Genomic DNA, 144,179 nt, shown 5'->3' with positions numbered 1-144,179 from the left:
CCTTGAATGGTGGAGATGTTATTACATGGAGAAACTCAGGATGGTTTAACCGCAAGGCTTCATTTCAATGCTTTCCTAAGTTTTAATTGCATATACTAATGTTCATTTATCATAGGTAAATGTAAAACCGATTCACAAAAAATTAATCTTTTTTAAGATTTCAAAGGACATAAAAATCTGTGAAGTATAATATTTTTTACTTCTTAAATGCCCTTTTCTCTGCTAATTCTGCCTCCCAATATTATCTACTATCAATGGAGCTTTGTACACATCATTTTTTGGGTATGTTGATAAATTCATAGGCAAGTAGTTTTTTTAGGGGCCCATATATTAAGCACAGATTTTCAGTGTAGTAAAGTATTTATATAAATATTTGAATAATTGTTTTAGATATGCTCAACTGATTTGTTGAAATAATTTCAATGAATTGAAACTGGTAGGACTGTGTGCGCTTAGTCACTCAGTCGTGTTCAACTTGTGCAACCCCAGGGACTATAGCCCGCCAGGCTCCTCTGTCCATGGGTATTCTCCAGGTAAGAATACTGGAGTGGGTTGCCATGCCCTCCTCCAGGGGATCTTCCTGACCCAGGGATCGAACTCACATCTCTTATGTCTCCTGCATTGGCAGGCCAGTTGTTTACCACTAGCACCATCTGGGAGGATATCTAAAATTTATATTTTGAGTCAAAACTGCAGATTTACCCCTAACTGAAGAGACAGTCCTCATCAATTTTGTCTTCCAGTGTTTGAAAGCTGTTTTCTAAAACTGTACATACATTAGGTTTTTGATCTTTGACAATGTGAGGACAAAGATGCTGTTTTCCTTCAGTTATTGTTCAGCTCAGTCATCTTCATATATGTTTAATACTGGCTAGTGATTTTTTAATTTTCATATTTATCTGTGTTCCCTGACGCCCCCGCCCCCGGATATTCGTGTTTTGTTATTGATTTCTAAGAGCTCATTCATGACTAAGGATCTTTACCTCTTAACCATTTGTCATATGCACTGAAAATAAAATACCATTTTTCTGTTGTTGTACAGAAATTGTGTACTGAAATATAATCATGCTCTATTTCTTTAATGTCATCTTACCTCAAGGCCAAGCCCAGTGTCAGTGCTAAATATAGTTTGCACTTCTGTTTCCTCTTATATTATTTAACTCATATTTTCGACACCATTTATCCTAGTAGTATAATGTGCCATGGCAATATTGTTCTCAAATGGAAAAGCCTTTGCATCTGTGGATTTGAAATCATAAGCTATGAAATTTTTGTCATCAAAACATAGCTTTGAGCAGTTTGGTGGTTGGGGGTATTTTGATTGTCTCTTATTTTTACCATTTGGATCATGATTTACACTTTGATGCCATCCAGAGCCCATGGTGAAAGTGAACGTGTTAGTCGCTCAGTCGTATCCAACTCTTGGCGACTCCATGGACCGTAGCCCACCACACTCCTCTGTCCATGAAATTCTCCAGGCAAGAATACTGGAGTGGGTTGCCATTCCCTTCTCCTGGGGATCTTTCCTGCCAGGGATCGAACCCAGGTCTCCTGCACTGCAGGGAGATTCTTTACCGTCTGAGTCACCGGGAAGCCCAGAGCCCATGTTAACTAGTAAAAGCAGAAGATATTTGAGAGTCAACTCTTAAATCAGAATAAAATCATTTTTCAGATTGCTTAAAACAGTGTTACGGATGTGCCTACAATTTGCAACTGCTAGGCTCATGTCAGTGCAAAATGATGCTATATTAAAAACATGTTGTTTAAAATTATTTCACTCATTCAAATGTCACAGGACCTCATCAAGCTCATCATAACTATATAGCTTAAAATTTAACCTAGTAATTTTATGATCTGAAATCTTACATCTTTTTTAATGTTTCTCAAAAAGATAGAAAAGCTGGAAAAAATTTCATTTGGGTGGGATGTCAGGAAGTAAGATTCAATCAAAGACTCCTGAGAATGTTCAAGTCAAGATAAAACTGAAGATTAAACTGTTCCAAAAGCTATTTTAAGTAAAAGATAAACCTTTATTTTAGCATTGGTAATGGGTAGTTTAAACTGCCTTAAATGATAACAAAACATGAGGAAAACACTTTATACAAGTCTAGAAGGTCATACTTAAAACTCATTAAAATTTGCTTACAGAATCTTCATAGATTTTTCAAGCTTTAACAAAATGACAAGGCACTTCTCGAATAGTCCAGATGACTGAAAAGGTTATTGAGATAGACCTATCTCATACTTTACAACATAACACTCATGATATATATTATTTTATTCTTTTAGAAAGTCAAGACATACAAAATGATTGGCAGGAGTTTTTTATCAGAAGAAAATCTCTTAGAATGAGAAATGAATGCTTCTCTCCACACTCAAGCTCTCTGGCTACACAAAAGTATCCATGGAAACCCTTACCTGTTGAAATTCTAATATGCATACACAAGGTTATTTTCTTTTACATTTTACTGCAACAAAAACGTGAATAGAATGGAGAGCATCAAACTATTAGAAAACTCTGAAGCGTTATATAATAGTTCTAGACAAAAAGCCCATTACATTTTAATAGTTTCTACTTGGCACAAGACCAAATGACTTTTCAGAATATGTTCATTGATAGATAAAATAAGGATAATTAGATGTCCCATCATACTTATGGAAACAAATTTGCAATTTTGTTTTTGTTTCAGAACCAGAATTGATGCACATTCAATTTAAATAACATTTCACCATTTGCCAGTCAAATAAAAAGTGTGGTTAAAAAAAGAAGATCCTTTCTAAAGCCTCATAAAGGGTAGGTTGCACTTGGGTAAAGTAGGGAAATTGAAGAAAAGGAGCTAGAGAGAACTAATGCCTCCAGAGGAGCGATGGCCATGGTATTTAGTCAAATAATTTCTGTAATTGGCAATTTCATAGAATGAAAGAACTGTGGGGATAAGTGAAATTCACCCAAATGAGAACAAACAAAGACTAAATATTCAGGACTTGCAATAGCAAGGGAGTTCATTACAGTCACTTGTGTCTTAGTAGAGACTCAAAGACAAGCAGAATGGGAAAGGTTTAGAGTGAAGAAAATGGAAGGTTTTTTTTTTGGATGCTGATGGTTTGAGGAAGCTGGAGGTGGGCTAACAAGAAGTAGGACATCCTACGCGATGATTTAGGAGTACATATTAGGCTTTCTCCAGGGGGTCCTAATTTCTAAGCGGGCACAGCGTTATTAATAAAGTCCTGATCATCTCGGGCCAACTGCTACAGAAAATGTGGTTTAGCTTCCTGGACTAGCTGCGGCATGTTGTGGGTCAGAGTTCTGTTTATATATATCTTCTGGCTGTTGTCTGTTTATATATTTAGCCTATTGAAACCAAAGGCTGGTCAGTGATTTCACTAACTAGCTAAAAATCTGGAGTCCCAAGGAAGCCATATAAAGAGTAGTGAGCTGAGAATAGGAAAATGAGTAAGAATAAGAGAGAAAGGCCACAGAAAGAAGAGAAAATTAAAGAAATGGAAAGAAGGGTAAATTGCAGTTTGGGAATAGGTAGAGGTAGGAAAAAGAAAAGAATAAAACAAGCAAACAGGTTAAGTCTTTTTTGTGCCTCTCTTCTGAAAGGAGGTATTCTTGTGTAATGATGGACTTAGTAGGTCCACGCATTTTAAATGAATCAAGATATATTCAATTAATTGGGGATATCAGATACATAGGATAGGCAATGTAATGAAATATGAAAACCCTTTGATATTTTAGTAAACATGTTTTAACACGGAACCAGTGTTTGTGTACCAGGGCTATTTTTCAAAACTATATTAAGTTATATATTTTTTAAAGTCAACCTTAGTGATCAAAATATCTTTTTATCAAGGGCATATGGGCAAGGGAACAAGCACATCTACCATGGAGTATTCAGTAGTCCTTTACTGTTTTATGCCTCAGACCTTCTGCCCAAACTTCCCACAGCTCGCTCTGGTCCTGCCGGTCTACATCATTCTCTGTTCCTGAGCCCATCTGTGCTATGTTGGCAGCTGAGAGTTCACCTACTATCTCTCTCTAATGTTTTTCTTTTTTAAACCCCCAAATAAAGAATACGTTTATTAATTTCATTTTTGCACATGAAAAGTTGCCACATTACAGGTGATCCTGGAGTGGGGAAAACTGAACAAACCTGTGAGGGGCGTCAAGTCTAGGGCCAGAGTCTGGAATGAATGCCAGGGTGGCTCCAACAACCCCTAGCAGAGAGAAAGGCAGTAGCACATTACGCCTACTCAGTTCTATTCTCTACTCAGAGAAGCAGAAAACAATTATTTTCATTATATATGAATTTTTCATTTTGAAAGCATTCTTTAATTTTTCAGGATTTTTTTTTTTAGGGAAATCTGGTTCTGCTTTATAAATGTCACATGAGTCATATGGACAGTAGAACAATAGAGGAAATTAGCAATAAGCTTTGCTATTTGGTTAATCATTCACAATTGATTTTTTTCTCCTTAATTTACCCAGTATTGGCAATTAGTAATGTTGCTTTTTACATACCTCATGATATCTGGGCCTTAAATTTCAGGATAGTTCATGGCTCAAGGGGCATCTCATTTGTGTCCTTTCTATTTACAGGTATCAAAGACTTTGAACACACAGGCTCAGCCTTGTACATTTTATACAAATCCTGATTGGGCCTGTGAGTGTAGATATCTACTTATTTTATTTAGTAGACACAGTTGGAATCGGCTTGGTTCACAGAACATCTGAAATAGTTGCCTTCATATGTATTCACCAGTCATCTACTTTCCTTCCAAACCTTACTGTGTGACAGTTTTCTGTTGTGATTTCTTGATTGCCATATGAGCTAACCCCCAACACAATTTCAGGTAATGGTTCTGATCACTTTTGTCATGTCCCTTGTTTTGAGAGATGAAGGAAAACTCTGTTCTTCAAATATCTAGCTACTGGATCATATCATGATCAAATAGATCTTCCTGAAGCCACAATTCAGGTCCATAAAAGATGGCTACTGACCTCCATCTCTCAACAGCCAGCCTCAGTTAAATGTGCAAGTGATTTCCAACCGGTCATGAATGTGACTTCACAGCTTCCATTATACACGGGATGAATGTAGACCTCCAGTTGGATTTTCTGTTGATCCTGGTCCCATTTATTCTTTGCTCATTACCATTTTCCCATTAGCCTACTGTACAGAATTATCATAGCATTTGTGTTTATGGGAATGACAAGGATATGTCCAAGGGAATGAGTCGAATGGCCATGTACTCTGTACACACTCTAGAGACAAGATTCATGCCCAAGAGTTCAGATCTTAGCTTAGACAGTAGCTAGCTATATAATTTAAGAGGAGTGATAATTTGGATCTCTTTCTTTAGCTATAAAACATAAATTGCAATTCTTCTATCTTAATGATTTTGTAAGGATTTAACGCTGGTGGCTCAGTGGTAAGGAATCAGTCTGCCAACACAAGTGATACAGGTTTGATCCCTGGGTCAGAAAGGTCCCCTGGAGAAGGGAATGATAACCAACTCCAGTCTCCTTGCCTGAGAAATCCCATGGAGAGAGGAGCCTGGCGGGCTACAATTCATGGGGTCACAAAAAAGTCAGACTTAGTGACTAAACAACAATGAGATAATAACTATATTGTAAGGTAAAGCTACATAATGTATATAAGATATCAAGTACAACTAAAGTAATGAGTACTGTTGGTAATTTATCCCCTTTGTTAGGAAAGAAGACCTCCTGAAACTTATTTTTAGTACCCTATACACATTCTGTTTAAGATTCTATGGCTGGATACATACTGATACATTATACATGTAGAGTTGATTTTTGTTATTCACTGTTAGAGTCTACAAAGCCCCTGTGAATACTGAACTGGCAAATAATGAATGCTTGCTCTTAGGGGAAATGCAGTTAGGTTCCTGCAAGCCTCTAGTCACAACATTTTCATTAACTGACCAAAACACAACCTATTGTTATGAGTATTTTTTGTTTAAAGACACCTAATTTAATGTATATTGTTGGTTCATTAACATTGAACTCACAGCTGAAGCACTATAACTCACTCTTAAAGAAATATCTAACACACACATTTTCTCTGTAAGGCACATCGCATTTTAGCAACACTGGATAGCACTTCAGCCCTAGGCTTATTGGCCATTTTAAACACAGAAATCACCAGCAAAAGGCAGAAAAATAAATAAATGAAAAGCAAAAATGTAGCATGAAGTAGTCTGCAAAAGGACACATTTAAAGTATGAGAGCCATAAAAAGAGAGCAGAGTGGTCTTATTTGACATCTGCTAAGCTGTTCAAGTTCTTTGCCACCCTGCACCCACCCACAAATGACTGCAGAAGCACCATCTTGGGATATTGATTTGGGAGTTAATAAATAAATTTTCGTGAATGGGCAAATTCACAAGTGTGGACTCCACAAATGACGAGGATCTAATATATTTACAAAAATATATGTACATATTGTATGACAGGCAAGTTTTCCTTTTGCTACTAAATATACATGAATATTGTTGTCCACCAAAGGTGTTTATACCAAATATTGAATTTATACTGAACTTACATGATGGTGTGCTTCTTATGCCATTTCCCTGGCTGGACTCTGGTTTTCAGTTGAGCTATGAGTGTGCACTCAATGAAGTGGCACAGAACACTATGCTCAGAAGGCCCCATGCTGGTTTTAATCAGTCATCATCTTTAGATCCTGAGAATTTTTGAACAAAGGGCTTCACCTCTGCATTTTTCACTGGGTCCCGCACATTATCTAGCCAGCCCTGACTAAGATAACCAGTGAGGGTCATTTTTAATTTTCTGATTTCTAGCAGAGCTGCGGCAGCCCATAAATGCCACAGCATCAGGAAAAGAGGACTCTGGGATCCAGAGATGATGAGAGACAATTCACAGACATGAGGAAACTAGGAGAAGGAGGTCTTTAAATCTGATATGAATTGCTCAACTAATTCCCACGGAAGTGAAAGTGTTAGCCGCTTAGTCATGCCTGACTCTTTGTGACCCCATGGCCTGTAGCCTGCCTGGCTCCCTTGTCCATGGAATTCTCCAGGCAAGAATTCTGCAGTGGACTGCCATGCCCTTCTCCAGGGGATCTTCCCGACCCGACCCGGGTATCAAACCCGGGTCTCCTGCACTGAAGGCAAATTCTTACCATCTGAGCCCCCAGAGGTTAATTCCCATACTTGATATGTATAGACCTGACCAGAGTGAGCACAGCAAATGCTTTGAGAATTTACAGTAGGGACCACCCCCCAGGTGCCAGACTGGCCCCTAGAGATGCACAGAAGTCAGCCGGGATAGCGCTGTGGACTCTGAAGACTGAACCAATACTGAAAGCACAGCCCACAAAAGGCCGGTCAAGACTCACAGCTTCAACAGAACCACACTAATTGCTTGCTAAGACAAAACAATTCAGTATTCTCCAGAAGATTTAATAGGACTCAGAGCCTCATAACACAACAGTCAGAATAATGAAGATACAGGAGAAACTGTAGCAACCTTCAAGGGAATACGCATGTATGTGAATGACATCATTTGACTCAAACCACACATAATTAAATCTTTCAGGACTAAATACCATAAAACTTAAATCATTCTGTAACAAATGTTTATTGAATGCCCAATCCACCAAAAAATACATATTATATTCAGGTTTACAATAATTTTCCCAGATCTTATGCTTTTTAATTTGTTACTCTTTGAAGATTGATACAACTTTCTGAAGCCTCTGCTTTTGCCTAATTGACAAATTCTGAAATGCTAAGCTTGTTAAGTTTGCCAACATTCAGGATATAGAAGTCTATTAAAAAAAAAAAAAGGGTACTGTACAAAAAGGAAGACCTTGGTCCTTAGACTGATCGAGTCTGTTGACTGGTTGTACTTTTCAGAGAAAAATTTCATGAATTATACTTTGTGCCACTGAAATCAATGGATTTACCTTACTACTTTTAAAATTATATTCCTTCCTGGTTTCCTTATCCTACTCCTCAAATTCTACCCAAACAGGATTAATGATTGTTGCACTCTATTAGTACACTAGAAGCCTCTAGATCCAAATACAGACTAACTTTATCCTCTATGCCTCTTTCATTGGTGTTCTTTTCCAATATGGCAGAGTATAATGCCCTGGATCCATTTCTTTTTTGAATCAACATCACTACTTTTTGCATTTTCAAATGACAAATCTATTTCATCTTCTCTTTATTTGTTTCTTTTTTACCTCTTTCCTTAGCTCTCTTTTTTCTTTTTTTTATTTGGGATGAGTGGTTCAACTTTCGTACCTTTTTATTATAGGCAACAAAATTATAAATTTCCTTTTAGAACTTGAAACAGCCCACCAGATTTGTTCATTAAATAAATACTGAATACCCAGTATGTGCCAGACACTATTGGCAGGCTTGTGTGCATCAGGTATGAAACACAAATCCTCATTTCCATGAAGTTTACAATCTTGGACTCTCTGTGGGGTTTTTAAAGCTATTTTTATTGTTGGTCTCATGATGGCAAGGAGAAATTTTACTTATTTAATTCACAGACTCTGTTTTTCCAGATGTATGAGGTTGCAAAATGACACTAACTTGATAGAAAAGAAGATATCATGTACTAAAGATTTTTTCTTTTTTAATTAATAACAAAATGTAATCTATAGCAACATAAAAATTATGGATTTCTTAAAAGACTTCTTGAACTCAGATAGTCTTATAATTAAATAATTGTTTAAACCTCTTATCTTCTTCACATAAATGAGGAGAACACATAGGGAACAATCTCATTTCCCACCACAAGGAATAAAATACCTAGGAATAAATCTACCTAAGATGGCAAAAGACCTATATGCTGAAAACTATAAGATGCTGATGAACTAAGTTGTATTGAAGACAATACAATACAAAAGGAAAGATATCACATTGTTGGATTGGAAGACTCAGTATTTTTTAAATGGCCACACTACCCAAGGCAATCACAGATTTAATTCAATACCTATCAAATTACCATAGCATTTTCACAGGACTAAAACAATGTAAAGATTTGTATGAAAGCACAAAACACCCTGAATAGACAAAAGAGAGAAGAACCCATCTGGAGGAATCAGGCCAACTTCAGACTGTAGTACACAGCTACCATCAAGACAGCACTGTACTGGCACACAAACAGATCAACGGAACAGGGCAGAAAGCCGAGAAATAAACCCAGGCTCTTGTGACCAATTAATCTATGAAAAGGAGGCAAGAAGATGCAATGAAGAAAAGACAGTCCCTTCAAAGTGGTGATGGGAAAACTGAAAAGCTACAAATAAAAGAATGGAATTAGAGATTCTCTAATACTATAACAGAGTTTTGCCAAGAGAATGCACTGGTCACAGCTAATGCCCTCTTCAACCACAGAAGAGAAGACGCTACACATGGCCATCACCAGATGGTCAATACCAAAATCAGATTGATTATATTCTTTGCAGCCAGAGATAGAGAAGCTCTACACAGTTAGCAAAAACAAGACTGGGAGTTGACTGTGGCTCAGTTCATGAACTCCTTTTTGACAAATTTAGACTTAAATTGTAAGAAAGTAGGGAAAACCACTAGACCATCCAGGTATGACCTATATAATAATCCCTTATGATTATACAGTGGACGTGACAAATAGATTCAAGGGATTAGATCTCATAGTGTCTGAAGAACTACGGATGGAGGTTCGTGACAGTGTACAGGAGGCAGAGATCAAGATTATCCCCAAGAAAAAGAAATGCAAAAAGGCAAAATGGTTGTCTGAGGAGGCCTTACAAATAGCTGAGAAAAGAAGAGAAGTGAAAGGCAAAGGAGAAAACGAAAGATATACCCATTTGAATGCAGAGTTCCAAAGAATAGCAAGGAGAGATAAGAAAGCCTTCCTCAGTGACCAAGGCGGAGAAATAGAGGAAAGCAATAGAATGGGAAAGACTAGAGAGCTTTTCAAGAAAATAAGACATACCAAAGGAACATTTCATGCAAAGACGGACACAATAAAGGACAGAAACAGTCTGGACCTAACAGAAGCAGAAGATACTAAGCAGAGGTGGCAAGAATACACAGAAGAAATCTACAAAAAAATCATGACCCAGATAACCACAATGGTGTGATCACTCACCCAGAGCCAGACATCCTGGAATGTGAAGTCAAGTGGGTCTTAGGAAGCATCACTATGAACGAAACTAGTGGAAGTGATGGAATTCCAGTTGAGCTATTTCAAATCCTAAATGATGATGCTGTGAAAGTGCTGCACTCAATATGTCAGCAAATTTAGAAAACTCAGCAGTGGCCACAGAACTGGAAAAGGTCAGTTTTCATTCCAATCCCAAAGAAAGACAATGCCAAAGAATGTTCAAACTACTGCACAATTGCACTCATCTCACACGCTAGCAAAGTAATGCTCAAAATTATCGAAGCCAGGTTTTAACAGTACCGTGAACCATGAAATTCCAGATATTCAAGCTGGGTTTAGAAAAGGCAGAGGAACCACAGATCAAAATGCCAACATCCATTGGATCATCAAAAAAGCAAGAGAGTTCCAGAAAGACATCTAATTCTGCTTTATTGACTATGCCAAAGCCTTTGACTGTGTGAATCACAACAAACTGTGAAAAATTCTTCAAGAGATGGGAATACCAGACCACCTGACCTGCCTCTTCAGAAATCTGTATGCAGGTCAAGAAGCAACAGTTAGAACTGAACGTAGAACAACAGACTGGTTTAAAATCAGAAAAGGAGTACGTCAGGGCTATATATTGTCACCCTGCTTATTTAACTTCTATGCAGAGTATATCATGCGAAATGCTGAGCTGGATGAAGCAGAAACTGGAATCAAGATTGCAGGGAGAAATAGCAATAACCTCAGATATGCAGATGACACCACTCTTATGGCAGAAAGTGAAGAGGAACTAAAGAGCCTTTTGATGAAAGTGAAGGAGGAGAGTGAAAAAGTTGGCTTAAAGCTCAACATTCAGAAAACTAAGATCATGGCATCCGGTCCCATCACTTCAATGCAAATAGATGGGGAAACAATGGAAACAGTGAGAGATTTTACTTTTTTGGGCTCCAAAATCACTGCGGATGGTGACTGCAGCCATGAAATTAAAACACACTTGCTCCTTGGCAGAAAAGCTGTGACCAACCTAGACAACATTTAAAAAGCAGGGACATTACTTTGCCAACCAAGGTCCATCTAGTCAAAGTTGTTGTTTTTCCAGTAGTCATATATGGATGTTAAATTTGTACTATAAAGAAAGCTGAGTTCTGAAAAATTAATGCTTTTGAATTGTGGTGTTAGAGAAGACTCTTCAGAGTTCCTTGGACTGCAAGGAGTTTAAACAAGTCAATCCTAAGGAAATCAGTCCTGAATATTCATTTGAAGGATGATGCTGAAGTTGAAACTCTAATACTTTGGCCACCTGATGTGAAGAACTGACTCATTTGAAAAGACCCTGATGCTGGGAAAGATTGAAAGCAGGAGGAGAAGGGGACGACAGAGGAAGAGATGGATGGATGGCATCACCAACTTGATGGACATGAGTCTGAGCAAGCTCCAAGATTTGAGGACAGACAGGGAAGCCTGGCGTGCTGCAGTCCATGGGGTCACAAAGAGTTGGACCTGACTGTGACTGAACTGAACTAATACTGTATACAAAAATAAACTTAAAATAAAGACCTAAATGTAAAAGTGGATACTATAAAACTCCTAGAGGAAAACATAGAACACTCACTGACATAAATCACAGCAATATCTTTTTGCATGTGCTTCCTAGAGTAATGGAAATAGAAGCAAAAATAAACAAATGGTACCTGATTGAATTTATAAATTTTTGCACAGCAAAGGAAACTTTAAGCAAAACAAAAAGACATCACATGAAATGGGAGAAAATATTTGCAAATGATGTACTGATGGGACTAATTTCCAAAATATACATACATCTCAGGATCAAAAAACAAAAAACCCAATAAAAATAAAATGGGCAGAAGACCTAAACAGATATTTCTCCCAAGAAGACATACAGATGGCCAAAGGCAGATGAAAAGATTCTCAGGACCACTAATTGCTAGAGAAATGCAAATCAAAACTCCAGTGAGGAATCACCTCACATCAGTCAGAATAGCCATCATCAAAAATTGTACAAATAATAAATGCTGAAGAGCTCATAGAGAAAAGAGAACCCTCTCACACTCTTGGTGGGAATGTAAATTGGTACCCTCACCATGGAGAACAGGATGGAGGTTCATTAGAAAGCTGAAAATAGAGCCACCATTTGATCCAGCAATCCCACACCTGGACATATATTTGGAGAAAACCAAAATTCAAAAATATCCAGGCAATGTTCATCACAGCACTATTTACAATGGGTAGGACATGGAAGAAACTTAAATGTCCATTGACAGATGAATGGGTAAATAAGACGTGGTACATAAATACAATGGAATATTACCTAGCCATAAAACTGAATGAAACAATGCTATTTGCAGCAACGTATAAAATAGATAATCAACAAAGACCTACATATAGCACAGAGAATTGTACTTAATATTCTATAATAACCTATATGGGAAAAGAATCTAAAAGTGATTGTATATATGTGTAAGTATAACTGAACCACTTAGCCACACACCTGAAACTAACAAAGCATTATAAATCAACTATACCCCAATATAAAATAAAAATTTTTTAAATGAAGAACATTTATTTACATGATGGCAGCAATCTTTCTATAAAACATGTATCAAATCACCGTGTTATACACTTTAAATATCTTACAATTTTACTCGTCAATTATACCTCAGTAAAGCTGAAAATGTAAAATATAAACACATGAATCAAAAAAAGTTTTTAAATAAGGAAAAATCAATCATTTGTAAGCACAAAAAAACACCTTAAAACTGAAAGACTTCAGTGAACTTTTGTTCCATTCATACGTATAAAAGTGGGGTAGAGGGTAACAGATAATATAGATATATTAAAAAGTCTGAATTCTAACTTTGAGACTAAAGGAAATGTAAATCCAGTGTTTTATTGTCATAATTTTATAATTTTGTCACAAGTGTCTCCTTTAAAAATGTAATTATATATAGTACTTTTACTAGGTGTTCACTTAGCTACACAATATCTTAAGACAGTTTTCCGTCACTATTTTTTTTTTTTTGTTACCTCTTTTGTGACTGTCCATGAAAAAGTAAGATTATGAGTATTAAATGATTAAATTTGATTAAAAAATGAAACAGCTCAAGTAACATAGTATATGAAGCCTGCTTTAAAACAAACAAAAGCTATTTAACACTGATACCAAATCCAGGTGAGAAAGAAATGAATCAAAATAAAGAGATCTGAAGAGAAAAAGGCATGGTAAAAAGTCTGTGTGCCTATTGTGTTTGTTTTATGGAAAATGATAGCTAAATAGTTACAGAAATAGCAACAGAAATATTATAAACAATATATTTATAAAAACAATATTATAAGTGACAAAAATTAGAAGGGACAGTGAACCCTGGATGAAAAGAATATTAATTTTCTTATCTTTCAGTCAAACTGTCTAAACATGAAGAAAAGTTTAACAAATGACTCAAATTTCTTAATGTTTTTCAATATCTTTTTCTTAACCTTAGAAGTAGCTTTTAGGGGCTAATATATCTCGTGATATATACTCCTTTACTTTTAACTTTGTTTAAACTTAGAATTGATGCTTTTATTTAAAAATGAATGCAGAACGTTCAGTTTCATTTTGACATGTAAAGTACTTAAAAGTAGTTACCACTGTCTCTCCTATAAGAAAAAGCTAGAGAAACTGAAAATTAATGACTTTTCTTAGACTCACTAGAGAACTGAGCATTGAATTTTGTCAAATGTGTTTTTCTTTGTCAACTGATGTGATCATATGATTTTTTTCTTCTTTATCTGTTAATATGACAGATTGCATTTTAAGTGTTTTACCAGCCTTACATACTTGAAATAAATCTCATTTAGTTATGGTGTAAAATTCTTATTATACATCATGGATTTGCCAGTATTGTTGATACAATTAGCTAGAATTTATCAGAGATTTTTCCACTTATATTTATGAGAGATATTGGTCTATAGTTTTTCTTTTCTGTGAAGTCTTTTCTATTACTAGGGTAATACTGGCCTTAACAGATGAGTTAGGAAGTGTTCCCTCCGCTACCATTTTCTGGAAAAGTTTGGGAACCATTGGTATTATTTCTGTCTTGAATTTTTAGAATTGTAGAATTCACCAGAGGAACCATCTGGGTGGTGTGAGGTGTGTGAAAACACTATACTACCTTTGTAACTTTTAAAAATAAGTTATAAATATTGTAAGCTTAAAAGTTCATCAAAAATAAAGACTCAGTGGGCTTCCTGGGCGGCGCAGCAGTAAGGAATCTCCTTGCCGATGAAGGAAACACGGGTTGGATCCCTGGTCTGGGAAGATCCCACATACTATGCAACAATTAAGCCTGTGTGCCACAACTTTTGAGTCTGTGCTCTAGAGCCTGGGAACCATAACTCCTGAGGCCTCACGCGGCAACCACTGAGGTCTGCATGCCCTGGAGCCCGCGTTCAGCAACAGGAGAAGCCACAGCAGTGAGAAGCCCACGCATGGCAACTGGGGAGTAGCTCCCGTTCACCGCAGCTAGAGAAGAGTCTGCACAGCAGTGAAGACCCGGCACAGCCGATAAACAACAAAAGAATAAAAAATTCAAAAATAGTATAGACTCAGAATGTCATCCCACACAATTACACCTGTCTCTATCTATATATACACCTGCTATTTGTATGTATGTGTTTAGTGGTGTGTAGACTGATGTTCACATATTAATGATAATTATTTCACGGTTGAATCTTTGTATATTTTAAGGTTTCTTATTTTGTATTTCAATATAATGAATATGTGCATTTTTATCAAAACAAAAATGTCCTGCGGAAAGAATGAAGAGTGGCTGTTAACTGCTAATTGTGAGGACTCCTGGGGTGAAGTGTATTAGGTTCCACGTTTATTACTCACCATGTAATGGACTCTTGGAATTATTACTATTATTTTGTTGCAAATACTTTATGTTCTGACTCCTGTTAACCTCTCCAGTCAATTTATCATCATTTCCCACCCCCAAATTGATGTTTTAGTATACCATACCAAAGACACAGTATGTGGTGATTAAGAGTTTAAACTACGTGGTCCAGCATGCTTAGGATTACAGCTCAGCTCTGTCACTGTGAGCTCACAGGCAAGTTCTTCAGCATCTCCAGGCCTTAGTCTCTTCATTGGAAAAATGGAAATTATATCATTATCTGCCTTGTGGGGTTTTTATGAGGATTAAATGAGACTCTGCATCTAACCGAGTCTTAGTTCTAAATAAAAAATTATTTTACAAGTACTACCACCACTACTGATCATCACAACACCATTACCATTATTTCCTCTATCACTACTGTGTGTGTGCTAAGTAGTTTCAGTCATGTCTGACTCTTTGAGACCCCATGGACTGTAACTGCCAGACTCCTCTGTCTTTGGGGACTCTCCAGGCAAGAATACTGGAGTGGGTTGCCATGCCCTCCTCTGGGGATCTTCCCAACCCAGGTCTCCTGCATTGCGGGCTGATTCTTTGCATCTGAGCCATCAATGAAGCCCTCTTTCACTACTACACTGATGCTATTCTTACTGATATCTCCATCACTACGTTGCCTTCTTCATCATTATTTATGCAGCCTGTTTGCTTAGAATATTCATGTTTTTATTTTCCCAATCCATTATTCATTTTTTTCCATTGGTATGCTGGTAAACACGTAACAGCTGATTCTAAAAAACAAAACCATCTAATTTTAAAGGTTGCGAATTTCCACATAGCTGATTTAAAGTTACCACTTTGATATCATTAAATGTAAAGCTGGGAAGAAAATCAATAGCGCCATTATATAGTATTTCTTTCATACAGATTCATTAGCTGGAAATAGCCTCAAGAGTGTAGATAATAGAAAAACAGAATGTAATAATTAGGAAGTGATGAGTTTCTAATATTTATTACCCATCGTAATTTAGCTATTACTTTATATAATGTAATCTTTAACACAGACTGTGTTTAACAACTAGTTCGCAAAATTCCTAAAAGTTTAATAGTTATTTCTCATGAGACAGTACTAGTCAGCTCCAGTATACTACTTGACTTACATTTTTATGTACTGATCGAGTCTCACCTTACAGTCCTAACTCAGACATAACCCTCTTGTTAACCTTTATTGATTGCGAAAATGGGAGGCTGAAACTCTATTACACAATACTTATGGGGACTTCCCTGGTGGTCCAGTGGCTAAGACTCTGAGCTCCCAATCCAGAGGACCCAGGTTCAGTTCCTGGTCAGGAAACTAGATCCTACATGCCGCAATCAAGAATTCACATGCTGCAACTAAAGATCCTACATGCTACAATTAAGACCCAGTATAGCCAAATACATAACATACATAAAGAAACAGCAATGTATGCCTTATAATAACTTTTGTCCAGAACACAAAATTAATCAGAACTGTTCTTGGCCTTTGCTTATACTTTTCTCCCCTCAAACACATCTTCTAAATTTTTACATAATTTTTACTTGAAAAAAATTTATGTGTAATATATAAAAATAAAAATATTACAATTATATATACAGGTTTCAGAAAATAATACCCTTTTAGAAATGGTGAACTAATTTTAATGATGAATACATTTAATTTCATGTTTTAGGTTTTCTAAACAACACTCAGCCCATCTCATCTAAGTTTGGCACCTTCTATTGGTCTTCATTTTCCAAAGCATTTTAGTGTCTGAGCTGTACTCTGCTTAGCCTTGTTGGACTCTTTGGAACCCCGTGGACGATAGCCCACCAGGCTCCTCTGTCCATAGGATACTCCAGGCAAGAATCCTGGAGTGCGCTGCCATTGCCTGAGTACTTGAGGGAAAGTGACGAAACTTTACTGAAGGCCCCAGGTCCAAACAGCTGTTCTCACGTTTCTGGGACCCTCCCTCCACTGCCATTTCAGGCCCAGAAGGTGATGGGTCTGCTGCTGCTGTCCAGGGTCCTGCACGACTGTCTGTCGATTCCCCTAAACTGCACTTACATTTTCGTAAATCTTCTCAAATTAACTAAACTTTATTTGCCTCTCTTCCCTATGGGGACCTAATGCATTATCTTTGTCAGGCTTCAAAAAATATTACTATTATGCTGTTGTTGTTTTGTGACCTCAAGGACGGTAGCCCACCAGGCTCCTCTGTCCATGGGATTTTCCCAGGCAAGAATACTGGAATGGGTTGACATTTCCTATTCTAGGGGATCTTCCTGACCTAGGGATTGAACCTTTGTCACCTGCCTTGGCAGCTGAATTCTTTACCACTGAGACACCAGGGAAGCCTGTTAGCTTAGTAAAATTAATGGTGAAAATAATGTTCTGTCTGAGAAGTGAGCTTAGAAACTGAATTCTCCTTTTTTCCACTTAATATTCTTTTATTCCACTTAATATTCTTTTTATCATCTGGTTTTTTAAAACCACAACATATGAAGAAAAAATTAAATGTATCTGTAATCTTTTTATAGTTTTTTTCCATCCATACCTATTTCCACCTTTTACCTATTACCATTTGTTTTGATATTTATTAAATACTTGGACAAAAGGTGATGTTTTATTTTATATTTCTTTGATCATGAGTGAGACTCAACAATTTGTTTCACTAAGAATTCTTTGATCTAAAGAAACAGATTCTATATTCTTTAAATAAGGAAAGAGGGGGGTTAACTGGAAGGACCCTGAGTAGCTCATGGACTGTGAGATGGAAAAGTAGCATGTGACTGTGAACCTTCTCTTCTGTGGTGCTGCCTTCAAATGATTTAGCATCAATTCCTCTGCACCCTTTTACGCCTCTATTTAGGATAACAATTCCTGGGGAAGAGTCTGGTGAGAGTAGCATAGGTCACATGTTACACACTGTGGTCAGGAGTGCATTGTTCACTGCTGCTGGTCCCACCAGAATCCTATGGAGGATGCAGCTCCACAATGAAAATATGCAGGCATGCAAATACAGCAACGAGCACCCCAGTTTTTCATGGTTTTCACCATGTGTGTTATTTCCCTTGAAAATTGCCTATCCAAGTTCCTGGGCTATTTTTCTATTGGAATGTTGGACACAGTTTAGAATGGGTTACCTGAGACTTGCTGAATGTTAAGATGATTAACAGCATGGTATGTTTGTTGCAAATGCTTTTTCCTAAAGTGTCCATTTCTTTTAGCTTTTTTTCATGTTTTTAACATAGAGAAAGTTTATATGTTGTTAAACATTAATCTATGTTTTTAATTTAAAAATTTTTGCTCTAACTGGGATTAGTTTTGGCTACTTTAACTTTTCCTAAATGGTAAGTTGTTTCAGTATAGTTAATTGGATAGTTTTCTACTGTGTGAAATACCACCTACAATAAACTCAATTCTTATTCTAGTTTCTGAAACTTTTGACTGTTTCATATATGGCTTTTTAATTATAGTTCTTTATTTTCATTCATGAGTTCCATTTATTATGTTATTTGTAGCTTAAAAGTACATTTTAAATATATGACAGAATAACTCATCTTTTAACTTTTGTAAAATTACCCAGTTTTCAAAATAAACTTCAGTGTCATTTGCTCAAGTTCTCTACAGTCTTACCCTATTACAGTAGATATCATTATCTATTTGAAGAGAATAAAATAAGTATCAGTCTTTCCATGCAAAAACACTGTATTTTTTCTATTTATTTAAAACTTTTTCATGTTTTACAGAAAATTTTCATATTTTATATAAACTTTCATACTTTATGTTGCTTATTAATTAAAAATATTTTTATTGATACTATGAAGGACAGTTTTCCGTTAAGTTAGGTTCAGTTGCTCAGTCTTGTCCAACTCCTTACTCAAACTTATGTCCATCGAGTCGGTGATGCCATCCAAACATATCATCCTCTATAGTCCCCTTCTCCTCCCATCTTCAATGTTTCCCAGCATCAGGGTCTTTTCACATGAGTGAGTTCTTTGTATTGGGTGACCAAAGTATTGCAGTTTCAGTTTTAGCATCCGTCCTTCCAATGAATATTCAGGACTGATTTCCTTTAGGACTGACTGGTTTGATCTCCTTGCAGTCCAAGGGACTCTCAGGAGTCTTCTCCAACACCACAGTTCAAAAGCATCAGTTCTTTGGTGCTCAGCTTTTTTATGGTCCAACTCTCATATCTATACATGACTACTGGAAAAACCACAGCTTTAATTAGACAGACATTTGTTGGCAAAGTAATGTCTCTGCTTTTTAATATGCTGTCTAGGTTGGTCATAGCTTTTCTGCCAAGCACCAAGTCTCTTTTAATTTCATGGCTGCAGTCACCATGTGCAGTGATTTTGGGGCCCCCCAAAAGTAAAGTCTCTCACTGTTTCCCCATTTACTTGCCATGAAGTGATGGGACCAGATGCCATGATCTTAGTTTTCTGAATGTTGAGTTTTAAGCCAACTTTTCCACTCTCCTCTTTCAGTTTCATCAAGAGGCGTTTTAGTTCTTCTTTGCATTCTGCCATAAGGGTGGAGTCATCTGTGTATCTGAGGTTAGTGACATTTATCCTGGCAATCTTGATTCCAGCTTGTGCTTCATCCAGCTCAGCATTTCGCATGATGTACTCTGCATAGAATTTAAATAAGCAGGGTGATAATATACAGCCTTAGGTACTCCTTTTCCAATTTTAAACCAGTCTGTTTTTCCACTTCAGTTCTAACTGTTGCTTCTTGACCTGCATACAGATTTCTCAGGAGGCAGGTCAGGTGGTCTTGTATGCCCATCTCTTGAAGAATTTCCCACAATTTGTTGTGATCGACACAGTCAAAGGCTTTGGCATAGTCAATAAAGCAGAATTAGATGTCTTTCTGGAACTCTCTTGCTTTTTCGATGATTCAGTGGATGTTCGCAACTTGATCTCTGGCTCCTTTGCCTTTTCTAAATCCAGCTTGAATATCTGGAAGCTCACAGTTCACGTATTATTGAAGCCTGGCTTCGAGAATTTTGAGCATTACTTTGCTATCATGTGAGATGAGTGCAATTGTGCGGTAGTTTGAATATTCTTTGGCATTGCCTTTCTTAGGGATTGGAATGAAAGTTGACCTTTTCCAGCCCTGTGGCCACTGCTGAGTTTTCTAAATTTGCTGGCATATTGAGTGCAGCACTTTCACAGCATCATATTTCAGAATTTGAAATAGCTCAACTGGAATTCCATCACTTCCACTAGTTTCGTTCATAGTGATGCTTCCTAAGGTCCACTTGACTTCACATTCCAGGATGTCTGGCTCTGGGTGAGTGATCACACCATTGGTGTTATCTGGGTCACGAAGTTTGTTTTTGTATAGTTCTGTGTATTCTTGCCACCTCTTAATATCTTCTGCTTCTGTTAGGTCCATACCATTTCTGTCCTTTATTGTGCCCATCTTTGCATGAAATGTTCCCTTGGTATCTCTTATTTTCTTGAAGAGCTCTCTAGTCTTTCCCATTCTATTGTTTTCCTCTATTTCTCCACCTTGGTCACTGAGGAAGGCTTTCTTATCTCTCCTTGCTATTCTCTGTAACTCTGCATTCAAATGGGTATATCTTTTGTTTTCTCCTTTGCCTTTCACTTCTCTTCTTTTCTCAGCTATTTGTAAGGCCTCCTCAGACAACCATTTTGCCTTTTGCATTTCTTTTTCTTAGGGATAATCTTGATCCCTGCCTTCTGTACAATGTCTTGAACCTCCGTCCATAGCTCTTCAGGCTCTCTATAAGATCTAATCCCTTGAATCTCTTTTTCACTTCCACTGCATAATCATAAGGGATTTGACTTAGGTCATACCTGGATGGTCTAGTGGTTTTCCCTACTTTTTTCAATTTAAGTCTGAATAAGGAGTTCATGATCTGAGGCACAGTCAGCTCCCAGTCTTAATAATCAATCTGATTTCAGTATTGACCATCTGGTGATGTCCATGTGTAGAGTCTTCTTTTGTGTTGTTGGAAGAGGGTATTTTCTATAACCAGTACATTCTCTTTGCAAAACTCTGTTAGCCTTTGCCCTGCTTTATTTTGTACTCCAAGGCCAAATTTGCCTATTACTCCAGGTATCTCTTGACTTCCTACTTTTGCATTCCAGTCCCCTATAATGAAAAGGACATCTTTTTTGGGTGCTAGTACTAGAAGGTCTTGTAGGTCTTCATTTCCATTATGTTTCCTTAAAAGGGGTTTATTACTAATATTTAGATTTTTACAACTCAATTGCATTCATCTATTAAGTAAAATAGGTTTTTTTCAATTTCATATTTCTTTCCAAATATACTCTTTCTTGAATCAGTTAGGTAGAGAATCATCTATTTAAATATTTTCCAATATACTTGCATAGAATTTTCTATAGCAGTGTCATGTCCTCCATGCTCTTCTATGAATAGACATAAGGCCTCTTCTGTTCCCCTTCGTCTCATTATTTCTCATCTCTTATCTCCATCTTGATAGTGTGTGTGTTCATTTTTCTTTCTTTCTTTTGTTTGGCCCTGATTGGGATTTCCTTAGTTTATTGGTATGTTTTAACACCAGTCCTGAGATTTATTAGGAGTTCTCTTCTCTTTGCTCTCTATTCATATTTTTGCCTTTTAAAAACTGTTTAAGTTGAAATCTTTCTAATTCAGTCATTTTAATCTTTTACTATTTTTGAAAAAATTTAAGTCTATCAATTTTAATCCAAGTAGAACTTTTTAACCAAAACCTATGTGTTTTGTGATATGTTTAATGCCATATAATTTATGATTAACATAATATTTCTGCCCTAATATCTAAGATACTTTGTGTGTTTTTGTGGTGGTGGTGGTATTCTTTATTATATAATTTCAATATCAGGATTTCCAGGCATTGTTCCTTTTACATTCACTCTGCCTTATATTAAGTGAGTTGTTTAATCTCATTTCTTATTCTAACTCAATGTTTTTTTCATCTTAGATTTTGATTATTTCTTGATGATACTGATGAGTTGTATTTTTATACTCCCAGAAACGTGTTAGAACACACAGTACTAGAAGCCAAAATATAGTCCTTAAGTCAAATTTCACATCTAAAAAACTTCATAAGCTTTTTGGTGGTTGGAAAAAGATGTTTCCCTTGTTCTTTTCTCACTAGGAAAGATTGATAAGTGTTTAACCCATGATATTTATTTTTCTCTTCACAAAATATGATATTCAAGCCTGAATATTTAACAGAATTTATTAATAAATTATACTTGATCCCTATGTATACTTAAATTTCTTTCCTTAGATAATTTGAAAATACTATGCCAGTCTAACTGATAAAAATATATCTGAGTAATTGACAGAAAAATACTCATTTAATTTTCTGAATTTACATGTGTAAGCATAAATGTTTTACTAAAAGATGCAGGACACAATATATACTTCTACATTAGAGTCACAATAACTAAAAATTATTTTATGATACTTAATGAATTGAAAAAAATGAATTTGCTTCTCTGTCTTGTCAATAACTTGTGGGATTATCAAATCTGTTGATTTTCTAGTATGTTGTTTACTCCATGTTTCTCAACTTTAAATGTTGTTACAAATATTCTTATTATCTGAATTTGAACATAGAAAAGTCCAAAGATTGAATTGTATAATTTTACCCTTTTTGTTAACTTATTATTGAAACAAATACAAATACATATAGAGGCAATCATTCATAACTTTTCCATGAGTCAGTCTAGTACTTGTTAAATGAGAACAATATGTCTGTGTATTGCATATAGGTACATCAAAATCCCAGTAATTCTAAGTGCAGTAAAGCAACTAACGGACATAAAGACTTTAAATGGTTAAAGAGATTTAAGTATTTGTGAGGAATGCTAGATTCTTCTCTGGCTATACTTTATTATCCACAGGTGGTAACTTCTACTAAAAAATTCATGAGGTTGGTTTTGTTTGATTTTTTTTCTTGTAGCTTTGTAAGAGGCCCTGTTCTTGCCCTTTTAATAATTCATGAAGAGATGGTCTTTCATTTGTGAGTGAGAATATTTGCTCACTGCCTTGAGGGCTGAGGAATGAAATGTTGGGTGTTTTAAAGACTTGGTTAAAAAATAAATGCTCTCACTGCATACATCTTTTATGAATTGTTCCAGCTTATTAATTTATATAATTAGTACATTATATGATCATGTAAGCTATTTGTAGATTTCCTTTGAATTCTAGAAATAAACTCTTAAAATATCTAAAGCTAAAAGAGCAGTTTTAATTGGATTTATATTTTTATCTGGTTGATAACCAAAAAGCTTAATAGTTGGTAGGTTTCAGATGTCCTTGTGAGACAGTAGAATGTTATAGATCAACATATTCCATGTTAACAAACTTCCTGAGTATTTTAACATGCTCACTATTATCAAAAATAATGATAGATGTCAGTACTTTGGATATTTCACTTTGTATCAAATACTTGCTTCTACCCTGGAAAACAAGTACTCAGTTGGATAATTTAATCCAACTTTATCTTAGTCACTAGAAATAAATTAATCAGAAATGCACCAGCCTACATGACAATCAAAATTAGCCCAAAGTTTATGCTCATGTTTCTTCTCTGCTTGAAGAGTTCCCATCCTTCCTGGCTTACTTCACTCTGTATAATGGGCTCCAGTTTCATCCATCTCATTAGAACTGATTCAAATGAATTCTTTTTAATGGCTGAAGTAAGCCAGAGAGATAAAGACCAATACAGTATACTAACGCATATATATGGAATTTAAAAAGATGGTAACGATAACCCTATATGCAAAACAGAAAAAGAGACACAGATGTACAGAACAGACTTTTGGACTCTGTGGGAGAAGGCGAGGGTGGGATGTTCTGAGAGAATAGCACTGAAACAAGTATACTATCAAGGGTGAAACAGATCACCAGCCCAGGTTGGATGCATGAGACAAGTGCTCGGGGCTGGTGCACTGGGAAGACCCAGAGGGATGGGATGGGGAGGGAGGCGGGAGGGGGGATCGGGATGGGGAATACATGTAACTCCATGGCTGATTCACGTCAATGTATGGCAAAAACCACTACAATACTGTAAAATAATTAGCCTCCAACTAATAAAAATAAAATAAAATTAAAAATTATATCATTAAAAAAAAAAGAGTTCCCATCCAAGATGAAGCTCATTAATTTATCATCATATTCTTATCAAGTTCTCATATCTTTGAGTTTGAATATGTCTAAAAGGCTCAACTTAAAAATAATAATTAAAAAAAATACAAGGCTCAATTTCAGCTATAGAAATTTCCTTCAGAAGCCAACTCTAGGATCAGTAGCCAATGTCTAAGCTTGCAGTATTTCCATATCAACATATGCTAATGACACTTTATCATAATCAGTTTTTAGAAGTTTTCAAGTTTTTTTTATCCTTAATTCATCTGTAGGCATACCTCAGAGATATTGCAGGGTTGCTTTCAGATGACCACAATAAAGCAAAAGCTCAGTCACATGAATTTTTTGGTTTTCCAGTGCATAGCCTACTGAGTGAGCAAAAGCATCAAGTCTAAGAAAACAATGTACATTACCTTAATTAAAAAATACTTTTATCACTAAAAATTGCTAGCCATTTTCTGAGCCTTTAGCAGATTGTAGTCTTTTGCTGGTAGAGCATCTTGCCTCAGTGCTGATGGCTACTGACTGATCAGGGTGGTGGTTGTGGGGTAGCTGTGGCAATTTCCTGAAACAATACAACAATGAAGTTTGCCACATCAATTGACTCTTCCTTTCATGAATCACTCTTTTTCACCATGCAATGTTGTTTGACAGCATTTTGCCCATTGTAGAACTTCTTTAAAAATTAGTCAATCTCAAACCCTGTGGCTGCTTTATCAACTAAGTTTATACAATATTAAATTCTTTGTTTTCATTTCAACAATCTTCACAATATCTTTTCCAGGAGTAGATTCCATCTTAAGAAAGCACTTTCTTTGCTCATTATAAGAAGCAACTCCTCATCCATTAAAGTTTTACTGTGAAATTGTGGTGATTCAGTCACATTTTCAGGTTCCACTTCTGATCTTGGTTCTCTTGCTGTTTCCACTGCATCTACAGCTACTTGCTCCATGGAAGTCTCGAATCCCTCAAAATCATACATGAGGACCAGAATCAACTTTTGTTAGAAAATCCTGTTACTCTTCATAGTTCGACCTCTTTCTAAGAATCATGAATGCCTTAGCGACTCATAGCGACCCCATGGACTGCAGGCTACAAGGCTCCTCCGTCTATGGGATTTTCCAGGCAAGAATACTGGAGTGGGTTGCCATTTCCTTCTCCAGGGGATCTTCCCGACCCAGGGATCGAACCCGGGTCTCCCGCATTGTAGACAGACACTTTACCGTCTGAGCCACCAGGGAAGTCCGTATGAATGCTCTTAATAGCATTTAAACAGTGAATTCTTTCCAAAAAGTTTGATTTTGCCTAAATTCACCAGCAGAATCACTACCCTTGGCAGCTAAATCCTTTCAAAATGTATTTCTTTAATAATAAGACTTAAAAGTCAAAATATTACTTCTTGATCCATGGGCTGCAGAATGGTTGTTGTATTAGCAGGCATGAAAACATTACTTTCATTGTACATCTTCATCAAAGCTCTTGGGGAACCATACCCATCATCAGTGAGCACTAATGTTTTTAAACAGGAATCTTTTTTTCCCTGAGCAGTGGGCCTCAACAATTGGCTTAAAATATTCAGTAAACTATGTTGTAAACAAGTGCTGTCACCAGGCTTTGTTGTTCCACTTACAGAACAACAGGCAAAGTAGATTTAGCATAATTCTGAAGGGCCCTAGGATTTCAGAATGGTAAATAAGCATTGGCTTCAAGTCAGCCACAAGCTGAATTAGCCTCTGACAAGAGAGTCAACCTTGCCTTTGGCACCTGAACCTAGGCATAAACTTCTCTCTAGCTATGAAAATCCACGATGACATCTTCTTCCAATATAAAGCTGTTTTATCTACATTGAAAATCTTTTTGTTTAGTGTAGCTATCTTCATTAATTACCTAGATATTTTGGATGATTTGCTGCACTTTCTACATCAACTCCTGCTGCTTCATCTTGCACTTTGCTGTTATGGAGTTGGTTTCTTTCCTAAAAGTTGATGAACCAACCTCTGTTAGCTTCACTTTTCTTCTGAAGCTTCCTCACCTGTCTTACTTTCACAGAATTGAAGAGAGTTAGGACTTTTCTCTAGATCAGGCTTTGTTTTAAGGGAGTGTTGTGATTGGATAGATCTTCTACCCAGACTACTACATCTTTCTCCAAAGAGCAATGTCTGTTTTAACTTCCTTATCACTTGTCTGCTCACTGGAATAGCATTTTAAATTCCTTCAAGCACTCACTTTTCCTTTGCATTTACAACTTGGCTAACTGGTTGGTATGAGACTGGCTTTCAGCCTGTCTCTGCTTTTGACATGCCTTCCTCACTAAGCTTAATAATTTCTAGCCTTTGAGGTGAGAGACATGGGAGGCTTCCTTCCACATGAACAAGTAGAGGCCATTGTAAGGTTATTAACCTTATGTTAATACTGTTGTGTCTCAGGGAATAGAGAGGCCCAATAAGAGGGACAGAGATGGGGGGATGGCCTGTTTATGGAGGAGTCAGAACACACAAAACATTTATCAATTAGGAATACTGTCTTATATAGCATGGTTCATGGCCTCCCCAAAACAATCACAATAGTAACCTCAAAGATCGCTGATCACAGATCACCATAAGAAATATAATAATGATGGAAAAGATTGAAGTACTGCAGGAATTACCAAAATATGACACAGAAACATGAAGTGAGCAAATGCTGTTGGAAAGGTACCACTGATAGACTTGCTTGACAAAGGGTTGCCACAAGTCTTCAATTTATAAAAAGCTCAATATCTGTATTTTTGGAGTATAAAAATGGAGTGTAATAAAATGAGGTATGCCTGTGCAATACTGAGTCTTACTGTTGATGAAAAGTATTTACCTGGATTTTGATGAATTTGAATTCTTTGTACTGAAAATATTAAGACATTGGATTTTATAAAATGCTTTTGCTTTATGAACCAACCAGTTTCACACTTTTGTCATACCACATACCTTCATGGAGCTAGGCACAGCTTTTATTTTTATGATTAATTTTAATCATTTAATGCATGTATACATATTCTGGTAGGCCAAGAGCCACATGAGATACTTTTATCTCTTATGCTCATAATGACATCTCCAGCATCAAATGTAGCACTTGGATTCTGGTTGCCATTTGATAAACATTTTTTGAATCAGTGACTGAATCCTATGTGTTGTGGCTCTCCAAACCAGTATCCACCTAGTTAATATATATCATCCTTGGAAATGCTGACACACTCTTCCCCTATATCTTGATGCACATTCTTTCAGTCACTATCATCTTTTTCTAAAATAGGTTTCATCTAGTTTTTATAATGTAATTTAAATTCATCTGATTTTCCCACCTTGGAGTGCAATTGTATTTTTCAAACAGTTTTATAAATCTCTAGGAAAGGATATAAACATATACATTCACTCTACACTTTATTTAAGTGAAATTTTAGATACTGATTTCTTAATTATATGCTCTCAAAACATTCTACATTTCATTTCTTTCTATGGGAAAATTTCCAGCAATAAACAGATTTTTTTTGACTGCTTCTATAATATATAATTAGCACGTAGTAAATTAGATGTGCTGTTGTGTTAAATAGGATATAATTAAAAGGGACTACACAGTTTACATAGAATATGAATCCATGTTTCATAATGGGATTAAAAAAATCAGACATATTCCCTTTGTAAAATGATAATGCTAGTATAAACATAAGAATTATTTAAAATTTAAAAATTTTGATTCTCTTGATTTTAATGTTATGGGATTAAAATTGTATTAGACAAAAATTAGAATTTTAGTTTGTGGAAAATATACTCTCTTAGATAATTGCCTATAATAAAACTTTAACTCTAATGTCTCTGCAATTTTTTATAGAACTTGAAAATATCTGTCTTTCTACTTTGGCAGGTTGCTTGGAAGCACATTACTTCCATATTGGTTAAGATTCTATGCAGCAGTCCTCAGAAACAGGAAAAAGATTCTTCTGAGCTTTGTAAGTATATTCTAGTTTTAGAGAAGTGCTACACTCAGTTACTTTTGGGCTCCAAAATCACTGCAAATGGTGATTGCAACCATGAAATTAAAAGATGCTTACTCCTTGGAAGGAAAGTTATGACCGACCTAGACAGCATATTAAAAAAGCAGAGACATTACTTTGCCAACAAAGGTCCATCTAGTCAAGGCTATGGTTTTTCCAGTGGTCATGTATGGATGTGAGAGTTGGACCATAAAGAAAGCTGAGCACCGAAGAATTGATGCTTTTGAACTGTGGTGTTGGAGAAGACTCTTGAGAGTCTCTTGGACTGCAAGGAGATCCAACCAGTCCATCCTAAAGGAGATCAGTCCTGGGTGTTCATTGGAAGGACTGATGTTGAAGTTGAAACTCTAATACTTTGGCCACCTGATGTGAAGAGCTGACTCATTTGAAAAGACCCTGATGCTGGGAAAAATTGAGGGCATGAGAAGGGGACAATAGAGGATGAGATGGTTGGATGGCATCACCAACTCAATGGCATGAGTTTGGGTAAATTCCGGGAGTTGGTGATGGACAGGGAGGCCTGGCGTGCTGCCATTCATGGGGTCACACAGAGTCGGACTCGACTGAGCTGAACTGAATGCTCAGTTACAACATACAAGGGCATTGATATGAGTTTTTTTTCCTGATCTTTAGAAATTCATATTCTCTGTAGAGAGTTACAAATTGGGTCCTTTCACTGATTTTATCTTGAATAATATGACAAAATATTACCATGATGTTGTCAAGGAATGGTTGCCCCAATTTTCCTGATGAAAATGAGTCTGTGATTGTTAGTATTGTTTGACAGATCCTTAATTGTGAAAAACTGACTACCTTTGAAAATTAGAAATTTCAGAATGGACCATTAAAATGATTCTGAGATGATAAACCATCAGGTATTTAAGAACTTCTGGGATGGGCCAGGTTGGGAATAATATGTAAGGTACATATTACATGTCAACTTCAATTAAATGTTAAGAGGTAGCTTCTTGATTCATAGCACTGAGGATTTTGAAGCTGTGTTATAGTAGCTTTATCTGCCCTTCATAGGTATTAAAGTGAAAGCACAAAAATAAAATTAGGAAGAAGCAGAAGTATTCAGAAACCAATGAAGGAAATTTCAGGTCCCTGGTTTCCTTTAGGATACCTAAAGCAGAACCTACCTAATCAACATACTGAGAAGGGGATCCTATAATCTTTTCTGAATATTCTTATAGAGACAGAAGGTTGAGAATTCACTCCTCTTTAAATAAGGCTATGTATATACTTATAAGAGTCATTCTTCAACTTAACTTCACATTATAGTCATCTAGGTAGCTTTAAAAAACTTCTGATGTCTGGGTTCCACTCCAGAGTAAATAAGCCAGCATCTTTGGGACTGGCACTGGTATTAAAAAAAAAAAAAACAACTCTCCAAGGTGCAGCTAAGTTTGGGAATCATTGGACATTTCATGTAATTGCAAAACCAGATAGTGACAGCATATCCTTTCTTCCTTCTCTCCAAAGCTCCCATTGGAATGTATAAAAGTGTTTAAATAATTTACGTTTGTAAGAGTTGGACCATTAAGAAGGCTGAATGCCAAAGGATTGATGCTTCCAAACTGTGGTTTTAGGAAAGAGTCTTGAGAGTCCCTCAGACTGCAAGAAGATCAAACCAGTCAATCCTAAAGGAAATCAACCCTGAATACTCATTGAAAGGACTAATGCTGAAGCTACAATACAGTGGCCACCTGATGCAAAGATCTGACTCAGTGAAAAAGATCCTGATGCTGGGAAAGATTGAAGACAGGAGAAGGGGACGACAGAGGATGAGATGGTTGGATCTCAATGGTTGGATACCGACTCAATGGAAATGAGTTTAAGCAAAATCCAGCAGATGGCGAAAGACAGGGAAGGAAGCCTGGCACGTTGCAATCCATGGGGTCACAAAGAGTCAAATATGACTGAAGGACTGAACAACAATAATAACAAAAACAACAACAATAATGATTAATGTATATGAGTTCTGGAAAGGAAGTGTTATCAGAAGTCCAAGCATGATAAGACATTTTATAAGACAAAAACAGGTGGAATCAATTAGTGACGAAATCTAATCAGAGGAGACCACAGTGCAAGATACACTAGCTACAAACCCAGTTTCAATCAATACAAAGATAGAAGAATCACATTCTTAACAAATATGATGACTGGGTCCTTGCCAGTTCCTGTTTATTACATAAAGGGGCTGTGAGCAGAGACTTAAAAAAAGAGCAGAAATAAAGTTGTTATCAGAGCTCTTCTAAATACACAAAAGAGGGAAGAGGGAATGGGAACAGAGGAGAATAGGAGCAGAGAAAGGCACTTCTAAGAACTGACTAAAACTTTACACTCCCAGTGTGAATCCCTCCTTATAATGCCACACATAGGGCAGCATACTTCCATACAGAGAAATCTTCTTTCCACATTCACTCTCATTTACACAGAAGCTGAAGGTGTCTGTCCCATAAATGGAAAAGCACTGGGAGAAATTGATCTACAATTCCCAGATTTCTGTTAAAAATAATTACTCCTTCATTTACTTCTATGAAGGTCAGTGAAGGGTATTCATACTAGTTAGAATAAGTTCTTTTAAGCCATTGAAGTCTTCAACAGGAGAGGGCTTTTTGGAAGGGTTTCAGCAAGCTCACAGAATGAACAGGAGGTCTGGAGAAGCAGGGTCAGAGAATGGGCAAGAACCTTGGTGCGTTGTGCATCAAGGTCAGTATAGAATGCTGTCTCTAGTTCTACCCCTAACTCAGTATGTGTCACCGTATCGCCAGACTCAGCTCCATTGATACTGATGTAAATTATTCTTCTATTGGATGAAGTACAGGCTGGAATCAAGATTTCCAGAAGAAATATCAATAACCTCAGATATGCAGATGACACCACCCTTATGGCAGAAAGTGAAGAAGATCTAAAGAGCCTCTTGTGAAAGTGAAAAAGAGTGAAATCAAGCTAGCTTTAAACTCAACATTCAAAAAACTAAGATCATGGCAAACAGTCCCATCACTTCATGGCAAATAGATGAGGAAGCAATGAAAACAGTGAGGGACTTTATTTTTATGGGCTCCAAAATCACTGCAGATGGCAATTGCAACCATGAAATTAAAAGACGCTTGCTCCTTGGAAAAAAGCTATGACCAACCTAGACAGCATATTAAAAATCAGAGACATTACTTTGCTGACAAAGGTCTGTCTAGTCAAAGCTATGGTTTTTCCAGTGGTCATGTATGATGTGAGAGTTGGACCATAAGGAAACCTCTGCACTGAAGAATTGATGCTTTTGAACTGTGGTATTGGAGAAGACTCTTGAGAGTCCCTTGGACTGCAAGGAGATCCAACCAGTCCATCCTAAAGGAAATCAGTCCTGAATATTCATTGGAAGGACTGATGCTGAAATTGAAACTCCAATACTTGACCATCTGATGTGAAGAACTGACTCACTGAAAAAGATCCTGATACTAGGAAAGATTGAAGGCAGAAGGAGAAGGGGATGACAGAGGATGAGGTGGTTGGATGACATCATCGACTCAATGACCATAAGTTTGAGCAAGCTATGGGAGTTGGTGATGGACAGGGAAGCCTGGCATGCTGCAGTCCTTGGGGTCATAAAGAGTAGGACATGACTGAGTGACTGAATTGATTGTGTATGTGAGTCTATCCTTTCTCCTGTTTTAAGATTTCTTTGAGTCAAAGGCGTTTAAAGATAGGGATGCCTAAAGCTGAACAATAATCATAATCAAAACCAAAATCCATAAATGAGAAGAAAAAAAGCAGAGCATATAGAACAACTGATGTCAAATGCAGAATATTCAGGAATTAATAAGGACTAGAGGATTCCTGACAGATTCAAAACAGCACACAGGAAGCCTCCTGTTAAATGCTTCCTGACACTTTCTAACACCATACACAAAAATAAATGGATCAAAATGGATTAAAGATCTAAACATAAGACCAGAAACTATGAAACTCCTAGAGGAAAACATAGGCAAAATACTCTCTGATGTAAATCAAAGAAAGATCCTCTATGACCCACCTCCAAGAGTAATGGAAATAAAAACAAAAATAAACAGATGGGACCTAATTAACTTAAAGCTTTTGCACAATGAAGGAAACTATAAGCAAGGTGAAAAGACAGCCTTCAGAATGGGAGAAAATAATAGCAAACAAAACAACTGACAAAGAATTAATATCCAAATTATACAAGCAGCTGATGCAGCTCAATACCAGATGAATAAATGACCCAATCAAAATGTGGGCCAAAGAACTAAACAGACTTCTCTCCAAAGAAGACATACAGATGGCTAACAAACACATGAAAAGATGCTCAACATCCCTCATTATCAGAGAAATGCACATCAAAACCTCAATGAGGTACCATGCCATGCCAGTCAGAATGGTTGCTATCAAAAAGTCTATAAACAATAAATGTTGGAAAGGGTGTGGAGAAAAGGGAATCCTCTATGCTGTTGGTGGGAATGCAAACTAGTACAGCCACTATGGAGAACAGCATGGAGATTCCTTAAAAAACTGGACATAGAACTGCCATACAACCCAGCAATCCCACTGCTGGGCATACACACCGAGGAAACCAGAATTGAAAGAGACACGTGCACCCCAATGTTCATCGCAGCACTGTTTACAATAGCTAGGACCTGGAAGCAACCTAGATGCCCATCAGCAGACGAATGAATAAGAAAGCTGTGGTACATATACACCATGGAATATTACTCAGCTATAAAAAAAAGAATGCATTTGAGTCAGTTCTAATGAGGTGGATGAAACTGGAGCCTATTATACAGAGTGAAGTAAGTCAGAAAGAGAAATAGCCATACAGTATATTAATGCATATATATGAAATTTAGAAAGACGAAAACGACAACGCTGTTGCAAGACAACAAAAGAGGCACAGATGTACAGAACAGACTGTTGGACTCTGTGGGAGAAGGCGAGGGTGGGATGATTTGAGAGAATAGCATTGAAACGTGTATATTACCATATGTAAAACAGATGACCAGTGCAAGTTTGATGCATGAATCAGGGCACTCAAAGCTAGTGCTCTGGGAAAACCCAGAGGGATGGGGTGGGGAGGGAGGTGGGAAGGAGTTCAGGATGGGGAACACATGTACACCCATGGCTGATTCATGTTGGTGTATGGCAAAAACCACCAGAATATTGTAAAGTAATTAGCCCCCAATTAAAATAAATAAATTGTTAAAAAAGATTGAGAAAACAAAGGGCAATTCCCAATGTTTAACAAACATAAAATCTTCTGATTAAAAGAGGTCACAAAGGACACTGTAGAATTAATGAAAACCCACTTATGCACCATCAGTTCCTGGTGAAATTAGTACACCAAGGAAAATGAAAAATGTCTAGGAGTATCCAGAAAATTAAATTATCCATAAAAGAACAGAATCAGAATGATGTCTGCAAGCAACATTGAAAATATAAGTGACTCTCAAAAAAGATCTTCAAATTTTTGAATCCAAGATTTTCAATTAACTGTCAAGATAATCCAAAAATAATACTGAACATAAAATTTTTAACCACAAAAACACAGGATAGAAAAATTATTTTAGGAAGCACTCTAACAAGGTCAAGAACAAATCAAGAGGATGGCATAAAGTATAAGATAGGATAACAGCTAAGTATGATCCAGAGAGGTTTAGGAAGCTAAAATGTAAATGAAGAGAACCCATTATTCCATAACACTTAGGTTATTCTTTAGTGGCAAACTTTAAAAAACTGTCACAAGTTTCTCTCGATCTTGTGTCATCTCTTATGATGTGTCTTCAATGTCATCGATTCTTTCCTTAGCTGCGTCGAATAGAAAATGACTTAAGTGGACTTAAGTCATTCTTCATTTCTGGTTTTGATTTCTAGCATTTCCATGTGACTGTTTTTATAATTCCTATCTTTCTGCTGAAATTACTCATTTGGCTTTACATGTTGTCTACCTTTCCCATTAGGCATGTAAATATATTAGTTATTTTAAATCCCTATCTGAAAGTTCCAGCCTCTGTGACATACCTGAGTCTGCCTCTGATGCTTAACCTTTAAAGCAGTTCCCCCCTTTTCATATGCCTAACTTTTTTTTAAATTGAATATCTTGTATAGGACAATACATACTTAGGTAAGTAGCTTTTATACTTAAGAGATGAGCGCAATTTTCCTTCTGTGATTCTCAATGATTATCAATCTGGGATGACTTTTGTCCCCCAGGGGACACTTGACCCTATCTGGAGACATTCTTGATTGTCATGATTGGAGGGGTGGGGTGCTACTGGCACCAAAGGTGTTATTAAACATCCTACAATGGATAGGACAGCCCCTAGATGATTACCCAGCCAAAAATACTACAGATCTAGGGTTAAGAAACCTTCATTTAGAGTAAAAAGTCTCATTGTCCAGACACAAACATTTATTTGAAGAACTAACACCCAGAACAGACAATGAAAGTGTTGGAGATTCTGTCACCTAGGTCCTGGTTCCAATATAGATCTAACAGAAAACCTAATACTTTGGTCAATGATTCAGTTAAGCCAGGATTTAATATGGACTGTTTTCTAAATAAAAATCAGTTTTAAATAGCCACAAGTACATTTCCCAGAGAGGAATAGAGAAGGGCTATAGATATTCATCACATACCACTTATATCTTAATTGAGACCCATGATCATGAGGATGCTGCAGAGAGGCAGAGGATGAGATGGTTGGATAGCATCAACAACACAATGGGAATGAACTTAACCTGGGCAAACTTCAGGAGATGGTGAGGGACAGGGAGGTCTGGCGTGCTGTAGTCCATGGGACTGCAAAGAGCTGGACATGACTTAGCAACTGAACAACAACATGATCACAAGTACAGCTACTCTAAAGGGTTCCTTTAAGTGTGTGCCTTCTTGTAAAGTTTATATTTGCAGCTTAATTTGACTATTACTTTCAGACTGTTATTAACTCCTTTAAAGAGCTTCCTCTGCCATGTCAGAAACACCTGGCTCTCAAGGGGAAAAAATAGATTTCTACACAGTCACCTTTTGAAAACTTATATTCTGAACTGCCAGACTTCACTCACTCTAAAGTGACTTCACTCACTCTAAAATAACTTCACTGAAGCAATTAATTTTTCTTGATGATTGGTAAGAGATTTGAATGTTCAGCTTCCACTTGTATTCCTTCTTCATCTCTTCAGTAACATTCCTACTCTAGGTGTCTATGTGTCTTGGCTCTTGGCTTTCCAAGAAGTCAGTATTTCCATAAATCATCAAAAGGGGAAACAAACAAAAATTCTTGTAGTTTGCTAGATGCTCTTCTTTTTAAAGTAATTCTCATGAGCCCCATCCCTGTTATAAGGGGTCTGGTCTTATTTGTGGACCCAGACAGTTTCCCTAACAGTGATTACTTGGGAAGGGAAGGAGGCAAATTAACATTTAATGAGCATCCGCTCTCTATCTGGCTCTGTGCTAGGCACCATATGTAGGATTTCTCACTCAGTCCTGACCATAACTCTAGAAGGTAGAAGATGATGATCTCATTTTAAATATTTATAGAACTGAAGTCATAAGAAATGCAACGTCTTGTCCAAAATTACTCAGCTATAAGCAGGTGATCTGGGAGTTAAACACAAAGTATGTCCTCTTTAAAGGAGTTGATTGGTTTTTATTGTTGTTGTTTTGGGAATAAGAAGATGAGAGAAATCTTTATTCCAATTTAATATCTGGGAAAAGGTTACCTTTGAGGAAGAAAGACATGGGAATTCAGGGAATTAGAAGGCAGTGGCACCCCACTCCAGTACTTTTGCCTGGAAAATCCCATGGATGGAGGAGCCTGGTAGGGTGCAGTCCATGGGGTCGCTAAGAGTCGGACACGATTGAGCGACTTCGCTTTCACTTTTCACTTTCATGCATTGGAGGAGGAAATGGCAACCCACTCCAGTGTTCTTGCCTGGAGAATCCCAGGGATGGGGGAGCCGGGTGGGCTGACGTCTATGGGGTCGCACAGAGTCGGACACGACTGAAGTGACTTAGCAGCAGCAGCAGCAGCATTAAGCAGGGTTTTATAAAATAGAGCATTTTGGTTTTTTTCCTAGATATGTAGCATAAGGACCGTGTCTAGGTTACTATGGCCCAAGGTATACATTTAAGAGACTCAGAAGACTTTTCAGTTGTAATGAGTCTTAAAGGGACATGCCATTTCATATATCCAGGTATTTTGGCTGGATTGGTCTGTAGCCATTAACTAGCTCAGATGTTCTAGTTTTTCAGATGAAGAGAATGAAATATAGACATGGAAGAGGGAAGGGCTGTTGAAGATGTAACATGTGTCAGACACAAGTGTGTGTACATTGATGCTCAGTCGTGTCTGACTCTTGGCTACCCAAGGTACTGTAGCCTACCAGGCTCCTCTGTCCATGGGATTTTCCCAGAAGGAACACTGGAATGGGTTGCTATTTCTTCCTCCAGGGAATCTTCCCAACCCAGGGATTGAACCTCTGTCTCCTCCATTGCAGACAGATTCTTTACCACTGACTGAGCCACCTGGGAAGCCCCCAGACTCAAGTGCTAAGAGGTAAATGTAAGATTAAAACTCAATATGTGTACAGCACATTGAACTCTGCTCAATGTCGTGTGGTTGCCTGTATGGGAGGGAGTTTGGGGGAGAATGGATGTGCATATATGTATGACTGAGTTCCTTCAATGTTTACCTGAAACTATCACAACACTCTTAATCAGTACATCTCAATATAAAATAAAACATTAAAAAAATTCAAATATGTATCTAGATTCTCAGTTTTTCTTCCTAAAATGTTGCTTCTAGAAAAATTATAGGTTAATAGAAACTCTACATCCTTCTTACATAAAGTGCAATATACACTGTCTTGTTTTGGGGGCAAATAATGCTCAGAGTTTGTCTTTGCCAGCAACCTATTTAACATAAATTCACTGTGGAACCTATAATGATTTCACAAGCCAATAGCACATAAGAAAGTATCTTTTGATAAGCCAATAAATAACACACTCCAAACAAGTGGTAGAATAGTTACACTACTATTATAGGCAAGGGGAGATGAAAGAAATAAAGTCCAAATTTAGTTCAAGGTGTACCTTTGCACAGTTGAGGACTTAGGAGAGAGGACTTTGCAAAGAGCTGATGTCCAGCTGTCAAAGCAAAAATATGAAAGTCCTTTTTGTCAGGGCAGGTTGCTAGGGAATGAAGACACTGGTGTGGGTGGCAGGCTAGGCTGCTTGAGGGTTATCATTTAAGACACTACTGCCCAGGTTGCACCACTGCCTGTGAGGAGCATTTTAAACAGGCAGGAGTGAGGGTCTCTTCTCCTCCTGAGACTGCTGCATGGCTTAGCACTACACTGCCCACCAGGAGTGAACAACATGGCAAGAGCAAGCGTATCAAGACCTCAGGAAAGTTAGATCTGCACAAAATAACTTCTGCCCAAAGCAAAATACTCTCTCCCTCAGATATTCCTCACAAACTCCCAGTGTTTACAGTCTAAATGTCCCCTTGCCATAGTTGCTTCTCCGCAATTTCTTATCAGTAAGTTTTCAGCAAGGCCTTTGGGCAGCTGAGCTATTAAGTGCTTAGTAAGGGCAATGGATGAGACAATGACATCCTGAAACAACTTAACTCATTTTTAAATCACAACAACTCCACTTCTAAAAAAGTATTTGTTTTCTTGTCTTAGTCATACACAAGTAGAACAAGACAATTTTACTTAAGACACAAGCAAGTGGATTTGAAGTCACCTCGAACCAATACACAGTACCTACATTTTCAGGCTGATTTCACATAATTTATCTCATTTGAACATCAATGTCACCATTGATATTGGATAAAGCAAGTATTTTCATGTCTGTTTACTAATGGAAAACCTTCCTAAGTGAACAATGCAAAGAAATAGAGGAAAACAATAGAATGGGAAAGACTAGAGATCTCTTCAAGAAAATGAGAAATACCAACAGACCATTTGATGCAAGAAGGGCTCAATAAAGGACAGAAAAGGTATGGACGTAACAGAAGCAGAAGATATTAAGGAGAGGTGGCAAGAATAAATCAAAGAACTATACAAAAAGGATCCTAAAGACCCAGATAACCATGAGGGTGTGATCACTCACCTAGAGCAGAACATCCTAGAGTTCAAAGTCAAGTGAGCCTTCAGAACCATCGCTACTAACAAAGCTAGTGGAGGTGATGGAATTCCAGTTGAGCTATTTCAAATCCTAAAAGATGATGCTGTGAAAGTGCTGCACTCGATATGCCAGCAAATTTGGAAAACTCAGCAGTGGTCACAGGACTGGAAAAGGTCAGTTTTCATTCCAACCCCAAAGAAAGGCAATGCCAAAGAATGTTCAAACTACCGCACAATTGCACTCATCTCACATACTAGCAAAGTAATTCTCAAAATTCTCCAAGCCAGGCTTCAACAGTACAGGAACTGAGAACTCCCAGATGTTCAAGCTGGATTTAGAAAAGGAAAAAGAACCAGAGATCAGATTGCCAATATTTGTTGGATCATCGAAAAAGCAAGAGAATTTTTAAAAAAATCTATCTCTGCTTCATTGGCTACGCTAAAGCCTTTGACTTGTGGATCACCACAAACTGCGGAAAATTCTTCAAGAGATGGGAATACTAGACCACCTGACTTGCCTCTTGAGAAATCTGTATGCAGATCAGGAAGCAACAGTTAGAACTGGACATGAAACAACAGACTGGTTCCAAATAGGGAAAGGAGTATGTCAAGGCTGTATATTGTCACCCTGCTTATTTAACTTATATGCAGAGTACATCATGAGAAATGCTGGGCTGGATGAAGCACAAGCTGGAATCAAGATTGCTGGGAGAAATACCAATAACCTCAGATATGAAGATGACACCACCCTTATGACAGAAACTGGAGAGGAGCTAAAAAGCCTCTTCATGAAGGTGAAAGAGGAGAGTGAAAAAGCTGGCTTAAAACTCAACATTCAAAAAATGAAGATCATGGCATCTGGTCCCATCAATTCATAGCAAATAGATGGGAAACATTGGAAACAGTGACGGACTTTATTTTCTTAGGCTCCAGAATCACTGCAGATGGTGACTGCAGCCATGAAATTAAAAGATGCTTGCTTCTTGCAAGAAAAGCTATGACAAATCTAGAAATCATATTAAAAAGCAGAGACATTACTTTACTGACAAAGGTTCATACTGTCAAAGCTATGATTTTTCCAGTAGTCATGTATCGATGTAAGAGTTGGACCATGAAGAAGGCTGAACGCTGAAGAATTTATGCTTTTGACCTGTGGTGTTGGAGATTCTTGAGAGTCCCTTGGACTGCAAGGAGATTAAACCAGTCAATCCTAAAGGAAATCAATCCTGAATATTCATTATAAGGACTGATGCTTGAAAGTGAAGCTCTAATACTTTGGCTGCTTGATGTGAAGATTTGACTCATTAAAAAGACCCTGATGCTGGGAAAGATTGAAGGCAGGAGAAGGGGACAAAAGAGAACAAGATGGTTGGATGGCATCACCAACTTGATGGACATGAGTTTGAGCAAGCTCCAGGATGGTGAAGCACAGGGAAGCCTGTTGTGCTGTATTCCACAGGATCATAAAGAGCCGGACATGATTGAACAAATGAACAACAACACTAATGGAAAATACTGAAATCACTGTAGATGACGGTCTTGCTAAAGACAATACAACTAGTAAGTAGCAAAAGCAAGAACAGAACCTGGGTTTTTGGGATCCTAAATCAGGGAATGCCAACACTGAAATGCCTTTGTCAATCAAATTATTCATTTCAATTTAACCAATGCCTTTTTTGTTCTCTCATTTTTTTAAAAAGAAGTTTAACAGCTTTTACTTTTATGCTTATCCAAAGTTTCAATTCTCATCAATATTAACAAGTTAATTGTAGGTCATGAATCTGTAAAAAATACTGACATAGTAAAAAAAAAAAACAAAAAACAAGGCTTGAAATCAGACAGACCAGATTAAACCTTATTTCTGTTACTCTCTAGCTCTGTACATTTGGGTAACCCATTCAACCTAAGACAGTTTCCTCACCTGCATAGTGAAGGTGATGAGCATTATCTGATAGAGTTTCTATCATAAAATGGCATCTGAAAAATGCTTTTTGGCACAGTGCTTGGAACATAATTTACACTTGATAAGTGACCACAATTATGAATATCAGACATGTAAAGGTGCGGATGGGTCAGGCTAAAGAATCTGCCTGCCAATACAGGAGATGCTGGCTCAATCCTCGTGTTGGGAAGATGGCCTGGAGAAGGAGATGGCAATCCACTACAGTATTCTTTTAATACAGGAGTGATGCTTTTGAACTGTGAGTTAGAGAAGACTCTTGAGGGTCCTTTGGGCAGCAAGGAGATCAAACCAGTCAATCATAAAGGAAATCAGTCCTGAATATTCATTGGAAGGACTGATGCTGAAGCTGAAACTCCAATACTTCAGTCAGTTGATGCTGACTCATTGGAAAAGACCCTGATGCTGGGAAAGACTGAAGGCAGGAGGAGAAGGGGATGACAGAGGATGAGATGGTTGGATGGCATCACTAACTCGATGGACATGAGTTTGAGCAAGGTCTGGGAGTTGGTGATGGACAGGGAAGCCTGGCATGCTGCAGTCCATGGGGTTGCAAACAGTCAGACACCACTGAGCAACTGAACTGAACTTAACTGAACAGTATTCTTGCCTGGGAAATCCCACAGAGGAGCCTGGCAGACTACAGTCTGTGGGGATGCAAAGAGTCAGACACAATTTAGTGAATAAACAGTAACAACAAAGGTGCTTATGGTCAAAGCATGATTTTAAGTTCCTTTCCTGACTTCAGATCTGATATAAATAGCTGACATCTTAATACATTCTCTTCTAGATAGGCTTGTAGCCCTGAAGGGATGAAATGAAAAGAATAATCTAGATGAGTAGGTCTGTTTTTTGTCCCCAGAGAAATAATGTTATCCAGTTTTAAGACCCATTGAACAGGCATTCAGTTAATGAAGTACTTGACTCTCAGACAATGCTAATAATAGCAGATGAGAATCATCACATGCAATATGTTGTTTTGAATAGAGCAGTTTTTTCAGCTCCATTTCACAAACTTCAGACTCCCAACTCTGATTGACTCTCTTTGTGGATGTTTGGTTTGAGTCCTTGATCTTTAACATTTATTGACTTGCAAACTCTGTGCTAGGTGCTTGGGTTATAAAATAAAAAATATAAAACAGGGCAAAATTCATAAAACATACTAAAAGTGTTGGATCAAAGAAGTCAAATATTATCTAGGTTAGTATTTGAGTGGTCAAAATCTGTATCCTCTCAATGTGAACAATGCGAACATGTGTGCTACCACAAAAATGTACACTTAAAAATGGCTAAGATGGTAAATTTTATGCTTAGTTTATTAAAATTAAAAATAATGTTTTAAAGAGAAGAGAAATAGGTCAAACACAGGATCCTCTACTTATATAAATATGGAACAATATGTAAAGAATTTTGATTATTCCAACACAGAAATTGAGAATGGTTTTAAAAAAAATTCTATATCCCCAGATATCACATATATGGGAATTTTAACATTTACAAATAAAATTAGAAACCTGAGACTTTGAGAAAAAAGAAAGAAAGAAGTTTTAAGAATAGATCAGGAAATATAATCATGAAAATTTGAAAAAAGAATTTTGAAGCACAAAGACTACTTAAAAACTCTATCTAGTAAGAGAAAATAGAATTGGTATTACAACAAAAGGCATCATTCCATAAGGAATAGGCACTTCTTTGAAATATCTAAATACCAAAATGAGGGTGACATCTTTTTAAATAGTAAGATTAGTTATTTATGGATTTTGATTAATATAAGACAAGCATTTCCAGAAGTAAAGACAGAATGATGATCTCTTACAGTTTTTTTTTTTTTTTTCTATTCCCAAAAAAGACTTTGCTGATATTTGGACAATAGTAACTCTAAGTTCATGAATCTTTTAAACATAGGTAAGTTTTTAGGCAATAACATAGACATGGTTGAAAGCCTTAGGCCCTATGTACTCAAGAGAAAATTGTGTCCCATGAATTTTTAATAAACTAAACAGTGCTATTTCCATGAAGAAATAAGGTATGCTAAATAAGAGTGACAGGAATTCCAAGGGGAAAGGCTGAAAAAAGACAGTGGTTGGCACTTTTATCTTTCAGTGGAGGTGGGGGAAAAATCATAGAAGTTTATAACAAAAGTACTAGATTCTATTACATGCAAAACTGGGAAACATTCTGATTTGCATTTTTTGCTTAAATTTACATCATAATTTGAAAGTTCTATTTGCAAATATTTAAAAGCAGTTTAATTAATTAATATACATTCTTGTTGTTATATCTGAATCCAGTGCTCAGGATATGGCACATGAAATAAAGATGATATTTTAAAAAACAATTTTATCACATATCAGATGTATTAGATTGTTGGGATCAAAGTAGAGAAGAAATTTCAGATGGAGAAGTGGACACAGAATTAGGGACTTCTACCAAGATAAAAAGAGAAGATAAAAAAGAAGATAAGGGTTATTTTCCTCTTCTTTCGTCTCCATCTCTACCTCTCCCCTTTCTCTTCCTCCAACACCTAATCCCTCCTTCTGGTGTTAGTCCTACCTGTATTATCTTATTTTTTCAAGTCCATCCTCACAGCCACAACTATTATTTTAAGCAATAAAAAGCAAAACCAAAACCGTGTTCTCTTCTCCATTTTAAATGTGTTTAAAAAGATTTGAGAGAGAGAGGGAAAACCCCCTTGTGAAATCAGAGGTCCCCCTGAGGCTGTAGCAGCGTGGATGGCAGAGAAGGGTAGGGGACAAGCAGAGCTTCAGGGAGGGTTTCAATACATAGGTACATAAATAATTCAGGAGTACCTTAAATTCTGGAAATTTGAGAGTGAAGAGATGGTTGCAGCGAGAACTTACCTTAAGACAAACTAATAAAACAAATTATGAAATCAATTAGTCTTTGAAAAAAGCGGGTTAGGATCTGAGAAGGGATTTCTATAGGAAGCAAGACCACCTAGAAGAGCATCACTGGCAGGTTCTTACAGGGCAAAACTTTGCAAGGAAGGCACACTTTATCAACAGGACTGAGGAAGAACTGCGGTTTCTTCCATGGAGAGCTGTTGATAGAACCTGAGGTGTCTGAGGTCCTTTTGAAGGTGAAGATGTATCTCAAAAAACTAAAATATTACTGAAGCATAAGTATAGCTGCTCATTCTCAAGAAAAGATCATGATGACACTTTAGGATTAAGAAACGAAACTAGACTACGATTAGGTCATGATTTATTACAAGTTTCTAGAGAGAAGCTTCACAGACTTTACCTAGATGCTCTAATTATTTAAATTGTACTTTTCAGACAATCCATTGATTTTGTTTAGCTTTATTGAAGTATAACTGACAAAACTTTAAGATGTTTAAAGTGTACATTGCGATGATTTGATATATGTATACATTTTGAAAGGATTCCTCCCACCTGGGTAAATGACACATCTATCACCTCTTAAATTAATACTTATTATTTTTTTTTCTGAGGTTAAGAACATTTAAGTTCCACTCTCCACAAACTTCAATCAAACAATACAGTAGTAAATTGTTTTTTATCATACCAAAGAGAAATATAAATCATTAATACTTGGTTATTAAATTTATAAAAATATTTTTTTCTTGGGTAAAAACTGGTCAGTTAAGAATAACCAACCATTCTGATCTGTTCAGGCCTAAGGAAATTTATGTGTTCAGGCCTAAGGAAAATTATGGAAAACATAATTTTATGTTTTCCAGAACATAATATTTGAAGTTCTAAAACCAGGGCAGTATTGGGCAAACCAAGAGAGGTGTTCACCCTAACCTAAGGGAAAAAACCTAAGTGAAAAAACCTAAATGTTTGATATCTTGATTCTCCATTTGACGTTTACTGAGCACTTCCCTATTTAAATGCTCCATGGGATGCATGAACATGTATATTGGCTTTCACAAGTGAAGCAGAAAGGTGGGCAATGCTGAGGCACCTATAGAATCCCATTCCCCATGTAAGGACATTCAAAATCAGATTTTTAAAAGAGAAGAGGCAAGCAAAACTTACACACTGTGAATCTTCACTCTGTGACACTGACTTACTGTGTTTTAGATGCCGTGAATTTACAGAAAAGGTGGATCCCAACATACTCTGTCCTTGAGGCTTTTACAGTCTGGTGCGAATAAGGAGACACTAGAGATTAAGAAATCACATTTACTGGGTGAAAGGCACCTAAATTTCAGGCAAGAATTGACCTCTAGAGGTCAGGAGAATTATATTCTACTCTAAGTTTGTCTATTAATTATTCACATGGCTTTACTTAGATCATTCCATTTCCCTGGGTCTCAATTTCTACAACTTTAAAATGAAATGGTTGAGATAGAGGATTCTCAAATCTTTTAAAGTATATGTTTGTACAAATTCAGATGACCAATATTTTTTCCTCAGGTCATACAAATGGTAGTAGGTATTCTTGGTCAATTGGAAAAAAAAAACAAACAATATTGTGAAGAAAAGTGGGAACTCAGCCCTAGAAATAAGAAGTGCTTTTGATTTCAGTGGTGTGCTGGAGACAGCCCATTCTATGCATCTCTTCATGTTCAATAACCAGTGTTCAAAAATATAAAAGACTGTTGCTTCCTCATAATCCTTTAAAATACATATAGCTATTAATGCAAGAAGATGATAAGACTTAATTGTGGGATTCATAATATTCATGGTATAATACATATAGCCATAAAACATGATGATGAGTTAAATCAAATTATATACTTGCAAGATTTTTACATTTTTACATGAAGCAGAATGTGGAAAGTTAATATATACTATGAAACACAAAATTCTTAAAGCACAATGCAAAAATGTATAGCTAAAAAAGTCAACAGATAAATTTAAAATGGAGTTGAAAATATTCATTTAGTCCAAGAGAAAGTAGGAAATGGAAGAGAAGGGAAACAAAAAACAATGTTGACAAATAGGAAAAAAATAGTAAAACTGTAGGTCTTAAGCCAACAGTATAAAAAACTACATTAAGTGTCAGTGGTCTAACTTCCGGGCAGGCACCCAGAGAAAACCATAATTCAAAAAGTTATATGCATGCCATGTTCACTGCAGCCCCTATTTACAATAGCAGGACATGGAAGCAATCTAAAAGTCCATCAACAAAGGAGTGGATAAAGAAGGTGTGGTACATATATGCAATGGAATATTACTCAGCCACAAAAGGAACAAAACTGTGTCATTTGCAGAGATATGGATGAACCTAGAGACTTTCCTCTGCAGCGAAGCAAGTCAGAAAGAGAAAAACAAGTATTGCATGATATTGCTTATATGTGGAATCTGGAAAAATGGTACAGATGAACTCAAGTGCAAAGCAGAAAGAGAGACACAGATATAGAGAACAAACTTGTGATTACCAATGGGGAAAGAGGGTGGGATGAACTGGGAGGTTGAGACTGACATACACACATGAATGTGTATAAAATAGGTAACTGATGGGGCCCTACTATGCAGCACAGGGGGACTCTCCTCCACGGTCTCTGGTGACCTAGATGGAAAGGGAATCCAAACTAGAGGGAATATATGTACACACACAGCTGATTCCCTTTCTGTACAGCAGAAGTTAACACAACATTATAAAGCAACTGTACTCCAATAAAAATTAATTAAACATGTTAATGATCTGTACACTCCAGTTAAAAGTTAGAGGTGGTCAGAACAGGCTAAAAGAAAAAAAAGCAAGACCCAACTATATTATATATTACAATCTAAAAGTAATTCACTTTCAACATAAAACTCAGGTTTAAAGACAATGTATGAGGAATGATATTCCATGCAAACAGTAAGAATAAAAATTCTGGAGTGGATAGGTTAACATTAGATTAACACATAAAGACAAAGAGTATTATCAGATATAAATAGGGACATTTCTAAATGATAGAAGGTCAATTCACTAGGAAGATGTAACAATCTTAAATGTATACATACTTAAAAGACCCTGTTGCTGGGAAAGATTGAAAGCAAGAGGAGAAGAGGGAGACAGGATTAGATGGTTGGATGGCATCGCTGACTCGATAGGCATGAGTCTGAGCAAACTCTGGGAGACAGTGAAGGACAGGGAAGTTTGGCATGCTGCAGTTTATGCGGTCACAAAGAGTCAGACACAACTTAGCGACTGAACAACAATAATAATATAGCTTAAATGTATATAGAAGTATATGAAACAAAAAATTGAGAAAATTAAAGGGAGAAGTATTAATTCCTTAATCATCTGGAAATTTTAATATCTCTCAGCAACTAATAGACCAATTAGATTAAAAAAAAAACAAAAACTAAAGACATAGAAGATATGAACAGTACTATCAAACCCTTAACCTTGCTGATATTTATACAGAATATTTTTAAAATTTGTGCTTCTGCATTTGGCTATTTATATTATAATAATAATTGCAGGCTTTTAAATTTGTTTCTATTCTGGAAACATTGTAAGTGTTGAACTTCGCATGCATAAAATATATTATGGTCCTCTTTTTGTTTAGTGTTTAACGAAAAGACAGAATTTTACAACTTTTAATTATTTTCAGTTCTTCCTTATACTGTGCCCTACATATCTCACCAAAGAATTTTTAAAAATATTTTTCATTATATTAAGATTTTCTCATGTGGTCACTATACCTGCACATGCACGCGCGCGCGCACACACACACACACACACAGAAGCTATTTGTTATATTTGAAGAAATATCAGAATACAAGTACGTTTCTCTTAATAATTACACATACATACATATTATGGGCTTCCCTCATGGCTCAGCTGGTAAAGAATCCACCTGCAATGCAGGAGACCTGGGTTCAATCCCTGGGTTGGGAAGATCCCCTGGAGAAGGGAAAGGCTACCTACTCCAGTATTCTGGCCTGGAGAATTTCATGGAACTGTATATTCCATGGGGTTGCAAAGAGTTGGACGTGAATGCATGACTTTCACTTTTGGGCTTCCCTGATAGCTCAGTTGGTAAAGAACCCACCTGCCATGCAGGAGACCCAGGTTCTACTCCTGGGGTCAGGAAGACCCACTGGAGAAGGGATAGGCTACACACTCCAGTATTCTTGGGTTTCCCCTGTGGCTCAGCTGGTAAAGAATCTGCCTCCAGTGTGGGAGACCTGGGTTTGATCCCTGGGTTGGGAAGATCCCGTGGAGAAGGGAAAGGCTACCTTTCCCTTCTGGAGTGGTCCAGTATTCTGGCCTGGAGAATTCAGAGTGTTGGACAGAATTTAGAGAGTTGGTCTCAAAGAGTCGGACATGACTGAGCAACTTTCACTTTCACACAATTTATACATAACAGATATGTATAAGTATACATATATACAAGCCATGTCATCCCAATGTGTTTGTAATTTACACTGGACTCTGGTGTTGCTCCTTAACTGACAATGATTTAGCTCACCCCAGAGTATACTCACTGATGGTTCTACCCACAGAAAAACAACACTTAATCATATGTTTTGATTATTCAGTTGGGCTTCTCTGGTGGCGCAGAGGTTAAAGCATCTGCCTGCAATGCAGGAGACCTAGGTTCGATCCCTGGGTCAGGAAGATCCCCTGGAGAAGGAAATGGCAACCCACTCCAGTATTCTTGCCTGGAGAATCCCATGGACAGAGGAGCCTGGTGGGATATAGTCCACGGGGTTTCGAAGAGTTGGACACAACTGAGCGACTTCACTTTCACTTTCATCACACGAGCCAGTAGGTTTTACTTACTATACCCACTGATGCTTCTGGATAACTGAGATTATAGATGAAATTGAGCCTCAGTGTCTGGGATTTGATCCCACCAAGTCATGTCGTAAAACTAAGCATATTTGAGTCACATTAAAGTATACATCTTTTAATGTGTATAAACTTTATGTTATTATTAATTGAATTGAAATGACAACAGAAGTAAATAACGTGGTTCCTTGCAAAACTAGAACAAAAAAACAAACAGAAAACTAATCTCAGAGTCACAGATTTTTGAAAGTTACATTTTGAAAGCTATATCATGCATGCTCAGTCACTTCAGTAATGTCTGACTCTTTGCAACCCTATGGACTGTAGCCCACAGGCTTCTCTGTCCACTGGATTCTCTGTCCATTTAGAATTGCCATGCCCCACTCCAGGGGGTTGTTCTGACCCAGGGATTGAAACTGTGGCTCCTGAGACTCTTGCATTGAAGGCAGATTCTTTACCCAGTGAGCCACCTGGAAAGCCCCAGGTTCATCACACATCATTCAAATTTTGTCACACAAGAAAAGAAACTCCAGAACCTACACCAGGTCATAACTAACAAAGCAACTGTAAATAGGAATCTTAAGTGTAAATATCATATTTCCCAAGAAGTTGTCTCTGACCATTTCAGAATCTTCCCCTTTGCTCTTAGTATTTTCTACCTGCAAATGCTATAGCATAATTAGTGACTCTCTGACTGATCCAGTTATATTTAGCTTTTTGTAGACCCCTGTGTGAGAGCAAGGATCATGATTTCCACTATTTTCTTATCATCTACAGTGTCAAATTTTCAGTAATGTATCAATAGTATACAGTGACTCTGATTACTATTTATTTATAAATCCTTTTTAAAAATGTTCTTTATTTTCTTTACGGCTGTGCTAGGTCTTCATTGTCGTGTGGGCTTTTCTCTACTTGTGGTGACTATGGGCTTCTCACTATGGTGGCTTCTCATTGCAGAGCACAGGCTCTAGGGCATGGAGTCTTAGTAGCTGTGACTCATGGTCTCAGTATTGGCAGCTCTGGGGCTCTAGAGCACTGGCTCAACAGTTGTGGCATGTGAGCTTAGTTGCTCCATGGCATGTAGGATCCTCCCAGATCAGGGATCAAACCCATGCCTCCTGCACTGCCAGGCAGATTCTTTATCACTGAGCTACCAGGGAAGGCCCTGATTACTTTTTAACAGTGACATTTTCACTCTAGTGTCCTGTTAGTAATTATGTGTATAGAATTTGTAGTTAAGACTTGCCCTGACAATGATGGTTGACAGGTGAATCTGGTTGGAAGATACATAGGTCCAGTTGTGTGTGGTTTCTCTAGTAAGCAAGCCAGTCTTTCAGGTTTTGTGTCTATGCTAGCTTGAATTTCAGCACATTTTGGAAAGGTGTCAGTGGTCTGCATTGTTTTCAGGGTGATTTTGGATTTTGAATATTTTTTTCACTTAAAAACCTACAGTGATCAGATATTAAATCTGCTGAGATGCATATCTGAAACAAAATTGAACAATTCAGGGTTTATTATGAACAACTGCTTCAAAAGACAAATTACAGCAGAATGAATTTCTTCTGTTATATTTCAAAAGCTTTTTATAGTTGAGGGGAGCATGTAACTAAGGGAAGGTGCTCTGAATATTAGCAAATGTGAATTCAATGGAAATGACTGAAAATTAGAGAATGTGTCAACATCACTAAAATCAAAATCATGCCTCTAACGCAGCTCTGATGGTTGAATGTTACATAGTTGAAATGTTTAATATATTACAAAGCTGTAAGAGCGTGTAAAGGTGGTAGGAATGAAGTGTTAAACATTACACAAAAATCTGTACTTATTAGGAACATTTTTATATAAATGATCAAAATTGTACATATGGCATAGAGCTTAGTAAATAATGAATAAATAATATAGATCATTTGAATGTACTTGTTGAAACATTTATTGTCACTTTGCAATATTTCCTCATAAATGAAATCAGAATATGTCTGATTATCTTGAGTTTAAAGCTGAATCATTCTGAATGGGAGTAATTATTATGGAGTTGATACAAACACATTAATTGACCTCTTCCTTGAAAGATTACATTCTTCGGAAAGTGTTTTCAGACCTCAATGAGGGCCTACTCCTCTCACTTGAGGATCTTTGGGATGATGGGTAAGAAGAGGTGGCCAAGGTATCACGACCTTGAAGACAGGTTCTGGGTTACTGTGCAGACTTTACATGGTTTCTCTTGGCCATGTCCCTTAGAGGGAGTTAACTAAGGAAGGATGAAAATAATCACTAGCCCAACTTTTTTTTTTTTTTTAATTCTTCTTTCTTAGAGATTGGGACATTGGGTGGAAGGCAGTCCCAAGATGGCAGAGGAATAGGACTGGGAGACCACTTTCTCCCTCACAAATTCATCAAAAGACAATTTGAATGCTGAGCAACCTCCACAAAACAACTTCTGAATGATGGCAGAGGACATTGGGCACCCAGAAAGACACCCCATTCTCTTCAAAAGGAGTTTGGGCAAAATATAAAAGACAAAGAGAGAGTCAAAAGAGTTAAGGATGGAGACCCATCCTGGGGAGGGAGTCGTGAAGGAGAAGTTTCCAAATAGCAGGAAACCCTCTCACCGGCGGGTCTGTGGGGAGGTTTAGAATCTCAGAGGGCAACATAACCTGGAGGAAAAAAAGAAAAAAAAAACACAGAATATGTGCCTAACTGCAACTCCCAGTGGAAAAATAGCTCAGACACTTGTGTCTGCCATGAGCGAGTAAGGGCTGGACTGGGAGGTGCAGACTGCATGCTTAGGAGAAGTATTTGGCATGAATGCCCTGAGGACAATCTGAGGGAGCTAACGTGAGATAGCAACCCAAACTGTGGGATAGCCAGAGTGGAAAAAAACAAGAAGAGATCTTTCCCGGTGAAAGGCTCTAACCTGATATGCAGCCTGGCCTGCTCACAGAACAAAGGATTGAGCAAATACCAAAGGAGAGTTTGGCAGCTGCATACAGGCCCCTTCCCCCCTCCGGAGGCAGAGAGGCAGGTGTGGGACAGCCAGAGCTGGAAGGCAAGGGACAATCTTAGCCCCAGAGACTGGGCATCCTCCACCAAATTGTTAGCAGGCTCCCAGTTGCTAACCATGTCTTCCTGGGTTCCTGGATGGTTAACGTCTGCCAGGAGGGTCACAGACTGAGATCAGCTTTCCAGAGGAGACACACAGCCCACCTGAGATGGTGCTCTTGCGGCACACCCAGGAAACTGAGAGGCCAGGACTGGGGAGGTGATTAAGACGCATGGCCCACTTGCAACAGTGAACTTGCCAAGCACCTGGTTGCCTGAGCTGCTCAGACCTGGGAAGGGCACAAAATGCACACCCAACCAAGTCTGTGCCCTTGCGGAGTACCCGAGAACCTGAACCTGAGCAGCTTAGACCTGGGAAGTGCATGAAAGGCAGGGCCCATTTTGGACAGTACCCCTGCAGAGCAACCTGGGGCCTGAGCAGTGTAGACCTGGAAAGCACATGCTGCCATGAGCTGGGGCAAACCCAGTGTGGTCCATACACCGTGAGCACTCCTCACACACACACCAGTGATATTTGCTTGTTTGCAGTGTTCCTTCCTCCCCACAACACAGGTGAACAAGTAAGCCTAAACAAGTGATCACCTTCTCCCCCTATGTCAGGGCGGAAATTAGACAATGTAGAGACTTTCAAACAGGGGAAGCCAAAATAAACAAAGAGGGAACCACTCTGGAAGTGACAGGTGCAACAGATTAAAACCCTGTACTTAACATTGACTAAGCATTGGCAGGGGCCTATAGACCTTGAGAAGAAGTTTACAAGCTGGAACAAGGAACTATCTGAAACTGAACTGACCCCACACTGCCTGCAACAGCTCCAGAGAAATTCCTAGATATATTTTTACTATTATCATTTTTTAATTTTTAAATTCTTTATTACTCATTTAATTTTCATTTTTATAACCTACTATTACCTTTCAAAAAAGACCCTATTTTAAAAGAAAATTTCATATATATATATATATATATATATTTTATAAATTTTGTGATAGATTTTGTTTGGTATTTTTAATATTGTGTTTTAGAGAGTCTAACCTCTACTCTAGATTTTTAATCTTTGTTTTTTCATATTTGTTATCAATTTTGTACCTTTAAGAATTTAATCTTCAGTATCCATTTTCACTTAGGGGTGTGATTACTGGCTTGATTGCTCTCTCCCCTTTTGACTCTCACATTCCCCCCCAGGTCACCTCTATTTGCTCCCTCCCCCTTCTCTTCTCTATTTAACTCTGTGAATCTCTCTGGGTATTCCAGGCTGTGGAGAGCAATAACTGAGATCAAAAGCACTCTGGAGGGAACCAATAGTAGAATAACTGAGGCATAAGATAGGATAAGTGAGGAGAAAACAGGATGGTGGAAATGAGACAGAGAGGAAAAAAGAATTAAAATAATGAGGACAACCTCAGAGACCTCTGGGACAATGTTAAATGCCCCAACATTTGAATCATAGGAGTCCCAGAAGAAGAAGACAGAAAGAAAGGCCATGAGAAAATACTTGAGGAGATAATAGTTGAAAACTTCCCTAAAACGGGGAAGGAAATAGCCATCCAAGTCCAAGAAAGCCAGAGAGACCCAAACAGGATAAACCCAAGGCAAAACACCCCAAGACACATATTAATCAAATTAATGAAGATCAAACACAAAAAGCAAATATCAAAAGCAGCACGGGAAAAGCAACAAGTAACACACAAGGGGATCCCCATAAGGATAACAGCTGATCTTTCAATAGAAACTCTTCAGGCCAGAAGGGAATGGCAGGACATACTTAAAGTGATGAAAGAGAAAAACCTACAATCCAGATTACTATACCCAGCAAGGATCTCATTCAAATATGAAGGAGAAATCAAAAGCTTTACAGACAAGCAAAAGCTGAGAGAAGTCAGCACCACCAAACCAGCTCATCAACAAAAGCTAAAGGATCTTCTCTAGACAGGAAATGCAGAAAAGGTTTATAAACTGGAACCCAAAACTACAAAGTAAATGGCAACAGGATCATACTTATCAATAATTACCCTAATGTAAATGGGTTGAATAACCCAACCAAAAGACAAAAACTGGCTGAATGGATACTAAAATAAGATCCCTATATATGCTGTCTACAAGAGACCCATCTCAAACCAAGGGACACATACAGACTGAAAGTGAAGGGCTGGAAAAAGATATTTAATGCAAATGGAGAACAAAATAAAGCAGGAGTAGCAATACTCAGATAAAATAGACTTTGAAATAAAGGCTGTGAAAAGAGACAAAGATGGACACTACATAATGATGAAAGGATCAATCCAAGAAGAAGATATAACAATTATAAATATATATGCACCCAACATAGGAGCACCGCAATATGTAAGGCAAATGCTAACATGTATGAAAGGGGAAATTAACACAATAATAGTGGGAGACTTTAATAACCCACTCATATCTATGGATAGACCAACAAAGCAGAAAATTAGCAAGAAAACACAAACTTTAAATGATAAATGGACTAATTAGATCTAAATGATATCTATACGACATTTAACCCCAAAACAATGAATTTCACCTTTTTCTCAAGGGAACACAGAACATTCTCCAGGATAGGTCACATCCTAGGCCATAAATCTAGCTTTGGTAAATTTAAAAAAATGGAAATCACTTCAAGCATCTTTTCTGATTACAATGTGGTAAGATTAGATGTCAACCACAGGAAAAAACTATTAAAGATACAGACATATGGAGGCTAAACAACACGCTTCTGAATAACCAACAAATCATAGAAGAAATAAAAAAAATAAATCAAAGTATGCATAGAAACAAATGAAAATGAAAACATGACAACCCAAAACCTGTGGGATTCAGTAAAAGCAGTGCTAAGATGAAGGTTCATAGCAATATAAGCTTACCTCAAGAAACAAGAGAAAAATCAAATAAATAGCCCAACTACACCTAAATCAACCAGAAAAAGAAGAAATGAAGAACCCCAGGGTTAGGAGAAGGAAAGAAACCATAAAAATAAGGGCAGAAATAAATGAAAACAAACAAAGGAGACTATAGCAAAAATCAACAAAACTAAAAACTGCTTCTTTGAGAAGATAAATAAAATTGATAAACCATTAGCCAGACTCATCAAGAAAAAAGGGAGAAGAATCAAATCAACAAAATTAGAAATGAAAATGGAGAAATCACAACAGACAACACAGAAATACAAAGGATCATAAGAGACTGCTACAGCAACTAGATAACAATAAAATGGACAACTTGGAAGAAATGGACAAATTCTTAGAAAAGTATAACCTTCCAAATTGAACCAGGAAGAAATAGAAACAGACCCATCACAAGCACAGAAATCAAAACTGTAAACAAAAATCTTCCAATAAGCAAAAGCCCAGGACCAGATGGCTTCACAGGTGAATTCTACCAAAAATTTAGAGAACACCTACCCTACTCAAACTCTTCCAGAAAATTTTAGAGGAAGGTAAACCCCCAAACTCATTCTATGAGGCCACCATCATCCTAATACCAAGACCAGACAAAGATGCCACAAAAAAGAATACTATAGGCCAATATCACTGATAAACACAGATGGAAAAATTCTCAACAAAATATTAGCAAACAGAATCCAACAACATATTAAAAAGATCATACATATGACCAAGTTGGCTTTATCCCAGGGATGCAAGTATTCTTCAATATTTGCAAATCAATCGATGTGATACAGCACAATAACAATGAAAGATAAAAACCATATGATTATCCCAATAGATGCAGAGAAAGCCTTTGACAAAATCCAACATCCATTTATGATAAAAACCCTCCAGAAAGCAGGCATAGAAGGAAAATACCCCAACATAATAAAAGCCATATAAACCTACAGCAAACATTATCCTCAATGGTGAAAAATTGAAAGCATTTCCCCTAAAGTCAGGAACAAGACAAGGGTTCCAACTCTCACCACTACTACTCAATATAGTTTTGGAAGTTTTAGTCACAGCAATCAGAGAAGAAAAAGAAAAAAGAAAAATCCAGATTGGAAAAGAAGAAATAAAACTCTCACTGTTTGCAGATGACATAATCATCGACATAGAAAACCCTAAAGACTCCACCAGAAAATTACAAGAGCTAATCAATGAATATAATAAAGTTGCAGGATATAAAATTAACACAGAGAAATCCCCCGCATTCTTATATGCTAACAATGAGAAAACAGAAAGAGAAATTAAGGAAACAATTCCATTCACCATTGCAATGAAAAAAATAAAATACTTAGGGATAAATAGACCTAAAGAAACCAAAGACCTATATATAGAAGGCCATAAAACATTGCCGAAATAAATCAAAGAGGACACAGATAGATGGAGAAATATACCATGTTCATGGGTCACAAGAATCAATATAGTGAAAATGAATATATTACCCAAAGGAATCTATAGATTTAATGCAATCCCTATCAAGTTACCAAGAGTGTTTTTCAGAGAACTAGAACAAATAATTTTACAATTTGCATGGAAATACATAAAACCTTGAATAGCCAAAACAATCTTGAGAAAAAAGATGGAACTGGAGGAATCAACCAGCCTGACTTCAGACTATACTTCAAAGCTAGAGTAATCAGAACATTATGGTACTGGCACAAAGACAGAAATACAGATCAATGGAACAAAATAGAAAGCCCAGTGATAAATCCATGCACCTATGGACACCTATTTTTGATAAAGGAGGCAAGAATATACAATGGAGAGAAGACAATCTCTTTAATAAGTGGTGCTGGGAAAACAAGTCAACCACCTGTAGAAGAATGAAACTAGAACACTTTCTAACACCATACACAAAAATAAACTCAAAATGGATTAAACATCCACATATAAGACCAGAAACTGTTAAACTTTTGGAGGAAAACACAGGCAGAGCACTCTCTGACATAAATCACAGAAAGATCCTCTATGACCCACCTTCAAGAATAATGGAAATAAAAACAAAAATAAACAAATGGGACCTAATTAACTTAAAGCTTTTGCACAAGGAAGGAAACTATAAGCAAGGTGAAAAGACAGCCTTTGGAATGGGAAAAAATAATAGCAACCAAAACAACTGACAAAGAATTAATCTCAAAAATATACAAGTAACTCATACAGCTCAATACCAGAAAAATAAACGACCCAGTCAAAAAATGGGCCAAAGAACTAAACAGACTTTACTCCAAAGAAGACATACAGATGGCTAACAAACACATGAAAAGATGCTCAACATCACTCATTATCAGAGAAATGCAAATCAAAACCACAATGAGGTACCAGTCAGGATGGCTGCTATCCAAAAGTCTACAAGCAATAAATGCTGGAGAGGGTGTGGAGAAAAGGGAACCCTCTTACACTGTTGGTGGGAATGCAAACTAGTATAGTCAGTATGGAGAACAGTGTGGAGATCCCTTAAAAAACTGGAAATAGAACTGCCATATGACCCAGCAATCCCACTTCTGAAAACAAGAGTTGAAAGAGATATGTGTACCCCAATGTTCATCGCAGCATTGTTCACAATAGCTAGGACATGGAAGCAACCTAGATGTCCATCAGCAGACGAATGGATAAGAAAGCTGTGGTACATATACACAATAGAATATTGCTCAGCCATTAAAAAGAACACATTTGAGTCAGTTCTAATGAGGTAGACGAAACTGGAGCCTATTATTCAGAGTGAAGTAAGTCAGAAAGAAAAACACCAATACAGTATATTAACACATATATATGGAATTTAGAAAGATGGTAATGATGACCCTATTTGTAAGACAGCAAAAGAAACCCAGATACAAAGAATAGACTTTGACTTTGTGGGAGAAGGCAAGGGTGGGATGATTTGAGAAAATAACATTGAAACATGCATATTAACATATGTGAAATAGATCACCAGTCCAAGTTCGATGCATGAAACAGGGCACTCAAAGTCAGTGCACTGGGACAACCCAGAGGGATGGGTGGGGAGGAAGGTGGGAGGGGGGTTCAGGATGGGGGACACATGTACACCCATGGCTGATTCATGTCAATGTATGGCAAAAGCACTACAATATTGTAAAGCAATTAACCTCCAATTAAAATTAAAAACCCACTCCAGTATTTTTGCCTAGATAATCCCATGAACAGAGGAGCCTGACGGGCTACAGTCCATGGGGTTGCAAAGAGTTGGACAACACTGAGTGACTAATACTAATACTAAAATTAAAAAAAAAAAGTTACATACATTGGGTCATTAAGATTATCATGTGTTATATGAATCACCCCCCTCTATTGACAGGACCTTTGAAAGGACTGTGGTCAGAGAGACATGCTGCTTTGGGGGAAAAAAAAAACAAAAACGATTGGGACATTGGATTAAAAGTATTGTCTTTAAATTGTTTGCTTAGAACAGTGGTTGCAGATAGCCATTAGGCAGAACTTGCCCTGTACATACTTTAAAAGTATGAAAATTTCACATCAGTGTCAAGATTTCTGTTTTTTCTTTAAAAATTCTAATTTTTGGAAGTACAAGCCTTACTATACAGGACTTCCCAGTCTGCCTGCCAGTGTAGGAGTTGGTTTGATCCCTGGGTCAAGAAAATTCCCTGGAAAAGGGAATGGCAACCCACTCCAGTATTCTTGTCTGAGAAATCTCACGGACAGAGGAGTCTGGCCGTGACACAAAGTCCATAGCGTCGCAAAGAGTCTGACACAACTTAGTGACTAGACAACAGCAACCACTCAAGGCCTATAATTCCACATGAAACCTTGGTTTCAAGGTGAGTGGTATGTGGTATTCTCAACTATGAGTGGTATTCCCAAACTCCCTTTTGTCTTATACCTGCTTCACATAATGGGTCGTCTACAGGCATTTGTGTGTATGACTTCCTACATAATACATCAACTCACCTTTTCTCAGTGCATAATATATACTTGTCATTATTTCTTTTTACTGTATATAGTGATTACAGATTTAATCCTCTAAGAAGTGTTTCTGATTGTATAATAAGAGCAGGTTCTTAGCTTAAAGTCATCTTCTCTGGCCGATTAAAATTGTCATGATTCTGGGAACTGTGTATGTGTGTGTGAGAGCGTAAAAAAATAAATATAAAAGCTAAGGCACCATTTATTTACATTGCATTATTTACATTAAGATTGTGCTTGATAGAGTCTACTCCAAATTTAATTAAATTTTTTTTTTATCCCTTTCCACTAAAGCAAGGTTGGTGTTGTGGACTAGGATCCTAAGTCCTTATTTTAGAAATGTGTAGGCTCTTTATCTGAAAATTGATGTAAGTACTCTTAGGAAAAAAAGTCATAAAAATCAGTTGCTTGATTATTCAAAAGAAATTTTATATTTCAAAAAGCCACTATAATAACCTTGTGTTTATATTACACTTATGAAAGTGATTTTACATATGCCATTTAAGGGTTGCTTTTTTTTTTTTTTTTTTTTTTGGCTTAAAACTTCCCACGAAGTAGACAGATATGTTTCAGTTCATTTTGCAATTGGAAGCAGCAAAGCTCATGGATATTAAGGGACTTTGTTAAAGGTACACAGAAGATAGTTTGCAAGGTGAGCCTATATACTAGATCTTGAGATTGTCAAGTCAGTTTTCAGAAAGCAAAAAGCATTCCAATGCAGTATTTGTGAAAAAAATGACTGAGCCTCAAATCATTTGGGTAAGTTTCCAACCAGGAAGAATCTTAAGAAGCATCTTCCCATAGAGTTCCTCTGATAGAAGTGACACCCCTGTCAGGGGACTAGGGAACCCACACTGAAGCGCCATATTATAACATGATATTCTGCCTTTGATGATTGTGCCTGTGTACTAAGTTGCTTCAGCCGTACTGAATCTTTGTGACCCATGGCCTCTAGCCCACCAGGCTCCTCTGTCCAGACAAGAGTACTGGAGTGGGTTGCCATTTCCTACTAAAGGGGATTTTCCTGACCCAGGGATTGAATCTGCATCTCCTATGTCTTCTGCACTGGCAGGTGGGTCCTTTACAACTAGTGCACGTATTAACACGGATTAAATGCAGCTTACATTTCTGTCATACAGGGTTTCCTGACTTAGCACTATTGGCATTTTGCACCAGATGATTATTCTGTGAGAATCAGTGGGTGTTGTACGAATTTTAACAGCATTCTTGGCCTCTACACTAAATGCTAGGGGCACCTCCTTAGTTGTGACAAATAAAATCGTCTCCAGACATTGCCAAATGCCCTCCTGGGGGATAAAACTGTTGTTGAAAACCATTGTTGTAATGTATTTTGACCGACTGACCAAGAGAGTGAAGTTTTGGAAAAACTGGAGATTCACCACTGTTTCCTTCATGAGAGCCTGGGAGGGTAAGGTTAAAGTGAGGCTTCCAGATCTTATTTGAACATGGAGTTAATATAGAGTCCCTTTCTCTGCCTTTTAGTGTGAAAACTAACATGGACAAGGGAAAGAAATTCACTGTGTAGGACACAAAAACCCATTTTTGTGCCTTAGGAATGGCCAATACACCTGAAGATACGAGAACTAAAATCAGGTGGCAGTCTCTTGGAATGAACATTTTATTTCTTCAGCTTTGGGTAAAAAATAAAACTTGGTTGAAATACTTAATCCAGAGGGATTTTTAAGACTTCCTGAGGAGTAGCCATTATGGAAGTAAAAGAAGTATTTGGCATCTGACTTCCCTTTTCTTTATATATCAATAACTACTCATGAGAAATTTATTTTAAAAAATCTTTACTGAGTAGGATTAAGAAACTGTCTTCTGTTTCTGCCAGAAGTGTATCGCTTGTGTTGCACAGGCTCTGCTGAACTTACGGTGTCCCATTTTGGTTCCTCCCATGAAGTTGTTCCAGTTTTCAGGCCAATAGGACAAAACCTCTAACCTCTCCCTATGGTTGTTTAGCAACTGCAGCACTGAGAGAGTCTTCCTTCAATACACTCTGGTAAATGCCTGCTCCCAACAAGTCATCTCTCTGGAAAACACCTACATTGGGCATTTTTCTTCCCCCTCTAACTACAAGAATGGCTTATAATCCTCCTCCTTCAATAGGGCACTAACCACTACGTTTAGGATTGATCTATAAGTAAGGTCTTGACAACACTTTCTCGGGGCTTCCCTGGTAGCTCAGCTGGTAAAGAATCCACCTACAATGCAGGAGACTCTGGTTGGATTCCTGGGTCAGGAAGATCCCCTGGACAAAGGATAGGCTGCCCACTCCAGTATTCTTGCCTAGAGAATCCCCATGGCCAAAAGAGCCTGGCTGGCTACAGTCCATGGGGTCATAAAGAGTTGGACATGACTGAGCAACTAAGCACAATGCTTTCTTGAAGGCATATATTAATATTCCCCTTTGACATATGATGTTGAGACACTGAGATGTTAAGTAATTTGCCTGTGTTACAAAACTGACTAGGGACATAGCTGTGATTCAAGCCCAGGGCTGTCTGACCCTAAAACTTGTGTGTTCCATTATACTTCAGCGCATCCTCGCTACTCTACCATCCACCAAGGGTAGTGGTAGCACTCTTTTATTGCCAGATACATGACAGGACATATGTCACATATATCAATATAGATCATATTTTATTTAATATATACTTTATATGTGTGTATGTGCATATTTCTCTAGCTATAGCATAACTGAGGGTGGGTGGGCAGAATCATTTTGAATATGAATGCAAGAGTGCAAAGTCAGCAAAAAGAAGGACCTTAAGTATGAGACGATGCTTAGGAAGGAAGCCTATTTATAATTCCTTCATGTATATATATATTCAATCATTTATTCATTCACTTAACATGTGTATTGATATTTTGAGCCACGTACATTCTAGTCACTGTGCCTCTGAACAGATGTGCTCCCTGTTGCCATGTGGAAATCACATAGATAGGATGGGATTATGTGAAAATCTAGGTAGGGCCCAGAAGGGTCAGGAGCAGAGAAGGATATTACTCTCTCTGTAGGGTACAGTGAAAGATACTAAACAGAAACTCACTAAGGCATAAAAAAGAAAAGAAACATTGTTTTTGCCTTACAGATGTGCCTAGGGGTGATGATGCCTGGATGACCTTAATTAATATCATTCCTAGCACTGTCTTCACATGACCTTGTAGTTACAAGGGTGTTAATATTGCTATAATGTCAAATGTCTTCTGATGTAGCAAGTACTTGTGGTATCCTAAGAACTAGACCAAGATTCAATCAGAAATAACACTTAACCTTAACTGGCCCCCATTTGACAATGCTAGTAAGGGTACTGATCCCTATCCATGCACCTTCATAGGAAAATCTGGTTCAAAATTTAGCCTTTTAATTATAACTATTAGAAATTTAGAAATAAAACTCATTTTAATCTTGAAATGCTTTTTTAGAAGCTCATAGGCCAAGTGGAAAGAATTTATAGCACAATAAAGCAAACAGTCACTGTTTTGATGTGTTATTAAAATAGGCTGCATAATAAAGCATACATTAGGAACTTTTATCATATTGCAGATGAAATAGTCCACATGACTCATATGTAATCTTTTCTAAATCGCCTTAATAATTTTTATAGAACTGTTAATGTCAAGTAATTGCAACTACATGAGCTATCTGGCCTGGGAATTCACAACGAAATACAAGTAGTAATTCAAGATAATTTATCTACACAGTGATGATGTTCATTAAATTATCAATAAGTATTATGAAGTAATGGGAGTTTTCAAAGTTTGGGAGTTTGAAAGGACTACTGCAGTCACAAGTACAATTTCATCCCTTGCAAATGATGACATGTCTGTTTACAGCACTAAGGAATTAGAACACTGAGTCATGGGTAGTTCTCATGGGAAGCTACTATAGCTTTCTAACTTTGCCCTAGTTACCGTTACCATTGGAAGCCTCAGCTGTAATTATCAGCGACAACCCAGGGCCATGCCACTCCTTGCACGTCCATCGACCCCAAGTACGTGTAACCGAGTTCAGCTGCCAGATACGGAGTTCTCATCTAGAATGAGTGGCCCCTAGATTCAGACATCAGGTGATCTTTGGTTCCACTGTACCTCCAGAAACCAACATGAGTGCCAGAAAACCAATTTGCTTTCCCCAGAGTAATGCATTGGCTTTGAGCGTGCTTGAGCTCTGCAGGTCTCCTGTGCCCTCTGGGGGACTTTCCCATGGCTGAAGCGGTAAAGGACCTGCCTGCCAACGCAGGAGACTCAGGAGACATGGGTTCAATCCCTGGGTCAGGAAGATCCCCTGGAAGAGGAAATGTCAACCCACTCCAGTATTCTTGCCTGGAGAGTCCCATGGACAGAGGAACCTGGCAGGCTACAGTACATAGGGTCATACAGAATCAAACATGACTGATCATGCATGCATGTTTAAGTGTATATATATATATTTATATGTGTGTGTGTGTGTGTATATATAAGCTGTTCAAGTTTGTGAAAGACTTAAGCTTATTTGCAAGTTGAGTCTGTTAGAATCATTCTGTAATTGGAATGTCTCCATGCTTCACTGGCTCATGTGTACGAATAAGACTATGTATAAGATGATGTCTAGGTGTGAAAATTATTAATTTCAATCTTAAAAAAACTTTGTAATAAAGGACTTTCTTTTATTCACTGCTATATAATTAACATACAAAGAAATGAACCAACCTAGAGAGTTCAGTTCAATCAGTTTTGACAATTGTTTACGCCAGTGGAACCAGCACTCAAAACAATAAAGACTCCCATCAAAACCCTTCGGCTCCATTTTAATCAATGTCCCTCCTCCCACTGCCTGCAACCACTGCCTCTGATTTCTATCACCGTAGACTTACTTTGTCTGTATACAGATTCCATACTGTTATTCTCATGGTTTGAATTTTTTGTTTCTGGTTTCTATTGCTTAACATACAATTTTTGAGATTCATGTATGATGTGTGTAGTAGTAGTTCACTCCTTTTATGGCTGAGCAGTTATTAATTCCAATCTTGATGGTTCATTGCTCTCAACTGCAGCACAGTCTCAGACCCCTGTCAAGCGTCCCACCACAAGACCTTCTAGGAAGTCCCAGAGTATGTCTCACATGCGTCCTCCGACAGGGCACTACTGCTTTTCCAGGGAGATCTCCTGAGTGTGCTGACCACCATCCTTGTGTGTCCGTCCTTACAAGTTACATTCATTTCCTGTTGCTGCTGTAACAGATTATCACCAATACCAGCTGTTTAAAACAATACCAGCTTATTATAGTTCTGGAGGTCAGAAGTACAACACGGGTTTTATGGGGCTAAAATCAAGATTTGGCAGAGCCGTGTTCCTTTATGAGGGCTTGGGGGAGAATTAATTGCCTTGCCTTTTCCAGTTTCTAGAAGCTGCCTATATACCTTGTCTCATGGGCCCTTACTCCATCTACAAAATGGATTACTACAATCTCTGCTTTCTTTGTCACCTCCTTTTCTGATTCTGACCTTCCTGCTTCCTCCTCATGAGGACCCCTGAGATAATACTGAGCCCAACTGAAAAATCAAACTTAATCTCCCTGTTTCAGGCACTTTAATTAAATTACATCTGCAAAGTCCCCTTACCATGAGTGGTGATTGTCTTAGTCACTGTGAGATACTGTAACAAAATACTGCAGACTGGGTAGCTTAAACAGCAAACATTTATTTCCCGCAACTCGGAAGACTGGGAAATCCAGGTTCAGAGAGAGAGAGAGAGATCCCAACCGTTCTCCTGGGTCTTTCTCTTTTTATAAAGGCATTCATTGCATTATGCAGGCTCTGTCCAGATGATTTAATCTAAACCAAATTACCTCTGAAAGACCTCAGCTGGAAATATCACATTGGGGATGAAGGCTTTAAAATGTGAATTTGAGGGGGCCACAAACATTCAATCCACAACAGTAATACACTGAAGGCTGTGGGAATTATAATGCAGATATTTGGGGGTATCCGTTATTCAGCCTACTCTGTAAGTTATTTGCCCAGACACTGATGGCTGCCCTTTCAAGTATTACCATCAATATTACTCAGTGATGACAAAGAATGAACCATGCCGTTTGCCACAACATGGATGGACCTAGAGACCTAGAGATGCTTTGTGAACTAAGTCAGACAGAGAAGGAGAAATAGTGCATGATATCCCTTATCTGGGGAATATTTAAAAAATGATACAAATGAACATATTTACAAATCAGAAAGACTGACAGAAAATGAACTTACAGTTGCCAATGGGGAAGAATGGTCGGAGGGGAGAGAGGGATTTCGAGACCATGATGTATACACTGCTATGTTTAAACTGGGTGACCATCAGGGTCCTCCTGTATCGCACAGGGAGCTCTGCTCCGCGTGATACGGCAGCCTGGATGGGAGGGGGAGTTTGGGGGAGAATGAATACGTGTATATATATAGCTGAGTCCCTTTGCTGTCCACCTGGAACTTTCACAGCATTGTTAATTGGATCTACTCCAATATAAAATAAAAACTTTAAAAATACCATCGTCAATGCCCTAGAACTCTCGCAGCACAGAAACGGTGCTGGGTACCAAACAGAAGGGGCGGGTGAGGCTATGCATCAGCTCACCTCACATGGCACTTCAGAAAGCAGACACTTCAAAGTCCCCGTGAGAACAGTCCTTCAGCTTCTACTTTTGCTCCTCTTAGTCAAAAGCTCTGATGTAATTCATAGGCTTGGGCCATTCATCATTGTCTCTTCCCCATTCACCATATTTCATCTCTGTAAGTGGATAGTCTCACATAAAACTTCCTTCTGGCAGATTCTCTTTCTACTATAAAAATTAGCTTATGCACACAGGTGTCTGGGTTCAGTCAACCCCTCAGTACCCACATGTGTACATCTTAGCTCAGGCCAGTGTCCTCCTGATAAAAGTCATTAATTCAACAAGTCACCAATCCACTTTAATTCATTCCTTAAAAAAATGGCCAATAAATGAAAAACTACTGTATTAAAAAATGTTCTCATTCAATTTAATGGATAATATGATGCATTCTGATCCAACTAGCTACCTCTGAGTGATTAAGTGAAAGTTGCTCAGTCATGTTTGACTCTTTGAGACCCCATGGACTGTATAGCCTGCCAGGCTCCTCTGTCCATGGAATTCTCCAGGCAAGAATACTGGAGTGGGTAGCCATTCTCCAGGGGATCTTACTATCCCAGGGATTGAACCTGAGTCTCCTACATTATAGACAGATTCTTTACCATCTGAGCCACCGGGGAACCCCTTTAGCTACCTCTAGCACTCTAGAAATGAGGAGTGCATGATATGCACATTCTCCTTTTATGTCATAAGTGTTAATGGATTCAGATTCCACTCATTCACAATACATGATGGGGTGGACCTGCAGTGGGGGTAGAATTTGGATACATGAAGAAGTCACTGAAAAGGCTGGATTAACATTATAGAGATAATGTTTATCACTCCTGTGAAGAACACACTTGACTCCTGTTTAGATGCATTTTTTTCATATAATTAGTTTGTACAATTATTATGCATATCAGTGGTATGATTATTTTAATAGGTTTATCACCCTCTCTGGTAGAAGTATTAAGTCAACACAATTCTAACCAAATATGGTATGCAATCCAATCTGAACCATGAGATCAAATATCACTTCTAGTATTTATTTAGTATGGTGTTAGGTAAAAGCAGTTATACCACATAAAAGGGAGTTGACGTCAGAAAAGCTATAGGACTTTTCAACAGCCAGTATTTACTGTTGCTTCATGAGGAAAGTCTATGTTTAGAAAACATTTATGCCAAGCTCAGGGACATCAAGATAAAAGAGACAAAATTCCTGTAATGAGCTTTATGGTTCAGGGGGAGGGATCAGAAAGCCTAAAAACTGTCAGAAACAAATCAAAACATTAATATAGTTATCAGGTAATATTTCTGAGCTATGTTTTTTTTCATTTGATGTATTCAAGATATAAGAGATGCGTGTTTGATCCTTGGGTCGGGAGGACCCCTTGGAGGAGAAAATGGCACCCTGCTCCAGTGTTCTTGCCTGGAAAATTCCATGGACAGAGGTGCCTCGTGGGCTACAGTCCATGGGGCTGCAAACAGTTGGACATAACTGAGCAACTGAACATAGACATTGACTTTTAAATATTGTACAGTGAAGCTGTATAACTGTTATAAGCAGGAACATTTTATAATTGATCTTTACGCTATCTAACTGGTGCATATTAACAATAAGCTACAATTAAGCCACTAAACACATCCAGTGCCATCTCAAATAGAAAGCTGTCTCTTAGTTCCTTGAATTGGCACTGTGTAAGTCATATCACTAACTTCAAGTTGTGTATATCTTCTCCAGCCTAGGCCTAACCCACCAAATCTTTAGTCTCTTGTTAAGGAGAAATTATCAGAACCCACAAGCAGAATAGAATAAACTCATTAGTCCTAAAGGATCATAGAACTTTTGATCACAAAAGAGCCTTTGAGCTTGAAAGTAACTTACTTATATTACAATTGGATCAATAGCGTGAGCTCAGCCATAATGTGAATTTTTGGCACCATGACTTTGGACATGAAACTATTCATGTGTTTCTCCTATATAAGAACCCATTTTGAGTTTCATAGGACCCACTGCAAGAGATTCTGAGACTCCTGGAGCCACCCAACCTGGAATCTGAATTGATGCAGCAAGTAAAAATCAAATGACTTCTTTATGTGCTGCAAATTGCCTCAAAGGCCAGCCAGTTCCACCAGATTAGGCATACAAGCTAACTTGGGGGAAATCCCCTCAGATCTGACCGTTTCTTCTGCCCTTTCTGGGCAGGCCAACTATGTTTGGGTGTGACCATGTTTATATCATGACTCATGGATCAGTAGTCTTTTGCTTGTTTGTTCAGTTCATATTTTCTCTGTGTAAATCACTTTAGTCTGTGGCTTAACAAGTAGGCCTTGGCCTATTATTCTGTGTCTCTCTCAAACTCCAACTTGCTTGTAGGCCTGTCCTCTCTGGATGTACAATGATCCTAATGAAACAAACACATCTCTCTCATGCTGCCTTTATCTTCTCTGTTTTGCTTCAATTTCCCAAGTTGTTGTGTTCCCTTCTGTCCCTGGACCATTTGCTACTGGGGTACTCTTTCTTCCACAGTGCACCACACCAGTTCCAACTTTTCTTCCAAGTTCAGGGTTACAAATAGGGTACTCCAGAACTTACTGTCTGGAAGACTCCATTGCTTAATCATTTGGGGAAAGTTTTAAGTTCAAAGAAACAGCCACTATAGAGAACAATCTGGAGGTTCCTTAAAAAAAACAGAAAGTAGAACTACCATATGACTCAGTAATCCCACTCCTGGACATATACCCAGAGAAAGCCAAAATTCAAAATAAATAAATGCAACCCAATGCTCATTGCCGCTCTGTTTACAATAGCCAGGACATGGAAGCAAACTAAATGTTCATGACAGATGAATGGATAAAGAAGATGTGGTATGTATATACAATGGACTCACACTCAGCCATAAAAAGGAACAAAGTTGGGTCATTTGTAGAGATGTGGATGGACCTAGAGTCTGTCATACACAGAGAAGTAAGTCAGAAGGAGAAAAACAAATATTGTATATTAATACATGTAAGCCTCCTGAGAAATCTGTATGCAGGTCAAGACGCAACAGTTAGAACTGGACATGGAGCAATAGACTGGTTGCAAATCAGGAAAGGAGTATGTCAAGGTGGTATATTGTTACCCTGCTTATTTCACTTCTATGCAGTGTACATCATGCGAAATGCTGGGCTGGATGAAGCATAAGCTGGAATCAAGATTGCCGGGAGAAATATCAATAACCTTAGATATGCAGATGACACCACCCTTATGGCAGAAAGCGAAAAAGAAGTAAAGAGCCTCTTGATGAAAGTGAAAAGTGATGAAAGTGAAAGTGGAGAGGGAAAATTTGGCTTTTAAGCCAACTCAACATTCAGAAAACTAAGATCATGGCATTTGGTCCCATCACTTCATGGAAAATAGACGGGGAAACAATGGAAACAGTGACAGACTTTATTTTTCTGTGCTCCAAAATCACTGCAGATGATGACTGCAGCTATGACATTAAAAGACGCTTGCTCCTTGGCAGAAAAGCTACGACCAACCTAGACAGCATATTAAAAGGCAGAGACATTATTTGCTGACAAAGATCTATCTAGTCAAAGCTATGGTTTTTTCAGTAGTCCTGTATGGATGTGAAAGTTGGACTATAAAGAAAGCTGAATGCCAAAGAATTGATGCTTTTGACCTGTGGTGTTGGAGAAGACTCTTGAGAGTCCCTCGGACTGCAAGGAGATCCAACCAGTCCATCCTAAAGGAAATCAGTCCTGGATAATCATTGAAGGACTGATGCTGAAGCTGAAACTCAAATACTTTGGCCACCTGATGCGAAGAACTGACTCATTGGAAAAGGTGCTGGGAAAGATTGAAGGTAGGAGAAGGGGATGACAGAGGATGAGGTGGTTGGATGGTATCGCTGACTCAATGGATTTGAGTTTGAGTAGGCTCCGGGAGTTGGTGATGGACAGGGAAGACTGGCATGCTGCAATCCATGCTTTCACAGAGTCTGACATGACTGAGCAACTGAACTGAGCTGAACTGAAAGCATATATGTAGACTCTAGAAAAATGGTATGTATGAATCTATTTGCAAGGCAAAAATAAAGACACAGATGTAGAGAACAGACATGTGGACAAGTTAAAGGGAGTGGGAGGAATTGGGAGATTGGGATGGATGTATGTGTACTTCTATGTGTAAAACAGCTATGGGAACCTGCTATTTGGCACAGAGTTCAGCTCAGTGCTCTGTGCTGACCTAAAGGGGTGGGATGGTGGATGGTGGTGGGAAGGAACTCCAGGAAGGAGGGGACATATGTGTACAAATAGCTGACTCGTTTCATTGAGCAGCACAAACACAACATTGTAAAGCACCTATACTCCAATAAAAATGAATAATATTTTTTAAAAGCCTGTGTTAAAATCTCAGCTCACTCAAATACTAGCAATACAGCTATGGGATATTGGGCAAAAATCTTAGTTTTACCATTATAAGATGGTGATAATTGCACCAACTTATTAAGAAGAGCCACTGAAATGATGCAGGCAATACCCTTAGTACTAATACCTGTACATAGTAAGGGTTCAACTTGTAACTCCGAGCCTTGCTTTACGTCACAAACTTCTCAAATGCTGGCTGGATGCTCCTGCGTGGGACCTGTGTGCTGACAGTCAATGTGCTCAATTTGCTGCAAACCACGTTGTCAAGGTCAGCTTGATTTTGACATTTTAGTATCACTGTGGAGCCATTGCTTAGTTTTAACATTAGTGGAATTCTTTTTGCTATTTTTGGGCTTCAAAGATGGCATTTATTTAAATAGGCATTCTTCTCCTCATCTTTCCTAAAGTCCTCCCAAATTAGTTTTCTATTTTTAAAACACTTTTTTGAAACTTTCCCCTGAATATAAGTGTCAACTTTGCTTTTAATAAAACATGATACTAAAAACTATCTTGGGGGGTCAAGAATACAACACAGTATTGGTCACTTTGTTTACTAAAGATAAATGGCCAAAAATTGATTTTTTTTTTATTCCTTAAAGTTCTACATCAGTTAAATCCTGTGATTCAATCAAATATTTTGTCTTCCTAGCTACAATGATTTAATTTCTAGTTACTGAGTGCTAATTTGTTAATTCTTGCATTGCTTCTCAGGTGATGACAATCTAATGTGATTCCCCATTTCCCCCGCCTTTTCCCTGAACAGGCAATAATCAATTGGTTCATTTCTGGCATTCTGGCCTATGTCAGAGTGGGGTTGAAGAGTGGGGTTGAAAGACAACCCATTTATGGACCTCAGAAAGTCAGAAGATGATGAATGGCTTTGGATATTTTGAACGATGAACACACTATAGAATAGTTGACATTTTAAGCCAAACTATTTTCTGGAAAGAAGTTATGGCTAAAATATTTCATAGTGCAAATCAGCTTTCTCTAAAAAAATGCAAAGAATTGTAAGTGCTGATGAGAACAAGTTCTTTACTTTTAAATGACCCGCACATGAGTAATTCAGAGTTTTATTTCAAGAACCGGTCAGTCTATGCCTTTCATTAACATTAATCTTACTGTAAGCTGAGATCATTTAAATTGGTCTTTCAGTTGACTGGCTGACATTAAAAGTCACGAATTTGGAGATTTAATCAAGTATAAAGGGAAAGTCTTTTCTCTGGGTTGCATCACCTAGTGTAGGAAACTGTTTGCTGATCATTGAGTTCACACTACCCTGCATTCACGGGCTTTCTTAACTCCTTTTTGCCTGAAATCTGTGTTTGCTTCACTTTTCTTTGTTACTGTTTTTCTCCATCACCTTGTGCAGAGAAGGTGAGAGTGAAATCTATTGTGTGCTTTTGTTGCCATGGTGAAGAAAAATAGCACAATTCCACAGTTAATAAAGAGTATCAGGGTGAGGAAGATATTTCTTCTAAGCTTGCATGATTTTCATTTCATTACAGTGGAACTAAGAAGCATTGACAGGCCTGTCGAAGCAGAATCTTACGTTAGATGTAGTTCATAATGTCATGCTATTCACTCAGAATATAGTACTTTCTTTTGAGAAATTATTTAAAATGCTTGCACTGGAGGAATGTTTTAAAAGGGGCTTCATGCGGTCCTATTTTTTTTCCGGCTAAAAAGGAACAGACATTCTACAGATTTCCATTTTGAAAACTGAACAGTCACAGAGAAACATTGTTGCAAAGGACCTTATTAATTCAAGCTTTGAAAAAGGGGTTTGTGGCTTTTCTAAAGGAAAATGTCTTCATTTAGTTATCCCCTCCAAACTTGGGTGTGGAAAGCACAAAGGATCCTTCACTTCATGACAAGTACAAAGGGTAAAGAATTTTTAGTAATTTATTTGATTCTGATCAGAAAAATCTCTCCTCCCATCCTTTCTATCCCTACCCCTTCCCTTTCTCATCCTGACTCTCTTACTCAATCTCTCTTCACATGATCATAATATTTCAGAAGAGCAAAATGTGTCAGGGATTCTTTCTGGGAGAGAGGGGAGCAGCTAAGATACAAGAGTGGGGTTGAAGGTCTTTGCTCCATGAATTTTTTAGCTGTTAGGAAGCAGGCAACTGAAATTGGGTAGTGTAATTCAGACTACCACAGTTGAACATTTTATAAGAGCTCACAGCAACCTTATAGCCTTCCATAAAAGTTGAAGCAAATGGAAAGCTTTCTTAATTGCAATTTTTTTTTCCTATTTATCCAGGTCTAATTAACTATGATGAAATGCAGTCTGATGAGTAGTCAATAGTTTGAACGGAAAAAGGCTAGAAAAATAATCTTTAAAAACCTAGGATGAAGAGAAGTGAGAATATTTGAAGATAACAAATTTCCAACCTTTCATCCCATTGTTAGGATGCCAAGTCCTTTGTGAACTCTGCAATTGTTAAAGCTGCAAATAAAGTGTTAATAGAAGTACAGGTGAAGGGTCTTATGTTGAAGTCTGCTGATTGAAAACCCAGAGGTGTGCTATGTAATAACTTTTCTGTTTCAGTGGGGCTCAAATAATAGAAAAAAGTGAAAAAAGGAAGTTGAATACAAGAGGGTTTCTTTAGAGGAAGGAAAATTAAACTTTTAATGTAAATAGCAGGCATTTTGCCAAGAAATGTTTTAGAATAGGCATGATTGAGATGGGTGCATGCAAAGTGGAGGAATTGATCATTGTAGAACACTTGCACTGTGGTATGCATTTTGCTTTACATACTTTATTTCATGTAATCCTTGTGTGTATGAGCCCAAAGTGCTGAGTAGCAAGGCATATACATTTTTACAAATCAGGAGAGAAGTCATTTTCTCAAACTCCCAGAATATGTCAGTTCTACAAGATCCCATAACTTACTGACAACTTCTTGCCAATAAGAGAAACAACAGTTTCTAGTATTTTGGAAAGGGAGACAGTGGAAAGGGAAATTGCAGAGAGAGCATATTCATGAATTTTGTCCGGTTAGTTCAGTTTTATCATTTTTTTTTAACAAAATAGATGCTTTGACAGGTACATAACCAGGGAATTTTATTTTTTCAGTTGTATGTTCCAAGTATTTATTACAATCACCCTCCATATCTCAAAACATATCATCCATTTCACTACAACCTATTGACTGTAATTTTCCATTTTATGACCACATATATTTGTATCCTAATGGATGGAAATCCACTCCAAATCTGAGTAATTTAAAAGCTCACATCAAACTTAAAGAGAGAAAAGACTTACCTTAAGGTAGAGAGGAAATGGAAGACATGGACAATGAATCTTAAATATATATTAGGCTGGCCAAGTGTTCATTTGGATTTCTCTGTAAGATGTTATGGAAAAACCTAAATGAACCTTTTGCCAAACCCAATTAAATTTAAATGTTGAGCCTGGTAAAACTGATGTATATATAAGCATTTGAAACTCATATAATGAAGCACAATGCAAATATAAATCAATATAGATTGTTTTGCATATACAGCCCAAGAATACATACTGATATTATGCCCAAGGCTAAAGACAATGACTACTGGATTCTGCAAGAGCAAACTGCTTATAGAGTGTACGATTCTGACTACAGTTACAGGGTTAATAGCTTTTAGTGAACTTTGTTTCACAAATAGGTTAGTTCTAATTGCATGATATTTTAACATTCCAAAAACCATATGATCATTAAACTCAACATCCATTTATGATTTAAAAAAAAAAACAAAAAAACCTTTCCAGAAAGTGGCCAGAGGTAACATACCTCAAAATTTAAAAGTCTGTTTGTGAAAAACTCACAGCTAACATCGTATTCAATAGTGAAAAGTTGAAAGCAATTCTTCTAAGATGAGAAACAAAACCAGAGTGCCCACTCTAGCCATTGATATTCAGCAAAGTATTGGAAGTCCTAATCATAGCAATCAAAGACGAAACATAAACATAGATAAAAGAAACCTAAATTGGAAAGAAAGAAGTAAAACTGTCACTGTTTGCAAATGACATGATACTATACACTGAAATCCTAAAGATGCCACCAGAAAACTACAAGAGCTCATCAATGAATGTGTTAAAATTGCAGGATAAAAAATTAATACACAGAACTCAGTTGCATTTCTATATACTAACAACAAACCATCAGAAAGAGAAATTAAGGAAACAATCTCATTTACCACATCAAAAAGAATACCTAGGAATAAACCTAGTTAAGGAAGTAAAGGATCTGTACTCAGAAATCTATAAGAAACTGATGAAAGAAATGGAAGATGACACAAACAGAAGGAAAGATAATACTATGCTGTTGGATTGGAAGAATTTATATTATTAAAATGACCATGAACTCAGACTATGAACTCCTTATTGCCAAATTCAAATTTAAACTGAAGAAAGTAGGGAAAACCACTAGACCATTCAGGTATGACCCAAATCAAATTCCTTATGATTATACAGGGGTTAGGGCATGAGTTTGAGTACACTCCGGGAGTTTGGATGGACAGGGAGGCCTGGCGTGCTGTGATTCATGGGGTCGCAAAGAGTCGGGCATGACTGAGCGACTGAACTGAACTGAACTGACACAAGGGAAGTGACAAACAGATTCACGGGATTAGATCTGATCGACAGAGTGCTTGAAGAACATCCAAGTGCCTGTAGATGGGGGTTTGTGACATTGTACAGGAGGCAGGGATCAAGACCATCCCCAAGAAAAAGAAATGCAAAAAGGCATATGGTTGTCTGAGGAGGCCATACAAATACTGAGAAAAGAAGAGAAGTGAAAGGCAAAGGAGAAAAGGAAAGATATACCCATTTGAATGCAGAGTTCCAAAGAATAGCAAGGAGAGATAAGAAGGCCTTCCTCACAGATCAGTGCAAAAAAATAGAGGAAAGCAATAGAAAGGGAAAGACTAATGTTCTCTTCAGGAAAATTAAAGATATCAAGGGAATATTTCATGCAAAGATGGGCACAATAAAGGACAGAAATGGTATGGACATAACAGAAGCAGAAGATATTAAGAAGAGGTGGCAAGAATACAGAAGAACTGTACAAAAAAGATCTTCATGATTCAGATAACCAGAATGGTGTGATCACTCACCTAAAGCCAGACATCCTGAAATGCAAAGTCAAGTGGGCCTTAGGAAGCATTACTAGAAACAAAGCTAGTGGAGGTGATGGAATTCCAGTTGAGCTATTTCAAATCCTAAAAGATGATGCTGTGAAATTGCTGCACTCAATATGCCAGCAAATTTGGAAAACTCAGCAGTGACCACAGGACTGGAAAAGGTCATTTTCATTCCAATCCCAAATAAAGGAAATGTCAAAGAATGCTCAAACTACCACACAGTTGCACTCATCTCATATGCTGGTAAAATAATGCTCAAAAATCTCCAGGCCAGGCTTCAACAGTATGTGAACTGTGAACTCCCAGATGTTCAAGCTGGATTTAGAAAAGGCAGAGTTACCAAAGATCAAATTGCCAACATCTGTTGGATCATTGTAAAAGCAAGAGAGCTCCAGGGAAACATCTATTTCTGTGTTATTGACTATGCCAAAGCCTTTGACTGTGTGGATCACCACAAACTGTGGGAAATTCTTCAAGGGATAGATATACCAGACCACCTGACCTGCCTCTTGAGAAACCTGTATGCAGGTCAGGAAGAAACAGTTAGAACTGAATGTGAAACAAGAGACTGGTGTCAAATAGAGAAAGGAGTACGTCAAGGCTGTATATTGTCACCCTGCTTCTTTGACTTATATGCAGAGTACATCATGAGAAACGCTGGGCTGGAGGAAGCACAAGCTCGAGTCAAGATTGCCAGGAGAAATATCAATAACCTCAGATATGCAGATGACACCACCCTCATGGCAGAAAATGAAGAAGCAAAGAGCCTCTTGATGAAAGTGAAAGAGGAGAGTGAAAAAGTTGGCTTAAAGCTCAACATTCAGAAAACTAAGATCATGGCATCTGGTCCCATCACTTCATGGCAAATAGATTGGGAAACAGTGGAAACAGTGGCAGACTTTATTTTTCTGGGCCCCAAAATCACTGCATATGGTGACTGCAGCCATGAAATTAAAAGACACTTACTCCTTGGAAGGAAAGTTATGACCAACCTAGACAGCATATTAAAAAAGCAGAGACATTACTTTGCCAACAAAGGTCCGTTTAGTCAAAGCTTTGGTTTTTCCAGTAGTCATGTATGGATGTGAGAGTTGGACTCTAAAGAAAGCTGAGTGTTGAGGAATTGATGCTTTTGAACTGTGGTGTTGGAGAAGACTCTTGAGAGTCCCTCGGACTGCAAGGAGATCCAACCAGTCCATCCTAAAGGAGATCAGTCCTGGGTGTTCATTGGAGGGACTGATGTTGAAGCTGAAACTCCAATACTTTGGCCACCTGATGCGGAGAGCTGACTCATTTGAAAAGACCCTGATTCTGGGAGGGATTGGGGGCAGAAGGAGAAGGGGACGACAGAGGATGAGATGGCTGGATGGCATCAATGACTCGATGGACAGGGGTTCGGGTAGACTCTGGGAGTTGGTGATGGACAAGGAGGCCTGGCGTGCTCTGCTTCATGGGGTCGCAAAGAGTTGGACACTACTGAGCGACTGAACTGAAGTGAACTTAATTCAGCAGGTCAAAGGTATGATAACGATGGACAAGCAGATGCCAGATTCTGGGATAGCTAACAGAAGAGCAGAAAAAATCTTGCAAATATGTCCTAACTCTGCTTCTGAGAGACCAAGTTATTTGAAATAAAATCAACCTGGTGAAAGACATTGCTGTATTTGCTCTGAAGCTATAAAAACTCCCTCTTTCTCCTCCACTCTTTCCTGTCCAGGAAGGATTCAAGGCAAGTGCCAGGGAGGCTGTGGGGACTGCCCTAAGGGGCAGTTGTAGAGTTAGACATACAGGGAGCTATGAGCTAGTTTCTTTTGTTATTTATTCGCAAAGTGGCGTCGACTCTTTGCGACCCCATGGACTGCAGTCCCCCAGGCTCTTCTCTCCATGGGATTTCCCAGACAAGAATACTGGAGTGGGTTGTGATTTCCTTCTCCAAGAGATCTTCCTGACCCAGGGATCGAACCCATGTCTTCTGCACCACAGGCAAATTTTTTAAGTAACTTTTTCAGGTGAAGTCTGAATAGGAAAAATTTCAGATTTTCCATATCTGAAATGTTATTTTACCTTCACAACTGAAGAATAATTAGACTGAGGATAGAATTCTAGATTGAAAGTAATTTTCTAACAAAACATTGAATATGCTGCCACATTGTTTTCTAGCATCTGGTGTTAATGATGAAAAAATCTGAAACTCTAATTTCATTTTGTTTATTTTTAATTTTTTTCCCTCCAAAACTTTTAGAATTTTGTGGTGTTTTCCCCATCTTATGTTTATATCTTTTTTTTTTACTATGTATATTATTTATTTTCATTTTCTTTTATCTTGATTAATTTCACCAGGGATTTGTTTCATTATCTTAACAGAAAAAGCTTTCAAGTTTAAATAGGTCCCATTTGTTTATTTTTGTTTTTATTTTCATTACTCAAGGAGGGGCCTCGAAAAGATACTGCTATGATTTACGTTCTGCCTATGTTCTCTTTTAAGAGTTTTATAGTATCAGATCTTACATTTAGGTGTTTAATCCATTTTGAGTTTATTTTTTTTTTACATGTAGCTGTCCAGTATTCCCAGCACCACTTTTTGAAGAGATAGTCTTTTCTCCCCTGGTTATTCTTGCCTTTGTCATAGATTAGTTGACTATAGGTGCATGAGTTTATCTGTGAACTTTCTGTCCTATTCCATTGATTTATATTTCTGTTTTTGTGCCTGTACCATACTGTTTTGATGACTGCAGCTTTGTAGTATATTGTGAAGTCAGAGAGCCTGATTGCTCCAGCTCTCTTTTTCTTCCTCAAAATTGCTTTGGTTGCTCAGTGTCTTTTATATTTCCATACAAATTATAAGAATTTTTGTTCTAATTTTGTGAAGAAAAAAAAAAAAGCTTTAGCACAGCAAAGGAAACCATAAACAACAAAAAGTCCGCAGAATGAGAGAAAATATTTGCACATGAAGTAACCATCAAGGGATTAGTCTCCAAAATATACAAATAGCTCGTGTAGCTCAATACTAAAAAAAAAAATTAGAAAAAAGTAAAAACACAGTAAGATCTAGAGACTGTCCTACTTAGTGAAGTCAGAGGAAGACAAATATCAAATAGTATCTCTTACATGTGAAATCTAAAAAAAAGAAGAGCACAAATGAATTTCTTTACAAAACAGAAAAAGATACAGATGTAGGAAAGAAACTAAATGGTCACCAAGGGGGAAAGTTGGGGGAGGGATAAATTGGGAAATTGGGATTGACATACACACTACTATGTATAAAACAGTAAGGACCTACTGTATGGCATGGGGAGCTCTACTGAATACTCTATAATGACCTGTAAGGAAAAAGAATCTATAAAAGAGTGGGTATGTGCATAAGTGATTCACTTTGCCGTACAGCAGAAAGTAACACAGCACTGTAAATCAGCTATATGTGATTTACGCGCCCCATTTTCTCAGGGTGACTTCAGAGTGCTGCAAGCCTCCCAGTGGGTAGCAGCTGGTTGGATCTATTCCCGCCCACCTGAGCCTGGAGGAGGGCTGGGCTGAAAGCTCCAAAAGGTAATAAATATATGGAAATGGATATGCAATATCATTAATATTCATAGAAATACAAATTGATTTAATAATGAGTTATTATTACACAGCTATTAGACTGGCAAAATCTGGGCAGTGCCAAGAGTTGACAAGAGTGCTGAGAGGCAGGAAACCTCGTTCGCTGATGATCAGTGTACAGACTAGCACGTCCTTCTGGACATCAGCGTGACACTGTGCAAACGAGGCACACCGTGCCTGTGACCCAGCCACTCTACTTCCGGGCATACAAACCTCTCTCTTCCCCTTTTATAGATAAACAGAAGGCAGAGAGGAGAAAAGAGGGGGGAGAGAGAGAGAGAATTCATAAAGAACATGTATGAGGATCTCCACTACATGGATATTTGTGAAGGAGGATAGACAAAACTTGGGGAAATAGATTGACAAAATATGGTAGACACACACTGATAAAAATACATATTAAATAGAAGAGAATGTTACCATAGTTGTTGGTGCAAATGGATCTGGAAGTGAGCAAGAGAGAATGCACCAAAAAAAAAAACAACAACAACAAACTTTAATTTTTGTAACTCTCTCTACATTCTCTGTCTCACTGTCTCAGAGCTTAATATCAGTTAATTCTGCAATTATCTTTTCTTTCATTTCCTCAATATTTGGGCTTATTCTCATACTTTTTCTAACTTCTTGGGATGAAACTAGCTTGTTTTCAATATTTGTTCTCTCAAATAAGCTTTCAAAGCTCCCTTCTTTCAAAGCTCACAAAATTGTTTATTTTGAGACTAACTGGCTTATAATTCTTGGTTATTATTATTTTATATATTATGCATAAAAATAGGCAAAATTATAAACTTTGCTAGAAATTATGCAAAAGAATGCCTGAAGATCAAGAAAAACACAAAGGAAGAATAAATTATTAAACTGGAATATCAAGAGAACTTCTCCCAGAAAGAACTGATAACGAATGAAAAGATGAACAATATGAGATAAAACTTAAGTGATAAGAATCCACTGTTCCATTCTTTCAGATAATCTAAGTCCTGCACTCTCATGTACAACTGGTGAGTAACCAGTTGTGCATGGGACTACTATGGTTGTCAATTTGAAACATAATCTGGAAATAAGTTTTGAAACTACATTTGGCTGCAATTAATGACTGAGTGTGATTGTGAGCCTCCAAGATGACTCTCAGTGACTCCTTCCTCCTGGTATTTACACCTTGTAAAGTTCCCACCCATACTGTACCAGGAGAGGTAACAAACCATCCTTGTATGCTTGGGACTTACCCATTTTAAGCCAGAAAATCACATTTTAAAACCTGAGAAGCCCCTCAGCCCAAGGCAAGCCAGGTTCTCCTTGCACCATGGTTGGTCTCTGTGATCAGCAGAATGTGGCAGCAGTGACGGCCCGTTGCATCACAAAGACTGTGGCTTCCATCTGGGACGCCGTCTCATGGCTCACTCTCTCTCAGAGCACTTCTCACTCCGGAGGCACACAGCTGCCATTGTAATCGGCCCCGTGGAGAGGCCCACGTGGCCATAAACTGATACTGCTGGACACGTGAATGAGCTTGGAAATCAGTCCTTCCTCAGTTGAGATTTATGACAACTGCTGCCCTGGCTTAGAGCAGTACTGCCCTTCACAGGGATCCTGAGCCAGAGCCAACCAGCTAATCCACTACCAGGTTCAGCCCCTTCCTCACGGGACTGCTGTTAACAGTAAATGAGTTAATGTGTAAAACACCAAAGCGCTTGACTCATAGTACCTATTATATAGGTATCTGCTACTCGTAAAAAGACAAGTTGAGAAAAATGTGTTTGCAACACACTGAGTACATATAGGATCAAGTTGAAGAAAATATAAAGAACTCTAACAAGTCATTGAGAAAAACTACTAACTTCCATATAGGTGAAAAAATATATCAGCAGCATAAACAGAAGAAAATGGTATATAACGATACAAACTAGAACAAGAAATTTAAATGTAAACGTTTTCAAAATGGCAATAAAAATGATTTATGTTAAAAAAATGATTTATGTTATCAAACGTCAAAAATATTGAGAAATGTTAGTAGGACTATAAGTGTATGAAACATATAAATGGCAACTAGACAGCATCTGTTAAAGGTAAATGGCCTTCCATTACTCCTAACAGTGCCACCTGTAGAAACTGATCTTCTAAAAGTGTGTCCTGAGCACAAAGATGTATATGCAAAGATGTTTTCTATAACATTGTTTATTACAGAAAAATATTGTGAAAGTCCTAAGTATCCACCCCATGGAAGGGATTTAATAAAGCATTTTTCATCCACTCTATAAAAATGATGCAACTCTTATAAAAGGATGAGGTAATCCTACACAGATTGAAAGAAAGTGAAAGTGTTATTTGCTCAGTCATGTCCGACTCTGCAGCCCCATGGACTGCAGCCTACCAGTCTCCTCTGCCCATGCGATTCTCCAGGCAAGAATACTGGAGTGGCTTGCCATTTCCTTCTCAGGGGATCTTTCCAACCCAGGGATCTAATCCTGGTCTCCTGCATTGCTGGTGGATTCTTTCCCATCCCCACCAGGGAATGCACAGAAAGCTAACTGGGTGTCTGTCTCCCCAAACTTGGCACTACTTATTGCTGGAAATTGTAGAAGGAGTGTGAGGGGAATGGTTATTTAATGTGGGTGGCAGGGGTAGTGATTTAAGTCAAAAAGTAACAACAACAAAAAAAGGACTGAAAAACACAAATAATAAAGCACAATTTTTTTTCTTTGAATGAGATTATAGTCTAGAATGGACAATAAAACAAGTTACAAAAATATAAATGCCAGCATCTATCTATATTAAGGTCTATGCCTATCAATGTACACTTGACCTTAACCAAAAGGCTGAGAAGCAATGTACACCTATCAATTCTGGACTAGTATGAGGATCAAATGAAGCAATACAAAGTGCTGACAAAATTCTTGGCACATGGTAAGTCCTCTAAAATATTTGCATATATATATATTATTGTGAAGTATAAATAAACAGAATACATGCTACAGAATAGGAACTGACATTTTTCTCTTTAGCATCAGTACAAATCCAGAGCACTTAACCATATCTGGCATCTTCCTTGTTCATATGTTTACTTCTGTATGGTCTGCTAAGGGTTTTGTCCTATACTGTTTGGAAGAGAATATAACACAGAGTATATTCAATGATTTGGAAGAGAACATAGCACACACACACAATGATTTGTTGAATCATTATTTCTTTCTGCCGGTGCTTATCTTTTGTACTGATTAAAGTATTTCCCCCCATGCTAAATGCTTGAATGGTAATCCCTAACTACACTCAGCAAACATTTCAAAGCAGGGGTCTGAGTTCTGTACTTTCATTAATATCTTGACTTACTAAAAACGTTTGACCAAGTTCATCAGTTATCAAAAGCAAGCTTCATGAGTTATTTTGCTGAAACAAAGAAATGAATGTTTTAAATAGAAGTAGAATTGTTCTTTCTGTGAAATTCTCTCCAAATAAGAATGAATAAAATGCAACTTTATTTGGTCTCCAGAATCCCAGAGCAGCACCTGTGCTTGCCAAATACAGGAAGGCATCAGTGAGGAAAAGAGACTTGTCATCAACTTTCCAATATAAATTGCTTAGACCAGAAGTGAAGTGTAGTGAATGTCGCTCAGTAGTGTCCAACTTTTTGTGACCCCATGGACTATAGCCTGCCAGGCTCCTCTGTCCATGGAATTCTCCAGGCCAGTATACTAGAGTGGGTAGCCATTCCCTTCTCCATGTGATCCTCCCAAACCAGGAACTGAACACAGGTCTCCTGCATTGCAGGCAGATTCTTTACCATCTGAGCCACCAGGGAAGCCCCAGGAAATGCGTAAATAGCAATTGGCAATACTGGTTTAAACAAATGTCAAAAGGTTTTACTTTTCCCACTTCTTGGAAGAAATCCCTTGCTAAGGTAAGCTTTGTGAAGGAAGGACAAATCTCTTAAGCAGAAGTCTTCTAAAATTTAATTTCCTCTTGGGAAAAAAGTATGAAAATCCCACTTGAAAATAGGTGGGATTCTAGACAACATCATTGGTTGTGGGTAATAAGCTCTTTGGGATTATTGATGGCAAAATCTTGAGTTGGCGATTACATAGATAGAAAGGATAGACTGATGTCACACTGTGTCATTTGTCCCCTTTTCTTTTGGTATTGTACATTTATCTTCTTCTTATTAACTGGTAAGGACTCTGTATATTATGTTACTCATTCCTTACCTCTGATGTTATAAATGCTTTTTAACAAATTTGTTTTGTGTCCTGTACAACATATATATGATATATTTCTTGTCCACACAGTGTTTTAATTTTTAGGTAGTAAAACTATGTTAATTGTTGTTGCTATTGTTCTGATTCCTGGCTGGAGTTTCATGTTGGGAAATACCATTCCAAACACAGTAATTAAAGTAGTAAGCAGTATTTCCTTCTGTTGATTTTATGGTTTTGTTACTGTAATTTTATAATTACATATTTGATAAATCTAAAGTTTACTTTGATGTATAGTGTGAGGTGGCTTCTCAGGCCGCTCAGTGGTAAAGTGGTAAAAGAATCTGCCGATGCAGGAGATTCAGGAGACCCAGGTTCGATTCCTGGGATAGAAAGATTCCCTGGAGGAGGACATGGCAAGCCACTCCATATTCTTATTTGGAGAATCTCAAGGACAGAGGAGCCTGGCAGGCTACAGTCTATGGGATCGCAAAGAGTCAGACACGACTGAGCATGCGTGTACCTGGTGTGAGGCCGTAATCAAATCTTTCTCAAAATGATCTGTTTGCCAAGCGTACTATGTTAATACTCATTGTTCCTCATTGTTCCTATGTTCATCTTATTGTTCTTCATTTTCATAATTCTCCTGGCTATGTTTTAACATTTTTCCAGATGGGTTTTTTTTAGTCACTTTAAAAATATTTATATGAATATATTCTCACTGTAAACATTTAAAACAGAATATGGAATAAAATAAGATAATTTCATCTTACTATTTCTTACATCTACTCTTCTCCACAAAAATAATGGCAGCTAACACTTTTGAATGCATGTTCTAGAATATTCTCTATTCATTTACCTAACTGTAACAGAAAGTCCCCAACTTACAGTGGTTCAACTTAATGATGTATTGACTTTACGATGATGTGAAACAACACATATTCAGGAGAAGCTGTACTTCACATTTTGAGTGGTACACACAGTATGACCTTCTCTCACGCTGGCAGCCCCGGTGAATGAGTTGCCACTTCCCAGTCAGCCAGATCATGAGGGTGAACAACTAACACTTAATGATCAATCCATGCCCATACAACCACTGTGCTTTTCACTTTCAGAACAGTATTCAATAAGTAACGCGATAATGAAACATTTGCAACAAAGCAACTGACAATGGATTAATCTCCAAAATATACACAGTTCATGTAGCTCAACGTCAGAAAAGCAAACAGCCCAAACAAAAAATAGATGGAAGATCTAAACAGACATTCCTCAAGCAAAGACACGAAAATGGCAAACAACTACATGAAAATATGCTCATCATCACTAATTATTAGAGAAATGCAAATCAAAATCATAATGAGGTATCACATCACACAAGTAAGAATGGCTATCATCAAAAATCTACAGATAAAGCTGGAAAGGGAGGAAAGGGGACCTACTACATTGTTGATAGGAATGTAAATTGGTACAGCCACTAGGGAAAAAAGTATAGAAATTCCTCAAAAAATAAAAAATAGAGCTACTATATAACCCAGCCTGGGTATATATCTGGGGAAAAAAATGAAAACTCTAGAAAAGATACATGCATCCCAATATTCATAGCAGAACATTTATAATAACTACGGCACAGAAGCAACCTAAATGTCTATCAACAGATGAATGGATTCATATATACAATGGAATATTACTCAGTCACAAAAAGATGGAAACAATGCCATTTGCAGCAACATGGATGGGCCCAGAGATTGTCACGCTGAGTGAATTACTTCAGAGAATGATAAATGCCATATGATACCACTTATATGTGGAATCTAAATAATTGTTACAAATGAACTTATTTACAAAACAGACTCACTCACAGACACAGAAAACAAACCTATGGTTACCGAAGGGGAAAGAAGGAAGTGATAAATTGATACTGACAGATACACACTACTATATATAAGACAGATAACTAATAAGAACTTACTGTTTAGCACAAGAGACTCTGCTCAACACTCTGTAATGACCTATATGGGACAAGAAGCTAAAAAACAGTGGATGTACATATTAATATATCTATAACTGATTCACTTTGCTGTACATCAGAAATCAAATACTGTAAATCAACTGTATCCAATAAAATGATTTTTAAAAATGTCACATGAGATGATTAATACTTGATTATAAAGCAGGCTTTGTATTAGATGATTTTGCCCTCTAGTAGGCTAAAGAAAGCCTCTGAGCGTGTATGAGGTAGGCAAGGCTAAGCTGTGATGTTTGGTAGATTAGGTGTATTAAGTGAATCTTTGACTCACAATATTTTCAACTTATGACAAATTTGTTGGGATGTAACCTCATTGTAAGTTGAGGAAGATCTATATATGCTTTTGTACACATCTTAACAAATCAAAATGGTATATTACTATTTTTCACTTTTTAAATTGTATTTAGATTTATTTACATTGACACAAATTATTTTTCTATTTAAGACATATTTTATCAATATACATATACTACACATATACACACATATATGCACACATATACATACATATTACTTATCAACCAGCAAGCAGATATGCATTTATATGTTGCTATATTGTTTTCCATGACACACAAGCTTACAAGCTTCTTCACAATGAATCACCATTGTACAAATTGCACTTATTGCATTCTTTTAGATTCTTAAAAGTGGAATTTTAGAGCCAGGAAGTATGAACAGTTGATAAACTGCCAAACTGCCTTTCTAAAATGTTTTGAATATTTATAGTCCCATGAAAAGACTATAAGAATGGCTTTTACTTTACTCACTCACCAATTTTTGAGAATCATTTGCTAATATATATCTTCTATGTTGAATTTCCATAAAGGAGAATCAATAATTGTTGCTTCAGAAGCCAATAAATTGAGAAAGTTAGATTGAAGCACCTCATTAAGATGTACAAAAACAACTAATAATGAAACAAATAACAGAATTGATACACTCCAAATTACTTGCAGTGATATGTACCTTAGCAGACATAGACCAGGTAAGAGAGTATAAATGAAATAATTTAGTACCATAAGAAGGAAAAAAAAAAACCTCAATAATAAAACTAAGACCAAATATTTTCTCATCAGAGTGTGAATGGGAAACCTACTTATTAAGTTAAAAAAAAAAAAAAGACAGAAAATGTGCTCACTTAGTAGCTCAGAAAGGTTAAAGGAACAGCATAGCTAAAAGACTATATCAGACCAAAAAAATCAAAATGCAATTCAAGGGGGAAAGTACTAGAGATATCTTCATTAAAGTGAAACTAATGTTACACAATGTAAAAAGCTTATGCAACAAAAAAATATAGCACTGAAATGTATGAAATAAAACCACTAGCAATAGAAGTATAGAATCATAAAGAGAGGCTAGCATTTTCTTCTGAATCTTCACATACTGAGATCAAAAGATAAAAATTAAATTGGAGAAGGTCCAAAAATATCAATGAGATTGCATATATATTTATGCAATATATATATATCATATATCAGTTCAGTTCAGTCACTCAGTAGTGTCTGACTCCTTGCAACCCCATAAATCGCAGCACGCCAGGCCTCCCTGTCCATCACCAACTCCCGGAGTTTACTCAAACCCATGCCCATCGAGTCAGTGAGGCCATCCAGCCATCTCATCCTCTGTCGTCCCCTTCTCCTCCTGCCCCCAGTCCCTCCCAGCATCAGGGTCTTTTCCAATGAGTCAACTCTTCGCATGAGGTGGCCAAAGTATTGGAGTTTCAGCTTCAGCATCAGTCCTTCCAATGAACACCCAGGACTGATCTCCTTCAGGATGGACTGGATGGATCTCCTTGCAGTCCAAGGGACTCTCAAGAGTCTTGTCCAACACCACAGTTCAAAAGCGTCAATTCTTTGGTGCTCAGCTTTCTTCACAGTCCAACTGTCACATCCATACATGACCACTGGAAAAACCATAACCTTGACTAGATGAACCTTTGTTGGCAAAGTAATGTTTCTGCATTTTAATATGCTATCTAGGTTGGTCATAACTTTCCTTCCAAGGAGTAAGTGTCTTTTAATTTCATGGCTCCAATCACCATCTGCAGTGATTTTGGAGCTCAAAAAAATAAAGTCTGACACTGTTTCCCCATCTATTTGCCATGAAGTGATGGGAACAGATGCCACGATCTTAGTTTTCTGAATGTTGAGTTTTAAGCCAACTTTTTCACTCTCCTCTTTCACTTTCATCAAGAGGCTTTTAGTTCTTCACTTTCTGCCATAAGGGTGGTGTCATCTGCATATCTGAGGTTATTGATATTTCTCCCGGCAATCTTGATTCCAGCTTAATCATATATAATGTATAATGAGTACACATGTATGATATTATATATAAGGCTATGTATCTCCCATCTAGGTATTTAGATGTCTTATATTTATTATTTGTAAGGCTGAAATTGCTTGTTGTCCACCCACCCAGCAATAATTTACTCTTTTTTTCTGATTAACAGAAAGCCAATTTGGACATCTTTAACAAAATAGTAAGAACCATGATGGTTCTAAGCTAAAGATAACAACTGGATTTCTACTTACTAGCAATTAATGGGTGTATGAGCATGGATCCATTAGTGAGTATGGCCCCACCATCAGAACAGGACCCAGTTTCCCCCTCAGTCAATCCCTCCCATCAGGAAGCATCCATAAGCCTTCCATAAGCCTCTTATCCTTCTCCATCAGAGGGCAGGCAGAATGAAAACCACAATCACAGAAAAATAACCAATCTGATCACATGGACCACAGCCTTGTCTAACTCAATGAAACTATGAGTCATGCCATGTAGGGTCACCCAAGACGGATGGATCATGGTGGAGAGTTCTGACAAAACACGGTCCACTGGAAAAGGGAATGGCAAACCTCTTCAATATTCTTACCTAGAGAACCCCATCAACAACATGAAAAGGCAAATAATAGGACACTGAAAAATGAAATCCCCAGGTCAGTAGGTGCCCAAAATGCTACTGGAGATCAGTGAAGAAATAACTCCACAAAGAATGAAGATATGGAGCCAAAGCAAAAACAACACCCAGCTGTTGCTGTAACTGGTGATGGAAGTAAAGTCCAGTGCTGAAAAGAGCAATACTGCATAGGAACCTGGAATGTTAGGTCCATGAAAATCATGGCAAATTGGAAATGGTCAAACAGGAGATGGCAAGAGTGAACATTGACATTTTGGGAATCAGCGGAGTAAGATGAATTGGAATGGGTGAATTTAACTCAGATGACCATTATATCTACTATTGTGGGCAAGAACCCCTTAGAAGAAATGGAGCAGCCACCATAGTCAACAAGAGTCCGAAATGCAGTACGTGGACGCAATCTCAAAAACCACAGAATGATCTCTGTTCATTTCCAAGGCAAGCCATTCAATATCACAGAAATCCACGTCTATGCCCCGACCAGTAATGCTGAAGAAGTTGAAGTTGAATGGTTCTATGAAGACCTACAAGACCTTCTAGAACTAACACCTGAAAAAGATGTCCTTTTCAATATAGGGGACTGGAAGGCAAAAGTAGGAAGTCAAGAAACACCTGGAGTAACAGGCAAATTTGGCCTTGGAGTTCAGAATGAAGCAGGGCAAAGGCTAATAGAGTTTTGCCAAGAGAACGCACTGGTCATAACAAACACCCTCTTCCAACAACACGAGAGAAGACTCTACACATGGACATCACCAAATGGTCAATACTGAAATCAGACTGATTATATTCTTTTCAGCCAAAGATGGAGAAGTTCTATACAGTCAGCAAAAACAAGACCAGGAGCTGACTGTGACTCAGACCATGAACTACTTAATGCCAAATTCAGACTTAAATTGAAGAAAGTAGGGAAAACCACTAGACCATTCAGGTACAGTCTAAATCAAATCCCTTACAATGAACAGTGGAAGTGACCAATAGTTTCAAGGATTAGATCTGATAGAGTGCCTGAAGAACTATGGATGGAGGTTCATGACATTGTACAGAAGGCAGTGATCAAGACGATCCCCAGGAAAAACAAATGCAAAAGGCAAAATGGTTGTCTGAGGAGGCCTTACAAATAGTTGAGAAAAGAAGAGAAGCAAAAGGCAAAGGAGAAAAGTAACAAAATACCCATTTGAGTGCAGGGTTCCAAAAAATACCAAAGGAGAGATAAAAAAGCATCCCTCAGTGATCAGTGCAGAGAAAGAGAGGAAAACAATAGAATGGAAAGACCAGAGATTTCTTCAAGAAAATTAGAGATACCAAGGGAATATTTCATTCAAAGATGGGCTCAATAAAGGACAGAAATGATATTGACTTAACAGAAGCAGAAGCTATTAAGAAGAGGTGGCAAAAATACACAGAAGAACTATGCAACAGAGATCTTCATGACCCAGATAACCATGATGGTGTGATCACCCAGCTAGAGCCAGATATCCTGGAATGTGAATTCAAGTGGGCTTTAGGAAGCATCACTACGAACAAAGCTAGTGGAAGTGATGGAATCCCAGTTGAGCTATTTCAAATCCTAAAAGATAATTCAGTGAAAGTGCTGCACTCAATATGCCAGAAAATTTGGAAAACTCAACAGTGGCCCCAGGACTGGAAAATGTCATTATTATTGCAATCCCAAAGACAGGCAATGCCAAAGAATGCACAGTTGTACTCATCTCACACACTAGCAAAGTAATGCTCAAAATTCTTCAAGCCAGGCTTTAACAGTACGTGAACTGTGAACTTTCAGGTGTTCAAGCTAGATTTAGAAAAGGCAGAGGAACCAGAGATCAAATTGCCAACATCCATTTGGTCATAGATAAAGTGAGAGAGTTCCAGAAAAACATCTATTTCTGCTTTATTGACTATGCCAAAGCCTTTGACTGTGAGGAATCCAACAAACTGTGGACAATTCTTCAAGAGATGGGAATACCAGACCATCTGACCTGCCTCCTAAGAAATCTGTATACAGGTTAAGAAGCAACAATTAGAACTGGACATAGAACAACAGACTGGTTCCAAATTGGGAAAGGAGTACATCAAGGCTGTATATTGTAACACTGCTTATTTAACTTATATGCAGAGTACATCATAAGAAATGGTGGACTGGATGAAACAAGCTGGAATCAAGATTGCCTGTAGAAATATCAATAACCTCAGATATGCAGATGACACTACCCTTATGGGAAAAGTGAAGAAGAAGTAAAGAGTCTCCTGAAGAAAGTGAAAGAAGAGAGGGAAAAAGCTGGTTTAAAACTCAACATTCATTAAATCAAGATCATGGCATCTGGTCCCATCACTTCAAGGAAAATAGATGGGGAAACAGTCTAAACAGTGAGAGACTTTACTTTTAGGGGCTCCAAAATGACTGCAGATGGTGACTACAGTCATGAAATTAAAAGACACCTGCTCCTTGGAAGGAAAGTTATAACCAACCTACACAGCATATTAAAAAGCAGAGATATTACTTTGCCAACAAAGGTCTAGTGAAGGCTATGGTTTTTCCAATACTCATGTATGCATGGGAGAGCTGGACCATAAAGAAAGCTGAGTGCTGAAGAATTGATGCTTTTGAACTGTGGTGTTGGATAAGACTCTTGAGAGTCCCTTGGACTGCAAGGAGATCAAACAAGCCCATCCTAAAGGAAATCAGTCCTGAACATTCACTGAAAGGACTGATGCTGAAGCTGAAACTCCAATACTTTGGCCACCTGATGTGAAGAACTGACTCAATGAAAAGACCATGACTCTGGGAATGGTTGAAGGCGTGAGGAGAAAGGGATGACAGAGGATGAGATGGTTGGATGGCGTTACTGACTTGAGGGACATGAGTTTGTGTAGGTGCCAAGAAATGGTGATGGACAGGGAGGCCTGGTTTTCTGCAGTCCTTGGGGTCGCAAAGAGCCTCACACAACTGAGCGAGTGAACTGAACTGAACTGAGAGGTTGTATGAGATCAGAGGAAAAACACGTGTGGGGCTTCTTGGATATATCTTTATCCCTGATGTAAGATTTGTGAGAATGTTTTGTTTCTCTCTTACTTTTTTTATACATTGTCTTGAGATAAAATGAAACCTGGGATTGATGTGATCCAAGTGTCATGGATCCATGAAGACAGACAAGGAGATGGACCAAACACAAAGAAAAGAGTCTTCGTAGTTAATGAGATCACTGAACTACAGAACCAACCATGGCAATCTCTATTTCTGAACTTCTTAAGTGAGATAAAAAATTGTTACTGTTTAATCTACTTTCCGTCAGCTTTTCTGTTACGTGCAGTTGATGTAAGTAGATACCATTCTCAGACCATAAAGAAAAACATCTGAGGATAAAGAAAGGAATGGGGATAAAAACAACCCAAATTTGGAATTTTAAAAATTCTCCCCTAATCAATTATCAAGTTGAACTTTGCTTTTGTTAACCATATCTGGTAAAAAAATATTCCACATCAAAACTTAGGAAAGTAAAGTCTGTACAGAAGAAATAGTAAGTGGTTAAAATGAAATGAATTATTCAAGAATTCTGGAAAAGAACACAAGATACATCTAAGTACAGCAAAGTAGTTATTGGTGGTGAATTTGAAAATTTTTCTAAAAATTAATTAATATTGCAATTCCTTTAAATTGTTAATAAAATGGAGATAATACTTGTTAGCATAGTCAAGAAATAACTGTGCAAAATATCCTCTCTTTATTTTTTCTTTCCCTGATTTTAGGACTCATTTTAATTATAATTATGTATTTTTTATTTTATTTTTTTTAGATAGATTATATTGTTAATGTTTACCAAAAGAATGCATAGATGAGCACTATATGTGAACATAGAATACTAATAGTTCATATGAACATACACTATTAGAAAATGTAGTTCTTACTATAAATATGGGAATAAGTTTCTAGATCAATTTATAGATGACATCTACAAAACCAGAAAATTTGCCATTATCCTTAGTAAAGAGATGGGAATACCAGACCATCTGACCTGCCTCCTGGGAAATCTGTATGTGAGTCAGGAAGCAACAGTTAGAACTGGACATAGAATAACAGACTGGTTCCAAATAGGAAAAGGAGTACGTCAAGGGTGTATATTGTCACCCTGCTTATTTAACTTATATGCAGAGTACATCATGAGAAATGCTGGGCTGGATGAAACACAAGCTGGAATCAAGATTGTTGGGAGAAATATCAATAACCTCAGATATGCAGATAACACCACCCTTATGGCAGAAAGTGAAGAAGAACTAAAGAGCCTCTTGATGAAAGTGAAAGAGGAGAGTGAAAAAGTTGGCTTAAAACTCAACATTCAGAAAACTTCAGATCATGGCATCTGGTCCCACCTCTTCATGGAAAATAGATGGGGAGGGAATGGAAAAAGTGAGAGGCTTTATTTTTGGGGGCTCGAAAATCACTGCAGATGGTGACTGTAGTCATGAAATTAAAAGACATTTTCTCCTTGGAAGAAAAGTTATGACCAACCTAGACAGCATGTTAAAAAGCAGAGACATTACTTTGCCAAAAAGGTCTGTCTAGTCAAGGCTATGGCTTTTCCAGTAGTCATGTATGGATGTGAGAGTTGGACTATAAAGAAAGCTGAGCACCAAAGGATTGATGCTTTTGAAATGTGGTGTTGGAGAAGACTCTTGAGAGTCCTTTGGACTGCAAGGAGATCTAACCAGTCCATCCTGAAGGAAATCAGTCCTGAATATTCATTGGAAGGACTGATGTTGAAGCTGAAACTCCAATACTTTGGCCACCTGATGTGAAGAACTGACTCAATGGAAAAGACCCTGATGCTGGGACAGATTGAATGAGGGAGGAGATGAGGATGACAGAGGATGAGATGGTTGGATGGCAGCAGCGAGTCAATGGACATGAGTTTGAGCAGGCTCCAGGAGTTGGTGATGGACAGGGAAGCCTGGCATTCTACAGTCCATGGAGCTGCAAAGAGTCAGACACCACTGAGCGACTGAACTGAACTGAACTTAGTAATCTAATATTTCAGTCAAAGTGATTTTATTTTAAAAAGATCCATTTTCTCATTTACTCAAAAAATATTCATCAACTATCTATTTATTACAAGAAAGGCAAATGGAAGTATAAGATAGGCAAATGGAAGTATAACAGAGAATAGGTACATGTACCTTAAAATTTTTTGGTTATCGTCAAAATGTAATAAATTCACAAGGATATGACTCATTCACAATTTTTAAAACTTTTTTTTTTTCTGGCACTTCATGGGCCTGTTAAACCTGAAGATTCATGTTCTTTCATTTCTTGAAGTTCAGTTTCTACAGTAACTAATGTAATTTGTTTCTTCAATGTGTTCTTTTCCCTCCATGTATAAGAATTTGCAATGTTCTTCCAATCTCATCTTTTCTAATAACTTTTGGTTGTGCCTTTTTTTCTAATAACATTGTGGTGCTTTTCCTGTTTCTTCTGCTGTTCTTTTTAGATAGTTCTTTCATGTTACCAGCTTGATTTTCTGCCATACCTGCTCTTTTCCTTCTAATTTGGTTTTAATGCCTGTTATTGCTTTATTTTCCTCCATAATTTCTTATTTGAGCTCTGCTAACTAAATATAATTTAATCTTTATGTCTTACAGAATTCATGGTTTTGTAAAATTTTCTTGAGAGTGAGAAACAGTTATCTAAGTGTTTTGTCTTCAAATTTTTTTAAAAATGTCTTTGTTTTTGTGCTCTTCATCTTTTTGGTGAAGAAATTTTGCATAGTTCTAACACTGGTTATTTCGCTATCTTCACATCATTTAGTTGGCCTGCTATTTGACACCAAATAATGTGATACAGGCCCCTGACTCCACTTCCTGTTGGTCTGAAAATCATTTGAGTAGTGCTTCACAACCACAGCTACACATTAAAATCACTTTTATTTTCTTTTTTCAAAAAAAGAAAATAGAGATGCCTGAATCCCAGTCTAGCACAATAAAATTTCAGTTTTCAGGTGTAGGCCTCAAATGAGTCATGTCATTGAGCTAAAGGCCAGATATCATTGGTTGTTATTATTCATCTGTTATTGTTCATCTGTTTGAGGGTAGTAGAGTTAGAACTGAGTTCTGCAGAAGCTGGAACTGAAAAAACAGGGAGAGTGTCTCATCTTTCCTCTAGACCAGCTCTAGATGGCACCTGGGTCACTTCCACAGACTGGTTACAGGAGACCCAATGATATTTTTGTTAGCTGTGGCCATCCACTGCCCTCCAATGCAATTAACCCACCTTTGCCACACGTATTCCTGTGCTCTGAGGCTACATAGCATCAGTAGTAGGTATCAGTAACACAGTGAGTGCTAGAAGCAATCTTAACAGTCACCTATTCCCATGTGAGAAAACAAAGACACGGAAGGGCTAAGGTTGTTGCCCAGGGCACATGGAAAGGGTGGGGTTTGTGAACAAGAAGTGATATAATACATCAGACTCCGTTAGGTGCTTTACCTACATAAGTCACTGACTCCATTAAAATGATTCTTTCAGATGGCTGTATGAAAATGATCAATTACCTACCCAGCATTCTCTCCCCAACTTTTTCTACTTCTAAATATCTTCCAGATTTTCTTTGAGAAAACACCATTTTCCCCAACTTAACCATTAGTTTCAACATTCATTAAAAAATCTCCTTCCCCTTGCCAAAGTAATTAAGAAGGGGATGGGCAGGAAATTAGGTACAAGCCAAGCAATACACAGCCTTCTCCTGGCTTTACCTATTTGTTACAGATCGACTTTGTTAGAGCAGAGCTTAGGCATTTTTTTTTTTTAATTGGAGGCTAATTACCTTACAATATTGCGGAGGTTTTTGCCATACATTCACATGAATCAGCTGTGGGTGTACATGTGTTCCCCATCCTGGACCCCCCGCCCACCTCCCTCCCCATCTCATCCCTCAGAGTCATCCCAGGGCACTAGCCCTGAGCACCCTGTCTCATGCATGGAAACTGGACTGGCGACCTATTTCACATATGATAGTATTAGGCCTTTTAAGTGGATGCAGAAGGCAATGCTCTTTCACTCCTACTAGATGCAAATGAGAAGTGTGTAACCCTGTTATTGCAGCAGCCAGATTGTGACCATCAGGGAAACCACCATAAGGGCAGAGACTCGACATGAAAGTAAAGGGGAAGAAAGAGTACCAGGGAAAAAAGAGAGTGAGAAGCCCTAACTGAACCTGGCCAGCACCTCTCAATTCTAGACTTTTCAGTTAAAAGGAGTCAGTACATTTCCTTTGTTGTTTAAATTCTGAGTTGAGTTTTCTCTCCCTTGCAACTGAAAGCATCATAATTGAATCAGATCTACTACTACTGCTGTTTCATAGAAGAAATCGCCTGAGGCTATGCTGTACTGTCCAATTTAGTAGACACTAGCCACACGTGGCTATTTAAATAAATTGCAATAGCTAAAATTAAATATCCAGTTCCTCACTTGTAGTAGCCAGATGTGAAGTGTTCCATAGCCGCATAGCTCATGGTTACCTTATTTGACAGCACAGAATTTAACAAATTTCTATGTAACAAATATTCTTATTTAACAAATATTCTATGTATTTACATCATCACAGAAAGGTCTACTGGACAGCACCAATGAAAGACAGGCTTTTACATAATTTGTCCATAGTTATGCACCCGTTACCTGGCAGAACTATCATTTGAACCCAAGTTTTACATGCCTACAGGAGGGTTCTGTTATATACCATTAAGTCCCTGTGGTCAGATGTCATTGACAATATGCATTAGTATCTGATGGAACTGGGCCACTTGTGTGATATTTACATTATAGCTCCAGATACAGGATAAACAAACGGTTCATGAGATACATTCATTCATGACCTGGGTTGCTCCATTCATACAATGGAAATCCTTTTCACGCTGACTTTAAGTTTCTAGCATTTTTATCACCAATGTTTATATATGTCATTCTTACTCAAATTTATATCAATGCAATGGCTAAACTCTTTTCCTAACACTTTAATTGTTACTGCTCTAATTTTTCTCAAGATCCTTCATGGTTTTCCATTCCCTTGTGAATCAGGTAACTGTCTGTCTGTCTTTTTATTTTCAAATACTTGCACATCAGAAAGCTTTCCCCAAGGTATCTGAGCTCTTCTCTTGACAGACAGTGTGACATGAACAGAAATCAGTACAAACTCCTCCACGCGCGTCTGAAAATGAGCTTGACAGAGCTTGTTAATACCAGTAGCCTTCTGGTCATTTTTAAATCCAAGCATTCTGTTCATTGGCAATAAAGCTTATTTCTTTTTTGATTTGCCTTTTAACAAATAATCTATTGAACATTTGAAGTGCTTACTGGTTATCAAATTTAGAATTAATTGCACTGCATTTCTCCAGGCGGATTAATAAAGCTGCCTATTGCAGCAGAATTCTGTTCTAATGGACATTTTACATTACTATTGAAAATAATCCTGAACATAAATGAAATAAAGATTCAGTTTCAAGCATGACTAAATTCACAGTCACATTAACTAATGTGTAATTTGAGATTTTAATCTTTGAATCTTTAAATTTCTTATTATAAATGTGACATTCTAATTGTTTCAAAATATAAAGTGCAGACATATATGTCGTGTCAAAAATGCTTTCCCAAATAATTTTCTTGTGCAAATTTTATATATATCCCATCAATTTTTACTCAGTGTAATTTCTAAACTTTGATAGAAGATTTAAGATTTTGTGTTACAGTATAACGCATTAGGCATTGGTATTCAGGTATAGGAAGTAATATTAACCTTGGGTTTACCATGCTCTGTTATTCTGATATCATTGCTAAGTTGCTTCATTGGAAATAGTGCTTCTATAACAGAGAGCTCAATTAAGGTTAATTAGAAGAAAAGACTTGACGTCCAGGATTAATAGCCTAACTGCTACACTAATGCACTGTGGTTCTTGAACCATGCATCTAGCACCAGGTGTGATCTTGCTAGAGTAATGGAGGTAATAAAGTGTCTCTTTTATATGTTTATTCAATAGAAAAAATCCCTAGGTGAATCTTAGTTATATTTAAGATGATTTTGTCATTTACACTTGAATAATATTTGCTTCCCATTATATTATTATAGTGAAATGATGACAAGGATATATCCAGAATCATTGTTGTGAAAGATATTTTTATACATATATATATATATACACATTCCTACACGTACACATATACACACACATATACATATAAACAAAAGATCCCTTTATTTCTTACATTTTTACCTTAATTTATGGTCCTCTTTCTTCTGGTGTTACACCTTTAAGTAACACATGACTCCCAAATTAAAGATAGGCATAACATAATGAGAGGCTAACAAAAAGCAAAATGCATCTGATTATATAGTTCTTTGGCCACACAACAACCATGAAAGCAAAAGAAGATCCATTCTTGGCCGCTAGAATGGCCCTGAGCATTTATTCCCATCATAAACATCTTGGCAACTTTACTTACATTCAGTACGTGTACTGGCGATTTCACCTTACTCTCAGAGCGTTTATTTTATCTGCCCTGGATCAGGGTACACTCCTGAGCTGGCATTACAAGTATTCAACCAAACGTATGGTTACAGTTAGTATCATAGAAAGAACACAACTTGGAAATCCAAAGACCTGGGTCCTAGGTGGGTAAACTATGGGCAGGTTTCCTTTGTAGAATGCAGAAAGTGATAATAACCTTGTCTGTCTTGTTTATTACTACTGTGTGCTTGTAACTTAGAACAATGCCTGGAAAGTTGCAGGTGCTCAATAAATACTAGGTGTATAAATGAAGAACATGAGAGATATGGACCATGCCATCTTCCAGGTCGAGCTGTAATGATCTCTACAGCAACCCAACTGTGTGCTATGACTGTGTTAATCACACTTAATAAACATGGAAACAGCTTCTCTTTTGAATAAAGAAGAATACAATATATACTATAGAATTTTTTTAAAGGAATAAATGTTTAAAATGTATATGAAAACACTTGTAAATTTGAAAACATAAAACCAGTGTGAGTCATTATTAGATCATCTATCTGGACACATCTTACTTGGACATCCTACATTTCCAGGCATTCAGAGACAACAGTGAAACATGTTTTTGCTGAAGAAGGAAAGATTATAACTAGAGACAACAGTGTAGAGAAAAACAGATGCTTAGTGGGATAAAAATGCAAATGCAATGGTGATAAATTTATTTTGTTATGATCAAATGAATGTATTTATTCACTAAGTAAATCTGTGTAAAAGTCTTCAGCTTCAACATTGAAATGTATATACCACAACCAAATGTTTGGCTGATACCAGAATATATATAAAAACACTATGATGAGTTTAAGTGACAATTGTACTACTAATTTTCCGAACAAGAATCCATCACTAACAAAAACCAAGAAACAAAAAAGCCAAACTCCTTAATGGCATGTATGGCAGGTCTCCTTGAAGTTAAATCCCTGACTTGTAAAGCTATTCCATTCTGTCCCAGTGCAGATCCTATACATGTATCTCACACTTGAACTTCACCTCTTCAGGGAAGGCTTTCCTCAGCCCCTCTTGTTAGAGGGTATTTTCATTCCAACAATTTCTCCAGCACTTGGTAATACATACCCATGTTTTTTTGATAGGAAACAGCTTTTTTGTGTGTGTTTAAATAATCAATGTTTTCCCCATCACAAGAACAACTAGCCTCTTCATTGTCTTCAAGAGTTTTATTTCTTTAAATTATAAGCTTCAAAGGCAGAAGGCATTACTCATAGCTTTATGTTGCCCCTCTCAAGTCATAACAAGGTTTTTACACTTTATATGCCTAATAAACACATGTTGACTTTATTTGCAAATCTAGTTCAAAAGCAGAATATTAGAGTTAAAAATGGATTTAACAGTTATCACCAAGTTTCAAAATTTTGAAATTAATGCCTTTAGGAAGGCCATGTGTTTCCAGTTTACCAGCATCCCTACTACTTTTGTCTACCCGAGCCATTTCCACACTTACTTGGTCTCTGAGGCACTCACAGCTGTCGTTGTGGATTGACGCCTATGAGGGACTATACTCCAGAGGCCTTCGCCAACTTGCCTGAGATGACAATGGATCAGCTTAGTGACATTGCCAGGTTGAATCTGAAGGTTTTATTTTATTTTAATCTTTTTTTTCCAGAGCTCTTTCGTCTCAATATGTTACCTCCTCAAGTGGCTTTTAACCTAATGATTCTTATTCAACCTGCTTTCTACCTCCAAATTCGGTTGTAATAAAGGTCAAAGTCAACTGATTCAAAATTAGGGATACTACAGGGCTATTTGTGAGTGCATAGTATACATAATAAATCATAACATAATTATTTACTATATTTATATATAGTTTAAGGTAATAAACTTTCAAAGATATTGTCATAATAATGAAGAAGAATGAATCTGGGATCATAGAATGTCTTAGTGTCAGTAATAAGTTAACAAAAAAATGTAAGACTCATAAATTATAACTGAATGGGATCTTTAAATTTACTCTGTGTAGAACATTCCTGGGTTATGCTTTAAAATATTTTAAAATTCCCTCTAACTCCTAAGAAAAGGTTCCCATGTCATTATTTTGTCCCTTCACCTTTTCCAAATGTTTAAAAATGAAAACAACAGAGGCTTGCTTGCAGGATGGAGACACTATAGTCAAAAAAAATGAGATGGAGGATGGGAGAGGTTATTATAGGCTTACATAAAAATTGGAAAAGTTATATATGAATGTTGGTGTCTATCTTATAGTCTAACAAAATCTAACCACTGTAACTTATTTTACAGTTTAAATAATGCTTTTATACAACTTGTTTTTACACTTATACAATTTTTTCCCAAAGACAATCATTCTCTGTATAATTTCATAATCAATGCAATGTAATATTTGTTTGAAGAGATTAATTGAAAAATCTAAATGAGCATATTCTTCCTATAACAAACAGAGAAGGTCTGAAATTTGTCATCTTAAAAAATTAGTTAGAATATGAAAAAAAAATTTATCTCCAATCCTTTCTTGAGGAGGCAGAAGCTGTTTTTATCCTTTCATTACCATGCTATCATGCAGAAAGAAAAGATAAATACGCTCACATAGGTAAATGACACAGTTAATAAGTTTATTTAAAAATTGAAAATATGGGAGTAAATGTTCTTAATTAGAAAAAAATGTATATAAACTGGAAAATAATTTTGAAGAAAAAGCAAGTTTGTGGGCTTAAAAGAATAGTTGTGAAACCATCTTAGAGTTATTTTTAGCAAGAGCTCAATCAGTTGGGAGGAGGGGGAGTTACAGGTAATACAGTTCTCTTCAGAACCCTGGACATCCTGGGGAAGTCAAAAGGAAACCAGACAAACCACAAAGTAAAAGATGCACTGCAAAGGAAGAGAGTTGCTAAAGCAGGCAGTTGATACTTGCTCTGCGCAAAACCTTTGAAGTAGGAGCATTATGAAAACTCGTCACCTATTGTTTTCATACAAGCATCCTGATTGAGACACTCGTTGCAGCCACACAGTAACCTTGTATTTTCCTGCGTTTATACAAAGCAGCAGCCCCCACTGTTCTCTACCCAGTGACAACTGCTACATCTTTCTTAACAGCACTTGTCACCACCTGGCGTGTCTATTTGCATATTATCTACTGGAATATAACCCTCACAAGGTCAGGGCGTGCTGTTGTGTCCTTTGGGCCTTGAACCACACCTGGCACATGAAAGGTGCTCAATAAGTATTTGCTGAAAGCATGTGTATTTAGGTACTGATATACTTTCCGTGTAGTTGATGTTATTTTTGATAATCCTGCTGTATAATGATTTATCTCTTTTGTTATCGAATTACAGATAGAATGTTACAACAGATATAATTAAATGTGGTATTTAGCTTTAAAGGCAGAAATGCATATCCACATACTGTCTTAACTTAGAAAAATATATCTGAGTTTGAATTCACCCAACTCTCTCCTTGTGTTAACTCTACATCTGGTGACCTGGAACTAGACAGATGATTGGGGGAAACCAGCTCTCCTGACTCCCCTGGAGGGATAACCGAGTGCTTGATATTTAACTTAATTTTATACAAAGTTCATTTAGATGTTTGAACTAAAAGAAAAAACATTTTTTATACTATTTTTTTTTAAACAAGCAGGAGAATCATGGTCACGAGCATTGGATATATGCAACAAATGAGAAAAAATATAGCTTAGCACTGAGTGATGAGGACTCTTAAAATGCATATTTTCTTGTGTATGTGTGTGTGTGAGAGAGAGGGAGACAGAGAAAGGGTGTTGTGCATATGGTGGGTACACAAATTTGGGGATATAATTTTCTCAAACTCTCTTGAGGTATATTTTTCACACTTAAAATATATCTCAGTTGTTACTACTTGGAGTCCTAAGTCTGGAAGAGATAAACTATTGTCTAATCTTTTTCTTCTCCTTTTTTTCTCTTTTCTTTTTCCCAACCATGGGGACTTCAGCTTAGGGGGGAAAAAAAAAATCTTAAGAGGAGCCAATATCCAAACAAAGTGGACTGTGAGCCCAGGGTAACAGTCAACTCAGTCAACATCTTCCATCCTCTTCCACTTCCAAAGGGACACCCTGAACCTGAATACTCCAGACAGCCCAGTTTAAAACCTAGTGATCTAAACTATAACCATATTTTATGCGATGCTTCAGTACCATCATCTCCACCATTTTAATATTTGTTTGACCTCCTTGAGTTACCCTATCCAATTATATCAAATCATTTCAAAGCTTTACCATTTGTTGAATTGGAATCCATGAGTTAGCATCCACCCTTGAGTCCTAGTTCTGTCCACTACTAAAGTATACTGGAGGAAGTCCAATTCCACATCGATGGTATCACTCTCACTCATTCTCACTCAAGTGGCCCCATTTCCTTCAGATATTGATAGTGTGAAACAGTTTGGGTTTTATCTGCCTTCCTAGCCATTCTAATTCACATATACCCAGTTTTTTCTAAAAGCATTGATTTAGTTGGCTGCAGCAGGGCTTAGTTGCAGCACACAAGATCTTTAGTTGTAGTACGTGGGATCTAGTTTCCTGACCAGGGATCAAACCCAGATCCCCTCTGCATAGGGAGCATAGAATCTCGGTCACTGGACCACCAGGGAAGTTTCTATACTCAGCCTCTATGCCTCCTGTGGTCTGACGTCCAGCACCGATAAAGCAAAATAGGTGAAGTTCTAGAACATTTAGGTAGAACCAAGTCATTCACTTCCCTTTTCTGTCTGCCTATGCAACCCAAGACAGGAATAACTTCTGTGAAACTACCTAGTAAAATTCTGCTGCCTCTAAGAGAGACATTTTCATCCTATTCTTCTTCAGGTGAACTCTGGCTTTTTACACACTTTCTGTAAGATTCAACTTATTGAACCTTGCCTATTATTTCAGACTTGAAAATTCTTGGCCTCAGATTTTGTCAATGAATGTATAAGATACCCATTTCCATTTTTGATGATTTGTCAATCAGATAGTTTGATAATTCTAGAAAAAGCCAAAGGCAGAGTCTAGCATGTCATTTCTAAAGACTGTCTTCTAGATTGACATTGGCTAATTAAAAACTAACTAATTTATAATTTTTCATTGTTCTATCAGTTGTGAATCAACCCAGTTCTGCTATTACTATTTCTTCATTCTCTGACATGCTCAGATAAGTGAGCGATCAATGTTTTCAAGTTAAAATCAAGACATACTTATTACAAAGTTAATGAGTAACACTAGCTACAAAAGCGAAAACAAAAGATGACAGTCCTCCTGAACTCTCTGCTGCCTCTACTGGGAACACTTTTAACGCAATCAGTGAAAAATCATTATTTTGAAAAATCTGCTGTGGGATTTTGCTTAGGATTAATGTCAGCTACACTGTACTGTTTTTCTTGGAATTTTAGTATGTTATGATTGCTACTTAATAGCAACAGAATTGGAATCAATTCTTACATCTTTTGCTCCCTGAGAACTCAAAACTCTCTGTTTTATTACACCTGTTTTCACATTCTTGGAGGGTACTTTCTATTTTCATGAAACCAAAGCAATGAGTGATGACAAATGTCATTGAATCCAGGGTTATAAAAATTCCCTAACTTATTTTAAATGTCCTGGATAAATGTAAAGGACAGTCTCCAGAACAATATCAGAAGCAATGAGTAATATCAGGACAGTATCAGCAACAATATCAGACAAAGATTGCCTTTGACAGGAGTGGATTTCTACCTCAAATGAGGTAATATATCTTAAAATTCCTTTTAATAATAATATTCCCCACTGTACTCGCAAATAGCTGTTATTGACACACAGGTTCGGCAAAGAGAACTCAAAGGTTAAAGGAAATTAAGTCATGCCAGCCAACATGCAGGTTGATCCCTGATTATCTTTTCACAGTAAAAACGTTACTGCCTGCTTTGTTGCTCTGACATTCAGGAAATCTCACTTTGACTTTGTTACCACATAAGCCCAAGGTTTCTCCCTCTGTTGTTCTTGTTTTTTCTCAAGGGACTGTTTGTCAGGTTTCATTTGTAATATCCTGTCTTTTGAGGTCAACTGTCTCCAGCAACCATTTTAATAGTAACATTAATACAAGTTTTTTCTTACTTAGTGTCATTAAACTTGCATTTGAACATTTGATTTTCTAATATCAAACAGCTAACAATGAGTTCTTCAAACTTTGATTGTATTATTTTCAAGGAATAATAAATTAGAGAGGAAAATCTGATGCTACAAAATGGCAAAGAGAAAGGAGCATAGCACTTTATACAACTAATACCTCCTTAAATATGCATGTTTTGAGTCATATATATTTTAGGTAGATTAAAAAAAAAACTACATCAGAATCCCAGGTGCTTATTAAAAATGCAGACACAGGGGTCTTCCCAGGTCTGTCTCTGAAGACTTGTTATTCTTATTCACAAACCATCACATTAGACAGTAATTTTTAAATGAATCATCTGGAAAATATTCTTGGAAATGAATTATTTTTCACACACCCTCATGGTTTATCTATTAATTTAACTTTGGAATTTGATATGCTGGAGTTTCTTGAAATAGACTGTTTACAGACTGGTGAACTTGACAGCAGCCTGGAAGTTTTTCTGACTTCTCACAGGGGGAAATCGGTTGGAAAAGGAGGACAGCTTGGAAGCACCTCAATGAGATGTTACATTCCTGGCCTCTGGGGACAGAATTTTTCCTCTGGAAGAGTCCTGAAGGGTGACTATTGTGATGGTTGAAAGTGTAATACAGCCATGTAATGAAACAGCTTCAATATTTTCATTTGTTGGGACAATTTCCAACACAGGCCACCTAAAAAATGGACCACTTTTAAAAATCCATAATTATTAGGCACTGTTGGAGAAAACATTGTGCTCAACCTTGAATGTTAGAAAACAAGAAGGTTCAGAGTCTCATTCCTCAAGGGGGAAAATCAAACATTTGATTCTACTTGGACCACCTTTAAATAACAAGGTCTCACTATTTTGAGTCAGATCTAGAGGTCTTTTACCTTTAGGGAAACTCTGAAAAACTAAGCCCTGAATTTTCAGTGTCATAAACAATGCCTATCATATCTGTGTCTATCAGAGTCAAGACGTGCTTCTCAAGGTATTTGGAAGCGTTTGGTGTCAATTTTTCTGGTTTTTTTTCCCCGCCAAAATGAAGAAAGTCCTTATTTGGTATTTCAGAAGTTTGACATTGGTCATCACAATTTTCTACTGTTGTCCTGGCTAATTACAAGCCTGCCTGAGCCCAAGACTTGCAGGTTTAAATTTTATTAAGAAATGTTGTCAAGGACAGAAAAGTGAACCAGAGGGCCTGGGCAGTGGCCTTGGACTATTTCTGTTCTGGCCCTTACTGCTTAGTAGTCTTGGAATGATACTTTCATTCTCTGAGTGTGTGCTACATCATTTCAAAGGTACTTTTAAGGACAAACATTAGAACATTATCTTGAGAAGCTTAGAAATGAGAGAATCTGCTCCCATTTCATACCACATCTGCTAGTATCATATCAACAGGCAGAGAAATAAAAATATTACTTTTAAAACTAATTTCATGAATTAAATCTAAACAAATGTGTGTCTTTCCTTGTGTAAACTAATTTTCAACCATTCTATTCTTTTCTCCACATGATATTTCTCTTACCTTCTGAATCTTTTCTGGGATGGATAAAACACTATCACACCTATTTCCAAGATAATTTAGTGTGTTTTACAATTGCTTTCAGTCCATAAGATGTCAAGTAGTATGATGAGTGATTTCCAAATTTGCAGAACTGAAGATATAAGCACCAAATGCAAAGTAACTTCCCTATGTATGGTGAACATATAAATTGAAAAGCTAAAGTAATAGGCATTATACATATAAAATGCACACTGACCAAAATTAAAATAATACAGAACATTTTGTGGATTGAATTTCTATTAAATCTACTTATCAGCTTTCTTCATTTTTATTTTTTGTTGAAGAAAACTACAGATGCATCGATACACTGTTCTTATAGTACTCTTGAAACTAATAAAATTTAATGAGTGTTTCAAAAATCGGGGGAAAGGGAGAAGTGAATTAGCCTCTAAATTCCCTAAGCTCCAATTCCCTTATCTGCAAGATAAAGATAATACTGCTACCTACCTCACAGGCTTGTTATAAGGATTGATTGTGATAATGTGAATAAAGCCCTCTACCCACTACCTGGATGGACTTCCCTGGGGGCTCAGTGGTTAAGAACCTGCCTCCAATGCAGCAGATGTGGTTTGGATCCCTAGGTCAGGAAGATCCCCTGGAGAAGGGAATGGCAACCTACCCAGGATTCTTGCCTGGAGAACCCCATGGACAGAGGAGTCTGGTGGGCTACAGTTCATGGAGTCACAAAAAGGGTCAGACACGACTTAGCAACTAAGCAATGATAATACACTATTAGTGGCAGGCATTAATGGCTGTTACGGGTTTTCTGAGCTGACCATGATGCTTGTTACTAATGTACTTGGTCTCTTTTCATTCTCTCATGTTTAATTGTGTGATGTTCATTGTGGGATGTGGATGTTTATGCTTATTTTACAAGTGAAAAAAAAACAGAATCAGAACTTTATTTTCCAACATCATACAACACAAGGCAGTTAAGGTGGGAAATAACCCTAGGTCTACAAGGCTTTAAGCATGCACTTCTTGGGACTTTCCTGGTGGTCCAGTGGCTAAGACTTTGAGCTTCCACAGCAGGGGACCCAGGTTCCAGCCCTGGTCAGGGAACTAGATCTGACAACCCACAACTAAAACGTCTTGTGTGCCACAGTGAAATTTGAAGATCCTGCTTGTCACATCTAAGACCTGGCACAGCCAAATAATTTTTTTTTTCTCTTTAAAAAAGGCACCTGCTTCTTCTGCTGCATTATTATGTGTTTTCCTAACCCCTGATCCAAATGTGTAAGCCTTACAATGTTTATTTTGAGTTCCTGGCAGAAACTTGGAAAACTAAAATTTACCAAGATTTTGAAAACTTAGGTCTTCTGTATCAAAATAAATGTTAAATTTCAAAGTAACCTTTGGAATGTGGACCAGTGTTCTCCTTCCATTTGACCAGAGTACTTTGAAATTGCCAGCTCACTAGTGACTCAAATCAATTTGCCTCGTTATTTGAGTCCCTTCCTTCTTTCCTTCATTCCTCAAAATACTGTCTTAATTAATTTATTAATTTACCATATTCTCTTCCAGCTGTTTCCAAGAATGAAATTATCCCATAAAGGTCAGTACTTGCCAACTTTAAAGATATTTTAAAACTAAATATACTAAAAAAGCATATCTGTGAATAAACCCTAATATTCCAAAGTGTGTCCTCACACACTTTGGAATAAAGCAAAAGCTCCTGCCTTCCTTCCCTAGTACTGCTTTAAAAAGACCATATCATTGAATTTAAACACTCTAGCCTATTGTATTTGTTGAAAATTTTGATGTATTTCAACAATTTATTGAGTAACTACTAAGTATCATACATGATCTTGAGTTCTTGGGACATATGAGTAAGTAAAACAAATCCTGCCCTGGTGGAGCTTACATTCTAGTGAGAGTGTGAGGGAAACAGAAAATAAATACAATATATAAATAATATTAATATACTATTTTGGAAGGTGCTGAGTGCTATGATAAAAGAGAAAAAAATAGAGCAGATTAAGGGGTTTGAAAATGGTGGGTTAGGGGGCAGACTGCAGTTTCAGATAGGGCAGTCAGGGAAGGCCTCAGTAAGAAGGTGATATTTTTGTAAAGGTTGAAGGATGTAAGGATGTGGCTTTCTAGAGGAAAGGGGTCTCAGGAAGAGGAAATAGCTCTTGCGAAGACCCTGAGTTGGGAGTGCGCCTGTCTGGGTTTGAGACATAGTAAGGATACTGGTGTGGCTGGGATGGTGAGTGAGGTCTGCAGAAGAGACCAGAGAGGAATGGGCAGATCATGCTGGGGCTTGCAAGCCGGTTTAAGGAAGCAGCTTTGACTGTGTGAAATGGGGCCAATGCTATGTTTTGAATAGAGATATAACATGATCAGACTAACCTTTTAAAACATTTTTCTTGTTGCTGCACTGAGAACAGACTGCAGGGGTAAAGGTAGAATGAGGTCAGGGTGGGAGTTAAGGGTGGTAGCAGTGGTGGGAAGTGATCATGCAGATGGCTTTGTACCTTTTAAACAGTTTTTAAATTCAATTAGACTCTTTAGAAAGTATGCAGACCATGTCTGTCATAACCACAGACATATGTAAGGTACAACAGTTGATATATAGTGAGGATCTAATAAATATATTTTGGATAGAAAAATGAGGTTTCTTTAGAAATAAAACCAGCTATTGCTTGCCTAGAACAAAATCTCAGTATTTTATGCAGGTTCTACCTGTAAAGCTCAATTCATCCCTATGAGGTTGGTTCTATGATCACACTTACCATACTAATGAGGAAGCTGAGGCACAGGGTGGTTATAAAACCCATCCAGGCCTAGGAGGTGGCAGAGCAGAGATGAAGTTGAGTAATCTGGTCCCAAGACACCTGCTCTTCACATTATGCAATACTGTTTCAAGGAAGGAAGTTATAATTCACTCTAATTCATGGATTCAAAACCAAGAGTTTTTATGCTTGGCATCCGTTCGTTTTCATAACTGCAGAAACATGATAGATAAGGTACACGCAGATACTAGGATGAAACGTACTTTCTTTGTGAAATTAAGTCAGCCACATTAAGAAAATCTGAAATGTGCCATAAAAAGCAGCAAATTGTTAGTGATAGTTCAAATTGTACCTTTTATTTTTATTCGGTTCTGCAATATGTCGGAGTAGAAAATGTACCATGAGCAATTTGTTGTCTGAAACACTAAAGTGGCTTTCTGGCAGACTAAGATAATACATCTTCTCAGTGTAATATTATATTTGAATGCATAGAATTGTTGCATTTAAACTTAGTAATGCTACATTTTTCCAACTCAGTTGGTGGTGTATATTTTGAGATAAAAGGCTGAAGAATCCAATTATACACTTCAGATAAAGGGCACAATGAACAGCCAAAAAGAGGGCTTTATTTAGAAATACAGCACACCATATTTTTACCTCTAAAGGGAAAAAAATAAAGGCACACGGCTGAGGATTAATGAACCATATGCAAAATTTATTGAATAATTTATTTGGCAAAATAAAGGGAGCACATGAAAGAAGTATGTGAAAAAACCATCATTGTCATTTCTGTAGTGTTTAATATTGCAGTAAAATTGAAATACAAAAGAGGATGTGGAGTTGGTTAAGAAAGACAATTTTATCAGTGAAGAGTAATGATCCAAACATGCTGATGTGTTTTTGATGGCACAAGGCTGTCATGAACTCCCCCAGTTCTCTAGAATACTAAGAATCCCTAGGAAGAAGATTTCTTTGTCTAGAAATCAAGTTTAAAAAATATACATATTAATAAGAATCAAGTAAGACCCAGCTAATGTTTGAGAATTTCAAATTTTTGATTTTTAAAATATATGCCTTTCACCATCATGTTATATATTCAGGAATATGTATGTGCCTTGCCTCACAAATTAGATGAGATCCTGAAAAATGTGTCTTAAGATAACACTCCTCCTCCATTGTTCTATTATAATTCAGATTTTCTTTAAAGGATAAGAAACAATTTTCTCAGAACACTTCCATGCATGGTCTGTGTAGCTTCTCCAATGATGACAGAAAAGTAATCAAAGACAGTCAGATATCACAATTTTTACAGGCTTATCAAAACAAAGTGAAACTTCTTCAAGGACCCCCTTAGCAATAGAAATGTTGAACACTCAAAATTACTGGACACTTAAGAAGATGGAAATCAGAACCTTTACTACCCATAATTTATGGAAATTGGGTCTCACAAACTGCCCAATTAAAAGATTTTAATTGAAAGAAGACAGCTTCAAAAGTTGTTATGAATCATTTCTAGGCTTGATTTCAACACCTTCACATATATTCCTTAAGCAGCCAATCTTTGTCAAGAATTATTCAAGGCTGTGGGTGCAAGAATTTAAAGATGAATAAAATAGTCTCTGCTCTTAAAGAGTTTATTTAATCGATCAAGGAGTTTATTTACTCCAACAATTTGTTTGCTACAGTAGCGTCCCCAGGCACTGTTCAAGGACTGGGGGTACAGTAGTGAACGAGAATAAGAAATCTGGCTTTAAAGAAGTTACATAATAACAGTACTGGCAATAAACAAGTAATCAAATAAATAAATACTGGTAACATGTCATTGCAGTCGGTAAAGAATCAGCCTGCAGCACAGGAGACCCAGGTTCGATCCCTGGGTTGGGAAGATCCCCTGGAGAAGGAAATGGCAACCCACTCCAGTATCCTTGCCTGGAAAATCTCATGGATAGAGGAGCCTGGTGGGCTGCAGTCCATGGGGTCGCAAAAAGTTGGGCACGACTGAGCGACTAACACTTACTTAACATGTCATTGCAGGTCATGGGAAAAAATAAAGCAATTTTATGGGAAAATGATGGGAACATAGGGGTTCCTATTACAGATGTGACTGACAAGGAGAACTTTCTGAGGCACTTTTACCAAGACCCGACTGAATTTCAGGAATGAGCTATGGAAAAACATGAAAAAAGGAGAATTCCAGACATCAGGCAGGATCGCTGGGATCCCTGAGCCCAACAGGAAGGCAAATGTGCTAGAATAAAGCACATTTATTCTAGTAAGGAGGGAAAGAAAGGGCTCTGAGGATGGAGGAGTTACCTGGAGCCAGGTTACGTGAGGCCATGGTAAGAGTTTCAGGTTTTGCCACCGTGGGAAGAAAAGCCATTCTCAGGTTGAATGATATGATCTGATTTATGTTTTATAAGATCACTCAGCTTGAAACCTATTCTAAGGTAGAGTCCACAGTGCTTAGTGAAGGATCAAAGTGAAGTATGGGAGGAAAAGAAGAATCAAAGGCAGCATCTATGATGTTTGAGGCACTGGTTGACCCTGAATATCATGTGCCTGGGTGGGAAACAGTATGAGAGTTGCTGTGTTGTTAAGGAGATTAGTACTTAAGTTTGAATGTGTTATGTTTGAAATGCTTATTAGACATTAAACTGGAGATGTCCAAGGAGGCCACTGGGAATACTGGAGTCTGGCAGGTTATAGTCCATGAGGATGCAAAAGAGTTAGACATGATTTAGTGACTAAACAACAACAAATAGCAGGAAAACAATAATTCAGTTTAAAAACTGGGCAAATGACCTAAATATAAGGAATAATGTGAGAGCTCCATATATAAATTAGAAAGTCATAATGTAAGGATGCAATTTAAAGCCCAAGGACTGAAGGAAATTTCTCTAGCACGTGAGTGTAGACCTTTTTGCCTTTCATACTGTTCATGGGGTTCTCAAGGCAAGAGATCCAACCAGTGAATCCTAAAGGAAATCAGTCCTGAATATTCATTGGAAGTACTGATGCTGAAGCTGAAACTCCAATACTTTGGCCACCTGATGTGAAGAACTGATTCATTGCAAAAGACCCTGATGCTGGGAAAGATTAAAGGTGAGGGGAGAAGGGGATGACAGAGGATGAGATGGTTGGATGGCATCACCGTCGAGATGGACATGAGTTTGAGCAGATTCTGGGAGTTGGTGATGGACAGAGAAGCGTGGCGTGCTGCAGTCCATAGGGTTGCAAAGAGTCAGACACGACTGAGCGACTGAACTGAACTGAACTGAGTATAGACAGACAAGGGTTAGAGGTTTGAACCCTCAGTGTTTAGGTGATAGAAAAGGAATGTGAGATCATAGTAGCTAATGTAGTATAAGTAGAACTAAGAAAATATCCACGGATATTGAAAGTTGTTCTAAAGATGTACAGCTACACAACGAACCTTCCAAAACCTGAGTGGTGTAAAACAGCCACCGTTTTGTAAGATCGTGATTCTGAGGGTCATCAATTTAGGCAAGTCAGACTAAGAATGATTGGTCATTCAGCTGGGCTGTCTGAAACAAGTGGGGATGGTTACAGCCATATATCATAGGCCTCAGTTCTCTACTCAGCCTCTCTACATACAAGTTTGGACTTTCTCACTGGATAGTGGTGTCAGAGTAGTCAAACACTTTGGTCAAACTCCAAGAAACTAAACTAGAAACTGCAATTCCCTTAATAAAGTGAGAGTGAAGTCGCTCAGTCATGTCCGACTCGTTGTGATCCCATGGACTGTAGCCCACCGGGTTCCTCCATCCATGGAATTTTCTAGACAAGAGTACTGGAGTGGGTTGCCATTTCTTTCTCCAGGGGATCTTTCCAACCCAGGGATCGAACCTGGGTCTCCCACATTTCAGGCAGATGCCTTACCATCTGAGCCACCAGGGAATAATTGGAGCCTAAATTGGCAGTGTTCCTTCTGCCATAATCTCTTGTTCAAATCAGTATTGACAGTCAGCCCATTTTCACTTAAGAGAAATTCTCTCCGCCTGACTATGTTTAAACTATCATGCCAATCTCTCACAGTTATTAATTATTAAAAAATAGTCATTTCCTGAACCACCATGTATCAAAGAATAAACTAAGAGGAAAATTATTTTTAGACAAATAAAAATGAGGACACAAAATACCAGAACTTTGGGGATACAGAAAAAGCAGTTCTAGAAGCAAAGTTTATAGCTATAAACCCACTTCTCAAGTAAATGGAAAGATTGCAAATAACCTAACTTTGCATCTCAAGACTTAAACATAAGTACTAAAACCATAAAACTGCTAGAAGAAAATATAGGCGAAAATTCTCTGGTACAGGTCTTAGCAATGATTTTTTTAGAGATGAAACTTAAAGGACAAGCAACAGAATAAAAAATAAGTGGGATTACATTACAGTAAAAACTTCTGCACAGCAAAAGAAATGATGAGTAAAATAGCAAAGGCAACTTTATAGAATACACTAGTATTCTTGCCCGGGAAATCCCATGGACAGAGGAGCCTGGTGGGCTACAATCCATGGGGTTGCAAAAGCGTCAGACATGACTTAGTGACTAAACAACAACAAATTGAAGAAAAACAATAATCTAGTTTAAAAATGGGCAAAGGATCTAAATATAGAACCAATTACCACAAAATTCCCAGAGGAAAACAGCAGAACACTCTTTGACATCAATCGCAGCAATATTTTTTTTTTTTTTGGATCCATCTCCTAGAGTAATTGAAACAAAAGCAAAAATAAACAAATGGGCTTCTAATCAAACCTAAAAGCTTTTGCACAGCAAAGGAAACCATAAACAAAAAGAAACCTGCATAATGGGAGAAAATATCTGCAAATGATATAGTCAACAAGGGAGTAATTTCTAAAATATAGAAATAACTCATACAGCTCCATATCAAAAAAACAAACAACCTAATCAAAAAACAGGCAGAAGACCTAAACAGATGTTTCTCCCAAGAAGACATACAGATAGCCAACAAACACATGAAAAGATGGTCAACATCACTAATTATTAGAGAAATGCAGATCAAAACTGTAATGAGGTATCACTTCACATCTGTGAGAATGACCATCATCAAAAAAATCTACAAATAATAAATGCTGGAGAGGGTATAGAGAAAAAGGAACCCTCCTACATTGCCAGTGGAAATGTAAATTGGTGCAGCCACTATGGAGAACCGTATGGTAGCTCCTTAAAAAAACTAAAAATAGAGCTACCATATGATCCAGCAATTCCAATGCTGGGCATACATCCAGAAAAGATGAAAGCTCTGCAGTGAAAATATATATGCATCCCAGTGTTCATAACAGCACTATTAACATTAGTGAGGGAAGATGGCAGAGGAGTAGGACGGGGAGACCACTTTCTCTCCTACAAATTCATCAAAAGAATAACTGAATGCAGAGCAAACCTCACAAAACAACTTCTGATCGCTAGCTGAGGTCATCAGGCGCCCAGAAAAGCAGACCATTGTCTTCGAAAGGAGGTAGGACAAAATATAAAAGATAAAAAGTGAGACAAAAGAGCTAAGGACGGAGACCCGTCCCGGGAAGGGAGTCTTAGGCGGCCTTGCTTGGGCTAGGGTCCGGGCCTGAGTGCCCTGAGGACAATCGGAGGGAGCTTCTGTGAGGTGCCAACTTGAACTGTGGGAGACCAAAAGAGAGAGAGAAAATTAACCGGCCGGAACACACTGCCGGCCGTTCGCAGAACAAAGAGACGGGGAAAGTCCCGAGAAGAGCTCGCAGGCTGCGGACCGGCCCAGCCCCGCCGGAGGCAGGAGGCAGGGGGGAGGGGAAGGTCGCGGCGAGACACAGGGCGCAGGCACCCGACTGGCGCGGGCGGGGACTGGGGCTGGGGACGCAGAGGGCGGAAGGCGCGCGCACCCGACTGGCGCCAGCGGAAACTGAGACTGGGTCCGCGGAAGGGAGTGAGTGCGCCACACCTGGGGATAGCGCGCCCATCAAGCCCCTGGCTGCCTGGACCGCTCTGACGGGGAAGGCACAGAGAGCAGGCGCAGCTTTTCCTTCCGCGCTTTTGTGTAACACCCGAGGGCTGGAACCTAGCGCAGCGCGGGGCGCGCTCCATATAGAACAGCCGGGAGCCTGAGCAGCGCAGAGGGAGAAAGCAGCGCCAGCCCCTCCCGGCAGCGCCAGCCCGCCCCCGCAGGGCCAGCCCCTCCCCGCAGCGTCAGCCCCTCCCAGCAGCGCAACGGAACTAGCTAACTGAATAAGAGCCCACCTCCGCCCTCCTGTGTCAGGGCGGAAATGAGGCTCTGAAGAGACCGGCAAACAGAAGCCAAATAAACAAAGGGAACCGCTTCAGAAGGGACTGGTGCAACAGATTAAAATCCCTGTAGAAAACACCGACTTCACCGGAAGGGGCCTGTAGATATCGAGAAGTGTAAGCTGGAACGAGGAGCTATCTGAAACTGAGCCGAACCCACACTGACCGCAGCAGCTCCAGAGAAACTCCTAGATATATTTTTACTTTTTTTTCTAAGTAAGGAAAAAAAAAAAATTTTTTTTTCTTTTTATATTTTTCTTTTTTATTTTTTCTCTTTTATTTTCCTTTAAAATTCCCTATTACTCCCCCATTACTCCTTAACTTTCATTTTCATAGATTTTTACGATTTTTTTAATTAGGGGGAAAAAAAATTTTTTTTTTCTTTCTTTCTTTTTTTTTGTTTTTTTTCTTTTTTCTTCTTTTTTTTTCTTTCCGTTTTCTCTTTTATTTTCTATTTTTCTTTTTCTCTTATTTCTTTTAAAGTCCTCTAGTACTCCTCTACTACTCTTCATTTTCATTTTCACTACACTATAACCTTACAAAAAAAAAAAAAGAGAAGCCCTATCTTTAAACCGAAGATTATTCTCTCCCAATCTTGACTCTCTGTTTTCTACCTCAGAACACCTCTATTTCCTCCTTTCCCCTTCTCTTCCCAATCCAATTCTGTGACTCCTTGTAGGTGTCTGAGATACGGAGAACACTCTGGGAACAGACAGCTGCGTAGATCTGTCTCTCCCCTCTTGAGTCCCCCTTTTTCTCCTCCTGCTCATCTCTATCTCCCTCCTCCCTTTTCTCCTGTTCATGTAACTCTGTGAACCTCTCTGGGTGTCCCTAACAGGGGAGAATCTTTTCGCCATTAACCTAGAAGTTTTATTATCAGTGCTGTATAGTTGGAGAAGTCCTGAGACTACAGGAAGAATAAAACTGAAATCCAGAGGCAGGAAACTTTAGCCCAAACCCTGAGAACACCAGAAAACTCCTGACTACATGGAACTTTAAGTAATAAGTGACCGTCCAAAAGCCTCCTTACCTACACTGAAACCAACCACCACCCAAGAGCCAATAAGTTTTAGAGCAAGACATACCACGCAAATTCTCCAGCAACACAGGAACATAGCCCCGAATGTCAACATACAGGCTGCCCAAGGTCACACCTAACACATAGACCCATCTCAAAACTCATTACTGGGCACTCCATCGCTCTCCAAAAAGAAGAAATCAAGTTCCACACACCAGTACACTGACGCAAGCTTCCCTAACCGGGAAACCTTGACAAGCCAATCGTCTAACCCCACCCACTGGGTAAATCCTCCACAAGAAAAAGGAACCACAGACCTCCAGAATACAGAAAGTCCACTCCAGACACAGCAAGCTAAACAAGATGAAAAGGCAAAGAAATACCCAACAGGTAAAGGAACATGAAAAATGCCCACCAAGTCAAACAAAAGAGGAGGAGATAGGGAATCTACCTGAAAAAGAATTTAGAATAATGATAATAAAAATGATCCAAAATCTTGAAAACAAAATGGAGTTACAGATAAATAGCCTGGAGACAAAGATTGAAAAGATACAAGAATTGTTTAATAAAGACCTAGAAGAAATAAAAAAGAGTCAATTAAAAATGAACAATGCAATGAATGAGATCAAAAACACTTTGGAGGGAACCAAGAGTAGAATAACGGAGGCAGAAGATAGGATAAGTGAGGTAGAAGATAAAATGGTGGAAATAAATGAAGCAGAGAGGAAAAAAGAAAAAAGGATCAAAAGAAATGAGGACAACCTCAGGGACCTCTGGGACACTGTGAAACGCCCCAACATTCGAATCATAGGAGTTCCAGAAGAAAAGACAAAAAGAAAGGCCATGAGAAAAATACTCGAGGAGATAATAGCTGAAAACTTCCCCTAAAATGGGGAAGGAAATAGCCACCCAAGTCCAAGAAACCCAGAGAGTCCCAAACAGGATAAACCCAAGGCGAAACACCCCAAGACACATATTAATCAAATAACAAAGATCAAACACAAAGAACAAATATTAAAGCAGCAGGGAAAAACAACAAATAACACACTAAAGGGATTCCATAAGGATAACAGCTGATCTATCAATGAACCCTCCAGGCCAGAAGGGAATGGCAGGACGTCCTGAAAGTAATGAAAGAGATACCTACAACCTAAGATTAGCTGACCCAGCAAGGATTCTTCAATATGAAGGGGAACTCAAGCTTTACAGATAAGCAAAAGCTGAGAGAATTCAGCACCACCAAACCAGCTCTTCAACAAATGCTAAAGGATCTTCTCTAGACAGGAAATGCAGAAAGGTTGTATAAACGTGAACCCAAAACAACAAAGTAAATGGCAACGGGGCCACACCTATCAATAATTACCTTAAATGTAAATGGGTTGAATGCCCCAACCAAAAGACAAAGATTGGCTGAATGGATACAAAAACAAGACCCCTATATATGCTGTCTACAAGAGACCCACCTCAAAGCAAGAGACACATACAGACTAAAAGTGAAGGGCTGGAAAAAAATATTTCATGCAAATGGAGACCAAAAGAAAGCAGGAGTCGCAATACTCATATCAGATAAAATAGACTTTCAAATAAAAGCTGTGAAAAGAGACAAAGAAGGACACTACATAATGATCAAAGGATCAATCCAAGAAGAAGATATAACAGTTATAAATATATATGCACCCAACATAGGAGCACCGCAATATGTACGGCAAACTCTAACGAGTATGAAAGAGGAAATTAATAGTAACACAATAATAGTGGGAGACTTTAATACCCCACTCACAACTATGGATAGATCAACTAAACAGAAAATTAACAAGGAAACACAAACTTTAAATGACACAATGGACCAGCTAGACCTAATTGATATCTATAGGACATTTCACCCCAAAACAATCAACTTCACCTTTTTCTCAAGTGCACACGGAACCTTCTCCAGAATAGATCACATCCTGGGCCATAAATCTAGTCTTGGAAAATTCAAAAAAATTGAAATCATTCCAGTCATCTTTTCTGACCACAGTGCAGTAAGATTAGATCTCAATTACAGGAAAAAAATTGTTAAAAATTCAAACATATGGAGGCTAAATAACACGCTTCTGAATAACCAACAAATCATAGAAGAAATCAAAAAAGAAATCCAAAATATGTATAGAAATGAATGAAAATGAAAACACAACAACCCAAAACCTATGGGACACTGTAAAAGCAGTGCTAAGGGGAAGGTTCATAGCATTACAGGCTTACATCAAGAAACAAGAAAAAAGCCAAATAAATAACCTTACTCTACACCTAAAGCAATTAGAGAAGGAAGAAATGAAGAACCCCAGGGTTAGCAGAAGGAAAGAAATCTTAAAAATTAAGGCAGAAATAAATGCAATAGAAACTAAAGAGACCATAGCAAAAATCAACAAAGCTAAAAGCTGGTTTTTTGAAAAAAATAAACAAAATTGACAAACCATTAGCAAGACTCATTAAGAAACAAAGAGAGAGAACCAAATTAACAAAATTAGAAATGAAAATGGAGAGATCACAACAGACAACACTGAAATACAAAGGATCATAAGAGACTACTACCAGCAGCTCTATGCCAATAAAATGGACAACTTGGAAGAAATGGACAAATTCTTAGAAAAGTATAACTTTCCAAAACTGAACCAGGAAGAAATAGAAGATCTTAACAGACCCATCACAAGCAAGGAAATCGAAACTGTAATCAAAAATCTTCCAGCAAACAAAAGCCCAGGACCAGATGGCTTCACAGCTGAATTCTACCAAAAATTTAGAGAAGAGCTAACACCTATCTTACTCAAACTCTTCCAGAAAATTGCAGAAGAAGGTAAACTTCCAAACTCATTCTATGAGGCCACCATCACCCTAATTCCAAAACCAGACAAAGATGCCACAAAAAAAGAAAACTACAGGCCAATATCACTGATGAACATAGATGCAAAAATCCTTAACAAAATTCTAGCAAACAGAATCCAACAACATATTAAAAAAATCATACACCACGACCAAGTGGGCTTTATCCCAGGAATGCAAGGATTCTTTAATATCCGCAAATCAATCAATGTAATACACCACATTAACAAATTGAAAGATAAAAACCATATGATTATCTCAATAGATGCAGAGAAAGCCTTTGACAAAATTCAACACTCATTTATGATTAAAACTCTCCAAAAAGCAGGAATAGAAGGAACATACCTCAACATAATAAAAGCTATATATGACAAACCCACAGCAAGCATCACCCTCAATGGTGAAAAATTGAAAGCATTTCCCCTGAAATCAGGAACAAGACAAGGGTGCCCACTCTCACCACTACTGTTCAACATAGTGTTGGAAGTTTTGGCCACAGCAATCAGAGCAGAAAAAGAAGTAAAAGGAATCCAGATAGGAAAAGAAGAAGTGAAACTCTCACTGTTTGCAGATGACATGATCCTCTACATAGAAAACCCTAAAGACTCTACCAGAAAATTACTAGAGCTAATCAATGAATATAGTAAAGTTGCAGGATATAAAATTAACACACAGAAATCCCTTGCATTCCTATATACTAACAATGAAAAAACAGAAAGAGAAATTAAGGAAACAATACCATTCACCATTGCATCAAAAAGAATAAAATACTTAGGAGTATATCTACCTAAAGAAACAAAAGACCTATACATAGAAAACTATAAAACACTGATGAAAGAAATCAAAGAGGACACAAACAGATGGAGAAACATACCGTGTTCATGGATTGGAAGAATCAATATTGTCAAAATGGCTATACTACCCAAAGCAATCTATAGATTCAATGCAATCCCTATCAAGCTACCAACGTATTTTTCACAGAACTAGAACAAATAATTTCACAATTTGTATGGAAATACAAAAAACCTCGAATAGCCAAAGTAATCTTGAGAAAGAAGAATGGAACTGGAGGAATCAACCTGCCTGACTTCAGACTCTACTACAAAGCCACAGTCATCAAGACAGTATGGTACTGGCACAAAGACAGAAATATAGATCAATGGAACAGAATAGAAAGCCCAGAGATAAATCCACGAACCTATGGACACCTTATCTTTGACAAAGGAGGCAAGGATATACAATGGAAAAAAGACACCTCTTTAACAAGTGGTGCTGGGAAAACTGGTCAACCACTTGTAAAAGAATGAAACTAGAGCACTTTCTAACACCATACACAAAATAAACTCAAAATGGATTAAAGATCTAAATGTCAGACCAGAAACTATAAAACTCCTAGAGGAGAACATAGGCAAAACACTCTCCGACATAAATCACAGCAAGATCCTCTATGACCCACCTCCCAGAATATTGGAAATAAAAGCAAAAATAAACAAATGGGACCTAATGAAACTTAAAAGCTTTTGCACACAAAGGAAACTATAAGCAAGGTGAAAAGACAGCCCTCAGAATGGGAGAAAATAATAGCAAATGAAGAAACAGACAAAGGATTAATCTCAAAAATATACAAGCAACTCCTGCAGCTCAATTCCAGAAAAATAAATGACCCAATCAAAAAATGGGCCAAAGAACTAAACAGACATTTCTCCAAAGAAGACATACAGATGGCTAACAAACACATGAAAGATGCTCAACATCACTCATTATCAGAGAAATGCAAATCAAAACCACAATGAGGTACCATTACACGCCAGTCAGGATGGCTGCTATCCAAAAGTCTACAAGCAATAAATGCTGGAGAGGGTGTGGAGAAAAGGGAACCCTCTTACACTGTTGGTGGGAATGCAAACTAGTACAGCCACTATGGAAAACAGTGTGGAGATTTCTTAAAAAAACTGGAAATAGAACTGCCATATGACCCAGCAATCCCACTTCTGGGCATACACACTGAGGAAACCAGATCTGAAAGAGACACGTGCACCCCAATGTTCATCGCAGCACTGTTTATAATAGCCAGGACATGGAAGCAACCTAGATGCCCATCAGCAGATGAATGGATAAGGAAGCTGTGGTACATATACACCATGGAATATTACTCAGCCATTAAAAAGAATTCATTTGAATCAGTTCTAATGAGATGGATGAAACTGGAGCCCCTTATACAGAGTGAAGTAAGCCAGAAAGATAAAGAACATTACAGCATACTAACACATATATATGGAATTTAGAAAGATGGTAACGATAACCCTATATGCAAAACAGAAAAAGAGACACAGAAATACAGAACAGACTTTTGAACTCTGTGGGAGAAGGTGAGGGTGGGATGTTTCAAAAGAACAGCATGTATACTATCTATGGTGAAACAGATCACCAGCCCAGGTGGGATGCATGAGACAAGTGCTCGGGCCTGGTACACTGGGAAGACCCAGAGGAATCGGGTGGAGAGGGAGGTGGGAGGGGGGATCGGGATGGGGAATAAGTGTAAATCTATGGCTGATTCATATCAATGTATGACAAAACCCACTGAAATGTTGTGAAGTAATTAGCCTCCAACTAATAAAAAAATTAAAAAAAGTAAATAAATAAAGTTATGTTTCATTAACCAATGAGTAAAAAAAAAAATAAAAAAAATTAGTGAGGACATGGAAGCAACCTAAACGTCTATCAACAGATAAATGGATAAAGAAGATGTGATATAAATATACAATGAAATATTACTTAGCCACAATGAAGAATGAAATTATATCATTCTCAGCAACATGGGTGGATCTAAAGACTATCATACTAAGTGAAGTCAGATAGAGAAAGACAAGGATATGATACCACTTACATGTTGAATCTAAAAAAAAATTATATAAATGAGCTTGTTACAAAACAGAAATAGACTTACAGACACAGAAAACAAATTTGAGGTTATCAAAGGGGAAAAGTCAAAGAGTAGAGACAAATTGGGAATTTGTGGTTAACAGATACACAGTATTATACATAAAATAGACAAACAAGGACCTATTGTATAGCACAGGGAACTATATTCAGTATCCTGTAATAACGATATTGGAAAATATCTGAAAAAGTATAAATCACTTTGCTCTATACCCAAAGCATTGTAAATCAATTATGCTTCAATTTTTTAAAATGGCCAAAGTCATGAATAGACATATATTCAATGACAAACAAACAGTATAAGAAAATGTGCTTAACATCACTAATCACTGGAGATATGCAAATCGAAACCAGAATAAGATACCACCTTATGCTTGTTATAATGCCATCACCAAAAAGATGAGAGGTGATAAATGCTGGCAAGGATGTGGAGAATAGGAAATCCTTCTGCACTGTTGGTGGGATTGTAAATTGATACAGCCAATATGGAAAATATGTTGTTTCCTCAAGAAATTAAAACTAGAGCTACCATTTGATCCAGCAATCCCTATATATCCAAAGAAAATTAAATCATTATTTTGAATAGATGTCTGCACATACAGGTTCACTACAGCATTATTTAAAATAGTCAAGACATGTGAAATGCCAGGCTGGATGAAGCACAAGCTGGAATCAAGAGTGCTGGGAAAAATATCAATAACCCCAGATACACAGATGACACCACTCTTATGGCAGAAAGTGAAGAAGAACTAAAGAGCCTCTTGATGAAAGTAAAAGAGGAGAGTGAAAAAGGTGGCTTAAAGCTCAACATTCAGAAAATGAAGATCATGTCATCCGGTCCAATCATTTCATGGCAAATAGATAGAGAAACAGCGGAAACAGTGACAGACTTTATTTTTTTGGCCTCCAAAATCACTGCAGATGGTGACTGCAGGCATGAAATCAAGCTTGCTCCTTAGAAGAAAAGCTATGACCAACCTAGACAGCATATTAAAAAACAGAGACATTACTTTGCCAACAAAGGTCCATCTAGTCAAAGCTATGGTTTTTCCAATGGTCATGTATGGATGTGAGAGTTGGACTGTGAAGAAAGCTGAGTGCCGAAGAATTGATGCTTTTGAGCTGTGGTGTTGGAGAAGACTCTTGAGAGTCCGTTGGACTGCAAGGAGATCAAACCAGTCCATCCTAAAAGAGATCAGTCCCGAATGTTCATTGGAAGGACTAATGCTGAAGCTGAAACTCCAATACTTTGGCCACCTGATGTGAAGAACTGACTCATTGGAAAAGACCCTGATGATGGGAAAGACTGAAGTCAGAAGGAGAAGGGGATGACAGAGGATGAGATAGTTGGATGGCATCACCAACTCGATGGACGTGAGTTTGAGTAAGCTCCGGGAATTGGTGGACAGGGAGGCCTAGTGTGCTGCTGCCCATGGGGTCGCAAAGAGTCAGACATGACTGAGCGACTGAACAGAACTGAACTGAAGACATGCAAACAACCTAAGTCTCCATCAACAGTTAAAGGATTTTTTAAAAAATGTGGTGCATATATAGTCCATACACAATGGACTATTTTTCAGCCATTGAAAAGAAAATCCTGTCATTCGCAACCACAGGGATGGACCTTGAGGGCATGATGTTAAGAGAACTAAGAAAAAGGAAAATACTATGTGATTTTGCTTATATGTGGAATCCCAAAACAAACTCATAGACCCAGGGAAAAGATTCAGTTCAGTTCAGTTCAGTTCAATCGCTCAGTCGTGTCCGACTCTTTGTGACCCCATGAACCACAGCATGCCAGGCCTCCCAGTCCATCACCAGCTCCCGGAGTTTACTCAAACCCATGTCCATCGAGTAGGTGATGCCATCCAACCATCTCATCCTCTGTCGTCCTTTTCTCCTCCTGCCCCCAATCCCTCCCAGCATCAAGGTCTTTTCCAATGAGTCAACTCTTCGCATGAGGTGGCCAAAGTATTGGAGTTTCAGCTTCAGCATCAGTCCTTTCAATGAACACCCAGGACTGATCTCCTTTAGGATGGACTGGTTGGATCTCCTTGCAGTCTAAGGGACTCTCAAGAGTCTTCTCCAACACCACAGTTCAAAAGCATCAATTCTTTTGCACTCAGCTTTCTTTAGAGTCCAGCTCTCACATCCATACATGACCACTGGAAAAACCATAGTCTTGACCAGACGGACCTTTGTTGGCAAAGTAATGTCTCTGCTTTTTAATATGCTATCTAGGTTGGTCATAACTTTCCTTCCAAGGAGTAAGTGTCTTTTAATTTCAGGGAAAAGATTAGTAGTTACCAAAGGTCATGGGTGGGGTCAGGAGAACTAACTGAAGGTGATGAAAAGGTACAAACCTACAGTTATAGGATAAACAAGTGCTAAGGAGGAAATGCACCGCATTATGAATATACTAACACTGCTAAGTTTCTGCAGTCATGTCCAACGCTTTGCAACTCCTTGGATTGTAGCCCGCCAGGCTCCTCTGTCCATGGGATTCTCCAGGCAAGAATACTGGAGTGGGTTGCTATGCCCTTCTTCGGAGGATCTTCCCATCCCAGGGACTGAACCCGCTCCTCTTATATCACCTTCATTAGCAGGCAGGTCCTTTACCACTCGCACCACACTGCTGTATGGATGATATACTTGAAATCTGTCCTGTTGGGTTTAGATGGACCAATGAGAAGGCTTGAGCCTCTGGGCAGGAGCAGAAAAATCACAGAGGAATACAACTGCAGATCTGTAGTCTGCAGAAGCAAACCGGGATACAGACTGCAATCACTATATTTCCCAAGATGACCCGCTGCTGTCTCCTATCTACACCTGACTCTCCTATCCAAGAGAAATCATCATGTTTGCTTTTCAAGGTAAAACATTGATTCAGCCTCCAGCCTGGATGTTCTCTGCTTACTGAGCCCTGCAGGCAACTTCACATTTGTACTTTCATCCCTGCCTCTTTCAACTGTGTTTCTTTAAAAATAACTTCCCTATTAAACACTTTCTCTGAACAATCTCTAGCTCTTTACATTTCTAGCTGGACTGTTTTAAAAATACCTGTCGTTTCTCACAGATTGATATTTTTAACCCTTTTAAAACTTTATTGAACTAACCCTACCTCTAGATTTATGTGATTTAGCAAATACCAGGGGCAGTTTTAAATGGATGCTGTGGTTGGTGACCTTGTTATAGATAGAAGAAGTGCTTATTTTAAGTTTCTAGAACCAGGCAGGCTTGAATTTGATTCCTAGCTCTGAGTAGTTGTGTGACCTTAAGCACGTTCATTAATCTGAGCCTTAGTTTCTTCATCCTTAAAAAGGGCTAATAGAGATGATGCTGTTTAGGTATGATGTGCAAGATACTGGACATACAATGGGGTGCAAGAACAGACACGGACCTGGCTCATTTAGTTTATAATGTGTTATGGACTGAATTGTGTCCCTTCCAAATTCAGATGTTGAAACCCACATCTCCAATGTGACCATATTCAGAGACAGGGACTTTATCCGCTATTGCACTGACAAATTTCCTATCCTTCCTTCCCACCCCAAATAAAATGGCAACATTTCTTCCAAAAGTATATATTTGCAGGTGAGGAATTATGCTGTATATCATACTACATACGTATTTAAATATGGCTTTTGGTTAACTCTCATTTTCTTGGGTTTGCATGTTCAAACAATTCTGTTCTTTTTGCCTTTGCTTGAACTATTTCAACTGGTTGCAAGAACTCCATAAAAATGCTTTTTGAGTTAGGACTGAGTCTGGAACACTCCTAGATACTATAGGGATCCTAAATGTATGCATCTCAAGGAGAATGATGATAGATATCATGTATTCAGCTTTGTTACAAAGCAGGCAACTGTGTTGAGTGCAACATGAATTATATGATTTCACCTAAACTATAAGCCACTATTTCACTTTACAAATGGGAACACTGTCATGAGAGAAATTAAGTAACTTAAGATCACATAAATATGTGGAAGAGGTGAAAATGTAATCTAAGGTTGACACAACTACATACTCTATAGTTTTACTATAGATGTATCTATAAAGACTATGTAGCACTGTGTATGCTTTTAAACTTCAATAAATACTATTTTATATATATTTAGAAATATTACATTTATAAACCATATACAACACTTATTTTCAATCAACAATGCTTTTGAAATTTAATGTTATCACATGTTACATCTGTATCCCTCATATTGACAATTACCAAGTATTTGATTTCATAAACATGAAATAGGCAACCGTTTATCCAATCTCCCAATGATATACATTGTTATGTTTCCATTTTATTAACAAAAATTCTACAATATCTATCATTTCACATATTTTCATGTGCACACATGATATTTTCTCTAGAGTATATACTTAGACATGTGTCTTTGTCCAGAGTATATATCTAGAAATAAGTTATAGAATAAGTTCATCTTCACCTTTATTAGATATTATTGTAGTACAATGCAAAATGTTTGCACAAAGCTATGCTCTCAACAACAGTATATAAATTTAAAAGCTTTCAACAGCAAAGGAAACCATAAACAAAAAGACAATCTTCAAAATGGTAGAAAATATTTGCAAAGGAAGCAACCAACAAGAGATTAATCTACAAAATATATAAACAGCTCATGAAACTCAATATTAAAAAAGCAAACCACTCATCAAAAAATGGATAAAGATCCTATATGTAACATTGAAATAGACATTTCTCCGAAGAAGACATACAGATGGCTAAAAAACATATGAAAGGATGCTCAACATCATTAATTATTAGAGAAATGCAAATCAAAACTACAATGAGGTATCATCACCTCACACTGGTCGGAATGGTCATCATCAAAAAATTTACAAACAATAATTACTGGACAGAGTATGGAGAAAAGGGAGCCCCCCTATACCGTTTGTGGGAATATAAATTGATTCAGCCACTATGGAGAACAGTACTGTATGGAGGCTTCTTAAAAAACTAAAAACAGAACTACCATATAATCCAGCAATCCCACTCCTAGGCATATACCCAGAGAAAATCATAATTTGGAAAGATAGATGTACCCCATGCTCACTGAAGCACTGTTTACAACAGCAGGGACGTGGAAACAATCTAAATGTCCATCAACAGATGAATGGATAAAGAAGATGTGGTACCTACATACAGTGGAATATTACTCAACCAAAAAAAGAACAAAATAATGTCATTTGCTGCAACATACACAGACCTAGAGACTGTCACACCAGGTGAAGCAGGGCAGAAAATGACAAATGTGATATCACTCATATGTGGAATCTTAAAGAAGGGTGCAAGTGACCTTCACAAAACAGAAGTACACTCACAGATGTAGAAAACAAACATGGCTACCAGGGAGCAAGAGGGGGAGGGATAAATTGGGAGATTGGGACTGACACATATACATCACTACATATAAGACAGATGACTCATAAGGACCCACTGTATAGCCAGGGGACTCTCCTCAGCACTCTGTAATGGTCTACGTGAGAAAAGAAACTAAAAATGAGTGGATATATGTACATGTATAACGGATCCACTTTGCTGTACACCGAAAACAAACACAACAGTATAAACCAAATACACTCCAATACAAATTTTAAAACATAAATAAAAGGAAGAGAAAATGAATCTTCCTTTTCTACTCATAGTCTTACCAATAATCAGAGAAATATTTGTGTTTTGGCCAAATTTTGATGGGTTTGAAAAGCTAACACATTATTTAATTGCCCTGTCTTGATTAGTAGGGAAAGACAGCATATTTTTTATAGAATTTTCTTTGGCAAATTGTTTGCTTACAACCTGTTCAAGTGCTTTTTTTATTGGGTTGAGAGTCATCTTATAGATTTATACTTCTTTATTGTAAAAACTTGTTCTGTGACTTAGGTACTTCATGTATTTTACTGTATTGCTTATTTTTTAACTTTTTTTTTAAAAATAAGTGAGTTGCAAAACTTCCATGTAGTCCAATTTATTTTTCTTCATGGTTAATGTTCTGTGTATGTCATTTAATAAAACTTTCTGTGTCCTAGTATGCTAAAGATTGCCTTCTAAAAATTTGTTCTAAAGCTTTAGAATTTGATTTTCTTTTACAGTTTTAATTCATCTGTAACTGGTTCTGTGTATAGTGTGAGATACAGATGTAGTTTTATCTTTTCTGTTTAGATAATAATTTATCCCAACATCAATTGTTAATTTATTTGTAATTTTACACCAGGCTCCTCTGCCCATCGAACTCTCCAGGCAAGAATGCTGGAATGGGTAGCCATTCCCTTCTCCAGGGGATTTTCCTGACCCAGGGATTGAACCTGGGTCTCCTGCATTGCAGGCAGATTGTTTACTGTCTGAGCCACCCAGGAAAGCCCCATTTGTAACATTAGCTATGTTAAATACAGTATATGCAAGATTAAATATGTTTAAGCGTCTGTTTCTGGGTTACTCTCCACCACTGATTCAACGTATAATTTATACAATGTTTTAGTATCATAATAAATCTTGGTATCTGGTCTCACTTTTTATTTTCTTCAAATTTTTCTTGGATATTCCTTGCCATTCATTATTGTCCCAAATGAATTTTTAAAACTTGCCAATTTCAGTGAAACACTGGAGACAGGGAAACTTTCACTGTATTTGCTTCAGATTTCTAGATAAATTAAGTAGAAACACATTTCCTTATAATGGTGAATTTTCTTATGAAAATAGAACACTATTTTTACACAATTATTTTTCCTTCAGTTTTGTTTATAAGCTTCCATGAATTACTATACATTTCAAGTTATTTCTATATGTACTATAGTTTAACTGACTCAACAGTATCTTTGTTTTTACTAATCCTCTAACTGCTTATATGGCAATTGAGCCCATGTTGATCCTATAGACAGCAACTCTGATAAAGCTTTAGTTTAAAAAAATGTATTGGAGTGCCTTTGCAGTTCTCTCTAAGCAGTCATAGCATCTGGAAGGAACAGAATATTGCTTTTCCCTTTCCCTGACAGAAATTTCTTGTTATCCAACCCAAAGAACAATTTTCAGCCAGGCACATTGCCCCTCTTCTAAAAGACTACATTTTCTCAGGTAATTTTGCAACTAGATGTGACCATGTAGCTTTGTTCTGGTCAATAAAATTTAAGCAAAGCAATGTGTGGGACTTTAGGAAAGGCTTCTTAAATGAGAACAAATGAGTATTTCTCCATTTTTTGTTTTTGGTTGCCTGGAATGAAAACATAAAGTGTGGGAGTTGAGCAATCACCCTGGATTATAAGGCAATATAAAAAGCTGGTGGAGCCTCAAGATAGAAGTGCTGGTCCCTGATGGCTGGGGAGTTGCCAGCACCAGTCTTGATTGCTTGCCTTTTTTTTTTGTAAAGTGAGAGAAACACTTTTTAAATGTATTATAATTTAAAGTCTTTCTGTATGTGCAGATAAAACTAATCCTGAAGGGTAAACTTTCCACTTTTTTGTATTACTTATTTGTTTTCCTTGGGCTGTTGTACTCTCTTTGACTTTCAGGACAATATTAAATAATAATATTCATAGTAGCCATCCTCCTCTTGTTTTCGAGTGTAATGAATCAAAACCTTTTCCATTAAGTGTGATATTTATTATAGAGTTTTTGTAGATATGCTTTTTTATTAAGGATGAGAAAGTACAAGGTATTTCTTATTGGTCATCAACTAAGACTTACCTTCGTTAAATTGAGAAGTAGCCATTAAATGCTCATAGAGAGCTGTATAAAACTAAAGCTGACCATACATAACCTTTTAAAGAATCCTGGTCTTTTAACATATTTTGTTCCTTTCAATCTGTAGCAGGGACATTTACAATACAAATGAAATCCATAAATGCCTCTAACAAACTAAATCTTACTGTATTAGTGAAATAATCAAAATTAAAACTCCCATGTGAGAGAATTTTAAGAATTACTTTGCAATTGACATTTTTATACTTTTCTTGGCTTTAATATAGCACCAATATAGACAGAATAAAAATGTTTTTTCCCTCTTATGAACAAGAGATGTTTTCAGTTTAGCATTTAATTTTTAATTATAGATTTCTGTACTTTGCTTTAAATAAAAAAGCTACCATAAGCAACTATACAGCAATAAAATGGACAGTCTTGAAGAAAACGATAAGTACTTACAAATACACAATCTCCCTAGACTGAACCAGGAAGAAACAGAAAACATGAATAGGCCAATTACTGGTACTGAAGTTGAAACAGTAATTTAAAAACTCCCAACAAACAAAAGTCTAGAATAAGATACTTCACAAGTAAATTCTACAAAACATTTGGAGAACAGTTAATATCTATCCTTCCGAAACTATTCCACAAATTGCTGAGGAAGGAAAACTGCCAAACTTCCGCTGTGGTTTGGTATGCGGCCACCACACTCTCATACCAAAACCAGACAGCAATATCATTAAAAAAGGAAATTACAGGCCAATATCACTGATGAATATATGTGCAAAAATCCTCAACAACATACTAGCAAGCCAAAGCCAACAATCCATTAAAAGGACCATACACTATTATCAAGTGAGATTTACCCCAGGGATGTGAAAATCTTTCAGTATCTGTACATCAATTAATGTGATACACCACATTAACAAATTAAAGAATAAAAACCATATGATCATCTCCATAGATGCAGGAAAAGCTTTTGGTAAAGTTAAATATCCATTTACTATTAAAAATTCTCTGAAAAGTGAGCATAGAGGGATTATGTGCATGCATGCTCAGTTGTGTCCAACTCTTTGTGACCCCATAGACTGTAAACTGCCACCTCCTCTGTCCATGGGATTTTCCAGACAAGAATACTAGAGTGGGTTGCTATTTCCTCCTCGAAGGGATCTTCCTGACCCAGGGATCAAACCTGCACTCTTGCATTGGTGGGCAGATTCTTTACCACTGAGCCACCTGGGAATAATAAAGGCCACACATGACAAGCCCACACACATGACAAGCCCATAACTAAGAGCATGCTCAGTGGTGAAAAGCTGGGAAAGAATTTCCTCTAAGATCAGAAACAAGAAAAGGGTGCCCACTGTCACTACTGGAACTCAGCATAGTATTGGAAGTTCCAGCCAGAGCAATCAAAGAAGAAATTAAAGGAGTCCAAATTGGAAATAAACAAGTAAAACTGTAGCTGTTTGCAGATGACATGATACTATATGTAGAAGATACAGAGATGGCCAGTAGGCACATGAATATATGCTCAGCATCACTAATCATCAGAGAAATGAAAACCAAAACTACAATGAGGTGTCACCTCACACCAGTCAGAATGGGTATCATCAAAAGTCCAAAAATAATAAATACTGGAGAGGGTATGGAGGAAAGAGCACCTTCCTACACTGATGGTGGGAGTGTACATTGGTGCAACCATTATGCAGAACCGTATGGAGATTCCCTAAAAAATTAAAAATAGTTACCATATGATCCAGTAATCCCACTGCTGGGCATATATCCAAAAGAGACAAAAATTCTAATTCAAAAAGATACATGCACCCAAGGTCCACAGCAGCAGTACTTACAACAACCAAGACACAGAAGCAAGCGAAATGTCTACTGACAAATGAATAAAGAAAATGTGTGTGTGGGGGGGTGTATAAACAATGGAATGTTACTCAGCCATAAAAAGGGTGAAATAATGCCATTTGTAGCAGCATGGATGGACCTAGATATTAAGTGAAGCCAGCCAAAGACAAGTATCATGTGATATCACTTAAGTGTGGTATATAAAAAATGATACAGATGAACTTATTTAAAAAATACAAATAAATTCATAGACATTGAAAAAAACGTATGGTCACTAACGGAGAGAAAAGGGTTAGGGATACACTAGGAGTTTGGGATTAACAGATAGATACACAGTACTACATATAAAACAGATAAACAGCAAGGACCGACTGTACACGTCAGGGAACTATAGTCAATATCTTATAATAACCTATAGTAGAAAAGAATCTGAAAAATGTATATATGGATTTAACTGAATCACTTTTCTACATGCCTGAAACTAACACAACAGTGTAGATTAATTATATTTCAATTAAAAAATAAAGCAAAATTGCTTAAGATTTCAATTGAAAAAAAAAAAATACTAGATAATTTAACACAAGTGAAAGTCTCTCAGTTGTGTCCGACTCTTTGCAACCCCATGGACTATACAGTCGGAATTCTCCAGGCCAGAATACTGAAGTGGATAGCCTTTCCCTTCTCCAAGGGATCTTCCCAACCCAGGTTCAAACCCAGGTTTCCCCACATCGCAGGTGGATTCTTTACCAGTTGAGCCGCTAGGGAAGTCCAATTTAACACAAACAAATCACAAAATGCTTCTTTTCCCTTAAAATAAAGGCAGAAGTGTTCTTTATATTTGCCATGTGACTTGGAATTTGTTTTTTGTGAATTTAACACAGACAAATCACACACACACAAATTCCAAATCACATGGCAAATATAAAGAAGCCTCTGTCTTTATTTTAAAGGAAAAGAAGCATTCATTAAAGACTGTTCAGAAGAAATGAAGAATAAGGCCAATCAGAATATGAAATTCTCAAAAAACAGATCAATGGGAAAATACAGTTGATTTGTCCACAATGTTCTCTTTTTATATTCACTGCCAAATAACAACTTTGATTATTTTTCAGAAATCAAATACCTGTTAAGTATTATAAATGTACTATAACATTTACTTTTCATGTTGTGTGCAAATACTTTGTAATCCTCATCTCTAAAATTCCTGCAAAGTGCCTGCCCACACAGGTCTTCTACAGTATTTTAAACACACATCTGAATTTGTCAGCTGGATGTGCTGCAACTCCGACTGCCATGTTCATCTGATGACACAAACAAGATTTGGATCAGCTACCCAATTTAGATTTTGAAATTTATATGATCTCTGCTCTGAACAGAACCTTAAACATCAGTGTTTTATTACTCAAAGGATTTTCAGTAATAGCTACCAAAATATTTGAGTTTATAGACATACTACCAGTATACAAATTTTCTTTTGCCTTTAAATATAGCAATATTGCAATGTATACTGCTTCAAGTCAGCTTGATCTTTATATGTTAGGTTCATGTTTTTCATCTCTTGATTCAATTACTTAGAATATAGCCTTAAGGAAGCAGATGGTAAGTGGGTGAGTAAAGACCTGAATTGCGATTACTTAATTATTTAGCTATATAAGCCCCAGAGATTAGTTGGTAAGGCAGCCTTTCCCCCGCCAAGGTACAATATATCTGAATTTTTCCAAAGGTGCTGATACTAATGATCATCTTCACTATACAACTGTATTTAAACAGAGCACATATTTCAGGAATAATTATCAGGGTTTTTTGATAAATAAGTTTTTTTGGAAATAGGACATTATGTTTCCACCATAGAAAAATTTGAGAGTACAGGGAAAGTCAGATATAATGATGTAATCTTGGAATAAAACTTAACACTTAAGTCGATCATATTCCCAGATGACTTGAGGTACCTGTTTATACCATCAATGTAGGGTAAATGAATTTATACAAGTGAAGCTGAATTAAGGAAACAGAAAAGTGTCATAAGATTCTTGCTTTGACAGTGATAAAATTAGATCATATGAAATTGCTAAATTTGACTCTTTTGATTTTCAAAATGCAAATTTCGTGTTGTTCAATCCAGAATTAATAGCTAATATCCATTAAGCACAAAGTCTTACATGTATTCAATCATTTAATCTTCATAGCCATGCAGTGTGGTAGGTATAATACCTACCATAACATTTTACAAAAGACAAAAAAAAAAAAAAAATCCAGAGGAGTTCAGGAATATCCTTTTAGTCATACATACAGTATTTCTTAGAGCTGAATTTAGAACCCAGGTGCTCTAACTCTGATACCAAAGCTCTGCATCCCTGGGCTACACTTACTTTGTATTTAATCCACAGAATGTAAGTTAATTAAATTCACTTTAATTCAGAGTTGGAACTCTGAATTACCAAATACCCCAAATGTCTACCCATTGGACAAATACAGCTGAATTGCAATTGATACATTTTCTTCCTAGACAGATCCACCTGGATACTGTGCAGACTTCTTTCTATTCAACACCACTAAAAGAAACCTTATCATCTTCCCTCACACTTCCCAGTGGCTCATGCCAAAATCCTGGGTATTGCCTTAGATTCTTTCTCCATTTCTAGTTAAATCATTTACCGTGTTCAGTCACTGCTGTCTCCTGTTTTGTTTTCACACCCACCGTCTTCCGTCTTCTCTCCACCACCTCTATAAAGGTCCCTCATCTGGACAATTATAATTGATTCATATGATCCCACTTTTGCCAATGATTCCTCTCCCTTAAGTTCATCAGTTATAGGGTGGATTTTTGAACATTCACATCTTAGGTTATTTCTCCCTCCTTTTCTGCTGGAGCACACTTATATGAAATATGTATCATGCTGTTTCACAACTTTTCATTGATTTTTCCCTGTCCCTGCTAGTTTCAAGTCCACAAGCATTAGCTCATCTCTTGTAGATACGTTAATATTCCATAATGTCATGTTACACAAGTGTGAAGTATAATAATAGTCCTTTATTGTAATTGAGATATTTACCACCTACATACATTTTTTTTAGCCTCAGCTGCTGCTGCTGCTAAATCATTTCAGTCGTGTCTGACTGAACACTGACCCTATGGACAGCAGCCCACCAGGCTCCTCTGTCCACGGGATTCTCTAGAATACTGGAGTGGGTTGCCATTTCCTTCTCCATTTAACCTCAGCATCTTAGACTATTTGCTTATTCATTACTTTAAAACTAGTCTAGGTCATTTGCAGGCGCAGCATGTGAAATAAACTACTGAGCACCAAATAGCTTCACATTACTTGCTATTGGCCCAAGGCTTTGTCCTCTCGTCTGGAAAGTCAGCCCTCTGTGATTTAGAACTCTTCATTTATTTCTAAGTTACTGTAGTCTTATTTTGAAGACAATTGACATAACATCTTTATATCAGTTCCAGTTCTTGTGAACTATTTTAAAGGGTAAAAGAAACTTTTGTTTCTTCAGAGTGGATAGGTTCAATAAAGTGAAATCAAATCTTTCACAATATCATACACACACGCATACATGTATGATGTCATCAACATACCGAGCATCTTGCTCATGTTCAGATGCATATATTTGCAATTGTATTTGCCATCAACCTGCTCCTGGCTTGGTATAAATAGCACATATGATTATGTGTGCCAACATGTTGTGATCTATTGTGTAAAACCTACATTTTAATTTAATGTGATTTAAGTTTTTTCAGTGTGTTGATTTGCAACATTACCTATAGTAGAAAAAGGGCTCTCTGCTTTTCCTTCAGCTGTAAATATATCTCTGAAACTTCAGGTCCCCAGGATGTTGAGAATCTTGAGGTCCCTTTGGTAAACTCATCAAAATTTGAGGTTATGGGATCTTGAAGGAGGGTGGTGTTGCTGGGAAGGGATTAATGAGAGAGGAGACGGATCTGATTTTCTGGGAACATGTACAAAACCAGAGTTTTTACCCATGGGTAGCCCAATTCTACTCGACAAGGAACAGAAAATGACTCTTCTTCCTCCATAATAAGTTAGAACTGGTACATACATACCACTTTTGCATCCTCTTTTCCTGCAATGGTTGTGAATATCATATCTGTGCTACTTTTGACCATATGGAAAACCATTCAGTTATTCTTCCCATCATCCTGGTTTGTGCAAGCTGCTGTTGTTCAGTTGAACTTAAGGGAATCCTGCAAGGCTTGCCCTTGCCATGGCATACACTTGGAACATGAGACCAATAGCCAGTCCATGCAAGGCTTCTATCATCTCCTACCTCATCAGACCTTCAGTCTGCCTAAAGAGAGGGGACAAGGGAAAGTGTGCCTGCTGATCAACAGCTAACTCCCATATTTTTTCTCCGACTGTCTGCCCTACCCTTCATGTAGCAAACTGTATTTAGCCTCAGGAACACTAAGGGGCTTCCCAGGTGGTGCTAGAGGAAAAGAATCTGTATGCAGTGCAGGAAACTTAAGAGATGAATTCTATCCCTGGGTTGGGAAGGTCACTGGAAGGAAGGCATGGCCACCCACTCTATTATTTTTGCCTGGAGAATCCCATGGACAGAGGAGGCAGGCAGGCTACAGTCCATAGGGTTGCAAAGAGTTGGGCACAACTGAAGTAACTCAGCACACACAGGGATATTAAAATAGGGCTGGATTGAGCATATATCCATCTAGACTATTTTGTCTCATGCTTGCTCCTTGGCTTTTTAGTTTCAAAAGTTAAGAATTTGCCTCACCAGCTACTTCTGCTATGCCATTCCTTCCCAGAGGAAGGAAGTACCAATTATTCTTACTTCTTATTACTGCTTGAAAAGGGAAAGGTATAGAAGTATAGAAAAAAAAAAATAGGAGTTACTATACCAAAATATTTTTGCACTATATATGTTCCAGTTTTAAAATTTGTTTTAATTTTAATCTTAATCATTACTGTAGGGAAAACTCAGTTCTATTAATTAAGGTTAATATTTTTAATAATGGTAAAACATTGAAAGGATAAATTTTAAAACATTTGGCATCCTCCAGTTCTGCTGTAGGAATCACACAGTACTTTGAATTAGTTCAGTTCAGTTCAGTTGCTCAGTCGTGTCCGACTCTTTGCAACCCCATGAACTGCAGCAAGTCAGGCCTCCCTGTCCATCACCAACTCCCGGAGTCCACCCAAACCCGTGTCCATTAAGTCGGCGATGCCATCCAACCATCTTATCCTCTGTCATCCCCTTCTCCTCCTGCCCCCAATCCCTCCCAGCATCAGGGTCTTTTCCAATGAGTCAACTCTTCCCATCAGGTGGCCAAAGTATTGGAGTTTCAGCTTCAGCATCAGTCCTTCCAATGAACACCCAGGCCTGATTTCCTTTAGGATGGACTGGTTGGATCTCCTTGCAGTCCAAGGGACTCTCAAGAGTCTTCTCCAACACCACAGTTCAAAAGCATCAATTCTTTTGCGCTCAGCTTTCTTTATAGTCCAGCTCTCACATCCACACATGACCACTGGAAAAACCATCGCCTTGACAAGATGGACCTTGTCTGCTTGACAAGATGGACATAAAATAATGTGTCTGCTTTTTAATATGCTGTCTAGGTTGGTCAGAACTTTCCTTCCAAGGAGTAAGCGTCTCTTAATTTCATGGCTCCAATCACCATCTGCAGTGATTTTGAAGCCCAGAAAAATAAAAAGTCAGCCACCATTTCCACTGTCTCCCCATCTATTTGCCATGAAGTGATGGGACCAGAATGATCTTCGTTTTCTGAATGTTGAGGTTTAAGCCAACTTTTTCACTCTCCTCTTTCACTTCCATCAAGAGGCTCTTTAGTTCTTCACTTTCTGCCATAAGGGTGGTGTCATCTGTATATCTGAGGTTATTGATATTTCTCCCGGCAATCTTGCTTCGAGCTTATGCTTCCTCCAGTCCAGAGTTTCTCATGATGTACTCTGAATATAAGTTAAATAAGCAGGGTGACAATATACAGCCTTGACGTACTCCTTTTCCTATTTGGAAATAGTCTGTTGTTCCGTGTCCAGTTCTAACTGTTGCGTCTTGCTTCCTGACCTGCATACAGATTTCTTTTTTTTTTTTTTTTTCCCCCGCATACAGATTTCTCAAGAGGCAGATCAAGTGGTCTGGTATTCCCATCTCTATCAGAATTTTTCGCAGTTTATTGTACTTTGGATAGCCTTCCTACATGTGGCCTAGTATTTCTAAAAAATATTTTTGTCTAATAATCACTTATAATTATAATACCAATAAATCAGGCTGTATAGCTACCTAAATTTATATATGTTTTAATTACATTGTCTTATTCATTTGCTCCAATACATTAAATCTAGTTACATCATTAGTTTTGAAATGTGTGACTTTTAAATTAATGAGAACTTTTAATTTTACTGTGCTGTAGAATAAAATGTAAAATGAAGAGAAGCCAAAGATATTTATGTTTTCATGGATCATTAAGTTTATTTCGAAGTTTTAGGTTTTTTCAAAACATACATCCTCAAAGTTTAAGAAGTTCAAATAGGAAAAAAAGTAAAACTGAGCAAAATGTCTAAGAAGTGCTAAATCATTTCTTCAAGCAGCTATCCAAGACACTTAGTATATTTTTACTCATCATTTTTAGTCATGATTATTGAAAAACAAATTATTTGTAAATGCTGATTATAATACTTCCTTCAGAGGATTGTTATGAGGATTAATTGGGATAGAACAGAGTCTGACACATGATAAATTCTTGAATGCATAATAAATACTGTTCTGGTAGCACCCTGGGAGGAAACCATCAGAAAAAGACAGAACTATCCCTGAGACAGAGGATGAGATGGCTGGATGGCATCACCGCCTCGATGGACATGAGTTTGAGTAAACTCCGGGAGCTGGTGATGGACAGGGAGGCCTGGAGTGCTGTGATTCATGGGGTCACAAAGAGTCAGACACAGCTGAGCAACTGAACTGAACTGATCCCTGAGACTATATAGAAAGAGAGACCTTCTAGACTTGGAGGCTTACTGGAGGGAATTACTATGTGCATGGCCTTAATGGGAAGGGAGAGGTAGTATGGGGTCCCCTGGTGACTCAGGCAGTAAAGAATCTGCCTGCAATGTGAAAGACTCGGGTTCGATCCCTGGGTCGGGAAGATCCCCTGGAGAAGGAAACTGGCCACCCTCTCTTATATTCTTGCCTGGAGCATCCCATGGACAGAGGAGCCTGGCAGGCTATAGTCCATGGGATGGCAAAGAGTCAGACATGACTGAAGCACACGCATACACACAAGAGGTGGGGCAGGGTGCTGAGAATCTAACAGGATGAGGACGTGCACAGTATGCAGAAGTCCTTTGGCTGCTGCAGGGCAGTCCAGGCATGCAAAGCATGGATGACCTCCAGAAAGTAAAGATGCAGACGTAAGAGAAGTCACCCCAGAAAAGAAAGGATAAAGAGAACGTAAACCTAGAGAAAATTTCAGGAAGGGCAGCAAAGCCCTAAATAATAAGAGTCAGATACTGAGTGAAAGTTTCTAGCTGAGTGCTTCCTCCTGCAAAACCAGAAATAGATCAAGAGCAGCCACCCAAACATTGTCAAGGGCACACTGAACTGCTAGAATTCACTTAGATTTAGTTGTCAAAATTAAATTAGATATAGCACTTTCTTTTAAAGGCATATTGCATATTGTATAATTATAATACATGGTTATTCCTAAGCACACATTTACTTTTCTAACTCAACTTTCAGTTAAAAATCCTAAGAATTGGTTATATTTTTGCAAACCATTGGATAAAGTAGGAGATAAATATATCATATGAGGTTAATCTCATTTCTGAACCAATTCAGAATAAAATTTGAGAGGGAGGGATGTTCAGAATTGAAATCATGAATAGTAATGGTAGTGACATAAATATATTGAAACATTTGTATTGATATATGAAAGTTTTTATATTTTAAAAATTATCTGAGAACCATTTACCTTCATCATGACTATGTTAAACATTACAAGTCATTTAATAAATGAAATGTAATAAATTATTATGTTATTATTTGGGGGTCATCAGTGCACTTAACATCACAGTCATTTTGGAGGCAAACAGTAGGGAACTTCATAAACTAAGGTCCTTGAACTGTATTTCCATGAAGCATGTGGAGAATGAGAAATTGAAGACCATCCCACCCACACACAGTGATGTATCACCTTCTCATTTTCTGCCTCCCTGTTTTCACATGTCTTCCACCTCATTTTCTCTTCATGCTGTCTGATTCTCTTATTTTTCCCTGACATCATCGCTGTATATTTATTCCTTTCCTTTCTAAAAGGGAACGCTAAAGAGAAAAAAATGGCAAATGAACAGGAAAAATTAATCTGCTTTGTTAACTATATCCTTAAAATTTAAAGGAAGAGCTTAATATTAAGCTTAAACTATTCACATTTTTGTTTTCTTTTTTGGCACTCTTTATACATGTAACTTGGAGAAGGAAATGGCAACACACTGCAGTGTTCTTGCCTGGAGAATCCCAGGGACACAGGAGCCTGGGTGGGCTGCCATTTGTGGGGTCGCACAGAGTCGGACACGACTGATATGACTTAGCAGCATACATGTAACTGAAGCTCCAACACTGGAGCTTCACCAGTTGGCCACCTGTTGCGAAGAACGGACTCATTGGAAAAGACCCTGATGCTGGGAAAGACTGAAGCCAGGAGAAGGGGACGACAGAGGACAAGATGGTTGGATGGTATCATTGACTCAGTGGACATGAGTTTGAGCAAGCTCCAGGAGTTGGTGATGGACAGGGAAGCCTGGTGTGCTGCAGTCCATGGGGTCACAAAGAGTCGGACACGACTGAGTGACTTAACTGAGCTGACACATGCAACTGATTTTTTGTGATTATTTTTAAATTTTTATGTCTTGCTTTTAGCAGGATGACCCTTGTGACAAGGTAGAATCTACCTTGCTTTTTTTATACCCCTGGCACCCGCCACAGTGGCTCCATATGGTAGGCACTGTCAACATGTGTGGACAGAAAAATTTCTTAGATATGAATTAATCACTCATTCATCCTTTCAACTTCAGAATGAAAGACACTGGTTGAGAGGTAGACTCAATTGTGCACAAATTCTTACCTTATGGATCTTACACTCTAGAAGGGGATACAGACAAGGAACTATTAAAGAGATAATTATAAGATATAATTTAAGGTACTGATGAGTGCTATAAATAAAAAATGGATAAAAATAATAATAGGGAGTGATGGGGCAGGGGCCTATTTTAGACAGAGTTGGTGTATGAAAACAAATGACAGGAAGATCAGAATGTAGAAGTCAAAAGAAAGCATCTCATGGAAGGCGTTAGAAGTCTTGATGAGGACTTTGAGTTTAATGAGAAGCTATTAGAGGGTCATAGAGGAATAATGTAACATGATTTACATTTTAAAAGAAGCACTTTGACTGTTATATAGTAGAGTAAGATGGGTGTCAAGGAGCATGTTCAAGGCTTTGCCACAGTATGGAAGAAGAGACAAGAAGTAATGAGATTTGAGTTCTGTTTAGAAGTAGAGATGAAAAAAAAAAAAAAAAGAAGTAGAGATGATAGTATTTCAAGATTTGGATGCCAGATGATCAGTTTAGTACTTAAAGTTTTAAAACTCTTAAATACAAGCTTTGTCAAATGGAGGTCACAGCTCTTATTCTCCCACATTAAGGCCCAGTTTGTTCCACTTCTTACATGTATCACGTTCAAAGAAATAAAACATTCTAAAAAATGCATCGTAAGCAATACAAACTTCTACTGAATTGCCTTATAAGTACTATGGCAGATCATTCATCTCATACAACCAACGCTCTTAAAATCCCCTTTCACCACCTTCTCTTCCTCAGCTTTTTATGTGACTCAACAGATCCCTGCCCCCCTGCCCCATTCTCTAGGCCCTCTCTCAATCCCCCCTCAACCGTCTCAATCAATACCAGCCCATCTTCCTCTCTTCCTGTCCCCTCGTCAGTTTATCTCTATTTCAAGACACTCCTGACCTCTGAGGGCGGATGAAAGCTTGCCCTGGGTGTCTCGCTTCCCCTCCCTGCCCGTCACCCCTCGGCACAGCAGAAATCAGGCCACGCAGCCATCGCAACAGCAAAGCCAGCTTCCTCAGCTTTCAGGTCGGGGCATCAGTGCGGTAGGCAGTTAGAACAGGAGAGAGGAGTCCAGAATGGCTCTGGCTAAACGATGAAGAGGGGAAAAGCCCTTAAAAACAGAGCAAAGGAAGGTCCGAGGCCCAGCGTGAGAACCTGCCATGAAGCCAACAGCCCTCTCCTTTTTTTTTTTTTTTTTCATTTATTTTTATTAGTTGGAGGCTAATTACTTTACAATATTTAGTGGGTTTTGTCATACATTGATATGAATCAGCCATAGATTTACACGTATTCCCCATCCCGATCCCCCCTCCCACCTCCCTCTCCACCCGATTCCTCTGGGTCTTCCCAGTGCACCAGGCCCGAGCACTTGTCTCATGCATCCCACCTGGGCTGGTGATCTGTTTCACCCTTAGATAATATACATGCTGTTCTCTCCTGAAACATCCCACCCTCGCCTTCTCCCACAGAGTCCAAAAGTCTGTTCTGTACATCTGTGTCTCTTTTTCTGTTTTGCATATAGGGTTATCGTTACCATCTTTCTAAATTCCATATATATGTGTGTTAGTATACTGTATTGGTCTTTATCTTTCTGGCTTACTTCACTCTGTATAATGGGCTCCAGTTTCATCCATCTCATTAGAACTGATTCAAATGAATTCTTTTTAATGGCTGAGTAATATTCCATGGTGTATATGTACACAGCTTCCTTATCCATTCATCTGCTGATGGGCATCTAGGTTGCTTCCATGTCCTGGCTATTATAAACAGTGCTGCGATGAACATTGGGGTGCACGTGTCTCTTTCAGATCTGGTTTCCTCAGTGTGTATGCCCAGGAGTGGGATTGCTGGGTCACATGGCAGTTCTATTTCCAGTTTTTTAAGGAATCTCCACACTGTTCTCCATAGTGGCTGTACTAGTTTGCATTCCCACCAACAGTGTAAGATGGTTCCCTTTTCTCCACACCCTCTCCAGCATTTATTGCTTGTAGACTTTTGGATAGCAGCCATCCTGACTGGCATGTAATGGTACCTCATTGTGGTTTTGATTTGCATTTCTCTAATAATGAGTGATGTTGAGCATCTTTTCATGTGTTTGTTAGCCGTCTGTATGTCTTCTTTGGAGAAATGTCTGTTTAGTTCTTTGGCCCATTTTTTGACTGGGTCATTTATTTTTCTGGAATTGAGCTGCAGGAGTTGCTTGTATATTTTGGAGATTAATCCTTTGTCTGTTGCTTCATTTGCTGTTATTTTCTCCCAATCTGAGGGCTGTCTTTTCACCTGGCTTGTAGTTTCCTTTGTTGTGCAAAAGCTTTTAAGTTTCATTAGGTCCCATTTGTTTAGTTTTGCTTTTGTTTCCAATATTCTGGGAGGTGGGTCATAGAGGGTCCTGCTGTGATTTATGTCGGAGAGTGTTTTGCCTATGTTCTCCTCTAGGAGTTTTATAGTCTCTGGTCTGACATTTAGATCTTTAATCCATTTTGAGTTTATTTTTGTGTATGTTGTTAGAAAGTGTTCTAGTTTCATTCTTTTACAAGTGGTTGACCAATTTTCCCAGCACCACTTGTTGAAGAGGTTGTCTTTTCTCCATTGTATATCCTTGCCTCCTTTGTCAAAGATAAGGTGTCCATAGGTTTGTGGATTTATCTCTGGGCTTTCTATTCTGATCCATTGATCTATATTTCTGTCTGTGCCAGTACCATACTGTCCTGATGACTGTCAGCCCTCTCCTTTGGGCCCGCTCTCTCTTCTCGTCATGTCTTTTGGGTCGGCCTGCCCTCACACCTCACGGTGTATTTTCCTTCGCTTGCCAACAAAAACTGAACTGTCCGTCCATTGCTGCAAATTTTCGCTGCAGTGAGCCAGAACCGAGGATATGACAAAGTCCCCCGACATGTACGGTGCCCAGCAAGCTCAGTTTTGGCTCCTCTTCTTATGTTTTCCTCCTCCGCCGGAGCCTGCCCTGTGTAAACTGGGCCAGCCAGGAGGGCTGTTGGCTTCACCCCAGGTTCTCACTCCACTCCTCTGACCTTCCTTTCTCCTGTTTTTGTGGGCTTTTCCCTTCTTTGTCTTTTAGCCACTACCATTCTGGACTCCTCTTTCCTATTCTAACTACCTAATAAGTGGAAGGTTTTGAGACTCATACATGTGTTGCCCCTCTGACATTTATTATATGGACCATGAGCCAGAAAACAGAGGTCTAAAAGATCTAAAATTCAGCTTAACTAAAATTTAAACTAGAAACAATGAGTCATTCTGAGGATCAGTATAGGAAAGTATTCAAAATCTTTTGCTGTTTCCAAAACGGAAATACGTACTTACTTGTATACCTGAATAATTGTCTTGAAAATCAAAGGAACAATTTTCTGACATACACTACTCCATGCATTATTTAGGTATGAGAATGCAAATTTTCAACTGATTTGGGAATCACTAGCTTGAAAATGTTTCATTTGGGTGGGCTTGACTCAACCTTACCTTGATGAAACCTATTTATAAATTTTTTATTAACTTTTTAACTTGGAAAATAGGTTTTTCTATTCTTTATTTTTTATTCATCCAACTATTATAAATGGTAACAGTTGATTAGTATTCTAAAGTACAACTATACTTCTTTGATTATGAAATTATAGGCAGCTGCTCTTCAGTAAGACATGTTTAATAACAGAGAGTAAATTAATTGGTAGATAAAATATATCTTTTTAAATGTTTTAATGATTCATGTAATTATAAATTCCAAATATATATTCAAAATTGCTTATGGAATATTAAATATGGTACTATAATTGTGCCTTTCATCAACCTCTTATTTTGAAAAGAGTTATCAAAATCAGGTCTTTGTTTCTCATATTTTCATGTTTTTTCTAACTAATGATGTAACCTCTTATTATGTGCTTGCTAAATAGTATTCTATATAAATACATGTATGAGAAAGGTCATTTTAGAGACACAAATGAAGCATGAACATCTTTTTAAATGTAACTTTTTTCTGTTAATAATAGTTTATTATAATATAAATGGAAAATACAGAAGAACATAATAAAAACAAAAATTTCCCAGAATACCACCATAAAGATAAAACACTCATTTTGAAATATTTTCAGTTTTTTTTTCTATGCTTCTATAAGTATATAAAATGGTTAACATTAATTGAAATAATCATGCATATTGCATCTTGGTTTTAATACTTAGCATTGTGTTATTAGCATTTTCTACATCAATAAAATTTATTTTAAAACAAAGTAACTTCAGATAATGGTAAGAGCTCTAAAGAATACAAAACTGGAAATAGAACTGCCATATGACCCAGCAATCCCACTCCTGGGCATACACACTGAGGAAACCAGATCTGAAAGAGACACGTGCACCCCAATGTTCATCACAGCACTGTTTATAATAGCCAGGACATGGAAGCAACCTAGATGCCCATCAGCAGATGAATGGATAAGGAAGCTGTGGTACATATACACCATGGAATATTACTCAGCCATTAAAAAGAATTCATTTGAATCAGTTCTAATGAGATGGATGAAACTGGAGCCCATTATACAGAGTGAAGTAAGCCAGAAAGATAAAAACCAATACAGCATACTAACACATATATATGGAATTTAGAAAGATGGTAACGATAACCCTGTATGCAAAACAGAAAAAGAGACACAGAAGTACAGAACAGACTTTTGAACTCTGTGGGAGAAGGTGAGGGTGGGATGTTTCGAAAGAACAGCATGTATATTATCTATGGTGAAAGAGATCACCAGCCCAGGTGGGATGCATGAGACAAGTGCTCGGGCCTGGTGCACTGGGAAGACCCAGAGGAATCGGGTGGAGAGGGAGGTGGGAGGGGGGATCGGGATGGGGAATGCATGTAACTCTATGGCTGACTCATATCAATGTATGACAAAACCCACTGAAATGTTGTGAAGTAATTAGCCTCCAACTAATAAAAAATTTAAAAAAAAGAAAAAAAAATAAAGAATATAAAGCAGAATAATGATTTTCTGAGCAACTAAGGAAGGAAGATGGACTGTATTAGACTAGAGAGCCTGGAAGAGCTTCTCTGAGAAAGTATTTGAACTGAGGAGTTTTGAAGGTTAAATGTATGTGTCAGCTTGACCAGACCATCAGGTGCCCAGACATTTGGTTAAACATCATTCTGGGTGTGTCTGTATTGGTGTTTCTAAATGAGATTAATATTTGAGTTAGTTTATTATAACTTCCAATTATAAGATAAATAAGTTCTGGGAATGTAATGTACGACATGAGGACTAAACAAAGTTGCTAAGAGTAGATTTTAAAAGTTCACATTACAAGAAAAAAATTGTAACTATATGTGGTATTGAATTAATTAAGCTTATTGTGGAAATCACTTTAGCTACATACAGCTATCAAATCATTAAAATATATAAATACATAAAACATAAATATATAAAACAAATACAATGCTGTATGTCAATTACATCTCAATTTTTAAAGAAACTGAATATGAATAGTACTAAAAAAATCAAAACCAACGACATTTGATGTGGTAGACTGACTAAGGCA

This window comes from Cervus canadensis, chromosome 7 (assembly GCF_019320065.1).
Source record: "Cervus canadensis isolate Bull #8, Minnesota chromosome 7, ASM1932006v1, whole genome shotgun sequence".
NCBI lineage: Eukaryota > Metazoa > Chordata > Mammalia > Artiodactyla > Cervidae > Cervus > Cervus canadensis.
This window is presented reverse-complemented; position numbering follows the sequence as displayed.